General features: G+C 38.3%; 2 protein-coding genes and 1 pseudogene across 3 annotated transcripts; 1 reads left to right on the top strand and 2 right to left on the bottom strand.

Annotated features, from left to right (window-relative positions):
• Positions 1-8367: 8367 nt before the first annotated feature.
• LOC132486005 (heterogeneous nuclear ribonucleoprotein K-like) lies at positions 8368-9821 on the bottom strand (annotated as a pseudogene).
• A 39160-nt stretch (positions 9822-48981) lies between these two features.
• Positions 48982-96082, top strand: RASSF6 (Ras association domain family member 6). Of its 2 annotated transcripts, XM_060092647.1 has the most exons (10): positions 48982-49073; positions 68703-68781; positions 73511-73650; positions 80299-80396; positions 81728-81912; positions 85092-85193; positions 85527-85578; positions 95596-95714; positions 95812-95909; positions 96007-96082. In XM_060092647.1, the coding sequence occupies exons 1-10, from the start codon at positions 49009-49011 to the stop codon at positions 96080-96082; spliced, it is 1014 nt and encodes a 337-aa protein (XP_059948630.1). In that variant the 5' UTR covers positions 48982-49008. The 2 variants fall into 2 exon arrangements, with proteins under 2 accessions (XP_059948630.1, XP_059948621.1); XM_060092638.1 differs by lacking the exon at positions 85092-85193 and having other exon boundaries at positions 49009-49073.
• Positions 96083-102270: 6188 nt separating this feature from the next.
• Positions 102271-141105, bottom strand: LOC132488839 (alpha-fetoprotein-like). Its single transcript, XM_060097546.1, has 14 exons — positions 141021-141105; positions 139861-139912; positions 139573-139714; positions 138036-138247; positions 134737-134869; positions 131630-131727; positions 130464-130593; positions 124783-124994; positions 122953-123085; positions 121209-121306; positions 118817-118955; positions 116166-116392; positions 109152-109284; positions 102271-102315 (listed from the first exon to the last, which is right to left on the bottom strand). The coding sequence occupies exons 1-14, from the start codon at positions 141103-141105 to the stop codon at positions 102271-102273; spliced, it is 1839 nt and encodes a 612-aa protein (XP_059953529.1).
• Positions 141106-144179: the final 3074 nt, after the last annotated feature.

Here is a 144179-nt window from a genome sequence, read left to right as displayed (position 1 = left end):
GTAGCAAATCACCAATGGGGACTGAGGACACAGAAGTCACAGGTCTCTGTTTTCCAGAAAATTACATTCTAACGTTAAAGCTTATTGGAAGCTATTCTTGATTCTCACTTCCCTCAGGCTCTGCTCATATTTCTGTAAATATTTCATTTTCAAGAAATTTCTAGTATTACACAGTGGTTCCATCTTTTTCACACTGAGAAATGAGCTGACTGTCCACATTAATCAGTCAACTCCTGAAAACCAGACAAACAAGTTATAAGAAATCCTGCGCCCCCAAGCCTTGCTGTGATTCAGACATAGCCATCAGTGAAGCTTAGGATGTGATGTGAGCTGGTTCCCAGAACTACTGATATCCCTCAGCTGTGGACTCTGAGAGCAATGTGCAGTAACGAGCTCGGGACAAATGGAGGGCTTCGTGCTGCAAAAAGCAGTCTAAGCGCCACATCTACTCTGTGTGTGCCAAGTAATGCCAATCCATGAGTTGACTCTGTCAACACCACTTGATACATTCACCATAAGCTGGAGGATCATTGACAAGCTGCCTCAAGTATGGTCATAGGAAAATTAGGAGGTATTCATTAATGTCAAGACAATGACTTTGTCTTATAACTTTGCCAAGTTAACGTTGCATGAAATCGTGTGTTTTGAGATTATTTTCAACACAACATTTATCATACATCTCCTATGAGCCAAGAAATGAGTCAACTTCTTGGAATACAAAGATTAATAAGACACAGTCACCTCCAGTGAAGAACTCGTAATACAGTATTAGTGGAAGCAACAAATGTCCATGATATATTAATACAACAGGAGCAAAATTTGTCCTCTTTCCTCTCTGATTTCAGATTTAAATTTGATGGTAACCTAGTCTTTGTTTATAAATAAAAATGTAATTTTGCCTTCTTGGTCTTAGATTTTGAAGAGAGCAACAAAGATCATACTGTTTTCAACTTCTAGGTGAAAACTTTCAAAAAGCTTATGGCAATGCGATAAGAACTGTTTTACTAGAAACAAAATTTCCAAGATACAAACTGCAGCCATTCTCAAGTAAAGAAATAAATCAGTTTGGGGATAACAAACCTGCTGATGATTCCCTGTGGGCCAATGTAATTGCCTAGTTTGGAGATCGTCTCAAAAATGAAGAAGGACAACTGTTAATGGTGTTTTAAAGACCTACATTGTCAATACACTAGCATATCCCACTTTTCCCTGCTAAGAGGATCCTGATTTGACCGTGTGTTCTCCACAATGTGACAATGTGAATTCTGCCCAGGGATGAATTATGAGAAATCTAAATCCATAATGATAATCCCATTCTTATTTGTCAGTGATTGGTTCAGGGGTTGACCTGCAATCTATTCCTGCTCAGTTAGATGACAGGGCAGTCAGCTAGGGAGTCTTCTAGATAGGACTTTTTTCCCTGATTAAATAGAGGTATATGATATACGCTGTCTTTCTATTAAGGGCATTGTCCTGTGTAGGTATGATACCTGTGCAGATATGATACTTGAAGTTTCCACAGCCATCATGATGAAACACATTGTCAGTGTGACAGGATCAGGAGAAACTTGATAACATGGTCAAGCTGCATGGTCAAGCTGCATGGTCAAGCTGCTGAGCCATTCCTAAAACCATTATTTCATAACTTCTTGTTATGTGAGATTATAATAAGCAATGATTTATGCAAACAAGCAAAGTACTTTGTCCCAAACTCAAAGACAGAAAATAGGAAGGGCTGACATTTCAAACCTAGATATAGCTGACTCAAATGCCATTGGCTTGGTCGACTATGCCAGGCTAAAGAAGTAAAAAAAAAAAAAAAACCAACAAGAAAGTAAAAAATGGATATTAAGTATCCTGGCTCTCTCCTTTAAAGGCACACCACTAACGTGATATTCCTGTGCCATAGCCTGGACAAGTCCCAGATCTATTCAGGAGTTGCTGCTTTCTTTACCAAAAGTCAAGGTCAGCTATGGGGCAGCTGGTAACAGTCTGACCAGTGGAGTTTAGCCAAATGATCCTGGACAAGACAGTTCAGTTTAAAGCTGCTTTGGGGATTCAAATCTAAATCTCAGCAGTATCAACAATTCTTAACAGTTTTCAGTGTAAACAAACACTGCCTGAATAAGCATTCTTCTTGATTTTTAGTTGTGCGTAAATTATCTTCTTTAAAAACTTTTCAGAGCAGTCAAATTTCTGAAGGTGTTCATATTATGTCAATACTTTTACAATTTTTTTCATGATAAAATTGTGAGTCATCTTGTACTGAAGACAGAGGTATATATTTTTCATAAGTCAAAATTACTGATATTTTAAGAAGGGCAAAGCAGTTTGAAACATTCCTGGAGAAAGAATAATATTCTCCTATCATGGATAAAGATGACAGTGGCCTCAGAAGTAAAAGCAATTCCTAGGAGAAATGCAAATCAGATCCACAATGAGATATCACCTCACTCCTGTTAGAATGGCCATCATGAAAAAGACAACAGATAGGTGCTGGTGTGGATGTGGAGAAAAGGGAACCCACGTACACCGTTGGTGGGAATGTACATTGGCACACACACTATGGAAAAGAGTATGGAGATTCCTCAAAATTTTTTAAATGGAACTACCATATCGTCCAGCGCTTCCACTTCTGGGTATTTATCCAAAGAAACCAAAAACACTAATTTGAAAAGATACAAGCACACTAGTGTTCATTGCAGCATTATTTACAATAGCCAAGACATGGAAACAGCCTAAGTGTGCATCAGCAGATGAATGGATAAAGAAAATATAGTACACACACACACACACACACACACACACACAGAGGAATGTTATTCAGCCATAAAAAAAGGAGGAAATCCTGCCGTTTGTGACAACATGGATGGAGTTTGAGGGCACTATGCTGAGTAAATAAGTCAGCCAGAGAAAGACAAATACTACCTGGTATCACTCACACATAGAATCTTAAAAAAAATGCTTAGAAAAAGAGAACAAGTTTGTGGTTAACAGATGCAGGGCGTAAGGGGTGGTGGAATTAGATGAAGGTTGTCCAAATGTACAAACTTCCAGTTAAAAGACAAATATGCTCTAAGGATGTAATGTACAACACGATGACTACAGTTTACACTGCTGTATTGTACATTTGAAAGTTGTCATGAGTGTGGTTCCTAAAAGTTCTCATCAGAAGGAAAAAAAATTGTTTGTACTTATATGAGGTGACAGGTGTTAACTAAACATATTGTGGTAATTATTTCACAATATAGGTATGTCAAGTCATTATGCTGTATACCTTAAACTTATACCGTGATATATGTCAATTATTTCTCAATAAAACTGAAGGGGAAATAAAGCTATTCCTAGGAAAGAGAAAGTATTTTTATAAAAGGCTTTTTTTCCCAGAACTGGGTGGTGGCGGAAAGAGAGAGAAAAATAAGCATCTGAGTGTCTGGCTGCTCAAAGTGTGGTCCGGGAACAAGCAGCAATGGCATTGCCTAAAAGAGTACTGGAAATGCAGAGGCTCAGGCCCCACCCCAGATCTATAGGATCAGAACTTGCAAGTTAACTAGACCTCAGGTGATTCACACGCACATTATAGTTTGAGAAGCAACAGCTTAGAGCAATGATTCTCTAGCTTGGCTACACTTTGAATTTTCTGCAGAGCTTTAAAAAACTCATGGCTGGATCCAACTCCCGGAACTTCTGATTTAATTGTTCTGGGTTACGGTTGGGGCATTTAGGTTTTTCAAAGTTCCCAAGCAATTATAATGTGCAGCCGAGCATTGATTCAGTGGGCTGACAGTGGCATTCCAGTTTATTTGTTCTCCTCAGTGACACTAGGAAGTGTGTAAGTCTCTCAGTTTTAAACCTGAAGTGATGAGATCCTGTGACAAAAGAATGCTTTAGGATCAGATGTAGGACATTCAATAAGAAGTCATAGAATTCTGAGTGTAGACGTGCTTTACTTTATATAATTGATCTTTCCTTATAACTTATATGTTCAATGAATCTTTATAAATAAGAATAATTTTGTGCTCTTTACATCTATTATTCATTGTGCTAGACAATTCTTTTTTAATCGTTCCATAAACTCTTACAAAGAAGGTATTATTGTCCCTCTTTCACAGATTTGGAAACTGAGGGCTCAGAGATGTCAAGTTATTTTCCAAAGTCACATAAGTAATTTTCCAAAGTCACACACCTGACAAACAGTGATGTCAGGATTTAAGGAGTGGTCTTTCTGTCTCCAAAGCTGATGTTCTTTCCCTTGATCTAATTGTTTTCATATACTTAAGCACAAGTCATATTCCAAATTCATCAAGTTTGTCATTTCTGTAAATACATAAGATAAATCATTTTGAAAAGCAAAGAGCTATTTGAAGGAATCACCCTAATTCATCTACTTTATATATTATGAGGTTTATATAGATTTTTCAAAGGAATGTAGTCCAAGCTCCATCTTTAGCCCTCACTTGATGGGTTTTAAAACAAGTAACCAGGGTTACTTCACCTCCTTTCTTCTTGCTCTCCACTGTCCCACCTCACCACTAGCTTCAATTAAAATGAAATTTAAAAGTTGCAAGCCAAAAGAAAATTACTTTGCTATTGCCATATGCTTATATTCAGCTATCCAATTACTTGAGCTCATGGAAATAAGCAAGGAATAATCAAAACTTTATTGCCCTGTATGGGTTTAGCAGGCCTTCTGTGGTGATTTTCCTAACAAGAAGCTATGGAGACCCAGTAAGATGCTGCTGGTACCCTGTATTCAAACCATTTAAGAATGAAATTTATCCTGCAAAGGAAATTCCCTATCACGAACACTTGGTGGGGTTTTTTTTGGAGAATTTATATCACAATATGCCACAGCATATCACTTCTTTAGTACCAGACTGCTGGTCTCTGGGTCAAAGAACTGAGTTTACTTAAAATAAATTAGTTAACTGATAAAAATGTCCTAAAAATGGGAAGAAAAACCTCCAAAACATTCTGGGCAGCATGCACATGCCCCAACAGATAAAACAATGCCTTAGAGAGTCCATCAAATGGCTACTTCACCTGTAAATATATTGTTCCCAATACTTAGAAATTGACAAGCACTATGCTAAGTGGTGTATATGCATCATTTCACTGAAAACTCATAGCAGCTCTACAAAGAAGATTCTACTAATTTCATCTTACAAATGAAGGTGCTGAGGCAAGGAGAGGTTAAGTGACATGCATAAAACCATACTGCTTGTAACTGTCGACCTAAGAATTGAATGACTGCAACCTGTCTAGATCCCATGTCTTTAGCCCAATACTGCCACTTAGAGGTAAAATGGGATATCACTTCCAATAGGTCAAAGATTTAAAATGAAAAGTCCTGGACAGGCCTGACCAGCATCTATTCCCTCTGTTCCTCCTACCCAATAGATCTCTGACTTTCCTAATGAAATATCTGGTAACCATGTAGTAATCACGCAGTAACTGTGATGTGAAAATGGACTTATCCATTTCCACAGTTCCAGTTGACAGTCAATCAGCCTATTCTCAAACCCCTTGTAACTATGGTCAATGTACCTTAGTTCAATCTGCCTGAAGAACAGGAAATATCATTTGATATGTAAGAAGTGCCACTTTCTACCCTGGAAATAGACAAGGAAGCCCGTCGCCCCTTCGTGACCATGCATCTTTGTGACTGTGGAGTGACGTCCAGCTGGGGATAAAGCCAGAATGAAGAAACAGGACCAAGCTCTTAAACAAAACATGTCTGATGTGGGATCGTCCTTTGGTTTTCAGTTACAAGAGCCAATAAATCCGCATTATTGTTTAAATCCCATTGACTCAGGTTTTCTGCAACTGAAAGCTCTTCATTAATAAATAGACACCAACACTGTATACTTTGGTGTTTGAAATGACTTTAAATGAGGGATTTACTTTCTACGTGCTATAGTTTTGTTTTGTTTTGTTTTTTGCGGTACGCGGGCCTCTCACTGTTGTGGCCTCTCCCGTTGCGGAACACAGGCTCCGGACGCGCAGGCTCAACAGCCATGGCTCACAGGCACAGCCGCTCTGCGGCATGTGGGATCCTCCCAGACCAGGGCACGAACCCGTGTCCCCTGCATCGGCAGGCGGACTCTCAACCACTGCGCCACCAGGGAAGCCCTACGTGCTATAGTTTTAATAAGGGCTTCCTTGTGGACATCTTCCTGGGATAAAAGATATAGAATTATATCCAGACCCAAGCAGTAATCAGATCATTTTTATGCAGCTTATCTAGATTTTGTCATTTGAAATTCATGATAGGTTCATAAGACTAAAGGAATTTACGCTGAGTCAGTCATATTACTATTCACCAACTTGTGTAACAGTGTGAAATAAAAGTTACATCAAACTCAAGGAAAACAAATTTTTTTTCCTAGCATTATGGGAGTTTTATTTGGAAGTGAACTTTTAACTATCAATACAAATGCTAAGATACTACACAAAACATCCACAGGAACTTTTTTCATCTTTTTTTGAATTGTTCACAAATATTTCCTACATAATCCAACATACAACAGAGAAATGGTACATCTCTTTCTTTCAATTTGCATACAATGGAAAAACAAGAATATATATATATATATATATTTTACAAAGTTTAGCTAATAGACATTACTAAGCTGACAGTTTAAGTCTATAGGTGAGAAATTATCTAATAAAAAACAATCACAATTTATTTAGCATCAGTCACTTCCATAACCAAGTATTATTCTGATTAATAAAACTTGCCACCATTAGGCTTCTGGTATATTCTTATACCAAATACTCCATCTGTTGTATTGTTCCCCACCTTGGTTCTTCACAATTACAAGCAGAAAATCGTTGCAAAATAGGGGCAAGTATTTGCAAAAACAAACAAAAATCACCAGCTTATTATAAGCATGAATGTATGGTGGAATTTCTTCCCAAGCAATGGACTTTCAAATCACTTAAGAAATCACCAATATGATTCCTTGAATATTTCGAATGTGTCAAGATATTTTGCCTTGAATGTGTCAAGATATTTTGCCTAAGTCAAACAAGAGATTTATTTATTTATATCCAACAGAGGACTGAAAATTAAACTTAGTGTTTAGTTTGGGGGCAGTTTGGGGGGAATTCAGCCATTTTAAAAATGACCGTCTTACAGATGAATGGATAAAGAAGATGTGGCAATATATACAATGGAATACTACTCAGCCATAAAAAGAAATGAAATTGAGTTATTTGTAGTGAGGTGGATGGACCTAGAGTCTGTCATACAGAGTGAAATAAGTCAGAAAGAGAAAAACAAATACCGTATGCTAACACATATATATGGCATCTAAAAAAAATGGTTCTGAAGAACCTAGGGGCAGGACAGGAATAAAGATGCAGACGTAGAAAATGGGCTTGAAGACAAGGGGAGGGGGAAGGGTAAGCTGGGACGAGGTGAGAGAGTGGCATGGACTTATATATACACTACCAAATGTAAAATAGATAGCTAGTAGGAAGCAGCCGCATCACACGGGAAGATCAGTTCGATGCTTTGTGACCACCTAGAGGGGTGGGATAGGGAGGGTGGGAGGGAGACTCAAGAGGGAGGGGATATGGGGATATATGTATATGTATAGCTGACTCACTTTGTTATAAAGCAGAAACTAACACACCATTGTAAAGCAATTATACTCCAATAAAGATGTTAAAAAAGGGGCTTCCCTGGTGGCGCAGTGGTTGAGAGTCTGCCTGCCGATGCAGGGGACACGGGTTTGTGCCCCGGTCCGGGAAGATCCCACATGCCGCGGAGCGGCTAGGCCCGTGAGCCATGGCCGCTAAGCCTGCGCGTCCGGAGCCTGTGCTCCGCAATGGGAGAGGCCACAACAGTGAGAAGCCCGCGTACCGAAAAAAAAAAAAAAAAAAAAGATGTTAAAAAAAAAAGTCTTAAAAAAAATGACCACCAAAAACAGCTTCACTAAATTTATTTTAAAAATCATAAAATGTTTCTTACAAAAGAGCATTACATTGTGCACACTGCTCCGAATAGATGCCAGGGACATATGGACTATTGTTACTTTTCCTCCCTGTCCCACCACCACAAATGTTACAGTGGCCACAAAGCAAAGTGTTCACAATAATTACATGGGGGGGACTTTTTTTAAACCACCAACAATGAGCAAAAATTAAAATTCACTCACTCTGCTGCTGTTTCAAAATTTCAATGTTCGTTTTTGCACACCCTCCCCCAACCCCCAACCCTGTTTGTAAGGAACTAAAACATTTCATCTGGTGAACTGCAAAGATTTCGCTACACCTCAAATGCAGCGCACCCATGAAGCAGAGGAATGTTGGCTTTTTAAACAGAAGCAGATTAAAAAAAAATGCAGGACTCCTTCAGTTCTTCACTATTCTTAGAAAAACTTTCCAGAATACTGCTTCACAGTATAAAAAAGAAAAAAATATCTTGCATTAGAATCCTTCAACATCTGCATACTTCTTCACACTGTTCTGCAGCAAATACTGTGCATTCTGTATCTGGTCTTGTGTTCCTGTAATGGTAATGATCCGATCTTTGGAACCTTCTAAAGGCTCATCAATTTTGATTGAAGCTCCTGACTCATGACAGGTTTGTTTAATCCGCTGACCACATTTGCCAATAATCAATCCAGCCAAATCTTTGGGAATAGTTACTTGTGTAGTAATAATAGGTCCACCAAGATCACCATATGAGCCACGACCCCCTGCATAGGAATAATCATGTCCAGAGCCACCCTGTGGTTCATAAGCCATCTGTCACTCTGATGGGCTCCATGTATCTATGGCAGAGTCCCAGGTTTTATCAGCACTGAAACCAACCATGCCATCATAACGGTCTCCAGGTCTCCCTCTTCTGTCATAGGCCATTAGCTCTCCTCCTCTAGGCAGTGGTGGAGAAGGAGGAAGATTCTGAGCTCTGCCACCACCCCGGCCACCTCGTCCAGAAGGAGGTCCTTGACGAGGGCTCATATCATCATAATCTCTTCTGGATGGAGGCATGGGACGCCTACCCCGACGAGGAGGCATTCTGTCAAAACTACCTCTTGCCCACATGGGAAATCCCAAGGGACGTCCACGGCAGTCATCAAACATTGTAAAACCACCATAATCATAGGTTTCATCGTAAAAATTGGGATCATACGGCTGAGAACGTCCTTTGATGGGAGACTCTGATATAGGATCAAGGATGATCTTTATGCACTCTACAACCTTAAAAGGTTTTCCTCCAGTAAGGACTACTCTGTCAGTGGATTGAGGACAACATTCCTGGAAAAGCTTGATTGCTGTCTGAGTGTTCACTTGAAATTCTTTGATTTTAGCACCTTTGACCCCAATAATTCCTCCAGCCAGACTCTGATGAATCAACAGTCTCAACTCACAGTCAAAGTTGCCTCCTTTATAGTGTTGGTAATTTCAGCATTCCATAGCATCAGGTTCTAGCGGGAGCTGGCTGATTGCAGTGGGTGATGGCAACTGCAGGCCCTCTTCCAAGGTAGGGATGATTTTCTTCAGAATTTCTCTGTTGCAGTATCAGCACTGATACTCAATGTGCGCTCGGGGCCACTGCTGTCTGGGACTGAAACACTGGCATTGCAGTCTGTATGGAGAGCCTTAATATTCTTGCCTCCTTTTCCAACCACTGCCTCAGCATTCTTGCTCTGAAACAGAATGCATAATTCAACCATCTCATCAGTGTTTCTAGATCTTTTAAAAGCTTGTTCCTCTTCCATATCTTCAGCAGGGTGTTTACCAAGTTCGCCACTGGTTTCGGTGTTGGTAAAGGCTTCCTCTGGCTGTTCAGTTTCCATTTTCTTGTATTAAAGGGACACACCAATCAGTTATTAAATATATCCTTGCAGGGCAGAACTGAAGTGTTCTGGGAGGGACCAACTGACACCCTAGTGCTGCAGTAGCCTGTAGGCCGCAAATAAGCAGGAAGTAGGCAAGATGTCAAGGTTGATGCAGCAGAGAAACAGGATAATGACACCTTTCATGGAAAACAAGCTTTATTTTCTGAGAATTTGGAGCAAATGTTATCAGTCATAGGTACCTTTTAGTCTAAGAACAGGAAATGATGTTGAGAAATAAAACATGACCAAAAGGATTGTTTCTCATTTTGTTCAAAACCGTATCCTCCATGAACTTTTCCTCTAGGAATTCAAAGAATTACATAGATGGAGCATGACTCAGTCTCTCCACTGACCTCACTTATTGACAGTTGGGAATTTTGGCTTCTCCATGTCAGTACCCTGACACAGGTCTTTCTACTTGTTTACCTACAAGGAGCTGACTCAGAGGAAACCTCAGAGTTTCAAAATGCCTTACAAGCAAATGGCAAAACATGCGCCAGCTAAACAAAAACTGGATTGTCATCTTTCCATAAGCATTTCTATGTTTCTATGATGAATAAATAAATAAATAAATAAATAAATAAATAAATAAATATCACATTTATTAAAATACTTGGAAAGGAGGAAGATTGCCAAGAATTTATTTAACAAAATTATTGTGGACCTATTACATGTCTAAAGAAAAGAATATTGAAAAATTGAGGAAATCTGGAGAGAAAATACTGTGTAAATTAAAGATGTGAACCTGGAAAGCTAGATTAAGATACATCAAGTTTACCTGCAATGTTCTAGCCAAGTTAAGTTGAAATTACTAATAGGTGAAGTAAAGAAGGTGTCACACCCTCCACTGGGACACCACTGTGGTTGAACATGCAGTGTGTGCTGCTCATTGTGTGAGGGAGAAATCACACCTTGGGGAGGGGGTATCTCATGAAAATGGCATTCATTCAGAAGAATTTATTTTTAGATTTGGACTTGCATTAGGTGATTTGGGGGGAGGGTTAGGAAATAGGGCTTCGCTCTGGGCTGAATGTTGTCAGAAAGTGGGGCAATTCTATGGTTGGGTCTCTTATTAAATCTTACCTAGACAAAGGGATATCAAGACTGAGGCTAAAACTGTAACGAGTAAAGAAGCAGCAGGCATGCTGATCAGCCTGCACAGCCGGATGTTTGATCATTTTTGTGGCTTAGCCCACATTCATGATTTACTCTGTGTCCAGCTGTAGTTATGAAGTGGTCTTATTTGTGTCTTGATCCATCAGGGTCACAGAGCAGCTTGTCTGATGTCAGTGTTCTGTGAAATTGTTTATTTCAAAAGAAGAACATGAAGATCTTGCTGGGAGTACCAGCTCAACTCCTGGAGGTTGGGGACAGCTTTTCTCTTTCTCAAAACCATACGAGATTTTCAGCATCAAATTATATAAAGCAATTCTTCCTAATAAACAAAGAAACAGGTCCAAAAAGACTGAGAAAGAGATCTGTAAAGTTATAGTGTGAGTGAGGAGAAAATTGTTTTATCAAGTTGACAGCCACTTTCATTAGACAAGCTGATAAAATTTCTCATCTTCATCATTCAAATTCAGATAAATTTTTTAAATTTTGTCAATGCAAAGTTTCAAAATTAGCTAAATAAACTTTCTTTATGTCAAGAAAAACTGGGCAGAATTTTTAAGAGTCCACAAATACTGAGCTGGAAATATTTACAAAGCACGGGCTATACAAAAACATATTTTGATGTATGCCACAACAAACCTGCCTGGCCCTTTTGAAAAGTGATTAGGCCGTAGACATCAGGAGGTATAAAATTATACATGTGTTTTGAGTTAGTAACACTGATCATAAGGCTATATTCTTTGTAAATATTCTTTAAAAATAGAAAAATTACATGCTTAAGATGTTACCATCAAATTACTAGTGGTAATTACAGTTGTTTTTCTTTTTTAAAAAAGGTGCTGTCGGGCTTCCCTGGTGGCGCAGTGGTTGAGAGTCCGCCTGCCAATGCAGGGGACACGGGTTCGTGCCCCGGCCCGGGAGGATCCCACGTGCCGCAGAGCGGCTGGGCCCGTGAGCCATGGCCGCTGAGTCTGCACGTCCGGAGCCTGTGCTCCACCATGGGAGAGGCCACAACAGTGAGAGGCCCGCGTACCGCAAAAAAAAATAATAAAATAAAATAAATAAATAAATAAGGTGCTGTTAAAGGCAGTACTCTTTTAATTATTTATTTATTTTATTTATTTATTTTTGGCTGTGTTGGGTCTTTGTTGCTGCGCACGGGCTTTCTCTAGCTGCTGCGAGCGGGGGCTACTCTTCGTTGCAGTGCGCCGGCTTCTCATTGCGGTGGCTTCTCTTGTTGCAGAGCACGGGCTCTAGGCACGCGGGCTTCAGTAGCTGCAGCACGCAGGCTCAGTAGTTGTGCCTCTGGGGCTCTAGAAGCGCAGGCTCAGTACTTGTGGCGCATGGGCTTAGTTGCTCCTCGGCATGTGGGATCTTCCCAGACCAGGGCTCAAACCCACGTCCCCTGCATTGGCAGGCGGATTCTTAACCACTGCGCCACCAGGGAAGTCCCTAATTACAATTTAATAGCATCCTAATTTCAAACAATAGGAGAAACAATAAATTTGCATCTAAGTCTCCTAGATTATCTACTAAGGCATAATTTAACTGATCATTACTGGAGGTGCTATGGCCCGTCAAAATTATCCTGCTTTTGAATTCATTGGGTCTTTTATCTCCACCTTATCAGTCATCGGATATGGGTAGGGCCCAGAAGGCTATGACCTTAGGTGAGGTCAGCTCACCTCGGCAGTTCATCTCAGCAACTGAGGCAATTTCTGAAGGGTCTGAGCTGAAGGTCATCTGCTCACAGTATTCCAGTAATGTTACTGAGTCCAAGCTCATTCTGCTCGCCCCACGACAGGCCGATAAATCTGGAGGTGAGGTGTTGGGGCAAGGTATAGCGAGTTTATTCGGAAAGCCGGAAGTCCAAGAAGATGGCAGACTAGAGTCCTAGAGAACCGTCTTCCCAAGGTCTGGATGCTAATTTCTTTTATAGAACAGAGAGCGGGTTGGTGAGGAGGTAAAGTAAAAAAGGCCATAAGTTTTGCAAATGTCTTCTGGTTTCGCCAGACTCAGGAGGGGGTGTGTTAATTTCTTCTTTCCTGCAGCCATTCACAGGTGAGCTGGGTCAGGATGTTCCTTGTGAGCTGAACAAAGGTATTTTAGTTTAACATTCAGGCAGAGGGGCAGGGTGTCCTGAGACAGGCCATTATGTATGTTTATAGCTATAGTCAACATCCTTTTAGTGAGTAACTTGTAACAAAAGCAACAGAAAGCAAAGAGACAGATCTAATATGGAATCAGATTTGTTCTTCCCTATTCCAGTAGCTAAGGTGATGAAGGAGAACCTAGGGCACAGCCCATGTCCACTGCAGTCCACCCCTAGCACTGCCGGGATCCACTTCCTCACATACATAGAGGGAGCAGCTTTTCTAGGATTCTGGGGATCTCTCTTCCTAAGGGAAGCTTGGGTGAGGAAATGAAATGGGAAGAACTATGGTCCCAACCACTGCAGCTGATATGATCTCCCTCCTCCATTATCCATTGTAGATTTCGTTTCTCTTTAGCTGGCACCTCTGCTTGTCTCAGAGGCTTCCTGGTGACATGATTTGGAAATTCGTCCTCAAAGAGCCTAAAGCCCTGATCACCATGATCTTCTCAAGGCAGGATTACTATACTGGTCTATTTTCCATCAAAACTGGGCAAGAGAATGCCAAGTGGCACCTAAGTGGATCACCTGAATTTGATCCACTGGTATGGGAGGCTACATAACATCATATTCAGTCAGAGTCACATGTTCCACAAAGGAGATGAAGGAGTCAGCCCATGACCATGAGCTCCGCTTGTACTTAACAGAGTGCCTGGCACCAGGAAAGCTCTTGTCATCCTCAGCAAATGTGTGAGGGAGGAAAAGGAGCCTACTATGCAGAAATTGCTTAGGGGTATGTGTGTGTGTGTTTTGTTTGAGCTGAAGCATAGTAGGTGCTTAGTACATATGAATTTAATGAACTGTAAATGCACAGTTTTTACATTCTGCAAAATACATTTTGCAAAATAAGGTATTTTTAACCATTAACATTCCCCTTGTTATCCCCAAACAGCATAAGAGCAGCTAACCTCCAACCATGAAGGAAGATGACTCCATATTAAAGGATACAGATTTTTTTCTATTTCTATGGTATTCCATTATACATTTTATTTCTATATTTCTATTGTGTTAATCCTTTATAGGGTTTCTAACCATCCTATATTGCCACTTCAGGCTCCTATCTTCAGGCTGGAGAAAAGGCTGATTACTATTCCTCCTTTATGTGTCACAAATGAAAAAAAAATACTGTGAAAACAATAGTAGTATGGACAGGATAATTAGCTACTTTATTACTAGCTCAGGTGGCAGCTCAGGTAAGTCTCTTAATCTGTGACCTCTGTTATATAAAAAGCAGGCAGCTGGATCTCAGCTCCTTTCCATTCTAACAGATGTTTGTTGACAGTTTTTCATTTAATGGGAAGTGCATCTGTAGCCTCCACACACACACAAAAAAAGTGTCTCAGTCCCTGCCACTAGAGGACGCCACAGCCTAAGACCTGAGATGAGGTTGCCACAAAGGCCACTGCACTGCGGCTGCAGTGAGTTACCGCATTGTATTGCAATGCATTTTTTGCTGTATTGTAGCGTAATGTATTGCATTGAATTGCATTAGATTAAGTTGTGTCATATGATATGGATTTATATGGTATTTAATTGAATTGCCTTAGAGAACCTGTTCTCTATTTGCTACTACATTTTTAAATTGATGCCTATAATTCGTGCCCATAATCGTCATTTTCTTAAATCACAGTGGCTAAATTGAAGTACAATAAAGCATAATTCATCTCAAGAAATCTTCACCAGACCCACTTAGAAAGAGGCAGAATGTTCTAGTTGGAAGGGCGTGGGTGATCCAATCTATCTTGTTAACCATTGCCTCTTCACAGCCTAGAGCACTGCTTGCACACAGTAGGCTCTTAAGAACATATTTCAATGAATTACACACAGTTTTATTCCATGTATGCTATTATTGGGGTGAACTTGGGCAAATTATTTAATCCAGTAATTTTTAGAGTGGATCCACTGATTAGCCATAGTTGGATCATCTGGGTGTTTACTTAAATTATTATTTCTTAAACTACCTTAGATCTAATACTTTAGCACTCCTCTGAGTTGTTGGTGGTGGTCGTGGGAAATCTGCCTTTTTAATAAGCATCCCATGCGTAATTGAAGCTTCAGAACCACTGGCTTAGTCTACTTCTGGTCTCAATTTCCCCCTCCCATATTCATCTGAGGAATTAATCAATTAACTAACTCATTTCTTTGATGCAAATATGTCTATGGAGTCATCACCACTTGTAAGGGATGGAAAATGTCAGGCCTCACGCTGCAGAAGCAGAGCACAGTCAGGGAAGAGTGAGACGTGGGCTTTCTGCTGCCCATTGCTTCTAGTCCCTGCCTTGCTCAGCCACAAGCAGCAGCCCTGGATGTGAAGAAGAGGGAACACAGGGTCCAGCAGGGATGGTGGAGGAGGGGTTTGTACACAACCTTGAAAAAGAGAAGCAGCAAACAACGGTCAAGGCTCTACTGTATTCCAAAGGCTGATCCCTGACCAGCAGCAGAGCATCACTTGGGAACTCATTAAAAAATGCAAGTTCTTGGATTTCACCAAGGACTGACTGAATCAGAAACTCTGGGACGGTCACCCAGGAGTGTAAGTTCTAATAAGTCCTCAGGTGATTCTGATGCATTCTAAGTTTTGCGAACCAGTGCTCTGTCTGTATGCAGTGCCCCCAGGGCCAGCTGAACCTGGGGCACCTGAGTCCCTACCTGATTCCCCAGCTGAAGCCTGGGCCCCTGTTGACCCACATATGCAGTGGTCTCCACGCACAGTGGCTGCAAGGTCGTGCTTTTCCTTCACGGATCAAACGGTGTTTAGCAAGATGACCACCTTGGAAAATCTCACAGACCCTTAAATAAGTATTAATATTGGCATATTAATTCATCTGTTAATTTTATCAACCAACAAATAATTTTTAGTGTCTACTGTATTCCAGGCACAATTGTACCACTCAGATTATAGTATGGAACTGAAGGGATGAAAAGCCCTGTCCTCATGGAGTTTATAGTCAGGTGAAAGGAGATGAGCAGTACACAATGGCAAAATTGAAGAGCAGTAAGCGCTGCGGAGTCCTCACTGTTCATTGCAGCACTATTCACAGTCGCCAAGACATGGAAGCAACCTAAGTGTCCATCAGCAGATGAATGGATAAAGAAGATGTGGCACCTATATACAATGGAATATTACACAGTCATTAAAAAGCATGAAATAATGCCATGTGCAGCAACATGGATGGACCTAGTGATCATCATACTAAGTAAGTCATACAGAGAAAGACAATTATCATATGATATCTCTTATATGTGGAATCTAAAATATGATACAAATGAATTTATTTACAAAACAGAAACAGACTCACAGACACAGAAAACAAACCTACGGTTACCAAAGGGGAAAGTGGGGAGACGGATAAGTGAGGAGTTTGGAATTAAGAGATACACACTACTATATATAAAATAGATAAACAACGAGGACCTACTGTACAGTACCGGGAACTATATTCAATATCTTGTAATAACCCATGGAAAAGAATCTGAAAAATATACATATACATATCTATATACATATATATTTGAATCACTTTGCTGTACACCTGAAACTAACATATTGTAAATCAACTATACCTCAATAAATAAATAAATAAATAAATAAACTAACTTTAAAAAATAAGTTCAATGGAGGAAGTAAAGCAGGGAAGGGGGATGGGTGGTGCCAGGGTGGGGGGGTAGGCATGCAGTTTTTTTTTTTTTTTTTTTTTTTTTTTTTTGCGGTATGCGGGCCTCTCACTGTTGTGGCCTCCCCCGTTGCGGAGCACAGGCTCCGGACGCGCAGGCTCCAGACGCGCAGGCTCAGCGGCCATGGCTCACGGGCCCAGCCGCTCCGCGGCATATGGGATCCTCCCAGACCGGGGCACGAACCCGTATCCCCTGCATCGGCAGGCGGACTCTCAACCACTTGTGCCACCAGGGAGGCCCTAGGCATGCAGTTTTAAGTGGGGAATCTCTATGGAGGTGACAATTCAGCATAAACTCAAGATAAGCCATGTGCATGTCTTCTCTGGGAGGGATGTATGTCAGGTAGAGGACATAGCAATTGAAAGCACCCTGAGGATGATCCAGAGGCCAGCATGGCTAGAAAAAAGAGGGTTGGGTTGCACTGGTGTATACATTTGTCAAAGGTCATCGAATGGAACATTTAAAATTTGTGTATTTCATTATACCTAAAAAAAAAAAGGAACAATTTTGGTTTATACAGCTATATTGAACTCTAGTTAATAATGTTAATGATATGCACACAAAGGTGTCTGGGGGTAAACTGATTTCTATAATTTATTTTAAATGGATCAAAACATAAGATGATGACGTAAAATGGATAGATGGAAGGATGGATAAATAGATATATAATTTAATAAACAAGTATAGGAAAGTGTTCATTGTTGAATCCATGGAGTGAGTATATAGTATTCATTGTAAAAGTCTTTCTACTTTTCTGTATATTTGAATTTTTTTATAATAAACTGATCAGTCCAGGTTTTCCTACCCCAGCACTGGTTCCCATGGAGATTTCTGCTCGTGGGTTTCTGTTCCAGCCAGTTGTGATTCTCTGTACATGCCTGTTGGTCTAATCAATTTGGGGGAAGTGGTTTGATTGTGACCTCACTTCTCTTACACATCTAAGAAGAGATGTTGCATTTTCAGTCTGTTCAGCATTTTATTTGTTAGGACAGAGTGGTGACTTCCAAGCTCCTTACATGCTAGATCAGAAGCCAGAAATCTCTATGTTATTCCTTAGATTTGTGACTGAGGCCATGAAGAGTAGGCCTGCTGGTGGCAGCTGAAGGGCCGCCTTCATAGGGGGACTCTATGAGGCTTTGGACATGAACAGTACAATTGGGGCCTGGTGCCAGTGTGGCCGAGAGCAGGAACGTCTCTTGTGTATCTGCTGACATATGCACCACTTTGGCCCTTTCACAGTGACAGTGTTGGAAACCTCAGGATAAAATACTCAGGCTTGGGCATCTGACGCTTCACAAAGAAACCCAGCAGCAGTGGAAGTGGAGTGGCCTCAAATGGTTGTAGATAGGGGTCAAGTTGAAGAAAATGGAGAACTGAGTTGTGATCCCTAGAGAAAGCTAGAAGCCCTGAGGAGGGATATTGCCAGGGCCGAGTTCTCGTGCTGTGTCGGTAGAGAACAAATGGTAGTGAAATATGAGGTTATACTTACCCCAGGTTGAGCCACATTTCACCCTCACGAGTGTTCACCTCTCCTTACAGAGGTTTCTGGGTTAAGACAAATGATTAGAGCAAAGAGAGTTTCTGGGTTAAGACAGAGGTTTCTGGGTTAAGACAAATGATTAGAGCAAAGAGAGTTAGGAACACAGCAACTCTCAGTGGCAGCAAAGAAAATGTGTTGAAGTCTGCAGCGTAACAATCCACACACAGGTCAGATAGCAACATGTGTAGAAAGGAAAACTGGTAATGTGTGTCCTGCAAGTGCAGCCTCAGTATCACTGAGCACCGGTGTCTGCAGCCTCAAGTTCTCCAGTTTTATAAAGAATGGCAAAGAAACCAGACTCAAAGTAAGAGATTGGCAGGAACAAGGGCACCCTCTGGCTATAACATTGCAATGGAAATGTGAGCCTCTGAGGTTCAGGTTCCAGGAAGCTGCACCAATAGGAGCCTGAAGTTAGGAAAGCCAACCTACTGCTTCTGATGACAGCTGATGTGGAGTTAGAGAGGTGCTGATGGGTTAGCTAATCCCTTCTTGTTCACTCAAAGCCTGGGGATACATCTTGAGTCCCAGCCTACAAGAGCTCAGCCTTCTTCAAGCAAAGGTGGCCATGGGACCTTGGTCTGGATACAGGAAGCTAAACTGTGTGCAAAATGAGGCAACGGTTTCTCAACTCCCATCCCTGCTATCTAGCTCTTTACCTTTTCCTCAGGCTTTAATTATGCTGGGGTGGGTGTCAGGGGATGGGGCAGCCGGGAAGATTGATGTGGATTGATGGTCACACGTGAAATTTGGAGGAGGAAGAAGAGCTGCTCCCCAAATAACCCTCCCACTTCTTTCTCCCTCATGCACTGACTATTAAGAAACAACACTACGGGGCTTCCCTGGTGGCGCAGTGGTTGAGAGTCCACCTGCCAATGCAGGGGACACAGGTTCGTGCCCCGGTCTGGGAGGATCCCACATGCTGCAGAGTGGCTGGGCCCGTGAACCATGGCTGCTGAGCCTGCGCGACCGGAGCCTGGGCTCCGCAACGGGAGAGGCCATAACAGTGAGAGGCCCGCGTACCGCAAAAAAAAAAAAAAAAAAAGACCAACAACACCACTAGTCCCTGGAAAGATGCTGTCGAAATTAAAACATTCTTCCAGGGGACTTCCCTGGCGGTCCAGTGGTTAAGCCTCCGCGCTTCAAATACAGGAGGCGCAGGTTTGACCCCTAGTTGGGGAACTAAGATCCTACATGCTGCGCGACGCTGCCAAAAAAAAAAACTTCTTCCCTTTGTCTATGGCCCTTAATAGCTGCAGCATTTGAAAACTCATGAAATTCAAAGCCTTTTCAATTATATACAACACTCTAAGAAGTTTATACACATCTTGATACCAAGATTATGAAAACCTTATGTGGGTGTATTTATTCATATTTATATGCGTACATAGGTGTGCATGTGTATATGTTGGAAGGGGGGAGGGGCAAAACTGGCAACTTCTTCAGGCATTAAAATAATAGCTAACACTTACACATATGCTTACTCTGTGCCAGGAACTGTTCTAAAGCCTTCGCACATTCACTCTGCTTACTCATTTAATCCTCACAACAACCATATGAAGTAGATATTACTGTTTTCATCATTATCCCTATCTTACAGATAGGGAAAAAAGGACACACAGAAGTCAAGAGTGAAGACGGGATTTGGATCCATGTTATTCGTGCTACAGGCTCTGGGCTATAGGGGCTCTCATCCTGGGGTCCATTTAAAAGGCTGGATGGGTGAGTCTTCCTAATTCTACAATTCAATTCAATTCCACTCTTACTGCTAAAAGAGATTCTCTACAGTTGTTTCCTTGTTCAGACCTTTGCTTGCAGGAACATGTTGGGAGATTGGAACCTTTGCCTGTAGGATAGAAAATGACAGATTAGGGGAACGGAATGTCACATTTCCAGACATGTCTGGGGAAAAAAGATTTAGAACATCAAGCTTCTTTGACCTCTTCCCTCCTTCCTTTCAACCATGCCTTTTAGACATTCCTCTTCTCACTGACAGGCATCTTACATAGTCCAAGACCAAAAGAAAACACCCCACTTTCTCCCTAAACTACAGGTCTGCTGGGCAATGCAGGGACTGAGACACATTTGTCTGCCAGTAGCCCATCACAAAGGTCAAGCACAAATAAGTGTTAAAGACAAGGTTGATTTGATTTACGTGATTCAAGAAATGTCTTCATCTCTGCAGCAATTATGTTATAATAACTGTAGCCACCATCTAACTAGTAGCCACTATTTGTTGGGAATTATCTTAGGCTCTCACTAATCCATAAGATAGCCCTCTACAGTATTAGCTCCAGTTCATAGACAAGGAAACTGAGGCTTCTGCATTCTCCTTGACTGTCTTCACTCCATCTACCTTTGATTTTTCTGTCTTTTAATTTTCCCTGCTCCCTCCTGCTCCAGATCTTTTGCACATGCTGTTCCTTCTAAATATAATACTCTTCCCCCAACCCCCTTTAAATTATGATACAGTTTAGAACTTATCTAACAGTGTAATTATACATTCATTAGTTTCATTTTAAAATAATGTCTGCCTCCCACTTGATACTCTGAGGTCCATGAGAGCAGGGATTAACAGGTGCCTTTGTTCACCATCATATCATCAGAAATTTGTGCAATACCAGGGACATGATAGGGACTCAATAATAGAGGTTACACTAATTAGTTTGCTCAAATTGGCAGAGCTAAGAGTCAAACCTACTTCTGCCTGTGTGTGTTGCCTCCAACATATTCATGACATTTCACAAAAAGAAATCAACCTTAAATTAATAACCTAAAAAGAAGTGCCAAGGAAAAGGAGCTAGGCAAACAGTTGCACAAACACAATTGCAAAACATAGGTCTTGGGCTGAATGACATTGCAAAGTCTTCAACTTTTGAGTTCATGGAGACCCCCTGTCCTTTCTACCCGACTTCTCTCATAGTTACCTCTCCATCTGTCTATCTAGCAATCTGTGGCTTAGGTTCGCACCACTCTTCCTACCCTTTCCTTGTCCTCGATTAATTTCTGTTGCCTTCAGCCTAAGTTTATCATTAGATATAGATATAGATATAGATATATACATACATATACATATAGACATATATGTCTATGCTTTTGGAAAGTATTAAAATGGATTCTTGAGTCACATTGGAAAACAAAAAACTTCAAATTAAACTTTTTTCATTGGCCACAGTCTACTTTCATTTTTCATGTAGCTCCATCCTTCCATTATAACTCATAACTTCAGTCTTGGAAGCATCACTTTTGAGATCTTTGCCCTCTCCTGTTCACACATCTGTAAATAGCAGTAACAGCTCCTATTAATTGAGCAACTATTATGTGAAAGGCACATGGTGCTTCACTTACCTCTCCTTATATAATATGACTACATCTGAGGTCTCTATCAAGGTTCTTATGTCACAGATGAGGAAACTAGGGCTCCAAGAGTTTAGCTGGCCAAGGCACAAACCCAGTATGAAGCAGGACCAGAATTAAAATCACATCTGATCACAGTGTCTCTGTTCTTTCTGCCAAACTGCAAAATGGTCAAAACATTTAACTCAATTTAAAAGAAGTAATAAGGTGGAAGCGTGCACTCGGATCCTTAGGCACCACTTTCCCCTTCGCGAGTAGAGCCTGGGTACAGAAACTCACCATCCTTTGCCTGATTTCATCAAACAAGCCTTCTGACAGGTCTCCAATCCTCTAGCTTTCTCCGGGCTTCAGTCTCTCTTCTCCAGGATGACCCAGCCATGGAGCTGAAAGGATCTTGGTGTTCTGGCCAGGTGTCAGGCCTGAGCCTCTAAGGTGGGAGAGCTGAGTTCAGGACACTGGTCCACCAGAGACCTTCTGACCCCTCATAATACCAATCAGCAAAAGCTCTCCCAGAGATCCCCATCTCAAAGCTAAGACCCAGCTCCACTCAACGACCAGCAGGCTCCAGTGCTGGACACCCCATGCCAAACAACTAGCAAGACAGGAACACAACCCCACCCCTTAACAGAGAGGCTGCCTAAAATCATAATAAGTTCACAGACACACAACCGGACACGGTCCTGCCCACCAGACAGGCAAGATCCAGACTCATCCATTAGAACACAAGCATCAGTCCCTTCCACCAGGAAGCCTACACAACCCACTGAACCAACCTCAGCCACTGGGGGCAGAAACCAAAAACAATGAGAACCACGAAACTGCATCCTGTGAAAAGGAGACCCCAAACACAGTAAGTTAAACAAAATGAGAAGACACAGAAATACAGAGCAGATGAAGGAGCAAGGTAAAAACAAACCACACAAAACAAATGAATTGGAAATAGGCAGTCTACCTGAAGAAGAATTCAGAGTAATGATCGTAAAGATGATCCAAAATCTTGGAAACACAGTGGAGAAAGTGCAAGGAACGTTTAACAAGGACCTAGAAGAAGTAAAGAGCAAACAATGATGAACAACACAATAAATGAAATTTTAAATTCTCTAGAAGGAATCAATAGAAGAATAACTGAGGCAGAAGAACAGGTAAGTGACCTAGAAGATAAAATAGTGGAAATAACTACCACAGAGCAAAATAAAGAAAAAAGAATGAAAAGAATTGAGGACAGTCTCAGAGACCTCTGGGACAACATTAAAAGCACCAACATTCGAATTATAAGGGTCCCAGAGAAGAAGAGAAAAAGAAAGGGACTGAGAAAATATTTGAAGAGATGATAGTTGAAAACTTCCTAAATATGGGAAAGGAAATAGTCAGTCAAGTCCAGGAAGAGCAGAGAGTCCCATACAGGATAAATCCAAGGAGAAACATGCCAAGACACACATTAATCAAGTTATCAAAAATTAAATACAGAGAAAAAATATTAAAAGCAGCAAGGGAAAAACAATAAATATCATACAAGGGAATCCCATAAGGTTAACAGCTGATCTTTCAGCAGAAACTCTGCAAGCCAGAAGGGAGTGGCAGACATATATAAAGAGATGAAAGAGAAAAACCTACAACTAAGATTACTCTACCCAGAAAGGATCTCATTCAGATTCTATGGAGAAATTAAAACCTTTACAGGCAAACAAAAGCTAAGAGCATTCAGCACCATCAAACCAGCTTTACAACAAATGCTAAAGGAACTTCTCTAGGCAGGAAACACAAGAGAAGGAAAAGACCTACAATAACAAACAAAAAACAATTAAGAAAATGGTAATAGGAACCTACATATCAATAACTACCTTAAATGTAAATGGATTAAATGCTCCAACCAAAAGACATAGACTGGCTGAATGGATCCAAAAACAAGACTCGTATATATGCTGTCTGCAAGAGACCCACTTCAAACCTAGGGACACATACAGACTGAAAGTGAGGGGATGGAAATGGAAATCAAAACAAAGCTGGAGTAGCAATTCTCATTCTCATCAGACAAATTCTCATCAGAAAAAACAGACTTTAAAATAAAGACTATTACAAGACTCAAAGAAGGACACTACATAATGATCAAGGGACTAATCCAAGAAGAAGATATAACAATTGTAAATATTTATGCACCCAACATAAGAGCACCTCAGTTCATAAGGCAAATGCTAACAGCCTTAAAAGGGGAAATTGACAGTACACAATAATAGTAGGGGACTATAACACCCCACTTTTACCAATGGAAAGATCATCCAAAATGAAAATAAATAAGGAAACCCAAGTTTTAAATGACACATTAAACAAGATGGACTTAATTGATATTTATAGGACATTCCATCCAAAAACAACAGAATACACTTTCTTCTCAAGTGCTCATGGAACATACTCCAGGATAGATCATATCTTGGGTCACAAATCAAGCCTTGGTAAATTTAAGAAAATTCAGAATTGTATCAAGTATCTTTTCTGACCACAATGCTATGAGACTAGACATCAATTACAGGAAAAGATCTGTAAAAAATACAAACACATGGAGGCTAAACAATACAGTACTAAATAACCAAGAGATAACTGAAGAAATCAAAGAGGAAATCAAAAAATACTAGAAACAAATGACAGTGAAAACACAGTAACCCAAAACCAATGGGAAGCAGCAAAAGCAGTTCTAAGAAGGAAGTTTATAGCCATACAGTCCTACGTCAAGAAACAAGAAAAATCTCAAATAAACAACCTAACCTTACACCTAAAGCAATTAGAGAAAGAAGAAAAAAAAAAAAACCCTCGAAGTTAGCAGAAGGAAAGAAGTCATAAAGATCAGATCAGAAATAAATGAAAAAGAAATGAAGGAAACGATAGCAAAGATCAATAAAACTAAAAGCTGGTTCTTTGAGAAGATAAACAAAATTGATAAACCATTAGCCAGGCTCACTAAGAAAAAAAGGGAGAAGACTCAAATCAACAGAATTAGAAATGAAAAAGGAGAAGTAACAACTGACACTGCAGAAATACAAAGGATCATGAGAGATTACTACAAACAACTATATGCCAATAAAATGGACAACCTGGAAGAAATGGACAAATTCTTAGAAAAGCACCACCTTCCAAGACTGAACCAGGAAGAAATAGAAAATATAAACAGACCAATCACAAACACTGAAGTTGAAACTGTGATTAAAAAGCTTCTAACAAACAAAAGCCTAGGACCAGATGGCTTCACAGGCGAATTCTATCAAACATTTAGAGAAGAACTAACACCTATCCTTCTCAAATTCTTCCAAAATATAGCAGAGGGAGGAATACTCTCAAACTCATTCTATGAGGCTACCATCACCCTGATACCAAAACCAGTGGTTAAATATGAGTTGCAATGTAGAATCTGAAACGATGTCAATGAAGTTTTTATACTCTGATATAATAAAATCATCTGGTCTGTTTTAAACTTTGGATGGATCTTTTACCCGTGCAAGATTCTGTGACATTATGTATTGATAATTTGGAAAATATTGGCTTAATGACTTATGCAGATCTTCCAAATGTTAAGACATTTCATTATATAATATCAAAAAATCACATTGTCTATATCATCACTGGTCTCATCAGAAAAGTGCTGAAGAATTGGGAAAACTCTTCCCAAGAATCACAAAAATATACTCCAGAAAATCACAAAAACATATTCAATATCATTAATCATTGGGGTAATACAAATTAAAACCACAATGAGATACAACTATATACCTAATAGAATGGCTAAAATTAAAAAGACTAACCATACCCAGTGTTGATGAATATGTGAAACAATTAGGATTCACATGTGGACAGAATGGGGAGCAGGATTACAAAGGAGCATGAGGATACTTCTGATGGTGATAGACATGGTCATTATCTTGAATGTGATGATGATTCCATGGTGGTATACATATGTCAAAACTTACTAAATTGTATGTTTTAACTATGTACAGATTATTATATATCAACTATACTCAGTAAAACTTAATACATGACAAAAAATCCAATTGTCCAAACTGAAAGTTAAAGAAATGTACTCAGAATATTCCCTTCTCTTAACTTTCACATTGCATATTGACAAGTAATATAAATTTCACCTATGAAAACTAATTATGATATTATTTCTGTTTTCATTGTTATCAATGAAAGAGGATTGGTGGGAAATGTCTGATGCCTGGTAGAAGTTCAATAAACATTTGTTAAATAAGAAGATAAATCTTCGTTAGAACCTGCAACCATTCCAAGTAAATGTACGGGCTAAGTAAGATCACTGTGGTGACTATACAGATGCAGTTTCAAAACAAGCAAATTGTCCACAAGCAGTAAGGAACACATCAGTACCTGCTTGTGAGTAGGAGTGAGGGACTACAACGGGGAGGAGGGAAATGTGGGGGTGATGGAAATATTCTCTGTCTTGATTGCAGTGGTGGTTGCAGGGTGTGTACATTCGTCAAAACTCAAAACTGTACACTTAAGATGGGTGCATTGTATTAGGCATAAATTACACCTTAATAAAATTTATTTAAACAGAAAAACTAAATTATAATGCAGGAGAAAATTGAGAACTATTCCTCTACATTCCTGGGATTGTTGGCCCAACAAAATATAAAGCAGCAAAACTACAGAATATTAGATGTCAAAGCAAAGACTATGTAGCTGTGGAAATTAATAAAAAAAATACATAGCCTAAATGAAAAATGTTCAGATATACTAATATTAATTCCAGATCATTTTATTCTAACTAATAAGCAGACACTACCCAATAATTACAGTTACTTAAGTGTTTAACCCAGTTCTGCCAAAATGCTGTGATCTATGTGATGTCACAAGAATTTACCCCAAGAAGAATCCCTTAGCACAAAGAGGATATGCTCCAGGAGCTGCATATTGTGACTGTAACCAACACAAACTCAACTGTATCTTGTTTTCTGAAATTATGCAAGCATCTATGCTTAGAATATATGATGGAGTAGCCAGGGTTATTAAGGGTGGGACAGAAAGCAATTGTGCATCCTTCGAAGAAAAACAATAGTTAATAGCTTAGAACATTGTTTTTAAGTCTGTCATTATGTATGATACCTTTGAGCACATCATATAGAGTCAGGATTAATGAAATTTGTGTTATTTGTTTGATAATCATATGTCCATGATTTCCTTGAAAATTCTTAATTTCATGTATTCTATCCAGGAATCCAATCAAATATTCCAATTTTTTGTTTAGAAATATTGTCATCATTACAATACGGCCTTAAAAAACATCCAGGTTACAACCTGACTTTCAGCAGCATTCAACTATTGGGTTGGCCAAAAAGTTCATTTGAGGTTTTTCTGTTATGGAAAACCCAAACGAACTTTTTAGCCAACACAATACTATACTGAAGTTTCAGTACACTGATCTTAATTGCTTATAAGCTGTTACTGCATGGAATTGAAGTTTTCATACATTATTATTATTATTATTATTACTATTACATTATTAGTTCTTTTCCAAAACTTGAAGAGAGGTCTTACATGGTATCAAAAATTCTGTGCGTTGGGAGAGAAGGAATGGAGAAACAGAATGGAATACAGATCAAATTAGCTAAATGCCATATTTATAAAAACAACAATCACTGTCACATTCCATTGAATTTCTTTATGTTTTGTACACAATTATCAGTTTTCAAAAGCAGTACCATTTAGGGTGGGATAATGACTACTGCTCATTTCATTTATTTGAAAATGATTCTCTATTCATTTACTGAATACATTTGTTTATATATATTGAATATTAATCTCTTATCAGTCATATCATTTGCAAATATTTTCTCCCATTCTGTAAGTTGTCTTTTCGTTTTGACAGTTTCCTTTGCTGTGCAAAAGCTTTTAAGTTTAATTAGATCCCATTTGTTTATTTTTGCTCTTATTCCTTTTACTTTAGAAGATGGATCAAAAAAATAATGCTGGGCTTCACTGGTGGCGCAGTGGTTGAGAGTCCACCTGCCAATGCAGGGGACACAGGTTCGTGCCCCAGTATGGGAAGATCCCATGAGCCATGGCCACTGAGCCTGTGCGTCCAGAGCCTGTGCTCTGCAACGGGAGAGGCCACAACAGTGAGAGGCCCGCATACAGAAAAAAAAAAAAAAAAAAAAAAAAAAAATTGCTACAATTTATGTCAGAGAGTGTTCTGCCTATGTTTTCCTCTAGGAGTTTTATAGTATCTGGTCTTACATTTAGGTTTTTAATCCATTTTGAGTTTATTTTTTTATATGGTGCTAGAGAATGTTCTAATTTCATTCTTTTACATGTATTTGTCCAGTTTTCCTTGCACCACTTATTGAAGAGACTCTCTTTTCTCCATTGTATATTCTTGCCTCCTTTGTTGTAGATTAATTGACCATAAGTGTGTTGGTTTATTTCTGGACCCTCTATTCTGTTCCACTGATCTATGTGTCTGTTTTTGTGTTAGTATCATTCTGTTTTTGTGTTAGTATCATACTGTTTTGGTTACTGTAGCTTTGGAATATAGTCTGAAGTCAAGGAGTGTGATTCCTCCAGTTCTGTTCTTCTTTCTCAAGATTGCTTTGGTTATTTGGGGTCTTTGTGTTTCCATACAAATTTTAAAATTAATTGTTCTGGTTATGTGGAAAATACCATTTTGATAGGGATTTTGATAGGGATTGTATTGAATCTGTAGACTGCCTCAGGTAGCATGATCATTTTAACAATATTAATTCTTCCACTCCATGTTGGTGAGGATGTGGAGAAAAGGAAACACTTTTACATTGTTGGTGGGAAAATAAATTGGTGTAGCCACTGCATAATATAGTATAGAGGTTTCTCAAAAAACTAAAAATAGAGCTACCATATGATCCAGCAATCCCACTCCTGGGTATATATCCAAAAAACATACAAACCCCAAAACTCTAATTCAAAAAGATACATACACCCCAATGTTCATAGAAGCATTATTTAAATTGCCAAGGTATGGAAGCAACCTAAGTGTCCATCAACAGATGAATGGAATATACAATGGAATACTACTCAGCCATAAAAAAAGAATGAAGTTTTGCCATTTGCAGTAACATGGATGGACTTGAAGGGCATTGTGCTAAGTGAAAAAAGTTAGACAGAGAAAGATAAGCACTGTATGATATCACTTATATATGGAATCTAAAAAATACAAAAAAACTAGTGAATATAACAAAACAGGAGCAGACTCACAGATATAGAGAACAAATTAGTGGTTTCCATTGGGGGGAGGGGCAACATAGAGGTGGGGCAATGGGAGGTACAAACTATGGGGGTAAGTTAGATTCAAGGATGTAGTGTACAACACAGGGAACATAGTCAATATTTTGTAATAACTGTAACTGGAAAATAATCTTTAAAAATGTTATTAAAAATGTTATAAAAAGTTTTTAATTTAAATAAAGAGTACATTTGTTAAAAAAACATTGTGCCTTCTACTTCTTAAAATCTATCTAAACACCTCTATGCCCTGTGTTTTTCTGTCACTGAATTTTGAAAATATGTGTGCTTTGAAATCTCTTTTCTCCTATGGCAGAGAAGACTGAATGGAGTCCATCCAGATGTTGAAGATTTTTAGTTTCTTGAGGGCAGAGATTGTCTTATTCATCTTTGTATGACCATCTCTGCACCTGCCTGGCACAAAGTAATTTTTCTTTTTCTTTTCTGTTTTTTTGAAAAGAAAGGTAGACTGCTACATGTGTGCCTCATTCAGATGTATCTGGAGTCTTGAAAGCATGACTGCCCTACGTTCTCCTATAAATGCACCTTGAGAGCTTGTTGGGTAATTTCATCAGGGGAGAACAGCTACTCATATCCCCTTGGCCAAAGAACGGTCTGCCTATGTAGGGGAAGGTCATCTTCTTTGACCTAGGGGAGCATGCAGCTGCAGGAAGGACATTCTTGGAGGGGTGAGGGAGAAAGGGGACACCTCCTAGCCAGCCAGTTTAGCTATATCAACCCTTGTGATCAATGGGGTGACAGATGTCTCAGTCAGATCAACCTTATATTCCAGTAATTTTTCAATGTCTGACTAAGCTGAATGCTTTCCACTGGCCATTACACTATTGAAAACCAGTCCAAATTGAAGATAAGAGAGGAGAAAGAAAATGCATTAGAAACGGAGATTATTTTATCACTTCTCAATTAATATAATGTTTTTCATTGTTCAATTGTAAAAGCAGTTGTGTGGCATTTATGCCCATGATTAGGACAAACTAGAGCCTGATTCAAAAGTCAATATAAGTACAAAATATACAATAACTACAGAAGAGTGAGGCTTTTTAAAAATTTATCAACTATGGGCTTCCCTGGTGGCGCAGTGGTTGAGAGTCCACCTGCCGATGGAGGGGACACGGGTTCGTGCCCTGGTCCGGGAAGATCCCACATGCTGCGGAGCGCCTGGGCCCGTGAGCCATGGCCGCTGAGCCTGCACGTCCGGAGCCTGTACTCCGCAACGGGAGAGGCCACAACAGTGAGAGGCCCGCATACTGCAAAAAAAAAAAAAAAAAAAAAAAAAAATCATCAACTATATAAGAGTTTTTAAATGGCCTGTACATTAATAACAGCATTACTTTAATTAAATTTTTAGGGGAATTTTAGAAGGGAATTTCCCCTCCCTTATTTTTCTCAACAATTTTTTAAAAACTCCAAGTTCTAAAGTCTTTGTTTTTATTTAAAACGCAATTAAATGTTTCTTAATTTAAACAGGAAATGATGGTTTATTCTTCAAATTCAAGAAAAATGTTGGGATTTTTCCCAGAGAATTAATGTTGTTATTATAATTTATTAAGATCTCTATGGCAAAATTCCCAAATGTAAAATGTATTTATTTTAAGCTTTACATATTGGAAAAATAATTTATCCTGTTGCCTTATCAATGCCTGGCTTCCTTTTTAAGGCGATTTCTAGTTAGGTTTTTATTGCGAGTCCGCTCATTGTTTGGAGCTCCTCTGCTTCCTTTCTTTACTTCATTTAGTGCGTTGCCTTGGCTTCCAGTGCAGCCTCAGATACCTAACAAGGTGTAGGCTATGAAACAAACTGGTATGAGTGACCCACAGCAGTTGGGTCATAGTGTTAGAATCAAGCAATTTGTTGTTCTCTTTGTATTTTCTTCCAGTTGCAATCAGCTCTAAATATTTTTCAGGAGTGATTTAGTGGGATGTAGAAATGACCCATTCTAATTATACACATCTCTTTTTTTCTCCTTTTCTGTGCCATTTCTATGGGTGATTGTATCCCTGCAGCAGAATTATATTAAGAACACATTGTGATGGACATATATACACTACCAAATGTAAAATATAGCTAGTGGGAAGCAGCCACATAGCACAGGGAGATCAGCTCAGTGTTTTGTGACCACCTAGAGGGGTGGGATAGGGAGGGTGGGAGGGAGATACAAGAGGGAGGAGATAATGGGGACATATGTATATGTTTAGCTGATTCACTTTGTTATACAGCAGAAACTAACACACTATTGTAAAGCAATTATTCTCCAAGAAAGATGTTTAAAAAAAAAACACACATTGTGATCTTAAGATTTCTCTCACTTTCCAAGTAATAATATATTAGTGTGTACGCATGTTCATGTGTGTGTACATGTGTGAGAAAAACACCAGATGTATCAGTTAGCCTGTGCCCTGAAAAATACCACCCTAAAACTTAGTGGCTTAACGCAACAGCCATTATGCAGCTCATAGTTCTGTGGATCAGCAATTTGGGCTGGGCTCAGGTGGGCAGTTCTGCTATTCTCAGTTGAACTCTGTTACGGGTCTTCAGTCAGCTGCAGGTTAGCTTACTGACTCTCCTTTTAGGCTGTCAGCTGGGGTAATAAAACAACAGAGCCAAGGGTCTCTCATCATCCTACAGGCTAGCCCAGGCTTGTTCACATGGTTGTTCAGGGCCCCAAGAGCAATAAAAGGGTATGTGCCAGTGCACAACTAGTCTTCAAGCCTCTGCTTACATCACTGGGTACTGACCCATTGACCAAAGCAAATCATATGGCCAAGCCCAGAACCAGTGTAAGAAAGTCCTTCCAAGGGATACAGGGAAGCAGGAACAAATGAGAGCTATTATTGCAGTCAAACCACCATTCACTTCAATGTCCTAAAACAAAGCATCAAACAAGAAAAATATCTACTTCTAGGATCCTTTAGCCCCTAGACCTGAAGTCATTAATTGCTAATATGGATAAGCCTACTGGCCTAGGAGAATTGCCAATGACAATGGAAAATCGTGAAATCACTAAATGTAAATAAACTATTTATGCTATAGTGAGCAGTTATTTATGTATCACAAAGCTAGAATAACCCAGAAAATTTTAGAAATAAATGATGATCAGGTTATACTGCCAGATGTTAAGTTGTACTATAAAGCTTTAATAATAATATGGAACCAATGCCAGTATAACTAGATAGGTCAATGGAACAAAGTATAAATTCTAGAATCATGTTTTAAAATATATATGCCCTTAGTACTAGATAAAAGTATCACTTCAAATCAGAAAAAAGTATGATCTTGATTTTTTTACTCAACACGTATTTATTAAGCCACCATGAATTGCTCATGAACCAATGTTTCTTTAGCCTTTGACATGGACCTGGCATTGTTCTAGGCACTGAGGACAGAACACTGGATCTAGAAGTCAAGGTCCCTGTTCTTTTAGATCTTATTTTTAATGAGAGGAGATGTAAAATAAACAGGTCACCCAAAACAATAAATATATATTCAATAATAAACAGAACAGCAAAATACATTCAGATAGTGATAACAATTGCCCTTAATGCAATAAAACAGGGGACTCTGATAGAGAAAGACTGGAGGGTTTATTTAAATAGAGTGGTCCAATGTTCATTGCAGCACTATTTACAATAGCCAGGACATGGAAGCAACCTAAGTGTCCATAGACAGATGAATGGATAAAGATGTGGCACATATATACAATGGAATATTAGTCATAAAAGAAACGAAACTGAGTTATTTGTAGTGAGGTGGATGGACCTAGAGATTGTCATATAGAGTGAAGTAAGTCATAAAGACAAAAATAAATACCGTATGCTAACACATATATATGGAATCTAAAAAAAAAAAAAAAAAGGTTCTGAAGAACCTAGGGGCAGGACAGGAATAAAGATGCAGATGTAGAGAATGGACTTGAGGACACGGGGAGGGGGAAGGGTAAGCTGGTACGAAGTAAGAGAGTGGCATGGACATATATACACTACGAAATGTAAAATAGATAGCTAGTGGGAAGCAGCCGCAAAGCACAGGGAGATCAGCTCAGTGCTTTGTGACCACGTAGAGGGGTGGGATAGGTAAGGTGGGAGGGAGGGAGACCCAAGAGGGAGGGGATATGGGGATATATGTATACATATAGCTGATTCACTTTGTTATAAAGCAGAAACTAACACACTATTGTAAAGCAATTATACTCCAATAAAGATGTTAAAAATAAATAAAAATTAAAAATAGAATGGTCATGGGAGGCCTCTCCGAGGAGTAACATTTGAGGAGAAAAAAAAAAAGAAAAAAATGAAAAGAAAGAAGCCGTGACAAGAGCAGAGCTTTCTTGGCAGAGACAATACCAAATGCAAAGGCAGTGAGGCAAGAACCAGCTTGGTGTGTCCCAGGAACAAAAATCAAACCAGGACAGCAAGAGAGAGTCAGTATCAGGAGAGCAGAGAATCAGTAAGGTCAAAGATGTAGGGAGTTCAGATCTAGATTTTATCCCAGATACAGGGGACAACCGGCAGAAAGGTTTTCAGCAAAAGAGATGAAAGGTGGCATTGTGATCTGGTTTTTGTTTATAGGAGATTACATTGGCTACAGGTGGAGAATGGACTATTGTGAGACAAGAGTACAGCCAGAAAGACCAGTTAGGAGGCCATTTGTAGTATCTGAGCAAGAAGTGATACTGCCTAATCTAGCAGGTAGTGGAGATGCAGAGACTAAGATACAACTTCAAGACTTGCTGGGAGTGGAAGGATGGAAAGAAAAGAATCAAGTGACTATTAAACATTTGGCCTGAAGAAATAGACTGACAGATATTGAGAACAAACTAGTGGTTACTGATAGGGAGAGGAGAAAGATAGGAGTAGGGGATTAAGAGGTACAAACTACTATGTATAGAATAAATGAGCTACAGGATATGTTACACAGCACAGGGAATATAAGCAATATTTTATAATAACTTTAGATGGAGTATAACCTATAAAAAATTTTAATCACTATGTTGTACACCTGAAACTAATATAATATTGTAAATCAACTATATCTCAAATATATAAATAAGTAAGTAAGTGAATAAACAAATAAAACTCTGGCCTGAGTTAACAATGAACCTGCTAGTTATGTGCTAGGCTTTGGAGATAAAATAGAGCAGAAGACATAGTCCTTACCTTGTGGAATTTATAATCTATAATTAGTCAATAAATCCTACTTGGTTAATAACTAATAATTTTTAAAAATTAATTTAGATTTAAATATCACAGTTGTTAGCATCATAAAGTCCAGATGGGTTGAGATGTTAAATTTAATAGATAATCTCTAAATAAATAAACTAGAAGAAAAAAATATATATATATACTTTAAGGATGGGAAAGCTTTTTAACACTGAGTTATAAGCAATAAAGAAAAATAGTAATAAATTTAATAACTAAATTTTTAAACTCTCGTAGGTCAAAAATTATCATAAACAAAGTTAAAAGGCAAATAATACTGGGAAATATAGTCACAGCATATATGACAATATGTTGATGTGATTAATATATAAAGAGATCTTAGAAATCAATACCGAAGAAATGAACAAAGAGTACAATAAACAAAAAGCAAAAATGCAGGGTCAGTCTAAATGTGAGTTCAGTCTTACAGGTAATCAATAATATACATATTTAAAATAGGATATGATTTTTTTACCTTTCAAATAGGGAAATGTTTAAAAGAAGAAAAACAATCCAAGAGTTACTCCAGGAGTATAAAATTGGGAGACACTTGAGAGAAATTCTATGAAAATGTGCATTACCTTTCATCTGGCAACTTGATTTTTTGAAATGTCTAAAAGGCATAATTGTGGTTGTGTGCAATTGCATACAAATATTTACTACAGCGTTGTTTATAGTAATATAAATTTCTCAATAGAGAACTGATTAAATAAATAATGGTATATCCATATGGTGTAATACAGTGCAGCTAGTTAAAAACATATTGCAGAAAAAAAACTGACTGACATGTGGTAAATTGTTCATAATATGTTTAATGTGATAAAAGCAGGTTATAAAACAATAAGCAAATGTAATAGCATTTTGGTAAATATCCATAGAGAAAGTATGTCAATAAAGACATTCACCAAATTGTTCTTGGTAACTATATTTGAGAGATGGAATTGTAGGTGAATTTTTTCCTCTACATATCTGTGCTTTTCATATTTTCCACATGTGCAATTATGTATTTTTTATATTACAAAATAAAAATTACATATTTATAAAAGGTTAAGTACTCCAGAACAAAAGGAATCACTGAAACTAGTGAAAGGAAACCAGTTGAAAATGAATAATCAGAATAAAGGTTTCAAGGATGCTTGCAGATAAAAAAGGCAAAACAAGGTTTCTCTGATACTGATAATAAAGAAATGCAGACAATGGGAGTGGGGCATGGATTTGAACAAAGACATTCTGGAGCCTAGGAGCTGTGGATGCTGCAGCTGCTGTTAGTCATCATTCAAAGGTCAGTCCATACCAGCAGTCACAAATGGGGGGTTGTAAGGCCAACGTGGCCATCAAATGAATCCCCACAGGTAATACCAGGTCACACTGTCCTCATATATGAGGTTGTAGAAGGTTTGATTGTAATTCAATAAGCCCATTTGCCTGTTCAGTTTATTAAAATAGCCCAAGGAATGATCAGTCTGATCATCCCTGGTCTCCACACACTGCAAGTTAACTAGATAAACTGTCTGACCTTTCAAACATAGAGAATCTTTAAAGTTCTATATCAAATATGTAACCTGCAAATCTAGAGTGACGGTCAGTCTGTTAATTTGACATTTGAATACACAGGACACCAGAAATCAACTCTGCCTACTCAACTCATTGTAGGAATTATATTTAATTCCTTTTGAGGGCTCTGAGGTTTATTCTTGTAAAATAACCTTTTTTTTTTTTTTCATGATCAAAGTGCTTTACACAGGAAACAGGTAAAGTACCAATGATACCAAAAAGTGCATTTGTGTGAGTGTAAATAAAAGCACTATTTCCAGAGTATCTGTCATCTGGGTGTCTCTAAGTTTTTGGTGCCCTTTTTTGGGGTCTGATTTTACTAATTTTAAGTAAATTTGGTAGTTTTCAAAGAGGGAGCTCTTTTTTTTTTTTTAACTGTCAGTTCCTTTATCCATTCCTTTCTTTTTAATTGAGGTATAATTGACATATAATATTATACTAGTTGCAGGTATACAACATAATGATTCAATATTTACATATATTGTGACATCATCACCATAATAAGTCTAGTTAACTAGACTTTAGTGCCTTTTTTAAAATTAGAGGTATTAAGGAAAAGCAGTCTCCAAACACAATTCACTAGGTAGTGACTAAATTACTATTCATTTCCTCTTGTATACTTTTATTACAATAGTTTTGAAATTTTGATATCTACCAGATTCTTCTGTGAAGCTTATTTAAAACATACCCTAGATCTACCACCTACTAGATCTACTAGATCTACCAGCTAGTAGATCTACTAGATCTACCCTAGATCTACTAGATCGGAGTCTCATAGGTGCTGAGGCCCATGGGTTATGAGTGTTTCGCAAGATACTGGGTGGCTCTTGTTTGCTCTGAGCGGGAGAACCACCGCTCTGGGTGAAAAGGTGCCAGTAAGGAAAGGAGGTGGCAAAAGAACAAGGGGGGAAAATTAAGAAATTTCTGATTAAAAGAGAAGATTTTCAAAAGAAAGACAAGTGAATAACGACATTCAGTCCTAGTCGGTGTCATTTCTTAAAGACTATTTCTCTACAGACTAGAGAGGAGAGATTCGAATCCGGCCAGTTCAGAGGTTAAAGCGTTAACCAGCATGTCAATTCACTTGTCCTCAAGATGTGTGACAGGGAGCAAAGGAGAGTTCCTATCAGTGGTTCCGAAGAAAGAAAGTAAACACTCCCAACATGCACTGAGGCACAGGGAGTGGCTCAGGTTTCTAACACCTCCCTGCTGTGGCGAAAAGGAGTAATAATTAACAGTTTCTTGGGCTTGCTGTTCGTGGGAGGGACACTGCCAGGCGCAGAGGGAGCCCCTCCCGGGCAGGAGCGTGTGCGCCCCTCCTCCCGCGCTTGTCTCCGACCCCGGCTCCACCTCCGGGACAGGTGAGCAAGCCCTGACTCTCCAACGAAGATCAGAGTTTGGAACTGAGGAGGAAAACACACTCTCCGGAGCAGGTTCAGCTCAACAACGAAGGTAAAAATCTCCCATTCACAGTGTAGCAGGTGAAACATGGGGGTAGGGGAAAACAAAAACCCTCTAGTCTACTCCCTGAGGTCAAGTTGAGGGCAAGTTGTTAGAAAGCAAAATCCATAGGGAGCCAAGTTTGAAGGCGTGCATGTGTCAGAGCAGCCCTAAACCCGGACGTATTTTCCTTTTGATTTTTTCAGAACACCCTTTCCTGACCAAGGTAAGCATATGGGGAGGGGGGGGGGGGGAAGAAGGGAGGGCTTGAAGGTAAGTGTGGCCATCAAACCCTCCCCCCTTTTCTGACAGGTGTCGAACTCAAGTTCTTCACCCGGATTTGTGGTTTGCCTGGAAAAGATACTAGACTCCTGCATGACTTCCCCCTTTCCCTCAGTACCCTTATGGTTACAAGGTTACGTTCAACCAGCAGACTTGAAAGGTCTTTTTAATTGCGGTTCAGCTAAACTTTTATTATTTTCCACAAATCAACAGAGACTTCACACACACACACACACACACACACACACACACAAAATTGAAAAGGATTTCTGATATAATTTAAGACTGCCCCAAACAATGAAAGGATAATCATAATTAAATAAGAGTCCATGAGTTAAGGGTCCAATTCTGAAGCAAGAGAGCTATAGGTTCAAATCTTGGCTTTGCCACTTACTGGTTTGTCCCATAGCAAGTTACTTAACCTAGCCAAGTCTCAGTTTGTCATCTATAAAATAAACGTCATACCAGGATCTGCCAATAGGGCTTTGATGGGAATTAAACACTTAGCAAGCCTTCTATAAATAGCTATATGTAGTGCCTCCAATTAGCATTAAGAAATTTGCAGCTCTGCCAAAGGGTCCATGTCAAGGAGGGTGAGTGAGCTAGTGAGACCAGACAGTATGGGGGTACCGCAGTTGAACTGGTTTCCAGTGAGTGGGTCCAGGACACAAAAGCAGATGGCAAGTGGGCAAAGCATGACCTCTGAGTAGCAATGAAATTATCTGGCTTCTTGCCACTTTTCCAATAGAGTATGTGGTGGCAAATTCAAACTTTTTGCTACTCAATTATTTTTACTTTGGAGAAGTCTCACTTATATGAATATGTTATTTCTAACAAGAAACAATAATTTCATAATAGGAGAGAAACACTCAACCCCCTGCTGTAGAACTCATCAATTTTGAGTTTTATTTATGAGAGAGACTGCCCCTGAATAACTTTGATAAAATTAGACCATATAGTCCATGTTCTTACATTGTAGCACATATTGTATTGTTTGTATTAAAGTGATATGGACTTTTATTTGTGTTTACGGACAAGAAATATAAACGAATGATACCTGTGTTTTGCTGGTCTTTACCAGTTAAATTATAGGGAAGTGAACTTACTTTATGAATTTTTCTTTAAAGGGCATTTTGGTTAATGTTGCTGATGGTTTTATTAATGTGGATAACTTTGAGGAAGTAATAAACTTAGTAGGTGTGACTAGCAATGTATTTCCAATTATGACATTTTATCTTTTTATTTTATTCATATAAAACAGTTAAATGCTTTGCAATTGATCCTAGCTTAATATTATCATTGTTTTAATGGATTCAAATTGCAGGGTTGAAAATCTGCAAAGTATGTACTGTGTTTTTGTTTTGTTTATTTGAGTTTTACTTTGGTTTTTTTTTGTTTTTAGAGCTAGAAGGAACTTTTTTTTTTCTTCCAGTTTTATTGAGATATAATTGACATACAGCACTGTATGAGTTTAAGGTGTACAGAGCAATGATCTGACTTACATACATCATAAAATGATTACCACAATAAATTTAGTGAACATCCATCATCTTACATAGATAAAAAATTAAAGAAATAGAAAAACAAATTTTTACTTGTGATGAAAATTCTTAGGATTTACTTTTTAACAACTTTCATATACAACATACAGCAGTGTTAATTATATTTATCATTTTGTACATTACATCCCTGGTACTTATTTGTCTTATAATTGGAAGTTTTACCTTTTGACTACCTTCATCCAATTCCCCCTCCCACCCACCCTTATAATGGGATAGTGACTGGAGAATTGGAGATAGAATTCTAAAGCCAAGTAAACTGAACTGTACTATTATATTGTCCTCCGGGGCTTGATTGAGTTTAGTGTAGTTTAACTAAAAACTTATAAAATAATCCAATCTATTTAGAATAAATTATAGTACCAGTGTTTACTAAATAGTTTTCAAAGAGGAAATATGCCTTTATGCTGAATAAATATTGTTAGAATTTAAACAAGTTATCAATATTTGAGTTTTGTATTCCTTAATAGGCATATATCTAAATAACAAACAGTGGCCCCAACTGAGATAAATCCATTAGCCATACTTGAGAATAATTTGAGACTTATTTATTTAACCACATAACCCGTTATAAATCTTCCTAAAGTCTATTTTAGTATACAAATGTTTTTCTGCTATTTCTAATGCTTATAAAATTTTGTGATAAACTATTAAATGTTTCGGTCAATCAGAAGAGATAGAAGTAATCAGCAGTGATTAAGCAAAAATTAACTTTTCTTGGTTACATTTAAAATAGTATAACATATATGTAATATGTCTTTTTAACATGTAATTCAAGGTTTCATATTTGATACTTGTTTTAACTTCCTAAAGTAAGATGCATCCTGTTCCTTTCATCAAGATAGAAATCTAGTGCTAATAGTCAATTTACTTGTACAGATTCTTTGGTTACAATGCAGACAGGGAATTTAGGATTGTTAGAGATACATGGGCTTCATATAAAAGTTTAGATTTTTAAAGATAGTCAAGTAAAGGTCAATTGAAAATACAACCTCCGAGAAAGAACTTCTTTTGAATGTTCTCTCTTTTCACTAAAGTCTAGGTTTAGAGAGGGTTGGATCTGTTGGAAAAAAAATTAGTCTTTTAAAGCTATCAAGTAGAGTGATTTCATCATTTCATAACATCGTCTCAAGTACCAAACGAACCAATACTACTGCTTTCAGTAGTTGAACATGAAGGTTTCTCTCTCTTAAGGGATGAGGGTGTTATCTTAGTAGCTGAGATGGTTGAAGGACATCGCCGTCATTATCCCAGAGTCTAGGAAATGGAGCTCAAGAGGAGGGCTGATTCTTTTGCAGCCAACAGATGAACAGGAAAAACTGAGCCATGGCCCCTGTGAAGTCAACCTTAGAATTTCCTCTTGGAAACCCAGATGAAACAGAAACTCTTGAGCTGTGCCATAGAAGCAATTCCAGAAGAAGCCATTGGCAGATGGAGTAGCTCCTTCCCAGACTGAGTGGTGGCAAGATGCCTTGAGTCCTGAATGGCTTCCAACTAGCTCGCTTCTCCTACTACTCCTGCTTTTCTCACCTCCCTGAGGGCACTCTGGGGAGAATGGAGCACAGGGCATTAGCGCCATGTAAATATGCAATAGCATACTAAAGGTTTGGCATTTCAAATTAGATTCCACTGGACTGACGGTGATGGTATACTCACATAGAAACCTGGTTGTTTGATATTCATCCTGTTTATCCTGTCTTAAATTCAAGCACTGTAATACAGTTTTGTTTGTATCTCAAAACAAGCATTCCCTAACTGCAATCAATATCACTTAATAAAATGATAGTGATTATAGTCCAACGCTCAACTTTTACCATCTCTACAAATGACACACATTCTTTAGAAAAAATATAGAGCCAAATATTTCCCAGAAACCACACTTTTCTTGACTCTTTTCCTGTTTTCTAAGAATTGGATAACGGTTAGAATTATAGATGTTTTGTCTTGTTTCCTTGAAGTGATGTAATTGTATACGGGTCTACTCTTCTCTACTACAAGGTTCCACGTCAGAGCTTAGAGAAAACAGCTTTATTTTAGAAGTAAATACATATTTGTAACTTTCCATTGCTTCTTCAGGCCAAAATAATAAGTAAAACAAAACCCACTATGCATACAGCCTTTAATCTTAATTCATAATTGAAATACACACTGGCTATTCTAATGTTATACTCTCTGCTCTTTTTTCTTTTTTTGGAATTTTTATGGTGTGTGTTATTAAGATATGTTCCTCGTATATGACTTAGAAAGTACATATGAAATCAAAAAGAAAATAATTATCACTCAATTTCATAGCTCTCAATTTTACTGTTAATATTTTTGTACATCTCTCCACATCTTGAATATACAGATATTCATAATTTTATATATGTATTCTCTACATACTTGCATATATACATTCACTCTAGGAGATACAAAAATGAAATGAGCAATCATCCTCTTCTAGAGGAAATCAGGTAAAATAAAATATGATTAGGGAGAGAAAGTAGTAAGTAATTAGAAAGCTGCAGATATTTTGCTATCAAAGTTCAAAGGCAGGAGAAATTCTCTTTGGCTGGAGGACCCAAGGAAATTAGCACATGTATTTTTTTTGGTTCATTGTAAAATCATGACCACTTTGACACTTCCTTCATGCAGGGGCTTCAGGAATCAGGAGCTGCAGATATAGATGCAGGCTACACTTCCTGGCTAGCACAGCAGCAGCACAGAGAGGGAGCTCATGAAATATTTGTTGATATACAAAGGAGTGAGCCAAGTTTCCCACTTTTAAACAAGCAACCATTTAATTAATCCACGTTTGGACCAAGGAAGGTACTTTAAATGAGCGGCACTTTTGAGTTCACTGAGCTTCACCTCCCATCCTCTGGCCTCATTCTGGCCAGTCCAGGCAAGCCCACATCTAAGCAGGATGCAGAGTAGGAAGAGGTGAACCACTGATGCTCTCAGATGCTCTCTGTTCTCAGCGTTGCCCAGATACTGGTGCTGACTTATTCTACTTTCTCAGGTTCCTGAACCCTGCTGCCTGCTCAGACTGATTCTATCTTCCTGGTCTTCTCTCTTCCCTGTTGAGCCTCCAAGGTCTGTTCAAGCCTAGACCTGCCTAGTACTTCTAGGACTGTTTATTTCTCCAGGATTTAATTACTTGCCTGTTTAATTCCATATCTCTTGAGCTCTAGTCTGTCTGGACATAATTAAAAAATAAATAGCCAAACATTAAATAAGTGATCTTATTTCATACACAATCTAAGTAATAAGCTCTGGCCCCAGGATGGGAGAGCCCTGTACGATTATCCCTCCCAGTGAAGTATATAGAGTTTTAACAACTACCTTCCTCCTCAAGTCATAGTTTGTTCTGTTCTACCAAAATAATCGGAACATTCAAAGTAAGACCCTTAGGCTTCTAGACCTGTAATTTTTCTTTTGTTAATAAATCTTTCTGTTAATCATAACCTCTGGTTATCCTCCTCTTAAGCCTTTTGAGGTAACTAGCTCAGACTCTTAAATTTACCAAGTCTTTATAACTTAGAGGATATTCACAAAGGCATTACCAGATTTTAATTTGCAGTGAATCGTGGTTAATGGGAATGCAAAAGGGAAACTTTTGGAATTCATAGATCTATTTCTCACTTCAGCAATTAATAATAAAATGGGACTTTTACTAAATCACATTTTTACCTTTCAGGTATTTCAATTGTTTGAATATTTTGCTTAGCCAACTTTTGGATTCAGACATGGTCGATATTATTTCCTATTCAATTAGCATATACTGCTTATGAAGACAAATTTTATCCTATTTTCATTTTTCTTTCATAATTTCCATTCAACTGTCCTTATTTCTAGGGTCAGAGAATAATGTAAGGGCTTTTGAAATTGTTTCCTTTTTAATTAATTAATTAATTAATTAATTAATTAATTTTTGGCTGCACTGGGTATTCCTTGCTGTGCACAGGCTTTCTCTAGTTGTGGTGAACAGGGGCTACTCTTCGCTGCACTGTGCAGGCTTCTCATTATGGTGGCATGTCTGTTTTCAGAGCATGGACTCTAAATGCTTGGGCTTCAGTGGTTGTGGCTCACGGGCTCTAGAGCACAGACTCAGTAGTTGTGGTGCATGGGCTTAGTTACTCCATGGCATGTAGGATCTTCCCGGACCAAGACTCGAACCCATGTCCCCTGCATTGGCGGGCGGATTCTTAGCCACCAGGGAAGTCCCAGGGCTTTTGAAATTGTTTAATCACATCTTCTGAAACTAGCTATGATTTGCTTCAGCATAGGTCATGAGTTTGACAATATAATTACATAGCGATTTTTGCTATCTTTAATGATACCTTAGCTAATTTTTTTATGAACACAAATAGAATGGATCCAATCAGGAAGCCACTGCCATGATTCTTCAGCCCATCACAGTCAATTTGCACTTTGTGCTTCTTCAGTTCAAAATATCCCCGACTTCTAGTCCCAGCTAAAATATCATATTAACTATGAGGTCAATAAAAGTTTTATTAATCGTAATTAGTCCTTTGGGTCACACCTACAATTTGACATTTAGTCAGTAACTCAACAAATATTAATTAAATCCCTTCCATGTTCTAGGCAAAATTCTAAGAACTGGATGTACACAAGTAAACAAAAAAACAAACAAAAAAGCCCACATCCTAAACAGTTCATGTTGTAGTTGGGGAATACAGGCAATGTAAATAAATAAGATCCTTTCAGATACTGATGTGTACCTAGATGAAAATAATGTGATAATGACTGACTGAGACTTGCTTAGGGAAAGCCTCTGAGAGAAGAGACCCAGGGACTGAGATCCACATCATGGGAAGCAGGCAGCCACGTGAAGGTCTGAGGTAAGGTGCTCCAAGTAGAAGGAGCAACAAGTTCAAATCCCTGAGGCAGGAATGAGCTTAGGGAGTGACTGAAAACCAGAAAGAAGGCCAATGTACTGATAGATGAAGTGTAATCAATGAGGGAAATAATGAAGGGAATGAATACTGAACAGATTGACAGGATCTTGGGGGCCATCATAAGGAGGTTATATTTTATTCTAGTTCATTCTTGGAAGTCTTTGCAATGTTTTAATCATGAAATGAGAAGATCTAATTTGCTCTTTGAAATTATCATCCTGGATGCCATGTGGAGAATGGAATATGGGTCATGATGTGGGTGCAGGGAAACCAGTCAGGAGGCTGATACAATAAACCAAGAGAACGATGGTGGTGGGTTGGCTCAGAGTGGTAGCATTGGAAACAGAAGCTTTGGAGTTACCTATTGGAGGTACCAATAGGACTTACTTTCAGACTGGAATCTAGTTATGATGAAAGAGGAAAAAATAAGACAGAGTTTTAGTTTTGGTGCCCAGTTGGGTAGATTGGAAAGAATTGTGGAGGAGGGAGTTCTGGAGCATGGGAGAAAGTCAGTGATTCTGGTTTGGCCATGTTGACACTGAGATGCCTGATAGACATCCAAGTAGAGATAAAGTAGGTAGTGACATGAGTCTGGAGCTCAGCAGAGAGGCTGGGATGGAACTGGATTAAATTAACTGGAAGAAAGTGTAGTTAGAGAAAAGAGGATGGCTGAGGACAGACTATTAGAACTAGCCAGCATTTTATATAAAGGAGGAAGCAGTAGAGAAGACTAAAATGTTGAGAACTGTGAGACCAAGGAAATAAAGCAAGGTTGTGTGATTGCTGTTTTGTCTCAAAAGTCTCCAAAAAAAGTGTTTCAGAGGAGGGAACAACCAAGTCTGTCAATTGCTGCTAAGAGGCAGAGAAAATGAGGAGAGAAAATGAACCACTTGGCAAGATATGGGGTGCTGGAATGTGGAAAGAGAGGTACAGGAGAAATAAAAGTATAGAAGTAAAGAATAGATGGTAAATAATGGTAAATAATTTGGATCCAGGAGGGAGAAAGTTACGTTTGGGTAGCAAGGTGACCACCTGGGGGTGGGGGTGGGGGGTGGACCTCACTAGGGAGCATCAGTAACTCTTTCTGAGGATGATTAGAATGACAAAGTCTAGGAGCAAAACTCAGGTTTTAGAAGCAAGAACAAAGGCTATATAACCAAACAGCCCAGACCAAATCTTGTGACTGAGTAATTGGGATCTGTTGGGCTCTTGGAGCTTGCTGTGTCTCTGTCCCAAGGGAGCCTAAAATGCCCTTGTAGCTTCTGACCTATACAGTTAATTTGCCTGGTTGGCTAAGCTTCTGTCTCTTCTGTCATGAGTCCTCCACAAAACCCCCTTCCAATGATGTGCTATCAAAGAGGATGATATTCCCAACTAGAGGAGCACCACTCTTTGAGCAAGAGGATATGAGTAGAAAATTAAATAAGGTATAAATCAATCATGACAATACCAATGGACAGCAGAAAGCGGCATCACAGCAGTGTAGAACAGGTCATGGGGAGATTGATACGATCCCACTTGAGCAGATACTAGAATCTGCAATGATGAGGGAAAGGGAAATAGTGAGAAGAGACTTGATGACACGTAATTCCACTAGACTAGAAGGCCTGGTATTAAAGAAAGCTTCAATTTTGAGTTTGGAAATGTAGGTTTGGGTGAAACTGCAGAAAGCCTGAACATTAGGTTAAGAGACTTGGGCTATATTTGCTAAGAACGAGATCCCAAGGTTTGTGAACAAGATGATGTGATGATCAAAATGGTAAAAGCATAAAGGGAAACTAGTCAAGCATTCAGCTTGACTATTACAGCGTGAATATTACATTATGCCTGTTGAGATGTGCTCATAGCTCACTATAAGGAAAAACTATGCATCAGGATTTCGTGATGATAGCTTTTCTTTATCTTTTTTTCTTTCTCTCTTTTTCCCTTTCTTTCCTTCTTTCTTTTCTTTTTTTTTTTTTTTTTTTTTTTTTGCTGGTATTCTCCTGGAGAAAGAAAACATAGAATGTCTTTCACACAGCTTACCCCAACCAAAATCAAAATGACCTGCTTCAGAAGGAAAAGGAGAAAATTCCTCCCCTTTTTTTTAAAATAAAAAAATTGAGTTATTTGTAGTGAGGTGGATGGACCTAGAGTCTGTCATACAGAGTGAAGTAAGTCAGAAAGAGAAAAACAAATACCGTATGCTAACACATATATATGGAATCTAAGAAAAAAAAAAGTCATGAAGAACCTAGGGGCAAGACGGGAATAAAGACACAGACCTACTAGAGAATAGACTTGAGGATATGGGGAGGGGGAAGGGTAAGCTGTGACAAGTGAGAGAGTGGCATGGACATATATACACTACCAAACGTAAAATAGATAGCTAGTGGGAAGCAGCCACATAGAACAGGGAGATCAGCTCGGTGCTTTGTGACCACCTAGAGGGGTGGGATAGGAAGGGTGGGAGGGAGGGAGATGCAAGAGGGAAGAGATATTGGGACATATGTATATGTATAACTGATTCACTTTGTTATAAAGCAGAAACTAACACACCATTGTAAGGCAATTATACTCCAATAAAGGTGTTTTAAAAAATGGAACTTTTCTCTCTAGCCTACCTTTTTATCCTGGCTATAGCTCCTATGATTCAATAGGCTTGAAGCAATGATAATTAAATATTCTATTTCTGCAAAATGGAATGACTAGAAAATATTATATAAAATCTCTGGTCACACCCTAATGCCATTTATATGAAGACATAAATGAGGTTATTATTCATGTCTGACCACAGTTTCCAGAGCCTGAAGGAGACTGGAAGGATGTTACATCACACTTAATCAACACTGCAAGTCAGAGCTTGATTTTGGCTGCCTGGTAAATTCGGGCTGTGTTTGTGAGATGGGACAGGGTTCAATCAGTTTGAATTCAATTGCCGGAATAGAAGGAATATGTTCCCTTGCACAGAATCATACAGGAGAGAATTTCTTCTAGAAATACTCCAAAAACAGACTTACTAAACTGCCTGATCCTTCCTTGCCTTGGGCCACAGTTTCTCTAGTTTTTCAGTATACACAGTACATTTTCCTTTTTTCTGCACACCGCCAAACATGGCCCTAGGATTTCTTCCCTACTTTAGTTAGCTTGTATTATCACGTTGCCCCCCAAAATTTCAATGATTGCAACATGCCTCTTTTTGGGTCACATAAGCCTTTGGGAATTTAATATATTTTTAAAGAAAATAACACTGAGCTGCTATATAAACAGAAGTTTAAAACTAAATGAATTTTTTTCACAAGTCAATTTTATTTTACAAATAAAATTTGGAAATTTTATTTACAAATATAACACGAAGACATATAATTTTTTCTCAAAAATATCTAGAAATTTTACTATAAAATATAACATCAGGAAGGCTTCAGAAACATTATTTCAACTAGACAGAATTCCTCATGGGCCTTCTCTTTTTTCCTTTTTACACTTCTCAATAAAGCATAAGCTCTGCACCAGGAAGCAGCAGCTTCAAACACCCTAAGCCCATCTGTGCATTTATAGAGAGATGGAACAGGAGGATAACTTTTTTTTTTTTTTTTTTTTTTTTGCGGTACGCGGGCCTCTCACTGCTGTGGCCTCTCCCGTTGCGGAGCACAGGCTCCGGGCGCGCAGACTCAGCGTCCATGGCTCACGGGCCCAGCCGCTCCGCGGCATGTGGGATCTTCCTGGACCGGGGCACGAACCCATGTCCCCTGCATCGGCAGGCGGACTCTCAACCACTGCGCCACCAGGGAAGCCCGAGGATAACTTTTAAATCACTAAAACCTGGTAGTATCGGAACTGTGGATAAATGGAAAAATGAAGAAAATTCTTAGCATGTATTCCAAATCAAATACTAAAAGTTCAGAAATAGGACTCCTTATAAAGGGAGTTATGCCAAATTCAGACATACTGGATCCCTGCATCACTGGGAGCATGGCTAGTACAGCCGTGAACTGGGAAGTGATTATCAGCACATCTTTGATCCAGGATTTCACTTATAAATTTGCAAATCAGTAGCATTTATCATGGGCCAACATTGCAGTTTGTTTTGTCCTTTGTTAGAAATCTTGCTCCACCCCTGTCTGCCTTTCTCTCTCCCCTTCTCTATCACACAGTTGTCAGTCTCTTGAATTGATTACCAAGGGGAAAACCATATGTCAAGCTATGTATTTCTGGCTCATCTAGTACTTCTTCATATGCCCTCTTTATCATCTTTCTTGAGATGGTCAAAATTAAATTATATGTTCCTCTTCCTTTACTACTATTTTCCATAGATTATATGAAGAATATAATTTTCAGTTTAAAATGGGAAAGTGATATCAAAAGAGAATAAAATAGATTTTTCTCAAAAGCATGTATTGAGTAATAAGAATGGAGAGAAACACCTAAACATCTTAAAGCTATATGGAGGCGGGGGAGGGGGTGGGAGGGGACGGGAAAAAACAACACAGCATTACTTGTTCGAAAAACAAATTATCCTGTGAATAACCATGAAAAGCAGGTTTAGAGGATGCCATTTAGAAACCCACTCAAAGTGAGTTGTAGTTAGAACTCTGAACTTATCCTCAAAATTAATCCCCTTTGACATAGGAAAAAAATCTTTTAAAAGAATCTTAGAACAGACAAATTTATAGAAACTCAAACCCTTTTCAAGCTGCAAAAACAATGCTGGAAAGAAAAAAAAAGAGGAAACCCTAAAGACATTCAGACCTTGCTTCAAATTATTTGTTCCACTACTTACTAAGTGAAATGGAAATAACACCCCTACTTTGCTGGCATGGTCTGAGGAGTAAATGAGATAACATCCATCAAATGGCCCACAATCAGAATGTAAGATCCAGAGCAGGCACATGGTTAAAAAAAAAAAAAAAAAAACTCTCTTTCCTCCTGGCCCCTCCAACCCAACCCTCATGCCCATACAAAAAACACTACTTAAAAACTCTCCCCAAAATACTTTTACACAATAGGGACACAACAAATAATTTCAGTTTAAGGCAGAAACTAATTGATGAATGCATCACAGGAACATATCATTAATATTATTCTAATGTTTTAGGGTAGCCTCAGATGATCTCAGAAAGGGGGAGAAAATGACTATGATGGCTCACCACTCCTCTTCTTGGATCTTCATCAATGAGAGGACATTCATTACCAGGTAACTGTACACCTGTATTATATGTTATTCTAGTTATCAGTCATTTGTGGATTACACCTTATGTGTATTATGCATTTTGTCATTCTAAGCTTCATTTTGAAAGCTTTAACTGTATTGGAAAAACTTGGAAAATGGCATCATTACATTTTCTAATTTTTCTCATTTGCTACAAAGAGAGCCCAGTGAATTAAAAGTTATAAAAATTATGAGGGCTTTGTAAAATATTTCAGAAAATATGATATGAAGAGTGCCTAAATTGGGGTCTTCCATAGGTATTATAATAAAGTCTAAATGTGTATCAATAAAAAAAGCATGATGTATGACCCACAAGATCAATGATATGAATCATCAGTTGAGACACTGAATTAGAAATTGAATAAATATGTTCCTAAAGACTGAAAAGCCATAGCCTATCATGGAACAATCACTCATATTTCATAAATAGTGGTCTAATTTCACCAAAAGCTAAATTTCTATTTTAATAGCTGTCACGGTTCTCAGGAACAGCGTTAAGTAAAGGATCCGAGGCTCCTCATAAATAATATATCCAAAGAATTAGCCTATGGGCCTAAACCAGGCTTTCTTGGCCTCTCCTTCCCTCCGTTGCTCCTCAGGACATACTTCATTTTTACTGTCTCCCTCTTGATGTTAGATTATGCAATAGATGGCCAACAGCTATGGCTATTTTCTTATACACAACAGACAGCATCTTATGCTAGTTTAGGAATAATAGAGCAGGGATTTGAAAACTATAAGAGTAAAGATAAGAGATAAACCTGGATGAGTTAGAGCAGAAACTGAAAAGGGAAAAGACACAAAGGTAAGAAAAAAAACAAGTCACCCTGGAAAGTGATCCATGTCTTACAGGGAAGAGAAACAAAGCCAGATAAATGACAGAGGAAAGTCGTATAAATGATGCAGGATTGCACAATAGGAAAGCAAAAGGAATAAATATGGTCAAAAAATGGAATTAAAGCTACAGCTGAAGGATAAGCATGAAATATAAGAGGTGGGAAGAAGGCAGGAAGTAAAAGATAGAGGAGTTACTCATTCATTCCCCAAATACTTATAAAACTGCTTCCTAAAAGCAGTTTATACTCCTGTGGACCCTGAGCGTTCAGTAATGAATGAAACAAAACGCTTACCCTCTTGGGGTTGCCTCCTACAAGAGGGATACAGTCAAAATGTAGGATAAATGTAAAACAAGATGCACTCTTAGGTGCTGAAAGATATGAAGAATAAAAATAAAGCTGGAAGGGGAGAAATGATTGTGGGGGGTAGAGAGCAGTGAGTTATGATTTCATATAAGATGGCCAAGGAAGGCCTCAGGAAGGAGATAGCAGTAGAGAAAAGCCTGAAGGAGGGAAGCGAGTGAGCTGTGTGGGTATCTGGCTGGGAGCCTCCCAGGTCCCCTTCCAGGAAAGGGGACAACAAGTTTACAGCCCTGAGGCAGGCACACACCTGTAAGGGTGCAGGAAGCTGGTATGGGAAAGTGAAATAGGGAGGACAGTAGGAGAAGGTGAGGTCAGAGACAGAATGGCACCAGAATATGTAAGGCCTCATAGGCCACTGAGACTTTGTCTTTCCCACTTACAAGATGAGAAATCATGGAAGATTATTGAGTACACGAGTGACTGAATCTGTCTGGCTGCTGCTTTAAGAACAGACTGAAGAGGAGACAAGGATAGAAGCAGAGAAACTATCGAGGAGCTGATAGTCCAGGGTAGAGATGATGGTGGCTTGGACCGAGGTAGCAGCAGTGGAGGTGGGGAAAAATGGTCAGATCCTGGGTATATTTTGAAGGAAGGAACAATAGGAAGGAACATCTAATCCTGAAGGATTAGATGTGGGTATGAGAGAAAGAGAATGATTAAGGATGATTCCAAGGATTTGGGTCAGGAAGAATGGAGTTAATACTTTCTGACATTATAAGGACTACAGGAGGAGCAGGTTTGGGGTAGGAGATCGGGAGTTCAGTCCTAGACAAGTTACATTGGAGACTGACTAATATCACCAAAGGAATAAGTGTGATAGAGAAGATTCAAGGTCCAGGGTTAGAAAAGAATGAAAGGAAAAGTAGGAAACAACAAGGCAAGGCAGTAGTACATTGGATGGAAAGTGGGCAGAAGGAATGTGGACACTGAACAGAGAGGAGGGGCAGTGGCAGAGTGGGTAAGTATAGAAAACACCACTTGGGGATGTCAAGGTAGCTAAAGTGTTGCTGGAGATACAAGGAGAAGAGGGAAGTTGAGAAAATGGAAAATTGAAATGAAAGGCAGAAATTAATTTTTTTTTTTTTTTTTTCCTTTTGCGGTATGCGGGCCTCTCACTGTTGTGGCCTCCCCCGTCGCGGAGCACAGGCTCCGGACGCGCAGGCTCCGGACGCGCAGGCTCAGCGGCCATGGCTCACGGGCCCAGCCGCTCCGCGGCATATGGGATCCTCCCAGACCGGGGCACGAACCCGTATCCCCTGCATCGACAGGCGGACTCTCAACCACTTGCGCCACCAGGGAGGCCCAAAATGATGTAGTCTTCTTTTTTTTTTTTTTTTTTTTTTGCGGTATGCGGGCCTCTCACTGTTGTGGCCTCCCCCGTTGCGGAGCACAGGCTCCGGACGCGCAGGCTCAGCGGCCATGGCTCACGGGCCCAGCCGCTCCGCGGCATATGGGATCCTCCCAGACCGGGGCACGAACCCGTATCCCCTGCATCGGCAGGCGGACTCTCAACCACTTGCGCCACCAGGGAGGCCCTAGAAATTAATTTTTAAAATAAGTGCAGATGACTGATAATGAAAGTCAGAGAAAGTAACATCCATATGAAACCAAAGGAAGAGAGACAGGAAGATCCTAGAGAGAACTAAGAGATGGACATGGTAACAGGATGGACATTGTTGAGAGGACCTGAAAGATGATGGTTTGGGAAGAGAAAATGATGAAAAAATCATGTGAGTGATCTGTAGGGGAAGCAGCAAGCAGGCAAATGAGATTCAAGATAGAGGGATGATGGAGAAGATGGGAGAGACTGTGAAGAAAGGGAAGAGGCTCACGAGAGAGTGACAGAAAGGGCAAAACAGGGTAAGAGCCCAGCACAGCCCCAAGAAGGTCCCCCTACCACAGTCCCTCCCCCCAGAGAAAATTACAGAAACATTGAACAAAGGTGTCTCCAAAGACAGTAGCCCTGGGTCTACACCAGTGTTCCTTTTTGTGTAAATGCCTTTTCTGTGCAGTGTAAGTTTAACCAGCCAGGAAAACAAATTTACCACACTGGGAGGCAAGTTTCGAGAAGAAACAGTACACGGCATAAGAGAAGAATGTACGAACCCTTGTCCGTATTTTCCTGTTATTCAACTCTGCTTGACTCAGGTCAGCCCATGGAATCCTGATTCTCATCTCCCACCAGCCCCGCCCTCAGTGCATTGCTAAACTACTCCTGGGGCCACCTCTCAGTCTGAGGTTGCAATCGTTTTCTTTTTCATCTACTTCAGCTACACAGCTGCTCTTCACCTCTTGGATTCCTGAGGAAGCAAAGTCCTTTCTCACCAAAACCTTTAGATTTACCCTTATGATCGGATTAAAAGGCACCCTAAGCAGGCACCGTATAATCCAAATAGCAATTCACAGTCCCCTTCTGCACTCACTGGCATCTCCATGACCTCTCTTCCCCTATAAAGCCTCAAGACAAATGTCATAGAGAAGTCCCAGCGCCCTCCCTAACTCATGTCTGCTCCAAGGGGTGGTCCTGTTTTTCCCAATCCTGCTATTTGTTCACATGTGTTTCTCTTTATTCTCAGTCCTTGAATCCTCTGTTTCTCTAGAACAGCTTTCTTCCACCTTCATGAAGCTCTTTGTTCTGCTCTTAATTGGTTTATGTTGATCTCATTTGTAGCCATGAGCAGCTGACGGTAACTTCTCGTCCTGGACACCACATTCCTTTTATTCATCTGTGTATTCAAGTATTTTCACTGAAATAAACACCTATTCCATACACTGGTGGTTACCAGGGCAACTTTTGTTTCCTTTGTAATATTTTATAGTTTCCTAGTCTCAGTTCCTCACTTTTCCCATGAAATCCTCCCTGAACTGCAGTAAGATTTTAATTAGCCTGTTAATTACTTGTGTATTTGTTCTTTTCAAATATTTACTTCCTAATTATGAAAGTATGATTATTTTATAAATTATTGTATTTTATATATTTATATTATAAAAGCTGAGAAAATATAGAAACATATAGATTGAAAGAATAAAATTATCCATAATCTTACTACTTAGAAAATGTACTGTTTAATTTTGTCATATTACCCATATTCTAAGGATTTTATTTTATAGAGTTGAGATCATTCTATATCTTGTTTTACACACCTGGCATTATATTACAAATATTTCCCCATACTATTAAAATAATCTTCCTAAAGATGATTTTAATGATACTATATCACTCAACAATATAGAAATGTCATAATATAATTCCTTTAATTTTGGCCTTCAAGATGGCTCCAATATTTTGAATACACAAGGACTAGTTCACAGAAGTGTAATTACTGAATCAAAGTATACAAGTAAATCTAATGTTATTGTTACAAATTAGCTTTCTAAAATAGTTTGATGAGCTGTCTCTCCCACCAACAGCTTAAGGCTTCTTACCTTGTCTTTACTGCCTCATAACAGATGCTTGGTTTCCCAAGGTAGAATGTAAGCCCCTTGAAGGTAAGACCTAATTATCTTTTGCATCCTCTTTCCCAAGGTGAGGTACCTGGATGCCCTTGATACATGAGATGATTTTAGGTTAAACGTAAATAATTGGTTTTTATTTGAACACTCTTGGAAAGCATTACAAAAATATAACTAGCACATGAAATCTTTGATTTCACAAACATTATTTCTCAGGACAGATAAAAGCTTACTTAGTAACCAAGTTACTAAGTAACTTGGTTGGGTTTCTGTCACTCACAACCATGGGTCCTATAACTAATGAAAACACCCATCCTGAACCACATGCTATCAGAACACTCTCACTTTCTAATGTATTATATTTATTTATTTTATTCCCCAAATAAGACTGAAAATTTAAGGGGAGAGGGTAGTGTTTCATATATAATTCTGCAAATATTAATGCAATAAGTAATATATAATTGTTGAATAAATATATAAAAAGAGGAACATCAACTAGAAAAATATTAAGTGATAACAGATTATACTTGGAGTTAGCCTAACTCATAAAAGCAGTTCATGAATAATTAGTTTTGAACAGCACATCCATAGCCCTCAGCCAGACTGTATCAATCTCTTTCCCACAAAATACCTTGAAGCCAGCATTTTGTCATTTTTTAATCGCTTAAAAATATTTTTATACATATATTCTAATCATTTAAAATATAAGAAGAGAAAGAAAACTAACAAAATTTGAGAACCTATATGCATTCCCATTTTATAACTGGCCTACAATGAAATATGTTAAAATGAAACCACATATTCTGGGGGAGGATATTTCCAAAGTGTCTGCATTTCTAGTGACCCTTATTTTGTGTCATATTTTGAATTCACTGAATTGGGCACTTGCAGTTTATCTTCTATACCACAGAGACCCTTTCAGACCCTAGTATCCATGTATTATTGGCATTCCAGGTGGTAAAGTAAAATAATAGAGCATTTACGCAAACACTGGACTTGAAGATAGCGTTCCTCAAAATGTGGTCCAGGGGCCACCTGCCTTCCGATCAAGATGCTTATTAACAATGCAGATGTTGCGCTCCGCCTCAGAGCTAATCAGGTGATTCTGATGTATTACTGGAGTCTAGAAACTACTGCTCAGAGGAGGAAAGGCTTAAAGTTTGAGAACTTCTACCCACCTGAAATAAACAAAATTTCTGGAACTCAGGGAAATCTTTACAAAATAGTCACCAAAAATTATAATGATACCATTGACTACCTATGATATCCAGCTTGTCATAAACCCCTCCATTCTTCATTTATTCACTTTAGTTATTCAGCTCCCATTCTGTGATAGGCATTGTTCTGGCAAGACAGAACTCACCAACTTATTAAGGGATATTTATTTTCATGCCCAGAAATACATGAAAAAGATGCAAATTAATAGGAAAATAGACCTTCCTTAATGTAAATTTTGCTTTCAGCAAATATATGATCCATGAAATAAGAGGTATTGATTTAATAGCACAGTAAGCAATATAACATTTATGTCTTACTCCTGGATAAGAATTTTCTGAGTTTAGAAACTTCCCTGAGTGAAGGGTGTTGGCATAAGTTAACTCCATGCTCAAATGATTAAGATTCCAGTTGCTGTTTCCTTGCCTGGGGTTGTCACTGCTCTGTTGCTTCACGTGGTAAATATTCTAAGTGAGCTGAGTATTAAAAAAAAAAAAAAAAGTGGTTCCCTATGGTTGCTTTCAAAGTGCTTTCACTTCAGGTTTTAGGCTAAAATCAGGGCATTTTAGGCGTGAGTAAATGCCAATCCTGAATTTGAAAGAAGAGTTCAAATCCAGTTTTAGAATGTAGATCAGATTTCACTCTTGGAACTTGTTAGATTTTTTTATTCTCCTACTTAGGAACCTAATACAAACCCTTGCAGGCTGCAGCTCTTCCAACAGTGGCCACAAGGCACATGTGCATTCCTGTCCTTACTAACTAACCTTAATTAGCATGATGTAATAAATTTGAGCAGAAAGTGCATCACTCCAAACAGTTCCTTTTGCCAAGCAGGTTGGCCAGTACCCTTTGCTGAAACAAAGAAAGCAGCCACCTGCACCTCTGAGCACAAAGAGCCAGTGTTCCAGAGGCTGCGTCCTACCTGGCGGGCAGAACCAGAGGGCAATGTTTGCCCAGGTCCCATGGCCTGGGTCTTCTCTGGATCAAAGGAACGGGCGCAAACACTGCGAGCCCCAGCATGCCCTGCAGGTAGGTGTATAAAGACAGGGCACCACTCTTCTGAAGACCGTTGGACTTTTGTCTTTAATGAAGGATAAGGGAGTCCTCCCTGACATAGTTTGATAGGAGTCAGGATTTTAAAATAAGCTAGGGCAAAAAGTTTGAGACATGTGTAGGACCATCTCCTTTAAAAATGAGGAATCTTGGGCTTCCCTGGTGGTACAGTGGTTGAGAGTCCGCCTGCCGCTGCAGGAGACACGGGTTCATGCCCCGGTCTGGGAAGATCCCACATGCCGCGGAGCGGCTGGGCCCGTGAGCCATGGCCGCTGAGCCTGCGCGTCCGGAGCCTGTGCTCTGCAATGGGAGAGGCCACGACAGTGAGAGGCCCACGTACCGCAAAAAAAAAAAAAAAAAAAAAAAATGAGGAATCTTTTTCTATGTGGGAGTTTTTCTTTTAAATTTATGTAAACATTCCCATTATTCATGTCTGGTGACCTAGTAAAAATTCATTTTTATTGTGAGAAATTGGATATCACAATTTTACATAAAGGTCAATAATATCACCCCCAGACTAGTGAAAAGGGTCATTAAGCTTTATGTCAGATATTTGTCAATGAATATATATTGTTAACAGTCATTGAGCATACCAATATGACTGCTATTCACAATAAAATTTATCTACTCCACATTTACCTATTTTATCACTTTAGTCCATTAAAAAACAACAAGATCATCTGTCTGCCCAATACACACTGAAAATGTTTCAATAGTCTGATGAGGTCAAAATTCAAAGACTCTAGAAATAGATGACACAGAGTTTACTTGAATTTCTGGTCACGTTAGCTATGCTGGTAAAAGACCTTTCCCCTCTAAATGTTGCTCAGCATTCAGTTTTCTATATTTTATTCCCTAAACAAACAATTGCTGAGAGCAAACCATTAGCTGACTAGAAGCTGGGGTAGCAATTTTGAGCAAAAACAGACAAGAGCCCTACTCTCATGGAGGTTGTAGTCTGAAGCCACAAATCTCCAACTTGAGCCTTTATCAGAATCTCTGGAGGGCTTGGTAAAATAAAGATTGCTGGGCCCCATTCCCAGAGTTTCTGATTCAGCAGGTCTGGAGTAGAGTGAGCACTTGCACATATAAGTTCCCAGGTGGTACAGATGCTACTGCTCTGGAAATCACGGTGAGACCACAGCTCTAAAAGCCTGGTAACAAAATGAGGTCAGTGTTCAGAAGGAAAAGAACCAAGTTCTACGAGAAAATAAGGATCTAGCCTAAACAGGGAAGTCCAGAGATCTGAAGGTGAAGCAAGCTAACAAGGTTAAGAGAGTCAGCAGGACAGCACTCCTGACACAGGGAGCCAGCCTGACATCTTCACGGCCAGAGGGAGCACAGAGTTCCAGCCAGTGAAAGTTCCCAGAATGGTTGAGGTGCAGGACACAGGAAAAAGCATCTCTATAAAAGAGGCTAAAGAGGAAGAGAGACCAAGCAGGACTTTACCTGCTGTGATAAGGATTTGGGGTTTTTATACCAAGAGTAGAGAGACATTTAAGGATGTTAACCAAAGCAGATGATATGCTTATGTATGTTCCACATACTCTGGATAGAGTGTGAAGAGTATATGGAGGATGCCCAGAATAGAAACAAGGAGGCCTCTTAATATGTTTTTTCCAGGGTAAAGAGAATCAGTGGTCAAAGTCACGGCGGCATTACAGAAGAGCACCATAAAAGCCCTGTAAGGAAAGCCCTGTCTCTAGTTCACGCTCACATAGATGGCCCCGAGGATCACTGACCACCTGTTGTGTTTCAGACACTCTAGTAACAATCCCAATGGTCCAAGTGGCTGAAAGCCATATCAGTCCGAAAGCCTTAACAGAATAGTTTCCCCATCTCAAGGGAACAAGGGGCATCAGACTGTGATGTCAAGGTAATCATCCTCAACAAGCACAAAATTTCCTAGCTGTTCATACACAAAGCGTGTTCTTTTACAGTCAGCCTGCATCTGCTCCAATCATGACACATGTTGTGTGACACATCTGTGTTTACTTTTTAACTGGCTTTAAAAAAAACTCTATAGGGCACGTATTAGGGAGACCTAAAAGTTTAAATCATGGAAAAATGAGAAACAAGATCCTAACGGAAGCTAGAAACCAATGTAATTGTTTCATTTCCCCATTTCTACACCCAGCCCCCCAGCAAGTCCCATCAACTCCACCTCCAATATCCAACCACTTCTCACCATCTAGTCCAAGCCACCACTATCTCTTGCATGGACAACTATAAGTGCCTCCTAGTTGGGCTGCCAGCTTCCATTCCCTGTCCCCGTAATCCATCCTCCCCCAGCAGCCAGAATGTCTCTTTACAATGTCGTCACAGCGTCCTGCTTGAACCCTTCAAAGCTTCCTATTGCAGACTCCTTAGAGACTCCCAATGCGATCTAAGGCCCAATGCAATCTGGCCTGGAGAACCTTTTGAACCTCATCTTGAGCCATTCTTCCCTTGTTTTTCTCCTTTAAACATGTCAAGCTTAGTCCTGCACACAAGATGTGGCACCGGCATCTCTTGCTCGGGACACTTTCTTTGACTCTTCACAGGGCTCCTTCCCATTATTCAGGTGTCAGTTTAATATTTCAGGCCTCCTGATCACCTTTTCTAAAATGCCCTCTTTCATCCGCTGCATCACAGGATGATGTTTTCTTGTTCTTATGGCACTTACCCCTATGTAAAATCAACATATTTCTTTATTTGCTCTTTTGGGTTTGTTTTTTTTTTTTTCTATCTTCCTCCTCCAGAAAGCAACTCCCATCACTGCAGGGGCCCATTGGTTTTAAATATTACAGTCTCCCCAGCATCTATTACATTGTTTGTTACATAGTAATCCCCTAATAAACTTTTGTTGATGATGAGTGAGTGTGGGAGTATCAGCATCAAGGAACTAAATCAGGACTTTAGTATTTTGGCTTGACATATGTCACCCTTAAATACTGTTTCATACCTAGTGGCAAGGTGATTATATCAGGGCTTCTCTTCATTTTAACATACATGCAAATTTCCTGGGGATCTCGGTTAAAATACAGATTCTGATTTCTAACAAGATGCCTCCCAAGTATTCAGACAATATTTGGATAGGAGTCACCCTTGAATCCCGTGATAGAATAATGACCTCCTAAAGATGTCTACTTCCTAATCCCCTGAACCTGTGAATATTTTACGTTACATCGCAAAAGGGAATTAAGGTTGCAGATGGAATTAAGGATGCTAATCCATTAGCATCCCTTAAATTTGGGAGATTATCCAGATGGGCCCAATGTTATCATAAGTGTCCTTAAATGTGGGAAGGTAGGAGAACTATGTGAGAAGATTCCATGTCAAAGTAATGGAGTGGGAAGGATTGTATAGACACTGCTGGCTTTGAAGATGGAAAAGGGAGCTGGAAGCCAAGGAATGTGGGTAGGCTGTGGAAAGTGGAGAAAGCAAGGAAATGTATTCTCCCCTAGAGCCTTCAAAAGAAGTACAGCCTTGCTGACACCTTGGTTATAGCCAGTGAGACCTGCATTTGACCTGTAGAACTGTAAGATAATGTTTATGTTGTTGAAAGCCACTAGGTTTGTAGTAATTTTTTACAGCAGCAATAGGAAACTAGAACAAACCTCCTCCCAAAGAATGTCTGCAAGGACAGTGTTCTCTGGCCTCTTGGTTCAGTAACAGAGGAGGAAAGGGCAGAAGTGTTAGCAGGCTGGTTATATGTAACTATTTTAGTTTCAGTTGGAATGTCCACCTATTTCAACCTGCAACCTGCGAGTTGATAGACTTCCCTTCCACTAAAAGAATAATATCACCATGATTCTCAGCATCTTGAGATCTAAAAGAATGGATCTCAAAAGTGTGGTGTCTGGACTAGCAGCATCAGAATCACCTGGGAACATGTTAAAAATGCAAATTCTGGGGCTTCCCTGGTGGCGCAGTGGTTGGGAGTCCGCCTGCCGATGCAGGGTACACGGGTTCATGCCCCGGTCCGGGAAGATCCCACATGCTGCGGAGCGGCTGGGCCCGTGAGCCATGGCCGCTGAGCCTGGCGTCTGGAACCTGTGCTCCGCAACGGGAGAGGCCACAACAGTGAGAGGCCTGCGTACCGCAAAAAAAAAAAAGAAAAAAAGCAAATTCTCAGGACCCACACCAGACATAACTCAATAAGAAACTTTGGAGGTGCCACTCATGATCTGTCTCAACAAGCCCTTCTGGTCCGGTTTTAGAACCATTTATCTAACATAGCACATCTACCACTGTGTTTCATATTGTCCACACATTCAGGGCACGTAATTTTTCTGTAGTTTTCAAACAGCTTTTTCTTGGGCACTAAATATTTCTTTGTTCTCTCCAAAACCATCAGCTACAACAAGAAACAGACTATTCCATCAAAGTGGAGGTAGTTTCAAGTCCCTACTTTGGATTAGAATATAATATAAAAATCAGTACCGATTTGCAAATAGTGTCAGGGCTGCGAGCCAGAGACCATACTTCTCTGTGTTTCAGGCCAGAAAAGGAGATTGTAGGGCATAGACTTCCCCCATTCTTTCTCCCCTGTCCACAAACTGCTTGGGCTGCCCTTAGGAAGTCAGCTGCATGGGATAACAGAAACCAAGGTCTGATGTGGAAGCTGCTCATTGCAGCCGCCAACTGGAATAATAGACTGTGAATTTTTAAAAAATCTTTTTCATAAAAATCTTCAGAAGCCAAACCATAGAGGGAAAGAGAGTAGATAAGCGTCTTCCTTTATCTGAGGTTGTTAGAAAACAAGCTAGTGTGTTAATATATAAAATCTGATAGTTACACTTATAAAGGAATTCTCTTCAAAATCAGATATCAGTTCTAAAGCAGAAGCACGAGCATTTTAATAAATGATACAATCCTTCTTTGCCTCTCCCTTTTTATCCCCTCTTCCATGTCTTACCAACATCTAGTGACATTGTTCTGAGTAGATACAGCTCCTCTCTTAAACCGTGGAGTTTTCATAATCAAGAAAACATTTTGGGGGGTTTTGTTTTCTATCAACCGACTAGCCATCAGTCACTTCAAATTTCTTTTTAATATTGTGAAATTATACCTTAATCTTTAATTCTTTTGCTCTTATCTGAGTTCTAGGTGTTAAGGACCTGAGAGAAGTTGATGGATCTATTTATTAATGGCTCCAGAGCCATTGTTTACAGGGGTAATCTTAAAAAGATGTATACCTCGGAAAATACAAAAGCCACAAAATGGCCACAAGCAGCCAGAGGGTGGTTATGTGGTGGAAGTGAGACGAGCCTAGTTATATTACCTTATTGATTAGATTACTAATGGATCTCAGGAAACTCCCAGGTCCTTTTTTTTTTTTTTTTTTTTTTTTTTGCGGTACACGGGCCTCTCACTGCTGTGGCCTCTCCCGTTGCGGAGCACAGGCTCCAGACGCACAGGCTCAGCGGCCATGGCCCACGGGCCCAGCCGCTTTGCGGCATGTGGGATCATCCCGGACCGGGGCACGAACCCATGTCCCCTGCATCGGCAGGCAGACTCTCAACCACTGCGCCACCAGGGAAGCCCCCCAGGTCCTTTTTATTATCAATTGTCAGCACTGACAGAGACAGGGTCTAGAATAAAACTGCTTGGAAGAAAAAGGCAAACAAGTCACAGGCACCATCATCCCAACCACCAGCAATAATTAATGATACTTGAGCAGAGTTGCTAAAGATGTTCAAAACCCTTCCTTTTCAAAAAGGGCAGCCCTTTGAAGGAAGTCGGGAGAGTTAAACAAATTCAGGGCTCCCTGATCATTTAGGTTTTGCATTTTTGCTTCAATCGACATAGCCCTTCCCTTCCCAGCTTCTCAGTATTCAAACTGTGGAACCCAATCCCTTCATTTGCAATGGAAATGCATAACCTACTTTGCTAGCTGAAGAAAGTCTCTAAGCAAAGATTGAAAAGCAGTCTTCTTTCCTCATCGTTTGAGCCAGGAGATGAGGCCAAAGACAAAAAGAAATGGGGCCGTAGCCACTTATGAAAGAGGGGCGGCAGGAGTTTGCAATTTTAATTCCAGGATTCAAGTGGACAGTAACAAAGGATAACGTGGGTTAAGAGAATCCTGCTCCTGCTTGCAGACGTCAGTGATATGGAATGATGGTTTATCTTGGCAAAGAGCTTAATGATAAGGCTTTACTCGTTCTTTTGCCCGCATATTTCCTGGTTCCCCTTTCCAAAAACATACAGAAGTTCATATTACATGTTTATGGAAGAAAAATGATGAAAACATTATGACTGTATTCTGCACTTACTATATAGAGTTTGAAAAGTATACAGAACTACAACACATAAAATAAAAAATCACAACCGTAATTCCCAGAAAATGATCAATTTGCTATCTTTACATGTTAATATGTTTTTTTGTAAAACTAATTCTGAGTTAAGTTTTAAATTCAGTTTTTCGAACCTGACATTAAATAGTTAATCTCAATGCTAAAATGTAACATTATGGGGCCTCCCTGGTGGCGCAAGTGATTGAGAGTCCGCCTGCCGATGCAGGGGATACGGGTTCGTGCCCCGGTCTGGGAGGATCCCATATGCCGCGGAGCGGCTGGGCCCGTGAGCCATGGCCGCTGAGCCTGCGCGTCCGGAGCCTGCGCGTCCGGAGCCTGTGCTCCGCAACGGGGGAGGCCACAACAGTGAGAGGCCCGCGTACCGCAAAAAAAAATAAAAAATAAAAAATAAAAAAAATAAATAAAATGTAACATTATGAACAAAATTGGGAGGGGCGACTGTGTAAGAGAGCAAGCTAGCATTTTTATTCGGCCTCAATTTCTCATCTTTTTGAAAAGACTCTTTCGAATGTTTTAGGTTCCTGCTCTTGAACATGGCAATACACACAGCGGAATGCTGTCTCTAGTGCCGCTGTCACTATCTGGTTCGGTGGCTGCCTGGCTGGGAGCCTGGACATTTTTCAGCAAGTCTCCAAGAGGCAGAAATAACACAAACGCAGGAAGCACAACCGTGGCCAAATTTGCCTTTGGTGACTACATTGGGTTGTATTTTCCACTGAAGTTTATTTTGTGTCATGTGGCAATCTCTGAAGCTTGTGTTGGGCTACAGCATACAACAGTATTTCTGGTTTGCCTTTGTCCAAATTGTAAGAATCACTTAGCAAAGAATGAGACGGGGTTTTCGGGTTTCCAGGAAAAGGATCAGATAGCCACTGAATTATGCTGTAAATCACTACTAAAATGAGGGAGAACTCTTATTACAACGAAAATTTGACATTCATTCTGTCTATGGATGCAGGGCATAACTCATTTCCACTCATCATGCTGTCCAATATGTCAATGCATATTACAGTATATAAAATTAAATACAAAGTGTTTCTTCCGGCCAAATAGCGTGATAAGATTGAGGAACTCCTCTCTTGCTCAGCCCATTATTCATGACAAACGTCAGAATGTGGGTAATTCCCATCTGCTGAGCAGATGCAATTCAGACCACAAAGTACAAAGTACACCTAAGCATTTTACAGTCAACTCTGGATCCACTTTTACTCATTAAAACTGAGCTGGGAGCCTTACAGGATCAGGGAAACTTTAAAGGAGCAGGAACCCTGGCATCATTCCCCTACACCTGTCGCCCCCCGCCATGTTAAGTCTTTCCCTGGTTAGCACTCACCCAGGAGCTGTAGTGACTAATTCTGGGTGTCCATCTGCATCTATCAGGGTCCCCTCTCTGTATTGTCAATGCACAGTGCCAGCTTCTGTCCTGGTGAAGCTTAAGATTCTATGTGTTCATTTAGTTAGAAGTCCAGTTTACATGGAAGTTTGCTATTCCTTAGTTTTATAAAAACACTATTCATGTTATATATTATGTGATAATGTTTTTTTTAAATCCTTACAATATATTATGATACAGTATTTCATGTTCGAGAAAACCAAGCTCTTCTTAGAAAATCAATTTATGTATCACACATAAAGTATGGCTTTATGCACACATAAAGTATGGCTGTTTGTACCATGCCAACTTCTTGGGTGTCCCTGTGGCTTCTAGACAAATTTGCAAACTGAGAAGACTGGATATGGAATTCATTTCTTATCACCCACCTTATAGCTTTGTTAGGGCAGCTGAACAGTTGCTAAGCAGTCTGATCTAGGCTGGTGGGGGACTCTTTGGGGCTGAGAGGGAAAAGTACACAGATGATTTTTTTCCCTTTTTTATGAGATAGGGAGGTCCATAGGTAACATTTAAGTTAAATTCTAAAAAATACATTATAATTAGCACTGACAAGTCACCATGTATATTAAATCAGTCTTCCCTTTCCTGACTAGGGACTGCCTAGATAACACTTTAGTGGTGGCCTTTGGATCTCCTAAACCAAATAATCCCTATACTTATTTTAGGTCTCTTCTAGACTTTAGATTCTTCTGTACATGAGGGACATTTGAGCATCTTTCCAAAGAACATAGCCTTGGCTCTCCACCCCAATACCATTGCAATTGTTCCACTCACCTTGCTGCCTCCGTGTTGTTTTGTCCTGAAATCTGTCTCCCATAAGCTCCCTAGTGGCCCTCAGGAGCATCATACCTTACACTTGCCTGCAACCTCCAGTAAGTGCCCATTGCCTGCAGGGTGAATTTTAAGCTTCTTAAAATGGTTCACAAGGTGCCTGCCTGCTTCTTCATCACTCACCATTCCCCATTTTACATGTTCTACTCTTAGAGTCCCAACTCTTTGAGCCTTTGCCACAAAAACTACAGAAATATCTAGAATGTCCTTGTTAATATTTTCTTTGCCTGGTAAGCTTCTCACACTCTTCTTGCTTAATCCTTCCCCTCCAGAGTGCACAATAGGCAGCATCTATTCCCTCAAGCTCTCACCCACCTCAGTGTATGGCTGAGGCCTCTTTATTGTGCTCACACAGCAAACCATTAGGACAGGTCTTCTGTTAGAGGACAAAATTTGAATCATTTAGCAGATAAGGGATAATCAACTTGACAATAACTTCTTCAGCTCTTTGTGCCCTTAATGCCAACAAGTCGAGTTCGAATGTTGCAGGCTACACTTTACCCTCATGTTGTAGTAACCCATTGCTTCAACAGGTGCATAAACTAATCATCTCCAAAAGTTCCTCTGGTAAAATCCATATGATTAAAATGTGATGAAATTTTAATATTTAGAATGCATACACCATTACTATAGTTGTTCATCTAACTTCTGAATTTTCTTTTCTAGTTCCTCACTTTATTGCACCATTAACTCACCTAATTTTATCCCAACACTATTTTACTGAACTCTTTTCTTCTTCCACATGCCAAAATCCTTCAGAGTTTCACTGATAGTCAGAAAGATCCTGCCTGTGGTGAGAAAAATATGGAAGATTTCTGTGGTATTTAGTTACCCTGTGTTACACATGGTTTATAGGTTGGCCAATTGCCTCTGTAAAGTGTCAGATAATAATATTTTAGGCTTTGTAGGCCATATGGTTTGTATCACAACTACTCAACTCTGCAGTTATAGAAAGAAAGCAGCTATAGACAATAGGCAAACAAATTAGTGTGGCTGTATTCTAATAAAACTTTATTTGCAAAAGCAGGTGGCCTGGGACCACAGTTTGCTGACTCCCTGGGTCATTTGGAGACTTATTTCTGTGCAGAAAGATTTAGTCAGGTTTTTTCAGATACAGAAACATTTTCCAAGTAGCTTGTTCCCAGAGAATAATCTTTCTAATCAAACATGGTCCTGAGGTAAATACTTTGAAGGATACTTGTACCATACCTTACCATGCAGTTTTATCAGAAACAGAAGCTGAGGGAATAAGGTTATGTAAAGATTCATTTACTTTAATGACAACTCTCACAGCTCAGCATATCAGGAGTTGCATCCCAAGTGAACCGGAAATTTCCGCATGCTGCCCTGGCACCCAATAATGAGAGCTATAAAAGTGTTCATGCTCTTTACCAGTATGTTAATTTTAAGGAACTATTCCACAGCAATGACTCCAATGAAACAAAATCCCTTGTGTGCCCAGTGATGTTTAGAACAGAAATATTCATCAACACTAAAATTCTAAAGTAAGCCATTTGGGAAGCGGAAAAATAACATGGAGGAATTCTGTAGAATTTTTTTATGTGGTATTTGTGTGGAGTGTACTGATCCTTGGAAATGTGTGCATTAAAAATTACAAGTGAGGGCTTCCCTGGTGGCTCAGTGGTTGAGAGTCTGCCTGCCGATGCAGGGGACACAGGTACGTGTCCCGGTCCGGGAAGATCCCACATGCTGCCGAGCAGCTGGGCCCGTGAGCCATGGCCGCTGAGCCTGCGCATCCAGAGCCTGTGCTCTGCAACGGGAGAGGCCACAACAGTGAGAGGCCCACATACCGCAAAAAAAAAAAAAGAAAAGAAAAAAAATTACAAGTGAGAAAAGTCAAGTGGAAAGTATGTTTACCTGATCTCAAACATAAAAATCAATATACATGAACTCTGTCATTCATTATTCATTAAATGCTTATTGAATAAGCACCCACTATGGGCAAAGCTCTGCTCTAAGCACTGGAAGACAGCAATGAATAAAATAGACCAAAATTCCTGCCCTCACAGAGCCAAGTATTCTTATGGGAGGGAGGCAGGTATTGAAGATCAAAGAGATTTTAGCAATTACTATATCTGGAAGTTTAATATCATGAGATGTCTCCCCCATAAAACAACTTATATAAAAAAGCTTTCCACCTGTTGATATGTTTGGTTTTATTTTAGGAATAAGACTTCTTCTGATCCTTTCATTCAACCAGTGTTTGTTGAGTTCTTACTATGTGCCATGCTCTCTTCCAGGCACATGAAACATAGTGTGAACAAAATATGGAAGCAAGCCTAGTCTCTTGGAGCTACAGTCTAGTGAAGGAGACAGAATATAAGATAAATAAATAAAATATATTCAAGGTTAGATGGTGACCAAGGGGCAGAGGTAAGGAGGAAAGCAGGATATGAATGTTGGGAGAAAGCAAACTTTCAGATTTGGTTGTCAAGAAGGACTCCTTGAGCAGGTGACTTTGGAGTAAATACCTTAAAAAAATGAATGCACTAGCAGTGTGATGGCGTGGGGGAGGTCATTCTGGGCAGAGGGATCAGCATGTACAAAGACCCTGGGGTGAGAATGTGCCTGGAGTACTCAAGGAACATCAAGGAGGCCAGTGGCTAGAGTTCAGTGAGTGAAGGAAAGAGAAGTAGAAATGAGATGGAAGGTGTAACAGGGATCAGATCACAACTGGCCTTTGAAGTCATTGGAAGGATATTGGCTTTTATTCTAATGATGAGAAGATATTGAAGAGCTTTGAGTAAAGGAGAGAGATGATCAGGTTTGTTTTAATATAACTCCTGCTGTTGAGAATAGACAACAAATACAGGGAGGCTTTTAGGAGACTGTTGCCATAATGCAGGTTAGAGAAGATAGCTTGGACCAGCAGGGTGAGTGAGAGCAGCATCTTGAGCTGTGGTAGCACAAAGGGAGGATGGAGGTGTGGCAGGAACCAGCATTCCCGTTGCCAGAGCCCACCTGCCACAGAGGGTGAGATGCTCAGGAGCAACAACCATTCCTGAACTGTTGCTGTATCTCCAGTGGAAAGCATAAAGTCAGGCACATACTAGGTGCTTAAATTAGGTTGGTTAAATGTTATAAAACAAAAGAGGAATGTGAAACGAAATCTGTTTTACAGCTGTCTCCTGCTACAGAACACTCTCCTCACCACTTTGTCTGCAGTCATTTTCCATCCTTTGGTTATTTATTTATTTATTCTCTTATGAAAATATTTTAATTGTTAACTGTCAAAATAAAACTAACTCAAAATTTTATAAAACAACAACCCCAGGAAGAACTTGACAACAGAGAGGACAGTAGAAAAAAAGTTAAAATCATCTCAAATCCTACCACCCACTAGAAATATTTTGATGTATATACTCCGGAATTTTTTTTTTTTTTTGGCCACATTACATAGCTTGCGGGTCTTAGTTCCCTGAACAGCAATCAAACTTGGGCCCTTGGCCATGAAAGCCTGGAGTCCTAACCACTGGACAGCCAGGGAATTCCCTTTTACTCCAGAATTTTAAACAAAGAATATTTTTAAATGTCAGTTTGTTACTGTCAGATAAAAAGAACCTATACTTACACCATGTGGAAAATAACTCCTTCCTTGTTTATCAGGAAAGTCTTTCAAAATAGCACATAAATTAGCTACTACACATTGTATATGCAAAACTATGTGTTTATATATAGGATTAACCCACTCCACCCCCTGCAGGGAAGCCAAAGCTTTCATCAGGGTTTCAAAAGATACTGTGACTTAAATGGGTTGAGAACCACTGCTTTAGATTATAAATTCAATTCAAACAGCTCTTTGCAGCCAGTCATTTCTTCATTAAGGAAAATTTTGAAGGACTTATTAAAAATCAAATTCAACTTTGAAATTCTTAACACATATCTTCACTAAGGGAAAGTAACCACCTAAGACCAGATTTTATTTGTTTTACTTTGATTATTTATTTATGAATTAACACCTTCAACATTTGTTGATATCCTAAGAAGGCTTCAGTTTTCAATGACCTATATTAAAATGACAGAATAGTAAAGATTCCATTGAACCATTTTTTCCTATCTCATACCTTTCTGAACTGAAGGCACCATTATTGCCTCCTACCATTAAAGAGCCTAAGACTGATTGTAACTGAATGTAATATTGTTTTTTTAGGGAACAACTTAATTCTTTATTGAAGACCTATAACATCTTTTATAGGAACCAGAAAAATCTGCATATTTTATATGGACAGGTAAGCCCATCAAAGAAATGCAGTACAGTTTGATTCACAGGAGAAAAAAATCCATAAAAGTACAGAGAAATCAGGATAACTTGGAGTCCATAATGCAAAACGTCTGGGAGAAGCGGGTGAATCTTTAACTTGATCATGATTTTTCAGTTTTAGACTATATTGCAAAATCCTAGTCCTGAAACATCTGTGACTTTCCAAGTGTTTTTTAGAATGGGAAAACATTTAAAACAACTTTAATGACATATTTGCTTTCTACTTTAAAAACAGAGTATGAACATCTTTTGAACAGCAATTCCATTAAAAATCTATCCTAGAAACAATTCAGCAAGCATTTTAAAGGTTGTAACTGGCAGGCTACTGTACAAAGTGGCCTTAGATTGGTTTTTTTAATGCCTCATCCTCCACAAGCCTTCCTACTCAGTCTTGTATTCTAATGGGACTCACTTCACATCTTTACAATATCTTCCTGGTCCTAGGGAACATTAGAACTTTCTACCTACGTTTCAGATCTTCAAATGTGTACAGCATTGACTTTAGGCCACCATTGGCTTAAATCTGCAATTGGAACAGAAGGAAATTTATAAACCTCTCTGGCCTTTACTAGTGAGCTTAAATGATTTAGTTTGATTGGACATTTCAATTACCTTCCCAAATATAATTTCTTACAGAAGTAGGAAATAACTAATCCCTTTATAAAGAAATGGGCCTAACTTTTTTAAATGGCCTAATTTTAAATTATTTCAATATTATCCTGTATCTTAGATTTCTCATATAGGTAACTGTAAAAATATAAAATTTAAGAAAAGATCAAAACTTTAAGAAAATGATTTTATATTTTAATTCAGTTGTTTCCATAGAATTCATGATGTTAAGAAGTTCATTTCCTTTAGGAAAATGTTTGAATTTTGATGTGACAAGCATATAAGTTGAGGCATGTCATTTCCTATTCTGTGAATCAGTGCTCAATCTGCAAAAGTCATTTGATTATTTAGAATAAAGTGTCCTGTCTTACATAATTTTTTAAAACTGTATGAAGTAAAGTATACAGTGAGAATATCAGATTGCTTAATATTTCCATCTTTACTCACCACCAATAAAGTTAGAATCTGGAATTTTCCAAGTCTCTGACTTAGTTACAATGATGGACACTGTTAAAAGGGGCAGTCCATGGAGAATAGCGTGTAGCTTTCTAAATCTCTGATTAATTAACTCAATGAATATTTATTGTATACAACACAGCAGACATTGTTCTAAAAGCTAGAGACATAGCAATGAAGAAACTAGACAATGTCCTGCCTTCATGCTGCTTAAATTTTAATAGTCAGAAAAGAAACAAAAAAGTAAACTGTGTATCCAATGGCAATAAAGGCTGTGGAGAGGGACTTCCCTGGTGGCACAGTGGTTAAGAATCTGCCTGTCAATGCAGGGGACATGGGCTCGAGCCCTGGTCTGGGAAGATCCCACATGCTGCAGAGCAACTAAGCCTGTGCGACACAACTACTGAGTTGCCTACTGCAGCTACTGAAGCCTGCGCACCTAGAGCCCGTGCTCTGCAACAAGAGAAGCCACCGCAATGAGAAGCCCACGCACCGCAGCAAAGAGTAGCCCCTGCTCGCCGCAACTAGAGAAAACCCACGTGCAGCAATGAAGACCCAATGCAGCCAAAAAAAGAAAGGCTGTGGAGAATAACAAAGCAGGGAAGAGGGCTTAGGAATCTAAGTGGATGGGGAAAGAGGAACATTTGACCAAAGACTGAAAGATGTCAGGGAGCAAATCTTGTAGGAGTCTGTGGGACACACATTCTAGGCACAGACATATCCAGCAGCCCAATAAAGGTCCTGAGCCTGGCTGGTGTAACTGAGGTATGGTGGAGAAGCCAGTGCAGCAGGAACCTTGTGGGAATGGGATAGTAGAGAACAAGGAAGCTATAGAGAGAACTGAGAAGGGGAGAGCACCAGAGCATGTAGGGTCTTATAGATCATTGTGAAGGCTTCAGCTTGTATTTGGAATGAGATGGAAAGCCACTGAGGAGTTGTGATATTATCTAAAGATTCATTTTAAAAGGATCTCTTTAATGAACTTATGGTTACTGGGGGGGAAGGGGGGAGGGATAGTTAGGGAGTTTGGGATTGACATGTACACACTGCTATATTTAAAGTGGATAACCAACAAGGACCTACTGTACAGCACAGGAAACCTGCTCAATATTATGTAACAATCTAAATGGGAAAAGAATTTGAAAAAGAATAGATACATATATATGTATAGCTGAATCACTTTGCTGTACACCCAAAACTAACAACATTGTTAATCAACTATACTCCAATGTAAAATAAAAAGTTAAAAAAGTAAAAAATAAAACGATCTCTCTAGCTACTAGGAATACATAGAGGGGCAAGAGAAGAATGAGGTAGACCACAAAGAAACTATTGCAATAATCAGGCAAACAATGACAGTGGCATAAACTAGAATTGTGGTAGTACCCATGGTGAGTATAGCCATATTGGGGATATATTTTTAAGGTAAAGCTAATAAGATTTGCTAACATATTGGATTTTGAGAGGTTAAGTATGAAAGAAAGATAAATGGTGACTTTAAAAATGTTGACCTGAACAACTGGAAAGATGGGGGTTCTCTTTACCAAGATGGGGAAGACTGGGAAAGGAAAATACTTACAGGAAGAAAGATCAAAAGTTAATTAGGAACATACTAAATTTGATGTCAAGTTTGACAACTGAAGTTTAGGGGAAGGTTTGGTCTGTATATATAAAGTTGGGAGCTATTAGTTTAGAGATGGTGCATAAGGATCATTGAGATCACCAAGGGTATTGGTGTAGATCTAGGAGAGAAAAGGCCTGAAGATTGAGACAATGAGATTAGATAAGTATAAACAAGCCTTCAGGGATAATTTATTTAGTTAATTTCAAAAGGGATGATTTCTTTTTTTTAATTAAATTTATTTATTTATTTACGGCTGCACTGGGTCTTCGTTGCTGTGCACGGGCTTTCTCTAGTTGCGGCGAACGGGGGCTACTCTTGGTTGCAGTGTGCAGGCTTCTCACTGTAGTGGCTTCTCTTGTGGAGCACAGGTTCTAGGTGCACAGGCTTCAGTAGTTGTGGCGCTCAAGCTCAGTAGTTGTGGCTTACGGGCTCTAGAGCACAGGCTCAGTAGTTGCAGCACACAGGCCTCGTTGCTCCATGGCATATGGAGTCCTCCCGGACCAGGGCTTGAACCCGTGTCCCCTGCATTGGCAGGCAGATTCTCAACCTCTGCACCACCAGGGAAGTCCTATAGATGGTTTCTGAAATTAAAAAATATTCTGATATTCCTTACATGAGAAAACCTCATTTTCTGATAATAGTTGGAGTATTTCTTCTTGAAAGCAAAAGTTAGATAACCTCAGAAGAACAGTTATTCTATGAGTTTTTGATATAAGGGATTCATTATAGTATAATTAAGCCACGAAAAGATGTTATACATCAATAACTAAAATGTAGGCTCTGCATCATGTACTGCCCTTTCAGAGAGCAAATTATGTTTGGCTGTTAAGGACAACTGATTGGTACCTGACCTCACAGTGATCTGAAATATGAACTCAAAAGGGGGAGAAAGAGCAAAACTTTGTTTCAGGAGTGACTCCAAAGTAGGTCTGTCAGCCAAAGAAATAATAAGCAATAACATTTATTGAGCACTTTAAATACGAGGTCCTATGAATCAAGGATTGTTATGATTTCATTCTTCAGAAGAAGCAGCCCAGGTTTATAGGTTTGACCTCTTGTCCAAGAGAACACGCCTAGGAAATGGCAGAGCCAGAGTTCAAACACAGGTCTGTCTGATTCCAGAGTCTGGAGTTTTCATTACACTCTCAAATAATAATTGAGTCATTTATGTTTATATTTATTATGTTTTCTGATTATTGATTTTTCATAATAACAAGTAATTATTGCATGTTAGAGTAGTTATTGGATAGTTGGAATATTCTTTCTATATTTCCCAAATTTATTATAATAATAACACTACTTTAATAACAGACTTTTACATATATAAGAGAGAAATAGATTAGAAAATACATTCTATGGGAATGTGCTTTGGTATTAATATCTACATCCACAGGATAAATAAGTGTTCAATCCTGTTTACTAATTTTTCTTTGCATAGAATTTCCTTCTTTTGTTATAATAGTTCCAACTTAAAAGAGATTACTCAAGTGCTATTGATTTTTTTCAAAAATATAATTTGTTGTGTATTTTACAGTGTTTTTACATACATTATTTCACTTCTTCTGCATACATTTGTGAGCTAAATTTTTCCTGTTCAGAAATGAGAAAATAGCCACTAAACTAACAATAGCTGTTCTTCTGAATTCTACTTTAGAACAGTTTTTAATTCTGCTTTAATTTTACACTAAATAGAATTAGAGAATTAAAATTCCACTTAATTGAAGAAGCAGAGTTCAGAAAATATTTTAGCGTACTGTGCCCTCTGGTGGGCATGTCATTACCATTATGACTTATAATAGCTGGTTATAGCTGTTTTCAAAAATAAAAGAATGTTTCAAAAGTAGAAATGTTTTGTAGATAAATTTAAAAGCCAAACAGTCCCACCTGGGAATTTATTTTTTATCTATTAAGATGTCTTACAGACTTCATTTCTACATCTTCAGTTAAAACATTTGCCTTCTATAAAAAATATAAAAACAGTGTTTGTGATGATTGGTTTCTTCCCTAGACTGACGATGGTAAACTAATTGTTGAAGGAACGCTGGACATTTTCTGGGGAGTAAAGCAGCCTATACAACTGAAAATACAAGATGAGAAGCAAATCCCTTCTTTCACTGTGCTGAAGTCACCAGATGTCTTTTCCAAAAGGTGAGCTACCTTTTATGATTTTAGTTCCTTAGAAAATGATCTTCATATTTACCTTTTTTGTGTGCCTCAAGGATGAAAGCTCTAAAGTTTATATACAACCTCATTTAATTCCTCATCAACTCTAGGACATATGTGTCCAGAAACCAGGGCTCTGAGATGTTAGGTAGTTTGTGCAAGATCCCCAATTACCATGAAGCAGAACTGGACTGGACCTCAGGTCTGTGGGCGCCAGCTCTGGCTCTTGACCTCTCTGCTGTATTCCTTCTCTTCTGGGAGACTGCATTCTTTCACTAGAAAAAACAAAATGTAAAGGCAAGATTTCATTAGCCCTGGTCTTATCACCAAAAAGAGGGGGATAAAATTTAAATTTCTCCTCTTCTTAGAACAAAGGGCTTTTCCGTTGTTCTGGAGTTTTCATTACACTGCTTTCTGGAAAGGAGACTTAATTATGTTCCATCTGATTGCTGTGTCCTGTTAGGATCAGGACAAAGTGCATGTGAAGTACAGTAAATGCACAAAACAGTACTCTGTGTGGGGTTATGCAACTGTACCTTGAATACATAAGTTGGGCTGAGATATATATTTTCATTATCCTTAACAATTTTTAGAAAAATTAATAAATATTCCCAAGGAAATCACAGATATAAATATTGTTTTCTTCCTCTCTCCCTTCTCCCCTTCCTTTTTAATCCTTGACTTTCTAACACATCTCCTTTTCGCATGTACTTGGAGGTATCAAGCGTTCTCTGCATCCATCCTTCTATCCATAACTAGATGAGCTGGAGTTCTAGCAGGAGAGAGGATGGAGAGAGAGCAGCCAGGACCTTTTCCTCAATCTGACCTTTGGTCATAACAGAGGAAAATCAGGTATCACTTTGAGGGAAGCCCCACTTTTCCTTTGGGGAAAACACTGAAGTCCCACTATGATTTGCACCTTGCCAATCTTTCTCAAATGTGAGGTTCCAGCAATTCTGAACATTTTATAATTCCCTACACATGTCATGCAGTTTCTTAGTTTCCTGACTCTCTGCCTGGAAGCCTATCTGCTTCTCGACATCCATTTGCTAGACTCTTCCACCAATCCTTTAAGATTCAGGTCGGTAACACGTTCTCCAGAGAGCCTTTTCTGACCCTGTAGTAGATGCCCTGACAACTTTTCTATATCCCTTTCAGAGCACGCCATTAACTGTATTTTTATACCCCTGCCTCCCCCTCTAGCCTGTGAGCTCCTCAAGGGTAAGGAGCATGCTTTATTCATCTTTATCCTGGTGCTCAGCAATGTGTCGGCACAAAGAGAGGACTCAGAATTTAGTATCAAATGAAGCCCACAGAATCCTGGTGGTTAAATTACCTCTGCTCTGTTGGGTAAACTGTCTCTCCATCTACACTTCTGATTAGTCTCCCATCCAAGCTAATGAAGGGCAAAGGGCCCAGTACTTATGAAGAGCAGAAGAGAAACCACAGACTTAAGCAGCCTGATGAAGCCCTGCATCCCTCACATTCAGGTATTAGAAGATTGATGGGGCTGATGATTCTAAATGATGAGGAGCATCATTTAAAAGTAAAAATTACCCCTGGGCCCTGCTTTTAGGAAACTGTACAAGATATGAATTTGGCAGAATTAGCTATCATTCTTCATATTACCTAAGAACTCATTGCAAAGTTCTCTGAGCAGCCAGCTCTTTCTGATGCATTTAAATTATTTGAATCATGAATGCTTGATTAATATGGAACACTATGGGAAGATGTCAAAGAGTTGCAGTAAGCTACCTGTATTAGCACATTAAGCTATCACGATTTTGAATGGATATCCCAACATATTTTCTTTAATTTCTCAAATTAAAATTCAAACCCATGTTCCTAGAAACACTGAATTTGAGGATGAGTTTCAGAAGCCCAGGTAGACAAGGCATATTGATGCCTTTCCATATTCTGTGGCAGATTATAAATTAATCTCCTTATGATGTGACTTCCATAGAATCCATTTACCTTTCCTTATTGTTTATCAGAACAGTGCTGTGAAACAAACATAAATTATCTCCTTTAGTTTAAAGCTGAGAAAAAAAATAATAAAGTTGAGAAAGACTACCCTAGAAAACTTTGCTTGCCCTTTACCACAGTAATGAGATTTACTGGGAGAATATTTGAAGTGCAGTGTATCAGATTTTTCTGGTGGGTAAGAATTGTCAGAAAAAGATCCTTGGTCTCTGATTCCCTAGTGGGGTGCAGAACCACTTTGTTTCAATCCAGCCCTAGACACCCTCACTCTGGTTGCCACCCTCAAGGTGGTATTCGTTTAAACTCTGAGCCTTGAATGAAATTGTGTAAGGAAATGGACTATTCCCTCACTCCCTAACAATTCTTATTGTTCTCTTTCCCACACTGGGTTTCTGAGGACAGGACTTATACCTCTACTCTCTCAGGATCACAGATTTAATATCTCCAGTGGATGGATATGGAACGTGGAATGAAAGACGTGGAAGTTGTGTACTCAGCTGCAGGAAGGGCTGCAATCTTTTCTTTCAATTCACCGTTGGGGAGAATCATCAATTTGTCAAGCTAGTTTGTTTTAGTTATCTTTGAAATGAGTCACACTGAATCAGCTTAATGGGAGTGGTATACGTTTAAAAATAAATCATGTTGAGCTGTGACCACTTGTGATCTTTTATGGAAACAATTCTACGGACAGTACTTTGATCTCTCATATCTGGTCCAAGTATTTTGTTTTGGAAAGTTTTCAAAAAAACAGCTTTATTGAGGTTATGTTTGCTTGCACCAGTTTTCATTTCTGCTTTTAATGTCTTTCCAAAGTCTGCTTTGACATGCGTTGGACAAGTCATGGCAGAATGGCATAAAGAGCAAAAACTGGACAGGTATACATTTGAATGGCATCAATAGTGTTTTTTCTTTGACCATGTGGGTAGAGAAGTGGCCGCCTTCTATGTGTCTATCAAATTTCTACCTCCTATTTATTTTGCAGCTCATTAGAAAACCTCCCCACAGTTTAAATTTGCTAATGATTTATATCCTGAAGCTTGATCAGGACAACGCTAACAGTCCTGTGCTTAGGCAAGTTAAACTGTTTGGCAGTACATGAAGTCCCAACGAGTTTTCTTTGGAAAACTTTGGGTAACTGCCTTCAAGCTTAGTCACTTGCACAGTTGTATGTGGAGGCGCTTCAAATTACACAATCCAGAGCTGAAAACGGGTGGGTTTTGGGGTGATGGGGGGGTTGTTTATTTTTGCTAAGAGGGTAGGAAGGAAAATGGGCCAAACACTGACCATATTGAGGCATGTTTGTTTCTCTGTATTTGTGTGACACCACTAAGCTGAGAGAAGGTGAGGACAGGGGTGAAGTTGGGCAGGATTACCAAGAATTTATAGCACATCACTGGTCTGGTGTGCTTGGGCTCTCTCATCTTCCCCCATGGGAGATAGCATTGGGGTGCTTTGCATTTTTAGTTTCCATTTTTCATTTGTATTCTGTCTTTTCCATTGCCAACACTCTTTCTGTGATAATCACATCTGCCTTTTTAAATTAATCTTCTATAGATTGGGGAAAATTGATCATTTTATCTATCATAAGAATAACTAGAGGGCTTCCCTGGTGGAGCAGTGGTTGAGAGTCCGCCTGCCGATGCAGGGGACACGGGTTCGTGCCCCGGTCCAGGAAGATCCCACATGCCGTGGAGCGGCTGGGCCCGTGAGCCATGGCCGCTGAGCCTGCACGTCTGGAGCCTGTGCTCCGTAATGGGAGAGGCCACAACAGTGAGAGGCCCATGTACTGGAAAAAAAAAAAGAATAACTAGAAAAGGGAGCCCTCCTACACTGTTGGTGGCAATGTAAATTGGTGCAGCCACTATGGAGAACATTATAGAGGTTCCTTAAAAAACTAAAAATAGAGTTACCATATGATACTGCATTCCCACTCCTGGGCATATATCCGTAAAAGATTAAAACTCTAATTTGAAAAGATACATGAACCCCAATGTTCATAGCAGCACTATTTACAGTAGCTAAGACTTGGAAGCAACCTAAATGTCCATTGAAAGATGAATGTATAAAGATGATGTGGTGAATATATATATATATATATATATATATATATATATATATACAATGGAACATTACTCAGCCATAAAAAAGAATTAAATAATTCCATTTGCAGCAACATGGATAGACCTGGAGAACATCATACTGAGTGAAGTAAGTCAGACAAAGACAAATACCAAAAATATCACTTATATGTGGAATCTAAAAAAAATGATACAAATGAACTTATTTACAAAACAGAAATAGACTCACAGACACAGAAAACAAACTTACAGTTACCAAAGTGGAAAAGTGGGGGAGGGATAAATTAGGAGTTTGGGGTTAACAGATACACACTACTATATATAAAATAGGTAAACAACAAGGACCTCCTGTATAGCACAAGAACTATATTCAATATCTTGTAATAACCTATAATGGAAAAGAATCTGAAAAAGGAAATATATGCGTATATATATATATCTTAATCACTTTGCTATACACCTAAAACATTGTAAATTAACTATACTTCAACTGAAAATAAAAAAGAAAAAGGAAGAATAACTAGAGTCTGAGTCAGGACCAAAACAATTCTCCTTTGAGTTAAAGTTATTGCCTAAAGTTCTTGAACTTTTAAGACATTTATTTTGACTGGCTATATTCTGTATACTACAGCTTACTAGAAAATTAATAAACAAATATATTAGGATTATCTTATCTATGTCATAAGGCTTTTATTATGAAGCTCAAATGATATAGAAGTTGTAAAAAGACATCAAAGGAATTCAGAGATCAAGGAAGAAAAGGACCATGTTTATTCATATTTGCTACCACTAGTATGAATAAGCATTTTTTGTTACTGTTGCCACCAGTGACATTAGGGAAGAATTAATGCCACAGATTCCCTATGGGTGAATATTTTTTGGTCATAAGGAAAACAGACATTATGGAAGAGACTCTTAGTAGGACTAAGACTGGTCCCAGCTACAATAGTGTCTATTAACCTAGAGACATCTAGGAATATCTTGGATCCCTAATGGCTCCTGACCCATCATGAAATAGATACAGATGTTGGGGATTATTATGAGGATGACAATGAAGATGAGGACAATCACGATAGTTTTTAACACATATTGAGTGCTTACTATGTGTTGGGCACTTTTTCAAGGATTTTACACAAATTAACTCATTTAATCTTCTCAATAACCTTATCCTACCTCATACTATAATCATCCCCACTTCATAGGTGAGAACACTAATGCACAAAGAAGATAAGTAGCTTATCTAAAACCAGAAAGAAAATAACAATGAGTGTTGGCCCAACTGGTAAAAATAAGCAGTTGCCCAGTTTTATGTATTCTGGGCATTAGACTGCATTGAAAATTGTTAGTGCCCTATATAAATCATGATCTTCAGAAAAGAAGTTTCTCATACACTTTCCTCCTTTATAAATCGCATTCTGTATAGTGCTCAAGGGTCTTAAAGACAGGCTTTATATCATTATATTGGAGTCACTTTACCTAAAAACGCTTTGAATACAACAGGAACTTAATGCAAGTTGGTAGAATAAACACTTTGTATCTAAACTCTCCTAAAAGCATTGTGAGATATCTGTATAAGAATGGATTCTGTATGGTGTTAGGGAGTGTGCTAATTTCATTCTTTTACATGGAGCTGTCCAGTTTTCCCAGCACCACTTATTGAAGAGGCTGTCCTTTCTCCATTGTATATTCTTTCCTCCCTTATCAAAAATAAGGTGACCATATGTGTCCATCGACAGATGAATGGATAAAGAAGATGTGACACATATATACAATGGAATATTACTCAGCCATAAAACAAAACGAAATTGAGTTATTTGTAGAGAGGTGGATGGACCTAGAGTTTGTCATACAGAGTGAGGTAAGTCAGAAAGAGAAAAACAAATACTGTATGCTAACACATATATATGGAATCTTAAAAAAAAAAGGTGGGGGTTCTGAAGAACCTAGGGGCAGGACAGGAATAAAGACGCAGACGTAGAGAATGGACTTGAGGACACAGGGAGGGGGATGGGTAAGTGAGAGTGGCATGGACATATATACATTACCAAATGTAAAATAAATAGCTAGTGGGAAGCAGCTACATAGCACAGGGAGGTCAGCTCAGTGCTTTGTGACCACCTAGAGAGGTGGGATGGGGAGGGTGGGAAGGAGATGCAAGAGGGAGGAGATATTGTATATGTATAGCTGATTCACTTTGTTATAAAGCAGGAACTAACACACCATTGTAAAGCAATTTTACTCCAATAAAGATGTTTTAAAAAAAGAATTATATTGGTTTCTACTAATCCCATTGGCACATATGTTTTACAGAATCTATATAATCTTGTGGTTCAGTGTGTAACTGAATTATTGTGTCAAAACATGCTCAAAATCAGTACAAGAATTATTTAAAATGCAAGCTGACTACTCTGGTATAAATATAATTTTAATAATATAAAAAACTGTTATAACTTAGGATGATGTGTCTACCTATAGAGGCCCACAGCATTATATTAATACTGTAAATCTGAAAACCATCCTATGCCTTTTTATGAATAGAATAATATCACTTACAAGATTTATTACTTTTCAGGGGAATGACACGCTGGGGAGAATTTGATGATCTTTACCGTATTAGTGATTTGGACAGGACTCAGATTCCAGTGTCTGGAGCAACAGATTCCCAGGAAGGTCAGTATCAAAATCTTATTAATGAGGAGACTTTTTAAAATTAATACAAAGCATGAATCCTAAATGTTTTTCTGAAATTCAACATTTTATATACCGTTACTTATTAAACCCTTATTTTATATTAAAAAAATATATTTTAGGAACATACTAACTTAAGTCACTACAGTGCTCATATGATGTTTAAGAACCTTACTTTGCTATATAAAAACATTATTTTTTAAATTACATCAAGTCCCTTAGATTTACTAGATTAGGGAGAACTGATGGTTTGAATAAAGTTTGTGTACATAAAATTGTTTTATATTTTCCCCAAGGATTAGGATCATTTATTATACTCAGAAGATTTCTATGTTAGACCAAGCCCTTCAGATTGAATTTTACATCTTTTGAGAAGTTGAACATTTCGGTTAATAGATATTTATATAACATTGCTTCTCAGAGGCAGATATACTGCATTCACTATATTTGATAGGGTTGTTACAAGCATTTATTTAAAAAAGAGAAATCTACTTGAACATCAAGTGAGTTCATTATCAAATTTGACAAATGAATGGAAAATGCCAGCCCCTATGACATGTGACAACAGTAATCATAATAATGATGATGTGTTAGTAATAATATTAGTATCTGTCATTTACTGAGACTCGGGCATGATATCTTACATTTTACACGGATTTTCATTTTCATGTAACATGTAGAGATCCAAGGAGAAGATGATGACTGAGGCTGGGGTGGGGTTCACATTCCCAGGATAGTGATATTACCAAACTGACTTCAGACTGAACAAGGGTATGGTGCTGGCATTATCTTCATGAATCTACCAACAACTTCCAATGTTTAGCTTAATTTTTTTTCAAAGCATTCTCAGTTCAGTCCTCTCTGCTGTCTCTATAACAACTCAGATTTTGTAACAAGCATGATGCTCCTTCCTGGATTCCCTTATTTTTGTCTTATGGCTTTTTGGCATTTTTTATATAAGGGTCCTTATAATTAGCCCTTTGACAACACTCATCTAAACATAAGGGAATCCCAATCTCTTGGCACCAAAGATACAATAAAAATACATTTTTATTTAAGCACCAGTGCTAGAGAAAGATGAAGTATCACATGCTTATACTCTAATTACAATATAATTAAAATTCCAAGGTGAAATAGAAAACAAGTGTCACCAGATGGCCCTATTCTTAAAGAAGATCATTGTTATTTTCTGTTTAAAAGCGTTATAGCCCATTGCTTAGCTATATAATTACTAAGTATGTAATCAAATCCACCCATGATGCAAAGAGGTGAGCAGCTAAATTATATGGGCTTATAACCTTTATTCTCCCCAGATTACTTATCTTATCACAGTAGCACTCTGAAGCTTCATGCAGATGAAGAACCTGAATCCCCATTGCTCTATAGAACCATGAGTGAAGCAACCTTGGTGAGAAAAAGGATGAAGCCTCCGATGATGGATAGAAAGGACAGACGGAAGCATAGGGCCTCTATTAATGGACACTTTTATAACCATGAAGTGAGTTACAGTTTCATTAATGTCATTTAAAAGAATGTTGTCTATTGTGCTAACAATATCACTCAATTCAATTTTTTTTTTTTTTTTTTTTTGCTGTATGCGGGCCTCTCACTGTTGTGGCCTCTCCCGTTGTGGAGCACAGGCTCCGGACGTGCAGGCTCAGTGGCCATGGCCCACAGGCCCAGCCGCTCCGCGGCATGTGGGATCCTCCCGGACCGGGACACGAACCCGTGTCCCCTGCATCGGCAGGCGGACTCCCAACCACTGCACCACCAGGGAAGCCCTCAATTCAATTTATAATTTAAAAAAATAATAATGTCTTTAGATATACTACTACTATTATTATTGGGTACTCTCTATGTGTTAAGCATTAAACTGTTTTGATGGATTATCTCATTAATCACTAAAACAATCCTATGAAGCAGATACCATTATGTTCCCTACTTTATGTATGAGTTAACTGAGGTTCACAGAGGTTACACAATCCATCACTGGTCACACTGCTTTTAAGTAGCAACTCTGAACCCGAACCCAGCTTCTGTCTGATGCCAGAACCCAAGTTCTTAACCAACATGATCAGTGAACCCTAAGTGGCAGGCCCTGTGATACACACTGGAAATATAAAGATGACTCAATTGATGCCTTTGCCAGCATGGAGCTCAGGGCTTGGGCAAAGAAACCAATACATCCTCAAATGGTATTAAAATATGTAAGTGCTACAAAAGAGATTGGTTCAAAGCACATTCAAACATTAATATTTAAATAAAAGGAAAAAATCAGCTATAGGCTTGTTTATTCTGATCAATTAAATTTTCCAGGTCTTATACATAAACCCATAGCAGTTTTTACACAAGTGCCATTGTAGTTTATACTATTTGCATTTTGATTTTTTTCACTTAATATGTGTTAAATTTATATGTGCCTTTCTATAGTATTTATAAGACATTTAACTTGGAGGAAGGTAGGAAACACATCATGTTTTTGTAGAACTCAAATTTTTCATGTCATGTACTATAACGATCATTCATCCATTCATTTAATAAATAGTTTAAAAGCACTCACTCTGTGCAAGGCACCACTCTAAGCCCTTTCATACAAAATATTGACTCATTCATCATACGCTTTTTTTCTTTTGGGCTTTTTACATTTTTCTCTTTTTTTTCATCCCTTGGGAGAGTATCCATATGTTCCTTTGGAGACTGGTATGGAGAAATCTCCCTTGTGAATTCTCTGTTCAAATTAGACATTTTTCTGGCTCAAGAATTTCCTCCTGGCCAAAAAGTAACATTGACAGTCCCCCAAAGATATGCAACTACCAATTGTCCTGGTTTCTTCTTCTCCTCAGAATTATGCTGTATGTCATCAGCACTTGTGAGGTGATTTGTGTTAAAGTAGGCTGTGAAAGCCACATTATTCCAAATGAGCAGCTTCCAGATGGGATATGCGGGGCTAAGAATGAAATGGGCACTAAGTTGACAGCACAGCATCATAGCTGAATGCTTGGGCGTTGCAGCCTGATGGCCTGATTGCAAATTCTTGCTGAGCAAATAAAAAATTACTCAATCTCTTAGCCTTCATTCCTTCATCCTTCCTTCTTTACAAGGCTGTTGATGGGATTAAGTGGAACGAGGTGAGTTCAGTACTTAGCATAAGTATCTGCACGAAGGAAGAACTCTGTTTACATTAGCTTTATTGATATTGATTGAAAGATCAAGTGGAACTAAAGATATTTCACACAAATATCATTCACTGCAGTATAATAACTAGCAGAAAACAAAACCCCGTAACCCAAAGCACTCTATCAATGTGTATGCAATGATGGGCATCCAGGAATTTAAGTTGATATAGTTGTAAGGTATGTTTTTATATCATGAAACCTCTTGATAACGCCTCCAGTATTAGAGGCTTATATTGTGATGCAGTAGTCCCAAGAGAATACATTCCAAGACTCCCAGTGGATACCTGAAACTGAAGATAGTACTGAATTCTATATATACTATGTTTTTCCCTATACATACATACCTATGATAAAGTTTAATGTATAAATTAGGCAAAATAAGAGGTTAACAACAATATCTAATAATAAGGTAGAATATTTATAAAAATATACTGTAAAAAATGTTATGTGAATGTGGTCTCTCTCTCCCTCCATCTCTCTCAAAATATCTTATTGCACTGTATTCACCTTTGTAAGGGTGTGAGATGATAAAATACCTGTGGTATGATGAGATGAAGTAAGGTGAATAACGGAGGCATGGTGATGCAGCATTAGGCTACTCTTGACCTTCTGACAGTATGTCAGAAGGGGGATCATCTGCTTCAGATGATCCTGGACCATCAAGCCATGATGACGTCGATAGTTGGTTGTCAGGAGCAGACATTGTCAATGGTTGGGGATCTTCGGCCGGATGGAGTAGGATGGTGCAAGATTTTATCATGCTACTCAGAATGGCACACAATTTAAAACGTATGAATTGTTTACTTCTGGAATTTTCCATTTAATATTTTTTCATCTCTCTCAGGATTCTATTCATTTTAAAATAGGAATAATGATCAAATAATGAGAAAAATTTTATGGTTATATGTTTCTTATGATTTTTTTATGGTGCATTACTAATCCCCAAGAGGAATGTGTCAGACTTATCTGACCATAGAAATCTTTTACCAAGTATTATCTAAAAGGCAGACTCTTGATTAGAGCAATTTGCCGGAAATATTGTTCTAGATATTCAATTAGCAACACTTTTACCTCAATCCTCAGTTGAGATATAGGCTGAACCATATGAAATTGCCAACACTGGACCATTTCTGACCAACCAAAAAGGAGTGATTTTATACAGTTCAAACTAAAACAATTTAGAGCAATTATTCCCAACCAGGAGGGAATTTTGAAATCTTAAACTACACTGAAGAATGGTGTGACTATCTAGTGAAACTGTTTTGAACATTCTCAAATGATGTTTTACCTAACTTACTCTAGAAAAAATATAAAGCTGCTTAAAAGCATACATAGTACAGTATTCAACAACAACAAAGAAAGTAAAAATAAGAAAGCAAATTTTTAAACTGACGATCTTGGATTTTTTGTCCAAAGGAAGGCCAGGTTCAAAATATTGACTCTTATTAGTTTGTCACGTTAAGTCCTTAAAATTATATCAATCTTTTTTTTTCTCTTTTAGACATCAATTTTCACTCCAGACTTTGGATCAGAAACTAAGGTCAGAATAAACAGTAATATGAGAACTGAAGAAGTAATAAAGCAAATTCTCCAAAAATTTAAGGTAATCTTTATCAGTGAACTGAGCTATAAATATCTTGTATATAATTTAACTGTAGACACATAAATGGATTTTTCTGAAATTAAATGTTCAGTTCCAAAGAATTCTTTCCTATGTATGGTTGACCCTTGAACAAAACGGGTTTGAACTGCATGGGTCCATTTATAATATAAATGGACTGTGCCTGAGAAATTACATTATCCCCAGAGAGCAGAAAAGGTTTTATATCTGAAAGTAAAAAATGAAAGTGAAGAAACATATATAATTTGTGTCTGGTTGGCTTGGAAAGCATTGACAACAAAGAATTCATGTCTGTTCTTTCTTTTCCATTGACAGATTGAAAATAGTGCCCAGGATTTTGCACTTTACATTATTTTTGCAACAGGAGGTAAGAAAGCTTGGTGGTTGTTCTTACATGACTCCAGTGTGTTATTGTTTTCTGCCCATAAGAAAGACAGAAAAGCAGTTTACCTCCTTCTGTGGAAGAACGGGAGGGAGGGAAGGAAGAAGGAAGAGAGGGGGAGTGTTTTACATTATTTGTATTTCACAATTTCAGAGGAAGACACCCTAAGATTAAGGTATCCTAGAAGAGTTTATAATACAAAAGACTTTGCTTGTTGGCCAGTCATTAAATTATCTGAATGACGATCAAAGAGCACTGGATAATAGGTGGAAGGTTCCCAGGAATTGTTAGGCATTTAAGTTGACCTCTGTACTTCTTTCTTTTTCACTTTCCCTTATCATTCTAGCTCTTACTAGAGTCATCATTACATAGCATTTCTTTCTCATCTTTCTTAGCAGATTGTCTGACACATTGTGGGAGTGTTCTCTCTTCCTCAGTAGAGAAAAATGTGCAGAACTTTGTGGTGGAGGTAAAAGTTTAGCAGCAGGACATTGGAAAGAGGCTATATGTGGGGTGCTAGGAGTAGGGAGTGAAAGATTAGAGAAACCCTAAAGCAATACTAAAATGAAATTTTTAAAAGCCTTAAAACTGAAAAAATTTAAATGTTAAATTATAAAAATAGCTCAGGTTATAATTTAAGTATCAGAATGTTTGAGCCAGAAATTGAATAGAATAAAATAATACATTTTGATCTGGAACAATTACAAGAAAATGAAAGCTGGATTTCCAAACACATACCAAATTAAAGTCCTTATAAATCAAAGCTTAAATATAAGAAATATATTAAATTTTTGAAAATTCTAAGAGTGTGTGTGTGTATTCATTCTAGTTGTTTTAGAAAAGAACTAAAAGGTAGAAACATTGAACTGTATAAAAATGTATTGATAAAAGATACAAACATTATGAAGAAGGGTCACAATGAAAGCAACTGTAGACATATAAACAACGTTTTAAAATTGATTCAACTATCAACTGCTATGGAAGAAAATCACAGAGATAGGCAACACTGAAGACGAATTGGAGCAGAAGCAGAAGAACTAGAAGCAGACACTGTGGTGTCTTTCTACCCTGCTGCCTCTGAAAAAGAGCCCAGCAAATAGTTAAAGACCCAGAGTGAGGGCAGAGACCAGAAGCAAGAAGAGCTACAATCCTGCAGCCTGTGGAACAAAAAATACATTCACAGAAAGATAGACAAGATGAAAAGGCAGAGGGCTACGTACCAGATGAAGGAACAAGATAAAACCCCAGAAAAACAACTAAAGGAAGTGGAGATAGAAAACCTTCCAGAAAAAGAATTCAGAATAATGATAGTGAAGATAATCCAGGACCTCAGAAAAAGAATGGAAGCAAAGATTGAGAAGGTGCAAAAAATGTTTAATAAAGATCTAGAAGAACTAAAGAACAAACAAACAGAGATGAACAATACAATAACTGAAATGAAAAAATGCACTAGAAGGAATCAATAGCAGAATAACTGAGGCAGAAAAATGGGTAAGTGACCTGGAAGACACAATGGTGGAATTCACTGCTTTGGAACAGAATAAAGAAAAAAGAATGAAAAGAAATGCAGACAGCCTAAGAGACCTCTGGGACAACATTAAACCCAACAACATTCGCATTATAGGGGTCCAAGAAGGAGAAGAGAGAGAGAAAGGACCTGAGAAAATATTTGAAGAGATTATAGCTGAAAACTTCCCTAACATGGGAAAGGAAATAGCCACCCAAGTCCAGGAAATGCAGAGAGTCCCATACAGGACAAACCCAAGGAGAAACATGCCGAGACACATAGTAATCAAATTGGCAAAAATTAATGGCAAAGAAAAATTATTGAAAGCAGCAAGGGAAAAATGACAAAAAACATACAAGGGAACTCCCATAAGGTTAACAACTGATTTCTCAGCAGAAACTCTACAAGCCAGAAGGGAGTGGCATGATATACTTAAAGTGATGAATGGGAAGAACCTACAACCAAGATTACCCAGCAAGGATCTCATTCAGGTATGATGGAGAAATCAAAAGCTTTACAGACAAGCAAAACCTAAGAGAATTCAGCACCACCAAACCAGCTCTACAACAAATGCTAAAGGAACTTCTCTAAGTGGGAAACAAAAGAGAAGAAAAGAACCTACAAAAACAAACCCAAAACAATAAAGAAAATGGTAATAGGAACATACATATTGATAATTACCTTAAATGTGAAAGGATTAAATGCTCCAACCAAAAGACACAGGCTTGCTGAATGGACACAAAAACAAGACCCATATATATGCTGTCTACAAGAGGGCCACTTCAGACCTAGGGACACATACTGACTGAAAGTGAGGGGATGGAAAAAGATATTCCATGCAAATGGAAATCAAAAGAAAGCTGGAGCAGCAATACTCATATCAGATGAAATAGACTTTAAAATAAAGAATGTTGCAAGAGACAAGGAAGGACACTACATAGTGATCAAGGGATCAATCCAAGAAGATATAACAATTATAAATATATATGCATCCAACATAGGAGAACCTCAATACATAAGGCAACTACTAACAGCTCTAAAAGAGGAAATCGAGAGTAACACAGTAATACTGGGGGACTTTAACACCTCACTTACACCAATGGACGGATCATCCATACAGAAAATTAATAAGGAAACACAAGCTTTAAATGACACAATAGACCACATAGATTTAATTGATATTTATAAGACATTCCATCCAAAAACAGAAGATTACACTTTCTTTTCCAGTGCGCATGGAACATTCTCTAGGATAGATCACATCTTGGGTGACAAATCAAGCGTCAGTAAATTTAACAAAACTGAAATCATACCAAGCATCTTTTCTGACCACAACACTATGAGATTAGAAATCAATCACAGGGGAAAAAATGGAAAAACACAAACAATATGTTACTAAATAACCAAGAGATCACTAAAGAAATCAAACAGGAAATCAAAAAATACCTAGAAACAAATGACAATGAAAACTCGATGATCCAAAACCTATGGGATGCAGCAAAAGCAGTTCTAAGAGGGAAGTTTATAGCTATACAAGCCTACCTCAAGAAACAAGAAAAATCTCAAATAAACAATCTAATGTTACACCTAAAGGAACTAGGGAAAGAAAAACAAACAAAACCCAGAGTTAGCAGAAGGAAAGAAATCATAAAGATCAGAGCAGAAATAAATGAAATAGAAACAAAGAAAACAATAGCAAAGATCAATAAAACTAAAAGCTGTTTCTTTGAGAAGATAAACAAAATTGATAAACCACTAGCCAGCCTCATCAAGAAAAAGAGGGAGAGGACTCAAATCAATAAAATTAGAAACGGAAATGGAGAAGTTACAACTGACACTGCAGAAATACAAAGCATCCTAAGAGACTACTACAAGCAACTCTATGCCAATAAAATGGACAACTTGGAAGAAATGGGCAAATTCTTAGAAAGGTATAACCTTCCAAGACTGAACCAGGAAGAAATAGAAAATATGAACAGACAAATCACAAGTAATGAAATTGAAACTGTGATTTAAAATCTTCCAACAAACAAAAGTCCAGGACCAGATGATTTCACAGGTGAATTCTATTAAACATTTAGAGAAGAGCTAACACTCATCCTTCTCAAACTATTCCAAACAATTGCAGAAGAAGGAAAACTCCCAAACTCACTCTATGAGGCCACCATCACTCTGATACCAAAACCAGACAAAGATACTATAAGAAAAGAAAATTACAGACCAATATCACTGATGAATATAGATGCAAAAATCCTCAACAAAATATTAGCAAAGAATCCAACAACACATTAAAAGGATCATACAGCATGATCAAGTGGGATTTATTCCAGAGATGCAAGGATTCTTCAATATATGCAAATCAATCAATGTGATACACCATATTAACAAATTGAAGAATAAAAACCATATGATCATCTTAATAGAAGCAGAAAAAGCTTTTGACAAAATTCGACACCGATTTATGATAAAAGCTCTCCAGAAAGTGGGCATAGAGGGAACCTACTTCAGCTTAATAAAGGCCATATATGACAAACACACAGCAAACATCATTCTCAATGGTGAAAAACTGAAAGCATTTCCCCTAGGATCAGGAACAAGACACGGATGTCCACTCTCACCACTGTTATTCAACATAGTTTTGGAAGTCCTAGCCATGGCAATTAGAGAAGAAAAAGAAATAAAAGGAATACAAATTGGAAAAGAAGAAGTAAAACTGTCACTGTTTGCAGATGACATGCTACTATACACAGAGAATCTTAAAGATACCACCAGAAAACTACTAGAGCTAATCAATGAATTTGGTAAAGTTGCAGGATACAAAATTAATGCACAGAAATCTCTTGCATTCCAATACACTAATGATGAAAAATCTGAAAGAGAAATTAATGAAACACTCCCATGTACCACTACAACAAAAAGAATAAAATACCTAGGAATAAACTTACTTAGGGAGACAAAAGACCTGTATGCAGGAAACTATAAAACAATGATGAAAGAAATTAAAGATGATACCAACAGATGGAGAGATATACCATGTTCTTGGATTGGAAGAATCAACATTGTGAAAATGACTATACTACCCAAAGCAATCTACAGATTCATTGCAATCCCTAACAAACTACCAATGACATTTTTTACAGAACTAGAACAAAAAACTCTTAAAACCCCAAATAGCCAAAGCAGTCTTGAGGGAAAAAACCGGAGCTGGAGGAATCAGAATCCCTGACTTCAGACTATACTACAAAGCTACAGTAATCAAGACAATATGGTACTGGCACAAAAACAGAAATATAGATCAATGGAACAGGATAGAAAGTCCAGAGGTAAACCCACACACCTATGGTCAACTAATCTATAACAAAGGTGGCAAAGATATACAATGGAGAAAAGACAGCCTCTTCAATAAGTGGTGCTGGGAAAACTAGACAGCTACATGTAAAAGAATGAAATTAGAGCACTCCCTAAAAACATACACAAAAATAAACCCAAAATGCATTAAAGACCTAAATGTAAGACCAGGCACTATAAAACTCTTTGAGGAAAATATAAGCAGAACATTCTTTGACATAAATCACACCAAGATATTTTTTGATCCACCTCCTAGAGTAATGGAAACAAAAACAATAATAAACAAGTGGGACCTAATGAAACTTCAAAGGTTTTTCACAGAAAAGGAAACCATAAACAAGACGAAAAGACAACCCTCAGCATGGGAGAAAATATTTGCAAATGAATCATTGGACAAAGGATTAATCTCCAAAATATATAAACAGCTCATGCAGCTCAATAGTAAAAAAACAAACAACCCAATCCAAAAATGGGCAGAAGACCTAAATAGACATTTCTCCATAGAAGACATACAGATGGCCAAGAAGCACATGAAAAGCTGCTCAACATCACTAATTATTAGAGAAATGCAAATCAAAACTACAATGAGGTATCACCTCACACCAGTTAGAATGGGTATCATCAGAAAATCTACAAACAACAAATGCTGGAGAGGGTGTGGAGAAAAGGGAACACTCTTGCACTGTTGGTGGGAATGTGAATTGATACGGCCACTATGGAGAACAGTATGGAGGTTCCTTAAAGAACTAAGAATAGAATTACCATATGACCCAACAATCCCACTACTGGGCCTATACCCAGAGAAAACCATAATTCAAAAAGACACATGCACCCCAATTTCATTGCAGCACTATTTACAATAGCCAGGTCATGGAAGCAACCTAAATGCCCATCGACAGATGAATGGATAAAGAAGATGTGGTACATATATACAATGGAATATTACTCAGCCATAAAAAGGAATGAAATTGGGTCATTTGTAGAGACGTGGATGCATCTAGAGACTGTCATACAGAGTGAAGTAAGCCAGAAAGAGAAAAACAAATATCATATATTAAAGCATATATGTGGAACCTAGGAAATGGTACAGATGAATGGGTTTGCAGGGCAGAAATTGAGGCACAGATGTAGAGAACAAACGTATGGACACCAAGGGGGGAAAGCAGCCAGGGGTGGGGGGGTGATGAATTGGGAGATTGGGATTGACGTGTATACACTGATGTGGATAAAATGGACGACTAATAAGAAAATAAATAATTCTTTTAAAAAGAAATAAAAAGATACAAGCATTATGAAGAATATCAGAAAAATATTAATACCTACAATATCAAAAAGTTCTTGCAGGGCTTCCCTGGTGGCGCAGTGGTTGACAGTCCACCTGCCGATGCAGGGGACACGGGTTTGTGCCCCGGTCCGGGAAGATCCCACATGCCGCGGAGTGGCTGGGCCCGTGAGCCATGGCCGCTGAGCCTGCGCATCCAGAGCCTGTGCTCTGCAACAGGAGAGGCCACAACAGTGAGAGGCCCGCATACCGCAAAAAAAAAAAAAAAAAAAAAAGTTCTTGCGAAATGATAGTGAAAAGACAATCCAATACAAATAAAGTATGATAAAGCAATTCAAAGAATAACAAAGTAACCAGTAAATATTTTTAGGAAAGCCTTAAACTCAAGGAAATACAAGTATTAAAGGAAATGCAGAAGTTAAGGAAATGTAAATTCAATCCTTAAATTCAATATAATATTATCACCTATGTCTGGTGTGGATAAGGGTAAAAGCATATGTTCTTGCAATTCTGGTGAAGATCTGTCTGTCTACTTTCTTAAAATTCATTCTAGCAACATTTGTTAAAATCCACAGTATACATATCCTTTAGCCCAGCAATTCCACTGGTTGAGAATCTGTTTCACAAAAATAAAAGGACTACTGACTACAGATTTATGTGCAAGCCTATTTATAATGACAAAAAGCTAAAGGCCAAGTTACCCATCATAGAGGAATGATTTAATAAGTGATTATTTATTATGCAACCATTAAATGAAATGAGTTAGATCCATACCAGTTGAATGGAAGGAATTCTATAATATACATTTAATTTAAAATGCAAGATGCCTATAACTGTATATAGTATGATCCCATTTTAAAAAAAGAATTATAAATCCCTATTTATATATGTAGTTTATATGATCACATGATCAGGGAGTAAGGTATGGAAAGATAAATACCAAGCCATTAACATTGATTACTTGGTTAGGGGGTTGGGGAGATACAGAAAAGACAATGGGAAGGAGAAAAAGCACAAAAGGAAAAAACAAAAAACAAATTATGATTTTTAAAAATATATGTGTACAATAAAAATAGCAAGTGTGATACGACCACCTTTATGTATTTTTTGTGTGTGTGCATAAAGAGATATGTGAAGGGATGACCACAGAAAGTGAAAAGCTGCTTATCCTAGAGTTCTGGGATTCCAGGTGATTTTTACTCTCTGCCTTATTCTTTTCCTCATAATTACAGTAGTATGTATGTTATTGAGGAATAATTCAGAATAACTGACAAATATAATTGTATATATTTGTATTGTGTACAATGTGATGATTGGACATACATGTACACTGTGCAACGATTAGCAAGATCAAGATAATCAACACATCCATCAGCTTACATAGTTAACTCTTTTTTTTTCTTGGGCTAAGAATGCTTAAGATCTACTCTCAGCAACCTTCAAGTGTACATTATATCCTCAGAAATTATTCTTCTAATAACTGAAAATGTGTACTCTTTGACCTATATAATGTCCTTTCCCCTCCCCAATATGTATGCTATTTTTAAAATCAGGGGAAAATGCTTATTTTTACTGTAAAATGTAGTTATTTCAGTTTTACCTGTGAAAATTATGTTTTCTTTTAAAATGTGTCAAAATTTCTTATACATGAAATCCAGAAGTGAAGATAATCATAACTAGGACCTTTTTAGGGACCAGGAATAGAGAAAAGAATGGAGCTTATAGCACCTGTTTAGGTAGTAATGTGGAAAATAGATGGCTGTGTTTTTTAATACCTTTTATCTACTAAGCGCATGATCTATAACAGTGTTTCTCAAATTGTAGCACACTTCAGAATTACCTGGAGAGTTCATTTAGAACACAAATTCTCAAGCCCCTCCAGATCTGAGGACAGTCTGGGAATGCATATTTCTAATAATTATCCCAGGTGACCATGAAGCAAGGAACATTGCCCTATGATATCAAGAATGAAGCAAATTGAGGATGCAAAACCAAGTTAATACAAGATGTAAAGGTCAGAAGAGGATTCTGGTGGGTTAATGACAGGAGCTAAATTATGGGGTTCCCCATTGCTTCAGAAAAGGTAGAGGAATTAAAGCAATGAACACCGACTCTGTGGACATAGGAATGGATGTCACTTTAATTGTGGGGAAGCTGGACTTCTATGTTCTAAATCCTCTCTTGCCCTTTTTCCTGGGGTAGGTCCAGTCCAGGGGATGAGAACAGTTCTGACACTTGGAACTTTTAAAAGCCCAAGGAAACACATGATACTGTAGAAAGGACTAACTGGTCCACATTTTTCCCTTCAGTCTACTTCAACAGAGCAGACAGGTTATTCTTTTTTTTTTTTTTTTCCATCCAGTAATACTTTTATTTTAACCAGTAACTACTCTTGAGGAATGAAGCTTTTTTTTAAATTTTTTTATTAGTTTCTGCTTTATAACAAAGTGAATCAGTCATACATATACATCCGTTCCCACATCCCTTCCCTCATGCATCTCCCTCCCTCCCACCCCCCCCATCCCACCCCTCCAGGCAGTTATTCTTTAACCATGGAAGTCAGACCATGTCACACCTCTTCTTAGATCCTCTGATGGTGTCTCTTCTGACAGTAAAGTCACAATCTTTGTGCTGGTCCCATTACCTCTTCTCTTCATCATTTAACAACCCTCCCCTCATCTCCATGCCAGCCACCCTGTTCCCTTGCTGCTCTTTCACAGCATTAGGCATGCACTGACCTCAGAGGTGCTCTATTGATTTACTTACCCTTTTGGCACACACTTCCCCTAAATAGCTTCATGGTTCCTCTCTCATCTCCTTCAGGTCTTTGCTCAAATGTTACATCTTCAGTGAGGCCTTCCTCCACCACCCTACAATAATTGCAAACTTCTCCCCTGCACACACATATTTACACATGTGCATGCTTTCTACCCCCTCCCTTGCTTTATTTTTTCCCCTGAATACTTATCACAATATGTGACATGTCTTATTGATGTATCTTCCTTATCATCTTCTTCTCCACTAGAGTGTAAGGTTCATGAGGTAAGTGATTTTAGTCTGCTTTTTTCTGTAGTGTACCCACTACAGAGAACAAGGACTGGTACATAGTTGTAACTCAAAAAATGTTTGAGGAAGGAAGGAGGAAAGAAAATGAATGTAAAGGCACTGTGTCCTAAAATGAAATCACAGATGTGAAACTACTTCAGCAGAAAGCTAGAAGTATTTTGTGGTGGCAGTATTTGTGACTTTTGGAAATTTGAAGTTCTGGGACTATACCAAATAGGAAGTTATTTTTTTCTCATCTCATTATTATGGTTGAATGGATGAAGTCCATAGTTTAATGAAATAATAAAAAATACCCCTGATGCGAATAACAATTCTGAATATATTTTTAAGAAAAGCCAAGGATTGGACGTGGGGTGAGAGAGAAATGAAGAACTGAAGATAATTACAAAGTTTTGGATCTGAACTGCTAGAAAGATAGAATTACATTAATGGAACTAGGAAAGATCAATAAATATTTGTTGAATGAATGAAAAATTGTAAAAAAATTTTTAGGAGTGTTGCATGATAAAAGGCATAAATGAGACTGAAGATTTGTCTGAACATCCAAACCAAAGGCAAAGTTGGCATTCTGAGATAGAAAGTCAAACCCTGAAGGATAGCAAGAGAAAGAAGTCCATTTTTAGTTCATTTAAATGTTTTAATTTCAGTTTACTTTTTTGAGTGAGTTCCTCCTGTTGTATGTTCTTTTTAGGTCTTTCAAAGTGAGCTGAAGAAGCAAAATGAATGGACAAATTATGTTTCTTTTTTTTTTCTCTAGAATGGACTCCTGACTGTAGTTGATTCTTATTTTCATTTGCAGAGCAGAGACGGCTAAAGGAAACAGACATTCCGCTACTGCATAGACTCCTACAGGGACCATCCAAAAAGAATGCTCGCATTTTCCTCATGGATAAAGATGCAGAAGAAATTAGCAGTGATGTATGGATGCCATTGCCCTGAATCTGTCTTTGCCCTCTCCTCACTCAGCATCTCTCACACAAATGCTCTGCTTTTTTTTTGTTTGTTTTTCTTTCAGGTGGCTCAGTATATTAACTTTCATTTTTCTCTCCTGGAATCCATCCTTCAAAGATTAAATGAAGAAGAGAAAAGAGAGATTCAAAGAACAATAACAAAGTAAGTTAAGAGCTTGCACACTGGGTGCTTCGTTCTTTAATAGGTTCAAGGCACAAAATGTGTCCAGTTGTTAATACTCTTTTTCTCCTTATTTCAGATTCAGTACAGAAAAGGCTATCATACTGAAATGTCTTCGAAGTAAACAGGTAATAAAAACAGAGACAACAGTTTAGCAATACAGGTCACTATTGCTAAAACACTTCAACAAAATTAGAAGGGTGTTACAACTATTTGAGTGCATAAATTCTATACTTGCATTTATACAAATATATGTGAACTTGAATCTGTAGGAAATTGAATGTGGAAAAAGCTTGTCTCTCTTTAAACTGAAGAGGTTAAGTAGGATTCACAGTTGGACTGAAGGAACTTGAATTTAGTTTCAGTAGCTGGAATAAGCTCGGATACTATGTATTTCAAATAGTTTTTATAGTAAAACACTCAATGAACTTGAATTTAAATGGCATCTTCAGATGCCATGCAGCTTAAACTTATTTTAGCTTCAACTGTCAAGAGAACTTTCATCAACTGACTCTCAGAAATGATTCAGAAGTAAAAGCTGCCAGCTCTTAAAATAAAAAATCAGCACATTACTACCCCACCAAGGAATCTGATGGTGATGGTGTTTCACAGCTCCTTAAACTCTAGCCTTTTCATAAAATCTAGGACTATCTTTCTATGGATATGTGGCTTTAGGCTATCTATAACATCAGAGCTATCTGTCCTTTGGGATGGAAAAGATTATAGACTCTGTTAAGAAATCCAAATTGTAATTTTCTCAACCTAAGCCCTTCTTTTTTTTCCCCCTCTGTTCTACTGATGACTTTCAGAAGTGTTCTTAAGCTTTTCTTTTGTCAATTGAACTAGTTTTCTTTATTTTTTCCAAACAAACATATCACAGAGATTTAGTGTATTTTGTTGGCTAGGCTAAGACTTGACCCATGATAAACATTTGTTGCTGAAAGAATATAGAAGATAATGCAAAGCTGTGGTAGCCGAAGTTGGGCAGGAAATCTGGAGCTCTGCCCTTTTTCTCCAAGACAACTCATTCTACAAAACGACACTCAGGGTCCATCAAGTACACTTAACCAATCTGAAAAAGCACTGAGAATGCCACAAGTATCATCTATGATTTTATTTATGAACTCTATATTAAAAGGGAGTTTTATGCAGCTCTTTTCCATTCCACTACTACTTCTATTTGCATTCCTCATAAGCATTGGATTAAACTGATTATATTACGCACACTATGGGGTAAGGTTGAATGTAATAAACCCAGTTGGAAGATCAATTATCAAAATATGAAACATGTTTAAGACAAAGGTATTACTTCTCAGTGTAACCAAATCCTAAACCAGACGAAAGTAAAAGTGTGCTGTGAGCTTTTCAGTCCTAGGAAATCTCCTTTATTGAATAAGACATGGGCTTGCATCTTCATCCTATTATCTATCAGTTAATAAGAAAATCCCATCTCACAAAAATAAAGCGAATGTAATGGTTAAAATTCGGTATGCTTATTTAAAGTAGTGTCAAGTATCTGCCATAAACATGACAAAAGATTCATCTTTAATATATTGAAAGTCTACAAAATGCATTTAAAAATACCATGCCTGGATAGAATAAATAAGACATATGGCTTGAAAAGTAAAATTGCAGAAGAGGAAATGCAAATGGCTACTAAGTATGTGAAAAAAGTTGTATCTTAATAGTGATCAGTTGTATTAGTCTGTGTCTAATCAGGAGACAGAAACCACACAGTCATTTAAACAGGCGAAATTTAATATAAAGAATTACTTAGCGGTGATGATAGAGTAATTATAAAAATGTGAAGAGAACTCCAAAGGGTACCCTAAGCCTGAGGAAGAATACCCCACAAAGGAAAAGCTTGGAGAGAGGAGCTGAGAATTCACTGGAGAAGGTGTGGTTGCAGCCCAGTGGATTGGGGAGACATCCTCTGGTTGCCCAGGACACAGCACGGCCACAGTCATAGGCCAATCAGGAACAACTCTCTGGAGTGTGGATCAGGTGGGCAGGTGAGCAGAGGGACTTGGGGCTTCTCTGCAGGCACAAAGCCAGATCACAGAGTGTCGGTGCCTGGAGGTCTACAGGAAATAAAGTCTGGGGGAACAGGTAAGCTGAGGCTGAAGGGTAGGCACACAAATGAAATCAGGGGCACTGCTGCCAGTGCTGCTAGGACTGGGGGGGCTGCAGGGGCCATCTCTGCAGGAACCTAGTACAACTCTGTGTATGCCTTGGACTGTGGCATCTTTGAGGCTGCATGGGACAAAGGTGGGGCAAATGGCTTACCAGATGATCAGCCCCACAAGGCACTCTCTGAGAGCATGCACCAAGTTGAGAAGGTATGGAGAGTAATGATCTGAGCTAGGACACAGGCCTCTACTGGGCCTCCAGGCCGTGCCACCACAAACCAAATCAAAAGGGGTTGGAGGAACACAAGATAAAGAAAGCTGCACCCTACAGGCAACTAGCACTGAAGAAACCACTCTGGGTAGAGCAGTGAAGGAAGAAAGTCAGCTTCCCAGAATCAGGAAAGACCAACTTCCTCCTACAGTGTTTCTCCAGTGCCCCTTACTGACAAAGCATGACATCATGTAAGCTGCAAAGGAAGCATATAGAAAGGCTCCCATGTACATTTTCACAGACAACAACAAAGTGAATTTGGAGCAGAGACGCAATAAAATAACTGGCATGTCAACAAAATGCAAAGCAAAGGAAAGTAAAATTCATCTATTAAAGAAGATTAAGAAATGATAATACTAAATACTCAACAAATTACAATGAGATGGGCACTTAAACTACTGGTAGAATTACAAATGAATATAACTTTCCTTGAAAGCAATTTAGTAATAAGTTCATCCTATAATTCTACTTGTAGGATCTTATATGAAAATAATCAGATATACAAAGACACTATGTAAAGATGATTATTATTTATTGTGATAAAAGGAAGTAAATAGCCTAATGTTCAAAAATAGGAAAAAAAGATTAAGGAAGGAAAGAAACATTTACCTATAGAATGTTATGCAGCTCTTAAATTGTTTTCTAATAAATTTTAATTATAAGAGTAAATTCTCCTTATGTATCTGGATAAGAATATAGATACAATATCCAAAAGTTTATTATCCATAAGATATATAGATATATGTTTATATATGTAAGTATATTATTATTTGTACATAAACACTACAAACCAAAAACATGTTAAATGTGGTTATGTCTGGTTTTTAGAATTATGTATGGGTGATTCTGTTTTTCATATTTTTCTACACTTATTAAATAATCTGTAATGAACATGTATTGCTTTTTCTATTTAGGAAATAGAAAATGTATGATTAAAAAGTTGCCAACAAAAAAGTAGCAAGTACATGCAAGCACAGAGTTCTACTAGATGCAAAAATATTCAAATAAATTATTCAAGTGAGATGTTAACATCACTACCGTGGTAGTTTTAAAATATATGTATGAAGTCTTTGATACTCCTCCTCTCAAGATATGGAGCCTAATCTTCCTCACCTTGCCAATGGGCTGGACTTAGTAACTCACTTCTAAGGAACAGAGGAAAACAGAAGTGCCAGGGTGTGGCTTTGGAGACTAGGTCATAAAAGTCACTGTGGTGTCCTCCTTGTTTGTTCTCTCGGATTGCTGGCTCTGGGGGGAGCCAACTGCCACATCCAGAGTAGCCCTAGGGAAAGGCCTATATAACAGGAACTGAGACCTTCTTCCAAAAGCCCAGAAGCCAGCAAGGAACTGAGGCACCCTGTCCACAGCCCACAGCCGTGGGAGTGCATCATCGGCCAGCCCGAGTCAAGCCTTCAATGACTGCAGCCCTGGCAAAGAGCTTGACTACAACCTCATGAGAGACCTGAGCCAGAAATCCCAGCTAAACCACTCCTGGATTCCTGATCCTCAGAAAATGTGTGAGGTACGAAATGTTTGTTGTAGTATGCTGCTACGTTTTAGGATAATTTGTTACATCACAATAGATAACTGATATAATTTCTGAGACAAAAATCTGTTCACTTCAGAGTCATCTTTACATAATACAAGAATATAAACTTTTGTCACAAAACCGTTCATCCTTGTTTTAGGTGGTCCAAATATTTCACTACCAGTTACATATTAGTTCAAATTCAGTTCTAGATAATGTTATACTTATTAATGGTAGAGGACCTGTCACATTCATCTTTGTATACTTTGTTGTACTTAATATGGTGTCCTGTGTATTGGATGTGCTCAATAAAAATCAATTGAATAAAGGACTGAATGAATTAATGAATGAATAAAAGAATGAGTGAATAAATTGTCTAAAATATTTTTTACATCCCCTGTATATATGCCTCCTTTTTCACAAATCTGATCTAGTAGCTAAAAACATATCAAAACTTTTCTATATGGTTTTCCCTAATATGGTGGTGTATTTTATCATCTCTTGGCAGTATGAAATATACAGTTAGACAGTGTTACTATGGAATTTTGTTTAGGGTTGTTCAGCTTGGCTTCAAGAACTGAAGAAATCCATTTGCAAGGCAGTTGATCAGGTGGAAATGATGGCAGATGTACCTATTATATTGAGATATCTACATGTGAAAGGAAAGGAATAGGATGCAATTCAAGAGGGCAAAACCCTCAACAGCATCCATTTTTCTCCTAAATAACAGCTAAACTATTAGACTGAGACATTTGAAATTGTCCATATTTGGCCTACAAAAGCAGCAATTTTATATTGTTGAAACTAACCACACTTAGCATTTGTCTTACATAGATCAACTCATTTAACATCCATTACACTCCTGTGAGGAAATTAATCTTTTAACCTGATTTTAAAGATGAGGAAAGTAAGCCATGGAGAGGTTAGGAGATTTGCTAAGCTCTTTAGTAGAAGACTGAGGTAGGATTTGAACTTATGGCTCCAGAACCCACACTCTTAACCACTGGAATATATGGCCTCACCCTAATTACACACCCTCAAATGGCATCTCTCTGTCTTCATTTGTGATATAGAAATAATAGTACCTACTTTATTATACGGTTGTAGGAGTTATAGGAATAATATATTTAAAGGCTGACACTTTGCACATAAGAAGTGTGTGATAAATATTAGCTGTTGTTATAACTAAACTATAATATGTCCTCACCCAACACTGTAGCCTAGGCTTTCACTAAGTCTTACTGCCCACAACTACTTTATTCTTGTCTCAAAACCCACCCATCTGAATCACTCACAATTCGGGCTCACACTCTCCACATCTATCTGTTAAAACATGCCTAAGTTTCTAGTCATTGGTCAGGGTCACTCCTTCCATGAACTTTCCTGGTCTCTGTGGCTATGTGTGATCTCAAACTCATGGGTTCCACAATAGTTAGCTCTGCTCTTGTGACACTGGAAACATGAAATCTGCCCATTATTATAATTCCTTATGTGTTTATATCTTGTTTAAATTCATTAGTGATCTGGTCATATCATATTCATATTATTCCCTGCAACACCTAGCACAGTGTATTGAATACAATAGATACTTAAATGTTTATTGGACTTACTTTGCTAGTATATATGAACATGCTGAAATTACTGGAGTAAGGAAAAACTGAAATCAAGTAAAGAGCACTATAATGAGAATTAAACATTTTCTCTAACCAAAATCATTTATTTAGTACGCACTAAAATATCACTGCTTATTTTTACTTCATTACACACACACACACAAAATCTGCAAAACTAAGTCGAAATGATAAGTTCTTTATGTCATTTATGCCGGGATTTCCAGGGAAAAGACTACTATTACAAATCATCACTGAAAGCTCAAGTGAATATAAATATGTTAGGACCCCTTGGTGACAATGTCAACATCACATATCTCAGGTAAAGATGAAAGGGAATACAGTCATGTAAGTACCTTTATTGTAAAACACATTTCATTCAGTTCATCAATAATCATTTTCAGTAGTGGTACAGATAGAAACCACAAATGGCACTTGGGGTCTTTTTCACTCCAGAAACCCAGCAGCCAGGTCCCAATTCAATGTGGCAGCTCATTACATCCACCTGAGGTTTTGAAAGGCCCCTTGGTTTCATATTTCTGTTGCTGCTTCTGAGAAGTAGAAAGCTTATGGGGAGAGAGAAGGGATGGAAGTGGCTTGTAGGAGAGTTACAATAAGTAGATTTCTCTGCTGAGTAGGAAAGGAGAGATTTAGTGTAGACTAGTTAATGTTCCTGAGTAACATTGCTAGTAGCTGAAAAATGATGTTGATTCTTCTTTTGAATATTAGACATGCATTTCATTATTCATGAAAAACAAAAAGCAGTTCTCAGCGAAGATTGTACATTGACATATGCTGGAATCATTTAGCCTCCCAAAAGAGACTGGCACTTTTTGATCAGTTTGGACCCCTAAAAAAAAGCAAATAAGCACATCTGTGAGAAAGAGAAAACAGCTAAGCAGCTCTGATCCCCAAACAGAAAACCTTTAAGACTTCCCTTTTGCATGCCTGAGATGGGTTCTAATAAGTCTGCCTCTCAAGATCTCAGAATTTCTAACAGGCCTAGTCCCTTAGCTTAAGAACTTAATTAACTGCAACGCCTCATCCACTTTCAGGATCCCAGATTTAGAATAAATAAAAATTTGCTTCCTCCTCACAAAAATACAGCACTCATTTGCTGCAGGGTAAGAATGAACAATCAACGTCAGCTTCTCGCTGCATTTTAAAACAGCTCTAGGGTAATCCCATGCTAAATCACTACATATTCAGGTATAGAAATTCAAGAGGAACAAAACCACTAAAATTGATCAGATTATCTCTACTCCCTTCATATGTACTGGTGTAGGCCTTGAATATTAAGTCCGAAAGTTTTCCCCAATTTGTACCTGTATAGTCCTTATTCAAATAAAAATCATTTGTGGAAGCCCAAGTAGATAAAAGTGAAATTTTTAGCTTAGTGGAAATGGGACCCCTAGAACTCCACTGCTAAGGAATGAACACACACACATCTGAGGGATAGATGACTCACACTCCTAAAAGCCTCTAGGATCCTGTAGAAAATGGTTAGAAGTCTAGTAATTTAGTTCTTCTTCCCACCTTCAAACAGTACCACACCTAAATTGTCTAGAAAGATTGAAATCTATTTAGGCTTGTTTTTAAAAATACCTCTGGAACTTACGTATCCTTACTTCCACGGTGACCCATGACTTTTTTTGTTTTGTTTTGTTTGAATGTTAATTTATTTCCTTTTTTAAATTCATGTTTTAAAATTAGTTAATTTACAATGTTGTATTAGATTCAGGTGTACAGCAAAATGATTCAAGTATATACATCTATTCTTTTTCAGATTCTTTTCCATTATAGGTTATTACAAGGCATTGAATATAGTTCCCTGTGCTATATGGTAGATCCTTGTTGTTTATCTATTTTATACACAGTAATGTGTATATGTTAATCTCATATGTTAATCTCAACTTCCTAATTTATCGTCCCCACCCCCTGCCATCCCCTCTGGTAACCATTAAGTTTGTTTTCTATGTCTGTGAGTCTATTTCTGTTTTGGAAATAAGTTCATTTCTATCATTTTTTAGATTCCACATAGAAGTTGTATCATATGGTATTTGTCTTTCTCTGTCTGACTTACTTCACTTAGTATGATTATCTCTAGGTCCATCCATGTTGCTGCAAATGGCATTACTTCACTCTTTTTTATGGCTGAGCAATATTCCATTGTGTATATATATCACATCTTCTTTGTCCATTCATCTGTCGATGGACATTTAGATTGCTTCCATGTCTTGACTATTGTAAATAGTGCTGCTATGAATATTGGAATGCATGTATCTTTTTGAATTAGAGTTTTTGTCTTTTCTGGATATATGCTCAGAAGCAGGATTGCTGGATCACATTAGTAGCTCTATTTTTAGTTTTTTAAGGAACCTCCATACAGTTCTCCATAGTGGCTGCACCAATTTACATTCCCACCAACAGTGTAGGAGGGTTCCCTTTTCTCCACACCCTCTCCAGCATTTATTATTTGTAGACCTTTTAATGACGGCCATTCTGACTGGTATGAGGTGATACCTCATTGTAGTTTTGATTTGCATTTCTCTAATGATTAGTGATATTGAGCATCTTTTCATGTGCCTGTTGGCCATCTGTATGTCCTCTTTGGAGAAATGTCTATTTAGGTCTTCTGCCCATTTTTTGATTGGGTTGTTTGGTTTTTTGGTATTAAGCTGTATGAGCTGTTTGTATGTTTTGGAAATTAATCCCTTGTCAGTAGCATTGTTTGCTAATATTTTCTTCCAGCCTGTACATTGTCTGTATGGGAGACTGCTAACCTGTCATCCATCTGAAAACTTTGGAATAAACATTACTAGTCTATATCTCCAAATCCTGTGACATGCTTTTCAAACCATTTTACATTCTAGATACTGCTGGACATAACAACTTGCCAAGATCCTTTTAAAATGGGTCACCTCTTATCTCTTTTGAAATCCCAATTCAATAAGAGTAACAATATACTGGAAAGAATAAAGCCTACTGATGCTAAAAAGAAAAAAAAAAACCCACCATCAATGTAAGAGCTATAATGAACTTCTGAAAAATAGTCATTGGTGTGATATTAATCAACATATCAAAATGCAGAGATAGAAGCTCAGAATAGTAACATTAGAGAAGTACCAGCAGTAAAAGACCAGAAAGTCATTGATTTCTGAGCTGCTTTGGTTCTTATCCCCTGCTCAGGAGATAAGATAAACTTCCTAAAGATTCCTGAAGTCACTACTATCCTTTCAATATACTAATTTTTACTTAGGTTAGCCAGAATTTGATCCTATTATTTACAACTAAAGAACCCCAACTAACATACCAGCTTAAAATATAACTGTATAAATATATGGGTAAAATAATATTTAAATATGCAAGGGCCCCTACAGTTTATCACCCGGGTGCCCATTCTGAAAAAATACATAAATACATACACACCTAACTTAAGAATGTAGCCAAAAAAAAAACTTAAAAGAATCCAAGAAATAAAACACAAAATGGGATGTTAGAAATAGTCAATTTTACCCAGAGTTACACGTAAAAAGAGACTCTTAGTGGACAGCCATAAATCAGTCCCAGAAATATCTAAATCCAAACTGAAAGATTAAGTCAGAGGACTTTTCAAATGTTGTCAAACTTTAAGTTTCAAATCTTATCAAACTTTAAGATGATAGAATATTCTATTACAAAAACTGTATGATTACAAAAACTTTAAGATGATAGAATATTCTATTACAAAAACTATCACTGCTAAACCTGATATAATTTAGCAGTGTGATATATTTTAGTGGTGTGATGAAAGTAGATGCTTTATTTGTCAACATGGAAAAAGAATGGTAATTAGAAACTCTCAAAAAAGAAGGATGTACTAGGAAATCGTAGTCCAAATATGTAAAACTAAATAAATGTGGCATATTTTCTGCAGTTGATAGTAAGAAAAAAGACTTCATTTAATCTTGACACTTTTTAAATGATCCAAGATAAGTCATTGAACTATTGGTCAATCCATTCATTGTACGGCTGTAAATAATATTACAGTTAAACACACTATTGAACACTATTTAATGGCTTCCAGTTTTTGGATCAACCTATTGACAAAGCATATAAGCCTTACATTTACAAAGCAGGATGAATAAACCTAGACAGTGTGGAAGTAATGGTATAGCTTTAAAAAGGGAAGCTGGCAAAGAAATCAAAAGAAGTTTAGACATGTTACTTATGTTTTGGAAAATCACTAGATGCTGATTGAAGTCAAAGGATCAAGAAATAGAGCATAACCAATAAAAGAGCTAAAACTACAAAAATACTTTACCTAAAAAAAAAAAAATTGAGAGTCTACTGGTAGTATTGTCGAAGTTAGTGTAAGTTTACTATATTCTTTAAGTGACAGTGGTATTTTAAAAAACTATTAAAGTAATAATGGTAATCACTAGGCATACTAAAAGTGAAAACTTAAATTGCTTACCTTTGGGGAATGGGAAATGTACCCTGCTCTTCTGTCTGAACTCTTTTCATGTTCGTGTATTACTTATGTAATTTTCAAAACTTGTGTGATGTATCATAAGAAACTAAATTCAGTAACCCAGAGTGACCCGATCCATGTGGTTGCGATATCACATTGCTTAATCTGATCCTTGTTTTTTCTCCAGAAATGCATCTCAGGATTGCAGTAGCTTTGATAGTAGACCCATCAAGTTGTAAGCATAGGCCACTTAAACCAGCAAGTCTTTCCACATGAACTTGTGTTAAGTCACAACTAAAAGCAGAACTTGGCTTTTTTTATTGTTAAATTTCATGTATTATTTTCAAACCATCATTTTAACCTGCCCAAATTCCTGAGATTTCTTGTTAACTTTCTTCTATGTTATATTCTGTTGGGTGACAGATAAGAATCTCAGGCTACAATTATCATTCCCCACTGACCTGGAGGAGAGAATTTCTGAGTAGTTTTCTCCTTAAAACTGCTGAAGTCTACAATTCACATCATTATTTCATGAAATATGAAATTCCTTTCCTTTGGAAGATCCAAATTCACCTTGTATAGCTGAGTTTGTTATTTTATTCCTTCTTTTTGTTTCATTCTTATTCTTACCAACATTCCAACATTAGTTTTGGTTCACTTTTTTCTCCTTAGAATTTTCCTGCATTCTGGTTTACTTCTCAAAATATGTCTTCCATCTTGCCTAAAAATGTTTTACCCTCCCACTAGCCACAGCTAGAAAGGCAGTCTTCAAAGCTGCCCACTTTCTCTTTTAACAGGCGTAACAGATTCATATAATTGACTATTCTAATCTCAGAAAAGAAAACAAAGAAAATGCATGTAGGTCCCTGGAGCAGTTAGTCTAACTTGGAACATCTACAGACTGCTAATTGGCTAAGCCTCTTCACTTCTGGGATTTTGGTTCCATGGAGACTCCCCAAGCCACTAGGTATTATTCCTTTGCATTACAGTCAAACCTAGACCTCTTCCACAAACATAGAGGCACAAAGACTCACCGAAATTCTTGATGATAAGATTCCAAAATATTTCGATCATATATTCCTATATTTTTTGCTAAGCCTATTCATATAAGGTTATTGCTTTTATATTCCAGTCTTACTTTATATTTAATGTCCCCAAAATCTTTCACTTCCTTTCATAAATAGGTTATTTTTCTATTGTTTTATTATTTTTGTGACTGTCCTTGGTTCCAACTTCTCACTAAGTTAGATATATAAAAATATTGGGAAGGGAGGGAGGAAACAGTTTATGATTATCTATTTTCACCTTAGGAAAGTTGTTCTTAAAGTGGTCACCAAACCAGCAGCATGAGTAGCACCTGGGAATTTGTTAGAAATGCAAATAATCAAACCCCACCCTAGCTCTATTAAATCAGGAATGCTGGAAATGGAAAATATTGATTTTGTTTTAACAAGCCCTCTAAGTAACTCTGATGCACACGAATATTTCAGAATCACCTCCTTAAAATAATCATACGGAGATATACTTGGTCGAACTTTATAGCTGGTGCAGAATTACATATAATAAGCATTTCTATCTGAAGAAGTTCGTCTAGCAAATTTTAATTAACATGATATATTCTTCAGATAGCCCCTATTTTCTCCTAAAAGAAAGTAGAGAGGGAAGGGGAGGGAAGGGGAAAAGTTTGGGCTTTTCAACGATTAAGTTGAAGAGCACTGTCAGACAAAAAGTGTGGGAAAAAAAGCACACAGAAGTCTTCCTATCATGTTATTGATGAAATAGTTCAAGCAAGAAGCATTCACACTCAAGAGCAAGAACACTTCAAGAAAATTCCTTTGGGAATTTTTAGACACAGGCCCTTCTGCAAAAGTGTTTATCTGTGTGGATATGGGGTTGTTACTCAGGTAGAGATCTGTTTTCTGAACGTTTTACAAAAAAGTGAAAGGGCTTTAAAGTAAATAAATGGGCACTTGTGACTATTTTCATTTTGTGTATCAGCTGGTCTGGGAGTCAGCAAACATTTTTTGTGAACAGCCAGATAATATTTGGAGCTTTGCAGTTCATTCAGTCTGTCACAACTACTCAGTCTTACAACTACTCAACTCTGCTGTTGTAAAAAGCAGCCATAGACAACATGTAAATAAATGGGCAAGGCTGTGTGCCAACACAACCTTGTTTACATAAACAGGGAGTGGAGCTGAGTTAGCCAGAGGGCTGTAGTTTGCCTACCTTTGACTAGACCATAGATATATGACTTTTAACATAATCACATGTACAGTTTAGGTAAAAAAGTAGAAAAGAGCCACTGAAGGTAATTGAGGCATTCATGAAAATTGTTACCTGTGAAAACGTTTCCCTGGGCCACTGCTAAACCTAGTCCTAACTAGGACTAACTAGCCTCAGCCTGTTTTGACTGTAAAGCCTGCTATATTACATTTTATTTTTTGAACCACACGCTTGCATTCTTCTACTCAGATACTATTACCTACTATATCCTAGTTTCTGCTTCTCAAGTCATGTCCCCAGGAGAACGGTCCATCCCAGGTCCCCTCCATGAATTTACATGAATTTTCTGTGCCACACAGGGATGGTAGGATTAGCATGATATTCTTAGAAATTTAAGTCATACAACGTTACCGTCTTATGAAAAGTCATTTGCTTGTTAACTGTATGCAATTAGATTAGTTACACAAAACAGTCTACTGGTACTCAGTTTGGTGTGTATGCACAAAGAGACACTTTTTTCTGGTCACTGTTCTTTTCTCTTTCTATTCTTCAGCCCCCTGTTCTAATGATCTGCCACTGAGAAAATGCAATCCTTTTCACCTAAACCGGTTTCCTAGTTAAGCCGCAAACTACATTTGGTGACTCTTCCTGATTATGCCCCCAGAAATTTCTACAACGAAGCTACAGTTTGCTCTATATTTCCAAGGACACCATCTCTATAATGAGAAAGTCTTCAACTCATCCTTCTTCCTCCCACCCTCAGTCCTAAACATCTCAGTTCATCTGCTGTCATGACTTTGTATTTATCTTTATTCATGTCTAACATGACTAGTTCCCTCAAATGAACATAAATATTAATATATCTTAAACCCAAATATAGTCAGTTACACCCATCCACTTAAACTGTGATTTTCTGCTAATCCATTCATGATTGGCATGGAGAAAGGATTTTTTTTTTTAACTGTACCCTAAGAGTACTAAGACAATAGACAAGGAAACAGAGATACCTCTTCTTGGAGACACATTTCACTTTTCTCTGCTTGACAGCACATCTCCACCAGGTGAGCAAAATCCACAATAACTGATTGGAACTGCATCTCTGCTGCATATGGTTCCTGCTTCACAAGGTTGCTGAGGAGTCTGAATAAGAAATGAGTGGCAAAAATACAATCACTCCCTGAGTTCTAGAAGGCCAGCTTGCAAACCTGCCTTACTTATTTAAAGCTGCACACCACCCATGCCTTTGCATAGCTCTCACTCTTAAGTTTACAGGCCCTGAAAATGCCCTGATGTCCTCATAGTTTTCACAGTATCCATCTCCATCTTTTATTCAACATATTTTTCTTCAAGCACATCTCATCAATATAACTATTATATTAAATTTAATTAAATTACCTTTATGTAATTATTACTAGGGTAAATATTATTTTCTATTTTTATTACATTGGGTGGTAAATAGGTTATACAATAAATTAGCTTTTCCTATAATATTTTGTTATGAGCAACATTTATTCTAAACAACTAACTTCCCAATAAATATTACAAGTATAACACACCTGGAAGTTGAGGCCCCCTTATATGTTATTAATAATAAAACCAATATACTAATTTGAAACTTCAGTAGTTTGACAATCATCTCAGATTTCCCTCACAGAATGAGTTTCCCCACACCTATATAAACATCAGTGTTTCAACCACTTCAAATATTTAAAATTATAACCTGGTTTCTGTCTCTCTATTTAATAAAGTAGTATCGGGCTTCCCTGGTGGCACAGTGGTTGAGAGTCCGCCTGCCGATGCAGGGGACACGGGTTCGTGCCCCGGTCCAGGAAGATCCCACATGCCGCGGAGCAGCTGGGCCCGTGAGCCATGGCCGCTGAGCCTGCGCGTCTGGAGCCTGTGCTCCGCAACAGGAGAGGCCACAACAGTGAGCGGCCCGCGTACTGCAAAAAAATATATAAATAAAAAAACAAAGTAGTATCCCAAATCTTCCAATGTTGTCTTTTTTTTTTTTTTTTTCTTTACTGATCAAGAGAGATTTAATTACAAAGAAAACAAGCATGAAGGGTAGGGGAAATGTACATTAATCCATATTTTATTGCTTACCCCAAAACCTTCATTTACTCTTCATTTTCAAATTCACATTGATAATACCTAGTGGCCTTATTTGTACTTGAATAGGTATAAAAGAAAATATCTCAAAGCTTTAAGTAGCTATTTCTATGACACTCTAACCCAAGGGTCCGGCAAATATTTTAGCCTTTTTCAGCCAAGAGGCAAAATTGAAGATATTATATAAGTACTTATATCACAAGACAGAGAACTCCAGGCCCACCCCAACCCTGGGGTGGGCTGCCCCAAGTGGCTGGCGGGCACAGTTTGCCATCAGCTGGAAATGATGGTGAAGAGGGACCAGACGTGGGGAAGGGGGCGCGCGCCGCTTGTCTCACTCTGTACCCCAGTGACACGCCCTTTTCTTCTCCCCGCACCCCGCTCTCAGTGCGGGCAGCTGGCCCAAAGCAAGGTGACTCTCTGAGTCGCTTGACTCCTGGACTGAGATGCCACCCACCCCTCTGCTGCCCGGTAGTCGTCAACAGTGAAGTCCCCACCATGCACGTGACACCAGCGCAGTCACTGGGCAGAGCGAGCTCGGTCCCAGGCGGGGAAGGCAGGAGCGAAGCCGGGAACGGAGGCGAAGCAGACGCGGCACTCTGCAGCTCCCAGGCTTAGCTTGTTCAGGCGGTGCCCGCAGGACCTACAGAAACAGCCCTGGCCAGATGGCCGTAGCGTGCTGACCCCATCTAAGCAATCAGATATTTAGCTTAACTTGGTAGCGCCCTGGACATGCCTCTGAACTTCCCATTTCAGCTCCACCCTCTCCCACCCTCCCCCCAACCCCCAGCCTTGAGGATAGACAGAGCTGAAACAGCAGCATGACTGAAGATAAGGAAGCACAAGCCAATTTTCTTGTCGGAAACTACTACAGTGATGAGGTGGGTTTGAGAAGCATGTAATCACTGCATCCTCTGAGCACCAGCAAGACACAGTCAATAGAAGCTAGGAGATTTTAATTAACTCCATGTTTGCCCCTAGTCCTAAGACCTGGGAACTTAGAAAAAAAACAGAGAGGGGACAAAGACATACGTACAAAAATATTCATTGGCACAATTTATGATACTTAGAAACTGAAAACAATTTTCATGCCCAGAAACAGGGACTGGTTAAGTTCATTATTGTACCCACAAACTGGAATATTAAAAAGCCATTAAAATGCTGTTTTGAAGAATAATCAGTGACAAAACTGCATACATTATCATATTTAAAGCTACATTAAAAATGATGACAACAGCCAACATCTTTTGAGTATCTTGATATTTGTTCTGTTTCAGACAACGCGCTGAAAATTTATAAATGTTACCTCGTGTCACGTTCTCTGTCACCTCCTTAATAAAGCTCTATGTCATCTCCACTTTGCATTTGTAACACTAGTTTCAACTCCTTGGGAATAATATAGATCTGGGCATATATAACAAGCCAGTGAGGTGAGCCTCCCTCCCAGAAGGCATGAGGATTGAGAACTACTTTCGAGAACTCGTCCTGAGACAAAAAGTCAGGCTCACAGACTTCCGCCCATTAAGAAAGGTCTGGTCAGTGGAAGACGGGAGTAATTCAGTGGTTCCCCAGCTGGGCCTCCATTACACTCATTTCTGAGTTATATGGAATCAGGATAACTCTTTGAAAGGGGGCTGTAAGAGTGCTTTCATTAAAGTCCTGCACACCGTTAAGACACAAGCAGCACTGCCACAGCACCTGCTAAACGTGTACAATCCTGAGGTTTGGGGGAGGTATTATTTTTTCCTTACAACAAAACATAAAGCAACTTTGTCATCAACTGAAAGGGATCCAGTCTGCTGCTGAGCAGGAGACAGAAGTACCTGGAGGACATGACTGTTCCCAGTGGCACAGGAGTGGTGCCAAGGATCCAGGAACGCCTGGAGAATTCCTGCGGAGTGGGAGAAGCAAGGGGAGTTTCATAAGCTCTCCCCTGAGGATTCTGAGGATAATTGCTGGAACTGAAATTCTGTATAAGCAGGTAGTAGCAAGAATGTGCCAAACTTGCATTATTATGTATTCAAACCATAGACTGATGGATAGAGGGCAATTGTGGGAGTGTGCACTTGTGTACAGATATGGAATTATGTATCCCTACACTATACATATATTTATAATGGGTATCTCTGCAGTGTTGGAATAAAAGTATTATGTTTTTCTTCTCTTTTCTGTATTTTCTAAATTTTCTGCAAAGACTATGTATTACTTTAATAATAAAGCAAATCAACATTTTACAAAGAAATAGAATAGTATAAGCATTCTTTTTTCTATCCAACAGTTCTGTACATATTTGATCTTTTTTAAAATTATGTTTTATTATAGTTGAGATATGTACATATTCAATTTTCCAATTAGACCTAAACTTGATCTCACTTGAAAGAAAACACTGTGCTTATTTTTGTCTCTGTATCATTCAAGTCTGTATGGTTATGTATGATGTATGGTCAAAACAGTTGATACTATCTTTGAATAATAATTATCAGTTTTTAACAAATTAATTATTCAAAGTGAGAAATACAGGCTACTTCCCATTGGAATTTTGGTGGTTTTTGTCTCAGAAAATATTCCCCCACAGATAACAGTATTGTTCATGATGCTGAAATTCACTACCCAACCCATAAAAGCATAGGACAGCTTCAGTCCCATGTTACAGAAACGAACCATCATGAGTACCTACACAGTGAGATTACCCCATTTCCCAGCACCCATTTGGGCTTCTATGGTCTGGCCTAATAGATTCAGCATCCCAAGTGGCCAAAGCTGGTATAGGAGGGGCACTGGTTTTACTGTGAGTTCATGCAAAATCTGGACTTCTTTTTCCTTCCAATGTCATAAAAAGTGCACAAACTTTGCAGTCAAACTTACTTTGGCTCAAGTTAGGTCCTCCACTCACTAGTCTGTGTGACGATGGGTAAGATACTTAACCTCTCCGACCCTGCTCTATAAAATGAGAATTTGAACACCTACATTGCAAGGTTTTTGTGAGGACCAAAAATAATACTATATTAAAGGGCTGAGTACAGTAACTGGCATACTGAGGCACTTAATAAATAGTGGCAAAGATAATATGAATAATTATATTAATTATTTCATCAAATTATGGCAATGATAATGAATAATTGTAGTAATAGCACAACTTGCAACTTTCATTTCAAATTATTGGTTGCTTCCAACCACAGTCTCCCTTCTCCCTGACTCCCACAATAAATGGTACATTGTCACAGCTTCTCATCTACTTATTCATTTATTCACTCAGCAAATAATTGATGAGCAGTTTTATAATTTTCCTGAGGGTCTGAGCTGTAGATTTAACAATAATAGAGAAACCTAGTGGAGGAGGTAGGAAGGCTCTTTCATATGTACCCTTCTTCTCTTTCCTCACAAGCTCTGGGATTCCAATTGTCTTCATGGTTTGGCCCCTCCCAACCCCTCTAGTCTCAACCCCAAAAGTTTCTCTCCCCTCTCTCACCTATGCCTCAGACACACCCAACTATTCTGCTCTCTCCTCTGTCCTGCTGGGTCATCTGGTTTCTGGATGCACGTCCCCAGAGGCACCAGTAGAGGGAACACTTGCATGACCGCTGAGCTTCCAGATCAGGTGGCAGCTGCTTACCTAAAGCACAGGGAGCTCAGCTCTGTGCTCAGTGATGACCTAGATGGGTGGGATGGGGGTGTGGAGGTGGGAGGGAGGTCCAAGAGGGAGGGGATATAGGTATACATACAGCTGATTCACTTCATTGAACAGCAGAAACTAACACAACACTGTAAAGCAATTATACTCCAATAAATAAACAAACAAGGAGAAACACTTTTGCTGTACTGGGATAGGTAAGGGGAAAAAAGGGTCCCATTATGAGAATGCAGGTCTGGGAATGAGATTTGGAGCAGAGGTATCAGCATGTCATGGTACCTTTCCCTGACACTCCAGATATGAAGGCTGCCTTTTCTACAACTGGGGACTCCGTGCCATTTGGAAGCTAGGCCCCCCTCCCTTACAACGACTTGCCACATACCTGTGATCTGCTTGCAGTGGGTTTATCTCTCCTGTCCACTTCCTCGCACCCACCCAGCCCACCCCCCGGATCTCTCTACCTATCAACCTAACTGCTGTTTTAAAACATTTCCCCTAATTCTATTCATTCCTTTAGTTTTAAATTTTTTAATTTACCTTTTAAAATATTAGATCCTACTTTTAATCCTCAACACCATCAAGTTGTTTCCAGCTTTTCATTTCAATAATATTAATCTTTTATTTTCATTACATTTATTCACCCTTTCTTTAAAGCACATTCTAGTCTTTATATACTATCTTAAGTCTTAACATTTCAACGCTGTATTTTTCTTAATTGGATTTTAAAATCTTTTCCTTTGAACTTCTATTCTCTTTATTTCCTCTGTCTTATTCCATGACCTCATTTCTGCCTTCTCTTTATAATCCTGCTGCATTTTGTCTTTCCCCTCCAGGAGCCCCTTCACTTTTTTTTTCTTTTTTGTGTGTATGTGGACTTATGCTATGATGATCAGTCAGAACTATATAGGGGTGAAAGGCATGGGGAGAACCCCTACCACTTCCCAGGAAAGTGGAGAGCTTTGTCCAGCCCAGCCCTTGACTCCCAATATGTATCCTCCCAGAATATTCTAGAAATCTCTACATTAGCTGTCTCTGTGTTATTGCTTTCTCCATACAGAAAACACAGTGAATTCACTAGAACACGGATGCTTCCTAATATTTCACACTTTTCATCATCTAGCCCTTACATGAAGAGTTTCAAGTGTTAAAAATTATCACCAGCATTATAACCCCTTGATTAGGGCACACTAACAGCTACATGTTGGTAGTTAAGTATATGTGCTTTGAGCCAGGTAGCTTGGGTACAAATTCCAGTTCAACAACTTATTTACCTGTTGCATGATCTCATACCATTTCTTCTTGCCTTCTTAGCCTCAGTTTCCTCACAATTAAAATGGGGTAATAATATTATCTACCTCCTAAATCTGCGGTAAGGATTTGGTGAGATGACATACATAAAGGGTGCCTATCTATGCCAGAGAATTTCCTCAAGAGAAAGCAAAGCCTGAACTCTAAAAATAAAGTATTATCTTCTCACATCAGCCTGGGCTAAAGAAAGAATGGCTAAGTGTTACAATGGTTTTTGGATGCTTACTGCAAAGTTTTACAGTCTAGTTTGTGATCAGCTCACCTTTTGTTCTAATGAGCTGGAGTTTCTTATGCTCCATCAAATTAAAATCAAGTCTCAGGTCAACATGACTGCTAATTTGACCCAGATGCAAGACTGATGATTGCACTTCTAAAAAAGCTCAAATCCAGTGTGTTTCTGTGTTTTATAACTGGACATCTGTAACTACCACAGAACTTGGTATATGATAAATCACCTATAAACACTTGTTGAATTAATGAAAAAGTGAATAAATGAATGGTGAAAGGAATCCCTGGGAACTGAATCACCTTGGGAACTGAAGAAAGGACCTCAAGGGACAGTTGGCTTATGAATTTTAAATACTGTGATAAAACAGAATAAGTGACAACCTTGCTCTTGCTCACCACGGGAATGTGTTTATTCCCAAGGCAACAAAAACTTTGCCTCCCCTGGCAAGATGATATTGTTGGACAAATAATATTTAGACTCTCCAAGAGCAAGGCTTAGAGTAAATAAATTAATTAGAAGTAAGCTACCAACCATTTCTAATGATCGTGGGGGAGAAGGAACTATGAGGACCAGGACCTGCTTTCTCCTGAGGACAGGATCAGGGGCACTTGAGGAGGGTGGGAAGAGTGGGTGGGCACTAAAGGGGAACTGCCCCACTGCCAGGAGGTGGAGGGCTTTTGATGCACTGTGTTGATTCAGGGTAACCAGAATATATATATACATATAAACAAAGATCCTTACTTTTGCTTTTCGGTTTGTAATTCCTCCTCCTGAGCTCTGCACAAGTCCACATTAAGGTTGACGACTTGGTCACAGGATAAATGTGGAGAAATGTAAGTTCCATCTATTTGCAGATCATCAAAGCAAGGCTTCCTGAAGGCATACGAATCATCACAACAGTGACCCACGCCAGCATTGATAGGCTCTGCTTCGTGTCTTCTGCATAAAGCTCCAAGAATTAGTTTTGCCTTCCCCAGAAAAGAATTAAAATAAGAGCCATAAGGTTTGTGGTCATTAATATTATTTTTTTATCCATAGAAAAGTATTCTCAAATTCTAGTTTCTGCTAATTTGGCCTGGATTTCACGGTCTGGGAAAGAGCAAGAGTGTCAGGTGAAGCCTGGTTCTCAGCCTTGTCCTCCCTCTTCCTGTCATCCTCAAAGGTCAGTTCCCTTGGACCCGACCTCCCAATTCCTCCCCAGTGTGCAGTTTATAGACCAGTGTTGACTTGAGGCAGGAGTTTCTTATGCTTCATCAAATTAAAATCAAGTCTCAGGTCAACATGACTGCTAATTTGACCCAGATGCAAGACTGATGATTGCACTTCTAGAAAAGCTCAAATACAATGTGTTTCTGTGTTTTATAACTGGACATCTGTAACTACCACAGAACTTGGTATATGATAAATCACCTATAAACACTTGTTGAATTAATGAAAAAGTGAATAAATGAATGGTGAAAGGAATCCCTGGATTTTATTTCAGTTGTCTCCTTCCATTTTCTTGTCTCCTTCTAGAACAGTCACCTTGCCTTGCTCCCAGGGTGTGTCTGATACTTATCCTGATGTGTCTGCAAGGCTGCCTGTATTCCACTCTGAGTATAATGACCACACAAATTCCCTGTCACTTATGTATGTGGGGATGAAGTGAGTGAAACCAGTGAGCATCAACATTTATGAATTTATTGAAGTAACCAAAGAGATCACTTAAAAACAAGGTTTTAGGAATAGAAATCAAGAGTTCCCCAAGGAAGGCATGATTAGATAATAAAAATTTATAATAAAATAAAAGGAAAACAGAGCTGGATAATAAAAAATTTTAAATCTGTAACCAAAAAAACTATATTTTATCAGAAAAAAAGACTAACTTAGTATAGAGGAGATGCTCTACCAAGAATATAGGACAAAGAAAGCTGTAAACAAACAAGAATTCAGTAGCGTTAAAATATACCACTTGAGAGAGACCTAGAGATGAGCATCCAGGTCCTGGAGTAATGTTCTCCATTGCTAGGAGGGAATAATTCATATTCCTGGAAGAACTATCCCTCAAGACCATCCCTGCCCTTCCTCTGATTCCATTTGCATGAATACCCATATCCTAATTCAATTTCCCAAGTAATGTGATTCAGGGAAAAGTGTAGCCTAGTTATTAGACCCAATTATTCTTGACATTGGGAAGACATTTCTCACTGTAAATGAATACCTGGTATTCTGTCTAATGAAGGTAACACTTGTAAATTTGATGTAAGATAACAGAAAATATAAATATTTGGTCGTTGACCCTGGTTCCTGACACAAAGCTCCTGGTATGCTTATAAATTGCTAAGTGATAAGGGCATTGGGAGAAGCTTTTGTTCTAATGAGATGACTCTGAGTGAGCTCCTGGATGGCTCCTGGATAAGGGTTGGTCTCCAGAAAGACCAAGACATGATTAGAAGCTTGGAATTTTTAGTCCCACCCCCATGCTCCAGAGAGGGGAAAGAGGCTGGAAATACAGTTAATAATTGGTCACGTCTATGTGAGGAAGCCTCCATAAAATCCCAATAGTATGGGATTCAGTGAGCTTTCAGGTGAGTGAACACATCCATGTACTGAGAGGGTGAGACACCCCAACTCCACAGGAAGCTCCTGCACTTGGGACTCTCCCAGGCCTCACCCTATGTACCTCCTATCTGGTTGTTCTTCTGCATCTTTTACATATCCTTCAATAAACTGGTAACTGTGTTTTCCTGAGTTCTGTGAACTGCTCTAGAAAATTAATTGAACCCAACGAGGGGGTCGTGGAAACCTCCGATTTATAGCTAATCAGTCAGAAGCACAGATGACAACTTGGACTTGTGATTGGCATCTGAAGTGAGGTGGGAGGAGTCTTGTGGAACTGAGCCCTCACCCATAAGCTCTGATGTTATCTCCAAGCAGATAGTGTTAGAATTGAGTTAAAATTGTAGGATTCCCAGTGCTTGCTTTGGGGGAAAAAAAAACCCACGCATCTGGTGTCAGAAGTGTTGTGAGTATGGTAATCGTGTGATAGTAAAGGAGAAACACAAGAGGAAACTGGGTGGTTTTTTCCTACACTCTTGATTAGTATGAGTTAGTCTAAAATCAGCAAAATCACTGTTGTTGACTTGAAAATCCAGGGAATAGACCTTGGGATATGATCCAGGCAAAGGTCTGGTGAATCTGACATCCCCAGTTTTTGCAAAGTGATAGTCTTATCCCTGCTGCTAATCAAAGACAATTGGCATGAACTGACCAGAAATAAATTATCTTAAGGACAGAATTATTAGGTTCCATTGACAATTCATAGACGTGTCCACCAACATGAGACTGGTTGCTGGGGCTTGGAGTTCAGAACTTTTAACAACAGAGAAACATGCAGTCAAGGATGTGCTTACCGAGTTCTCCATGCAAAAAAACTGTTGCTCATCATTCAGTGGGCAACATTTGGTGGCAGCAGCTGCCATGTTCTTCGTGAATATAACCAACTCCTGAGCAGACAGTTGTGGGGCTTTCTTAGTATAAAGGACTATGAGCCTGAAAGAATAATTTCCTTTTATTCCTGGCAATGGCTATGTGCCCAAAATGAAGAATTCTACAAAGTTTTCCTCAATATCTGACATTGTCTCTGATGTGGGATGAGCAGGTCATTAGATTGGGTTTAAGTCTATCCCTTTAGTTCTTGACCCAGTGGCTCAATGGCTTACTCAGTATACCTGGAATTCCCTTTCCACTTCACACATTGCTCCACTCTGATCCATCTTCTTTCTACTTATGAAGGATACTGTGATAGCTAATTTGGATGGCTGCAAAATCAGACTCGTAGTAAACAGCTTCTGAAATAAATATATGCACAGGCCACTAAAGCATGTATTGGTTGTCTACAACGTGTATGAATAGAAGCTACAGCAACCAACGATCAGTAAACATGTCCTACTCTCATGGTCTCACACCCCTAGTGGGGGAGATAGAGGAGTACACTCAGTGTCATGAGAGGAATAGAGAGTGCTATAGGTGCACACAGAACAACATCTAATCCCATCCCAGGGAGGTCAGGTAGGCTTCCTAGAGGAAATGACATGTGAGCTGAGATCTGACAATAACTGAAAATGAGCCAGGTGAAGGGGAGTGAAAGTAAGAAGGGAGCACTTAGAAAGTCACTGATTGTGATTTTTTTCTTAATTAGGGGGGATTGGGAATTGGAGAGAGGAGAAGGAAGAAAGCTTAACTATAGAATCAGATTTACATTGTTTTTAAGATAATTATGGTTGCTATATAAAGAATGGATTGGAGGTGGGCAAGAGGCGAAGTGAGGGAAGAAAAGTCCATGCCAGTAATTCAAGTGATGGCCTGAACTAGGAGAGTGGTAGTGGGAACTGAGGGATATGGAGAGAGATTTTAATGAGAAAGACTCTGCAGAACTGAATTTGAGGACAACAAAATGTCAGAATCATTTATTGCATTTATATTATAATGGAGTTAGGGGAAGAATTTAGCTATAGCATCCAATGAAATAGTCAACCTAATCCAGTGCTTCTTAAAGTGTGACCCCTGGATTGGCAGCATCCCCTGGGTACTTGTTAGAAGTTCTCATGCCCCACCCCAGATTTACTGAATCAGAAACTCTAGGGGTGGGCTGTGTTTAACAAGTCCTCCAAGTAATTTTGATGCACTCTAAAGTTTGAGAGCCACCAGTCTAATCCTTAAGCTAGACGTTAGCAATTAAACACAACAGTAAAAAATAATAATAAGCCAAATATTCTAAAACAAGAACAATTTTTTTTGATCCATTATTCTGGACATTTAATTTAAGCTCAATATTATGGGACACTGTATCAAACTGAACTTTTCCCCAGTACTCTGCTTCTTTTTTTTTTTTTTTGAGTAGAGTTCCCTGTGCTATACAGCAGGTTCTTATTAGTTACCTATTTTATATCTGTTTCAATTTTAAGATCATTTTATCAAAACACAAACACACACACACACACACACACTAAACTGTTTGGATTTTTATTGAAATAACATCCACAAACATGTAGTGCCCTCCACCTGGTTTTCTGCATTCAGTTGTATATTTTTTTTGAATTTTTGAATTGTATTTTATTTACTTTTTTATACAGCAGGTTCTTATTAGTTATCCATTTTATACATATTAGTGTATATATGTGTGATGAATTGGGAGATTGGGATTGACATATATACTCTGTTTCTTAATAAACTATTACAGTAAGATCTTAAAGATAACTGAAAATTGGCTTTTCTTTTTTTGGATATCTTAATCTTTGAAATACAATGGAATTTACCAGGCTCTCTGCACACAAAGAGTTACGTGTGCTCCCTCTGACTAAGGTACCTGTTTATCTCTCTCTTGATGGTGAAAATACTGTATTTGCTATATTGACCTGACTTGAAACTGACAAAGCAAACCTAGATTAGATCTCTGTTGCAGCCTTGACTCCAGATTGCATGCAAAGCCCCAAACTAAATGTCCAGGTGAAGGGTAGAGGGCTCCTATGGGATTGCGGAAGGGCAGTCAGGGTCAGCTGGCTCCCTGACCTCTGGGCATTGATTGGAATCTGGAAACTGGCCTAAAAAGCAATGTAAAAGCACCCAAGGTTATGTGGACAACTGTCTTATCAAGACAAAGATAGCTAGGTTAATTCTGAACTGAGTTTTTCCTTGGCCTCTGAGATTTTAAGGTTGAAGATAGACTCTTAGCAACTCTCAGCAGCAGGAGTCAACAAAAACTCATGAATAACCATAAATCTGGACAATATCTTGGAAGCATACCTGTCATGGAAGTTACTATCTCCTAATTTCTCATGTAAATCACACTGATTTTTCACATGCTCATGGCTTTCATGAACCACTCTTTGAAACATCTCTTCCTGAAAAATAAAGATAATCAGTGTTTATCTATCGTTGCAACAATATATCTTGAGGTAAGATTGCAAAACCATCTTCTGTAATAGTTTAATGTGACTGTTTTACTAAACCCAGGGTTTTATTTACTTAGTGAGTTTGGAAATGTTGAAAAAAACGCATTTTGCTGAAACAGGAATGGCCATGTACTTTGTGGAGAAAAAAGTGGGACAGCAAGATTGATATTTAGTTTCCTGTGGTATGAACTCATTTATGGGCTTAAATGGCATATTTTATAAGCATAAAGCTAATCATTCATCAAGCCAAAAAGAGGTCCTTAAAAGTAATTTATAGATCTAAGTTTAATTGATCAGAATGTGGGTGTGTATGCGTGCATATTGGTTATTTTTAATAATCCAGCATTTTTATGTAAACAGTACAGATATAGAGATATGGATGTAGGTATAGAAATATAGATACATATTAAGAAGTCATGGTTTAATAAAAACAAGTACCAGACTTGAACATAGTAAAGCACTCCACAAATACACGTTGAAGGGAATCACATGGAATTCTCAGAGCTAAATGAAAGTTCAAAGAATTCTTGAACAGTGCAAATAAAATTCCAGTGGGAAGATATGAGTGACCTTGCAGACTTAGCTCTTTGGTAGGAGCACTGATTATCTTCTTAAGTAATCAGACCCAGTCCACCTGATCCTAATAAACAGTATTTGTTATAGTAAAAATTTTACCTGATTGGTAAACTGTTTGCCTGGATTTAACACTTAGCCTTGTCCTTACTGCCTGTGTGACATTGGACAAGTCACCTGAACCTTCTGAAACTCAAAACTCTCATCTACAAAATGTAGCTAGTACTTATGCCATTACCTATCTTACCAAGCTGTTGTGAGGATAAAATAGGACACTTGTTGTAAAGCTACTTTGTAAACTCCAAACATCCATGCTCCTATAAGGGGCTATTATCATAATGATGATTGTGGAGTCTACAGGTGATGTTATGAAAGGGTGCTAACCTACAAAAGACTAAGTCGCCTTCATTTAGCCTTCTCTCCGGGAACAGGAAGATGCTAGGTGTACCTGCTTGAGCTCAAACAGGACAAGAAATGCCTTCGTCCTCCATCCCCACCTCTCTATAAATATGTAAGCCACCAATTAGCATAACAAAAGCCAGAACCACCTGGCTCCTGGTAAACTGTGGATAACAGATCATCTGGTCAGAGATTTGTAAGGCAACTGGCTTTTTCCAGGTCAACTACACAACAGGAGCTGCTGACTGTGAACAGTATGATTTCTGGCCTGAGATAGGGACAGTTTCTAGGCCTGCTTGGTGGAAACCGTCAACCTTCCCCCACCCTAATAGGCTATGCTTTCATGCTACCTGCTACCATGCCAAGCAAACTTTAAAGAGAAGATTGCACAGAGTTGTTTTCATAAAACACAGAATCTATGAGGCAGTGACTCACACAAAAAGTTGCTGCTGTATAATGATGTGGCCTTTGGTTTAGACAGAAATCAAAGTTTTTGGGTAGTGCTTGCAATTAGAAAGGACATGTATAATCATCTTACAAAAGTACAGCACTACTAACAGCATTGGACTTTTCCCTATATTTATAATCACTTATGAGAAACAGGTTTAAAAAAAGGAATTTACCCCATGACTATAGCATTCCAGAGGATTTTCTAATTTACAGCATTTTCCCAGTAAGTTTTGATATACTGTATCCACTCTTAAAATCACTGGAACTGCCAACTCTGGATGTCTTCTTGAATATTCATAAAGAAACCTGTAAGCACATGAAGCACATTAGAAAGTAAACACTGAATTTCTGAAGCCATAGTTTGCTTTCAAAAGCCAACTATGGCCATGACATTTATTCAATATTTTAACTGACTTTAGGTATTTGCAAATCTTGGGAGGCTGGCAGGAGAGTTTTATTGGCTATATTTTGAGATAAGGAAACCAAATCAATAAAATTACGTGAGTTTTCCAAAGTTACACAGTAGTGAGTGGCAGATTCAAACTTGAACCTAAAACATCCTGATAAGATTTAGTTCCTGGCTCAAGGTCTCCCCTTACTTTTACTAGAAATTCATTTCAAGTGGTTGGGTGAGAACATTTTCTTGATGACTTTGAGGCTAGATTTTATAAATATTACAATTTTTTTTGCAAGACTATGCTGACTAGGTATTAAATAAGCACCTTCCCCTATTTTCCACATAGGCCTTCAAGCATGAGTTGTCCATAATCTGCACATTCTTCTGGGTTACAAGAAAGAGAAATTTGGACTCTAGAATATTTTCAAAGGAATCATAGAATTGCAGAAGGGACATCTGAAGTGATCTTATCCAACTGCCTCAGTTTATAGTTGGAACCCAAAAGTGTGGGGAAATCAAGTGGCTTGAACTGCATTTCAAAGTTGATGCATGACCAAGCTAGACTGGAACTCAGGTCTCACAACTCAGAGTCTAACGTAATTTCCACTGGGAAGTTGTGCCTATCGACTTTTTCAATACTAAATGCAAGTTTAGGGATAAGTGAGTTCAGGTAGTGACATTTACTTTTATAAGCCAGTGTCAAATGTAATTTCAGAAATATAGCTAAAGTCAATCTACAGAAAACTTTGAGGAAAATTCAAATTCTTATGTTTTGTTAGAATTTAGCTGCTCCAAGTAATACTTCACAAAGTGACTTTGGAACTATTTCAATCATTCAGTAATACTGTCTTAATATTATAATATATTGAAATCAGTTTGCTTTATGCCTAAAATAGTTTGCACTTCTGAATGGACACCAGAGATGTTAGAACTCCATCTCTTTAATCTTGTAATGCCACACTATGGCTTTGATAGTAGGCATTAAATTAATTAGAAGAGCTGGCCAGGCATACCAATCTGAAACCCTTACTTAGGGATGACTCTAAGTCCCTCAGAGCAAAGCTTGCACACACGTGACACTCACTGTGTTTTTTAAAACTCCTATATTAGCTGTCAACATTTAAAAATCAAGAGACTTGGGCTTCCCTGGTGGCGCAGTGGTTGAGAGTCCGCCTGCCGATGCAGGGGACACGGGTTCATGCCCCGGTCTGGGAAGATCCCACATGCCGCGGAGCTGCTGGGCCCATGAGCCATGGCCGCTGAGCCTGCGCGTCCAGAGCCTGTGCTCCGCAAGGGGAGAGGCCACAACAGTGAGAGGCCCGCGTACCGCAAAAAAAAAAAAAAAAAAAAAAATCAAGAGACTTCCAACTTCTCTCAAAATGCAGTTGATCCAACGACCAAAAGCCTACATTCCCATATGGTAACAAGTAGCTAGAGCCAAATAGTAGCTGAAACCTTGGACTCCACAAGGCATCTCCTCTCAGCCATTTAACCATTCACTCACATCATTGGCTCGCCTCTGTCAACATTCAAGTTTGTAATCTCTCCCAAAAAAATCCATAAATACAATATACCATTACTAAGATTTTATAAAAAGCCATATTACTCTTGTAGGAAGTCATCTTGTTTGTCAGTGAATTGTTTGCATACAAACTGGTCTTCTGTAAACCTGCTAAGTGGCAGGGATGAGAGATCAGTTTTGTCATTTTCTGAGTTGATAATGCATTCCCCTCGGAATGGTTCTGGCAGTTCACAGCATGAAGTGATCTTGCTGGATAGTGTAGCCTGTTTAGAGCAGGTATAGTTCATAAGCTGGCTCTATAAACATAAAAGAGCAGTTATTTTTGATGACTTCATTCTGAACTTATTTCTTTTTATTGTTATTAGTAGAAAACCAGAGAAAAACTTGGCATCTTATATTGCTTTTTCCATGGCAAACTGAGAGACCAAAAAAAGTCATTTATAGTGACTCATTCTAATAAGAAACCTTCTCTATTTGACTTTGCTCAAGTGTCACAAGTTCTTCTAACATCTCTTAAAGAACTTAAAGGGAGACAGACTGTATTATTGTTTTCAAGTTTAGCCCAACAAAATACAAATGAAGAGTTTTATTACTTGCTACTGTTGTTATCGTTCTGGGATCCCAGTTTAGAAAACATTTTGTCTCTGTCATTTTCTACATACATTACTGTAATATTACTATAAAACTTACATATTTACTTATATATACACATACAAAAATAAGTACATGTGTGTATGAACAAGCTAGTCTCTATACTTAAGGAAGTCACAATCTAGTTGGAGAGTCAAATAATTAAACAACAATAATAATGCATTATAAACTAAATTGTTAGAGAAATGCATGTATTATATTTTGGAAGGAAAAAGAGAGATTGGCAATCCAGACTGGATAAAGGTCAGATTGAAGATCTTGAATGATTTGAATCTTGAAGGACAAATAGTTAGAAACAAATGGAGAGGAAAAGCATACTAGAATTATCCATCTTTATATATAAAGAGTCTTAGAGGTGAAGAACATGGCATACTTGGGAAATGGTATATAGGACATTTTGAGCTCATTGGGAAAATTTAGTTGAGATTAAGATTAAGGGATCAGGAGAGAAGAAGAATGTACTGAAGTTCTAGATCTGAGAGTGGTAAATTGAAGCTGCATTGTGAGGTCAGGTTGAGACCAATAAGGGAGAGTGTGTACACTAGTTAAGTGGCGAGCCTGCTCTCAGTGGCTTAATAGGATCCAGTCTGTTTCTTTCTCAATAAAGTCCTATTGAGAAGGGGAGGTGTATTGCCTCTGGGCAGTAGTTCTGAGAACCAGGCTGACAGAGGCCCTGTCATCTTCAACCTGTAGATTCTAACATTGACCTCAGATTGGGTGTTTTGGACAGGAGATTTTATAGGCCAGGCCTAGAAATGACATAAATCACTTCTGACTAGGCTCCACCTAGTTGTGAGACTAGAGCAAATGTCATTTTCCAAGAACTCTGTCTTGGAAAAGAACAGTAAATTAAATAGTCCCTTTGCAAAACTAATTACTTAAAGGAGAAAACATATATACATGCGGGGAAAGGAGGTATAACTACATAATTGATGTTTTTAGTTATCAAATAATAATATTGTCCGGTAGAACTGTATATTTCTAAATGAGAAAGTGCTAATGAAGGAGATTTTTTTAAAGTAAAATGTATATTTTAAAACCTGACAAAAATAAGTACAGTTGATTCTCATTATTCACAGTAGTTATAAATACTGAATTCGTGAATATTGAATCATCTACCCTAGAGGAAATACAGACCAAGTTTTCTGCAAGTCTCTGGCCACATTTTCATCAACAGATCAAGACATAACCTTATTTTGTGTATGTTTCTGTTTAAAAACACCTTATTTAATATAGAGTAGCCCCCCCTTACCCACAGGGGTTATATTCCAAGACCCCCAGTCAATGCCTGAAACTGCAGATAGTACCAAATATTATATATACTATGTTTGTTCCTGTACATACATACCTATGATAAAGTTTAATTTATAAATTAGGGACAGTAAGAGGTTAACAAAAATAATTTATAATAAAATAGAACAATTATAACAATATACTGTAATAAAAGTTATGTGAATCTGGTCTCTCAAAATACCTTATTGTACAATTTTAATGCCTTTTCCACCTTAACTAAGCACTTATCATGCACTCTGGCAAAAACTTTCACAGTTTGAGGTGTGACAGCAAAACTAACATGAATTTCTTTTTCCTTCTTCACAATTTCACAGATAAAAGGCTTGTTCTTACCATTGATCTTAGCAACCTCAGCATATGATTTTTGTTTTCTTATTCCTATTAAGTTGAGAACTTTCACCTTTCCACTTCAAGGGTACACTTTATGGCTTCTCTTTGGCAGATCCAAATTGCCAACATCACTACTCTTGTGCACTGGGGCCATTGTTAAGTAAAGTAAGGGTGACTTGAACACAAGCACTGTGATCCCAGGACAGCCAATCTGATAATCTATATGGCTGCTAAGTGGCTAATCCCCGAGAAAAGGGATGATTCACGGCCCTGATGAGATGGAACAAGATGGCACAAGATTTCATCATGCTACTCAGAACGGTGCACAATTTAAAACTTGTGAATTGTTTATTTCTGGATTTTTCTGTTTAATATTTTCAGAGGAAAGTTGACTGTCATTAACTGAAACCTCAGGAAGCAAAGGGGGCAATAAGGGGGACTACTGCATATGGGTGATTTATTCACATTGAACTCATAGCCACCAGCACTATTCCTCATACATGAACAAAGCTTATCTAAATTACATATTCTAAAATAGAGCTACCATACAACCCAGCAATCCCACTACTGGGCATATACCCTGAGATAGCCATAATTCAAAAAGATTCATGTACCACAATGTTCATTGCAGCTCTATTTACAATAGCCAGGACATGGAAGCAACCTAAGTGTCCATCAACAGATGAATGGATAAAGAAGATGTGGTACATATATACAATGGAATATTACTCAGCCAGAAAAAGAAACTAAACTGACTTATTTTTAGTAAGGTGGATGGACCTACAGATTGTCATACAGAGTGAAGTAAGTCAGAAAGAGAAAAATAAATACTGTATGCTAACACATACATATGGAATCTAAAAAAAAAAAAAAAAGGTTCTGAAGAACCTAGGGGCAGGACAGGAATAAAGATGCAGACATAGGGAATGGACTTGAGGACACGGGGAGGGGGAAAGGGTAAGCTGGGATGAGGTGAGAGAGTGGCATGGACTTATATATACTACCAAATGTAAAATAGATAGCTAGTGGGAAGCAGCCGCATAGCACAGGGAGATCAGCTCAGTGCTTTGTGACCACCTAGAGGGGTGGGATAGGGAGGGTGGGAGGCAGACACAAGAGGGAGGAGATATGGGGATATATGTTTATGTATAGCTGATTCACTTTGTTATAAAGCAGAAACTAACACACCATTGTAAAGCAATTATACTCTAATAAAATAAAATACATATTCTTTCCACAAGGCACATCACAGCTTCTAGGAACACTAGACAACACTTCAGAACTATTCTCAGGCCATTTTAAACAGCTAACTCATCAACAAAAAGCACAGAAATGCAGAAAATGTGGCACTAAATAGACTGTAAAAAGAACACCTATTTACAGTATGAGAGCTACAACAAGAAGGCAGAGAGCATCAACTTGTTCTATTATAGCTGGAGCCATGCACATCTGGCAACTCAGATTTCCACTGCTCTGAGCATGCATAAATCTGGGAATGACCACAAAGTGCTGTGAGTATTGATTTGGGGGTCACAAATAAATTTTGGCATGTAGGTGAATTCTCAAGTACAGAATTCATGAATAATAAAGATTGACTGAAACAATGTTTAAATAAATCCATAACAAAAGAAATGGAGAAGCTGTCACATCAGTTTGTATCTCCATCCCTCCTCCAGTTTCACAGACAAACCTGAAAACAGGTAAGTTACAGTGCTATTTAAGTTATTTCAGAGAATTCGAAAGGAAAAAAATTCTAATTCATCTTTTAGAAGTTATCATAACTGGATACTAAAACATGATAAAATATGTGCCATAAAAGAAAGTTCTAGATCCATTTCACATCAAAAGATAAATGCAAAAATGTGACATATATATATATATATGTAGAGAGAGAGAGAGACCATACATATAGTAAAATGATATTGACTTGAGCAATGTAAAAATGGGTAAATATTAAGAAATCTTCTAATATAATTCTTCAATGGATAAGTCAAACAATAAAAATCAAATGATCACCCTAAGAAGACAGAAGAATATTTACTAATGTTCAGAATTCATCCTATTTAAAACAAAACAAGACAACCTCTAAAACAGAGTGAAACATCTCAACACATAAAAGTATTTTGTCAAGCTAATAACTCTAAACCTGTTTCCTTTATAGTCTAGAATAAAACAGGAATGCCAGAACTATCTAAAGTTACCTTATATTGCTTATGAATACTACCTAATACAATTAAATAACTGGAGATTGTTCTAGCATTCCTGTCATAGTATAGACCATAACAGGAGCTGTTCTAGAGTTACCAGTTTGGCATTGGTATTTTTTATGTGTTAAAGGATTTTAGAGATTTTTCTTTTGTTTTGTTTTAATACCTATGGATAGGTCCCAAAGTTCTCTGTAATTTTCACCTAATCTTCATGCAGATAGGATTCTGAGAGTCTGTTCTAAAGAGCCAGCATGACTTCTAAGTGTATAGGATAGTATTGCTTCCAGTATGCATTGAGATTCTTGCCATACAGGAAGTAATCCAAGAAGCAACTTTATATTGTCTATCTCCAGGATGGAATTGGCAGTAGCAGCCACCATCTTTCGGTCAAGCTGAATGTGGCACTGACCAAACAATGGCCAACTGCGATGGCTGCCAAGGGAAAGCTATGGTCCGACCCCAACTCTCCGTTCCAGCTAAGTAGACATTTGAGGACTTAGAATCTTAGGGGTTCTACTGAGTGTTCGATTCAATGATTTTTCTATTTTAATTGATATTGTTACCCACATTCCTTAATCTGTTGTGTAATGGGACAAAAATTGTTGGGGGTAAGGATTCCTGCCCATAAGAGTCATAGATTTCTCACTGAAATCATGATTGTAGTCTTCCTTTGTTTCTGTTTTATTTTTTATCATGATGAAAATTATTCAGTTTTCAAACTTGTAGAATGAATAGGAACATGTTTGTAACTTGTGCTTTACTAAAACGTTATCAGGATTTTAACAGCTACAATTTTTTCCTTCTCTGGGATTTTGAGACTTTACATTTGGACGTGTGGCAGGTGAGTTCTATGCTGTCCATGCCCCGGCCCTTGTCCTTCGATGCCACATCTTTGCTTTTGGTGGTTTCTTCTTTCCTCCAGGCTGATAAGGCCTAAGGGTATAGTTTGCAATTCTAAGACTTTCTAGAGATTCAAAGATTAATGAAATACAATCCCAATTTGGAAGAAAATTAGTAGTCAGCTCTAAAACTTTAAGAATAAAAGAATAAAGTAGATAGAATGAGGAAGGAAGGAAGGAAGAAAAGAAGGAAGGAAGCAAGGAAGGGAGGAAAAGAAAGAAAAAAAATTGTTTCATGAGAAGAGAAGAGAGAGGAGGGGAGACACCATTCTGTTGGTAATATTGAGAAATGATAATTACATTTTTAGATTCATTTATACCACCCTCACCTTTATTTTAAAAGTACAAGTATTTTAAAGAGTTTTAAGAAAAGAGAAAGTCTTACTCTGCCAAGCACACACGCTACTGCATTTCCTTCACAACAGATCTGATGCAGATTTTTAATATCCATGGCCAGCTTGGCAATTTCAGAAAAGTTAGCTTTAGGTTGTTTTTTAGTCAACAGAACCAATTCCCTGAAAAAAAAATGTACATTTTAAACAGTTTTTTGAATTCAATTCTTTCTAAAATTAGTTGTAGTTCATTGAGTAACCAAAAGAATAGAAACACAGTTGCAAATGTAGGATGAAGACAGTTGTATATTATAAATGTCTTCTATTTCTACAGTGATAGAACCCAGAGCCATACAAAGATGTAAATCACAAAATGAAAATTATTCAATTCATAATCGTGTAAATACAGTCATTTTCATCATTCAAATTATTGCTTAAAGTAGTTGAGTTGCTTAGATAGGTAATTTGGGAATTTATCTGACCTGACTTTCCAAATAAAATTCTTCATCAGAAAGATAATAATTGTAAGAGGTTTGGTTCTCCCTTGTCCCTCTCTGTTGACAACTGAAAAACATCCCTGACATTTTTCTAGAAATATGAAAAATGGGCTTGCCTTATAAGGAAAACTGAGCTTCCAGGCAGCCCAATGTTATCCTAAATTGGGGAAGAAGGTGATATAAGGGAAGATGCATATCTTCAGGGGTAAACTTGGGACAGAAACACAATCTGGCCCCAAGATAGAGGCACACTGAGTAGCATCAAATTCCCCTCCCACTCCACACTCCTCTATCCCCACCCCAAAAAACACCACTCACTTTTTCTGTCCTACATGACATTAGAGCCAAAATATTTCTTATCTTCCAAGAGAAAAATACCTTTTGTACTCCAGCCTTTACCATGCAGAGTTACTAAGTGTGAGCATCTGAATGTACAGAATCTTTTGTGCACTGGAGAAGAGCCTAAAGGATTTGAGCTGTTGGAAGAAGTTGATAAAGGAGATATCAACCCCACAGGAGATAGTGGGTAGAGAGGAGGACTGTGCAGTTTCAGGCACAGCCCAGTGTGCCCTATTGAACAGGCAAGTAGCACACGTGAAGAAAAAGGAAACAGATTTGCACTGAGACATTAGCAAACGAAAGATAAATGATTTTTCAAATGAGTTTAATCAAAGAGGGTGATCCAAAGCAACAAAGTCCACAAATCTAAATAGGTAACTTACACTGCTTTTGCTACTTTGTGGTTGAATTTAATCCCAATCTCACATAAGTGGTGATGCCTCGAAGACATTTCTCTAACGTATTTTCTGATGGGTTCTAGCTGTAATTAGAAAACCAACTCATCAAAGAACAGAAGAAGTTCATCTCATGGTTAGTAAAGAAGAGAGAAAAATAAAAATCATGTATCTCCTCAAAGTTAGAAAGTTTTTATTGTCTTATCTATGAGGCCAAATGTAAAAGCATAATTTGGTGAAGGTTCTGTTTTTTTGTTTTTTATAAAATAGCATCTCCCTTCCCCAGAGATTGTTCATCCCAGAACTTAGACATTTGGCATATAAATGAGAAGAAGAAAGTGAACAAACAAAAATCCAGAGAGCCACTAGAATAACTTTTGATAATGTCTTACAGTTGTATTTTGGTTTTATTCAAGTTACTAGCCCTGTCATCTTGAACATGTCTCCAAATGCTTATCTATGATATATGCTCCAGTTTTGCAATATATATTAATGGAGCCCCCCCCCCAGAAAATGTTCGTATTCTTTAACCTAGAATTTTGACTTTTGACTTCTAATAAAAAGCACATGTATTTAAGTCTCTAACCAAAACTATATATTCAATTTGATCACAACAATGTACAAAATAAAACCTGTGAATGAAAAAAATGAATAAAAGGAAATATACCAAAATTGGTATCTCTGTGTGGTGGGAGAATAACAACATTTTAAATTTCAGAAGAGCTCTATACATTCACTTAAAACATTATATTGACCATATATTATTTTAACTTGGGGTAACAGCACCTTACAATGCTTTTTTTTAAGAACAAGTTAGATAATGTATACAGAGGCAATATTCAAACCACAAATCTGGCACAACGATAATAAATTATACTTTATGATTAATTATAAATATAATTATTATTTTTATTCTTATTTTGTTGTATTATACTCATTTGAAATCAAATACAAACAAGCTTATCCACTTCTTCACAAGAGAGTCTGTGAAGGCTTAACTCATAAACCACATTCTCTGATCATAGATACAACTTTTTACATGATGGGCTATGCAGTTTTCTCTGGGCAAGGAGTAAGAACTTCTAGGAACAGACATTCTGGAGGCAGCAAGACTGTAAAAAACACAAAGTGAGGGAGAGGTGAACAGAACTCTTAGCTAACTTAAAAGCATCTGCTTATGCTTAGTATGTGGATGGACCTAGAGATTGTCATACTGAGTGAAATAAGTCAGACAAAGAAAGACAAATATCATATGATATTGCTAATATGTGGAATCTAAAAAAAAAAGTACAAATGAACTTATTTATAAAACAGACATAGAGTCGCAGATGTAGAAAATAAACTTATGGTTACCAGGGGGAAATTGGGGTCAGGGGAGGGTAGGGATAAATAGGGAGATTGGAATTGACATATACACACTACTATATAAAAAATCGATAACTGAGAAGAACCTACTGTATAGCACAAGGAACTCAATACTCTGCAATGACCTATATGGGAAAAGAATCTAAACAAGGGTGGATATATGTATATGTATAACTGATTCACTTTGCTGTGCAGCAGAAACTAACACAACATTGTAAATCAACTATATTCAAATAAAATTTTTTTTAAAAATTATAGGGGCATGTTATACATTAAGGAAAAATTTCCTCCGAAAGGGTTAAGATTAAGAAAACTTTGAAACAAGTTACCTAAAAAAAACTAACCTTCATGAAAAAGTTCATTCTTCTAAAATGCCAGGTAATGAGACTTAAGTCTACACAATCACTTGTTTTTGTTGTTTTTAATAATATGAAACCAACAGGAGAAAAAATGACTGTCCTGCTTAGGAATTCAGAATTGGCTTCTGAAGGAATTGGAGATGACTAGGGAAAGAAATATATATAAGTAGCTTTAATGATAATAGCTACGATTATTGAGTACTTGGCATATGTCAGACTCTTTAGATACATTATTTAATTTCTTACACAAGGTAGATATTGAGGAGCTCAATAGGAGAAATAGCTTTAGAGGAATAGAGAAATAGGGGTTGAGAGGAATATGGGAGAAATTCTCACTGAGGAGATCAAAGAAAACAGCAAGGAAGAAGCGGCACTGCCCTTAGACTTGAGGAATTCATCAAAACGATTATCAAACTACTATTCATTTCAACATGACCTTGGGAAAATCCATCTGGTGTGCCTTCTAAGGATGGTTATTTTGTGTTGATATTTAGAACCTTTAATGAACATACATAAAAAGTACTTTTATCATGGAACTAGTCACCGATTTATGTCTATTCAATGAAGGAGAAAAAGCCACACGGTTCAAATTAAGTGTGAGGCTAACTGTATTTTCCAAAGATGGTTATAATAACAACTTCTATCCCATATTCTTCTTACAATGAGCCTTCGTTACAGTATATTTACTTTCCCCTTCAAACTGGTGAGATTTTATGATATTTCAACCAATAGAGTAGAGTAGAATTAACTTTTGAATCCTGGTCATAAAAAGCCATGCAATTTCTGCTTCATCCACTAGAAAACTCATTCTTGAGACTTTGGCCATATGTCAGCAGTCCAGCTGCCCTGAGGCTGCCATTCTGTGAAGCAGCCCAAACCAGCCAAGGCAGAGAGACCACATTGAAAGGCCCTGAGATAATATGAGGAGAAAGAGATGTTGGACCAACCCCCAGGTACTACAGACCTTCAGAGCCCCAGCCATTGACTGCAACCCCATGAAAAATCAGTAGCCAGAAAAGCCCAGATGAGCCCTTCCTGAATTCCTGACCCACTGAAACCATAAGAGTAATAAACTAATTGTTATTCTTTTGAGCCACTAAATTTTGGGGTGTTTTGTTATACAGAAATAATAACTGGAATATTAAATATTTATTATGAAGTTATATTTATGCTAGATCATGCTTCTCAAAATTTAAGGACTATATGAATTGCCTGAGTATCTTGTTAAAATGAAGTCTTCTTTCGCAAGTCTGGAGAAAATCTTCAGACTGTATTTCTAACAAGCTGCCAGGTGATGCATATGCTGCTGGTCCATAGCCCACACTTAGCATAGCAAGTCCCTAAGTAAGAGCTGACATATGAATAGTTTACCTTTATCTGGAAGCATTCAGTCTTATTTTCTTCTCGGCAACAAGACTGAACAGCTGTTTCATAGCAAGCAGACATGGTCAGAATAGTGGGTCCATACAAGAATGGATGTTTCCTAGAAGTTTCATAAATGTACCTGTAATTTGACAAATACAAAGCTATATAATTTGGAATTCAAGAACATATGCTGACACTGTTTCTTAAAAACTTAGGATTCATTTAGTTTTGTTGACCTGAAACTTCTAGAATTTCATGGTGACAGAAATAGGATAGCACTGTACTTAAATGCATCAAAAGTTCACTACAGGGGCTTCCCTGGTGGCGCAGTGGTTGAGAGTTCGCCTGCCGATGCAGGGGACACGGGTTCGTGCCCCGATCCCGGAAGATCCCACATGCCGCGGAGCGGCTGGGCCCGCGAGCCGTGGCCGCGGAGCCTGTGTGTCCGGAGCCTGTGCTCCGCAACGGGAGAGGCCACAGCAGTGAGAGGCCCGCGTACAGCAAAAAAAAAAAAAAAAAAAAAAAAAAAAAGTTCACTACAGAGAGATCACTGTGAGGTTGGACAATGCCCATGAAGTCACCAACTGTACTTTCTGGACCAGTAGGTAAAGAAAATCAGTAATTAAAACTTTTCATTTTTATATAAGTAGTAGGAGATAGAAAGTTCAATAGTCTAAACTGATTGTAAATGGAGGATTGTACAACTGGTGAAGGGGAATTAAATTTAGAAGCTATTGGTGGGTGAAGAGGAATCTCTGAAATCATCCATAAGATCTTTCTAGACTAGAAAAGTTAATGCCATTGTCCTCCAAGACATGTCACACAATATTTTGGTTTCTTACTAAATCCCAGTCTTAATTTGCTTCTCAAATTTATTCTTTACACTCATTATACAGCCTGGGTACCAGGTCTGCCTTTCACTTATAATCATATCTCCTCACACTATTCCACAATGCGTACTCATATTATTTACTCCCCACCTCCCCATACACACAAATACCCCAAAAAAGTTGACATTGCAGACAAAAACTGGCTCAATGCTCACACAAATCCACTTTCTCTTCTTGTGTTCACAGGAAGACTACTTTTCCAGCCTCTCTTGCAGTTAGGTGGGAATATATAACTGAGTTCTAATCAATGAAATATGAATAAACATGCCATACACCACTCCTAGGTTTGGGTATTAATTACTTTGCACAGTTCCCTAGTCTCTCTCTTTCTTTTTTGCAGTAACCTTGGAAACACATGCTCCAGATTGTATAGCTCCAAGATGGAAGGATCTTGCACTCCTGAGTTACCCCTTGGAAGAGAGGTGTCAGGAGCTGAGCTGAGCTGGAGAAGCCTGACCTGCCAAGTTCCAGAGTAGCCAATGAAGACAAAAAGCCAAAATGAAAGTATAGTTAAGGCTTTAATCATTTATTTGGATAGTATAAGCAAAAGGCTAAGCTAGAGAAAATGCTGACCCCCACCCAACCTCCACCCTCACCCCCCTTATTCTTGGAAGTTCAGTCAATAGATTTGTTTCATTTCAGCAAAGTTTCTCAAGCCCAACTTGTAAAACAAGAAAAGCAGAATTGACATTATCAAGATACAACTGCCACCCAAGATAAGGCAAAATTCTTGGTTGATAGGAAATTTCATTGGAGCCATTCAATATCTCTGCTCTCTGTTCTAAACTAAGAGTTCATTTTTGTGCTGCAGTAACTTAGTTCCCATAGAGGATTTTCAGTATGAACTAATCTAATTTCAAATCACCAAAGGCAAAGTTGAACTTAGTATAAGGAAAAAGCTTTCTAATCATTAGAGCCATTTAAAGATAGAATGTCCCTATTGCAAGGTAACGAAGGGTCACACTTATCTTACAATGATCAAAACAGTTATTGAAAATTCCTTAGATAATCCAAAGATACAATAACTACAGTTTGGTGTATCTGTATTCTATGCTATCTTTTGATAAGACTGAAATAGCAGACTTTCCCTCTAGCTTTGATATAAGTTACTGTTTCTTTGGTTGAGAACTAAACAAAGTTGTTGACATAATTATGAAGCAAGTAGTTAGAAAATTATTTTCCCCTGAATATTTATGGTTGTATGCACATAAGTTAAATTAACATATAAAATAACTCCTTGATACTGACTTAATTGTAAATGTTCAAGAAGAGATTAGATTCACTGCCTGAGTATTGGTTAGATTTCATAATCTCTGAATGCTCAAACCTGATTTTATAAATCTCACCTGGAGTGGCTAGCACTTCACTTAATATGTAACCAAGCTCATATTACAGTTTCCCATTTGGTTGCCCCTAATGCCAGACCAGTTGGAACCAGCCCAATCCCTTGTCCCTTAGTCCTTTCTCCCTAAGTGACTGGGGCCATTTAATTCCTTCCTGAAGGCTCAGTAACTTCTGGGGCAATTCTGCCCATGTATAAGTGAATTAAAAGTGTTTACATTGTTCAACATCAAGTCACCCTGTCTGCTCATTCATTTCTGGTTTAGAGTTTCATGTCTAAAGTCTGAAATCAAACCACCACCATGCCTTTTGCATTAGATCCAGCAATCAGATCTTTCCCTTATTCCTAGTGTCTGAGTCTGTCTTGACCAGATGGCCAGAACTGCATTCCTTGAGAACTGAAGCTTTGTACTTGTCATTTCTACCTCTCTCTGGTTTTGGTTTCCTGCCTCTAACTTGCTCATACCTCACTCTCAAAAGATAAACTTCTGTGCTAACTAGGAAACCAAAATATGAGCTCACCTACCCATGGGCTATCATGCTATCCACTCCAGGTGGGAATTACAGAATCAGAGTTCTTGAGTAGATAACTCATCTTTGTCCGATCCACAATTATTACTTATTCCTAGGTTCCCAATGACAGACTCTATCTCCATGCCTATCAGGTACCCCTCCTGCTATCCCTTGATGAGCCACCCAAATACCAGCCCATTGTCTGAGCTATTACCTGCTCTCTAATCCCAATACTCTGTTTATTGTGCTTTGCCTACTAGACTGTATTTTTCAACATCATTTGCTACTGGTCTGACCAATTTAACCTTTGAGGAGATGGGTCTTTTACAGATCCTAGTACTTTTTAATGTTTCATGGCACAGACATTTTCATGCCCTTTTGGGTTTACTAAGACCATGTTGTCATTGTGAGGGAAAAAAATTAATTGTAGCTCAAATTTTCACTTTAATTTTATATAATCAAGCATTGTGTACTCAGAGGCTTTTATATTAAAACAAAAGATCTGTCTTCAAAATTGGAAAATACTCTTTTTCAAAGACCTGGCAAGGAAAAGTGACTTACCTCTCTTTCACTGGCACTTGATTCTCTTTGTTCATCTCACAGATCTGCTCAGGATTTGAAATTTGGAATATATCACTGTAACCTGCAACATCCTTTTTGTATGATAGGAAGCACTTGTGTCTTGCTGAGTTATTTGTATTGCAACAGTCAGAAAATACATGTCTGTCAGCCAACCCTTGGTTATTGCAAATATGTTCTAGGAAGGTAGTCATCTGTAGGGGGAAATAATAACTTAAGGGAAGGCACTTGTGGTCTACATTTTTAACCACAGGAAAGTTAAGGAATTATATAGGAAAGGCAACTGAGTGCATAATGTTATACTCTGTATCCAATAGTCCCTGGACATAGCTCTTTTGAGTGAAAGCCTTTTAAAAGGTTCTTAAGTCTAAATTCCCACATGCTGGACATTGGCCAAATAGAATTTATCATTTTCTCCCTACTTATGTAAGTGCTTCATTTTCATACTGTTGAAGGTATTAAAATAAAGGTAAGCCAAAATGTCCAGGACCTAAAGAAATCAAGGTATTTTTAATAAGAATTCCCCACCAAGAAACAGCTGTTAGTTTGCTTTCCTTGCTTCCTGATTGTTTTTAGTTGGTTTCCATGGGAACTTATTTTAAAAGTTAAACTCTGAAGCAATGTGTATTCAGTGTCAAATATTCAAATAGAAATGTAATGATTCAGTTTTCAAGTATCTTTGAATGGCAGTAAATGTGTGGGATGCTGTAAACCTCAAATGACGTATTCTTCCAGATTTGTGGGATAAGGGCAGAAAAAGGTCATCTTTGGAAATGGAAATAAGAAGAAATCGATATAAAATAAGTGAGGCTAGACACTGGCAAAGGAACTTCATTTAAAGTATGTCTCTAATTAGACTAATGATTTTTCTATGACTACTTAGAGTCTGATAAAAAAATAGGTAGGTTTTAGCCCAAGAAGATGGAGTGAAAAAAATCTATAAATAAAAAAGAAAATTATTTATTTGTATTTAAATTGTTGATATGAGAATAATTGATCCAAAAATATGTAGATTATAAGAATATGTTAGTTTTTATCAAGAAGTTTTCTAATCACAAGATAGACATATTTTACGAGATGATAGTAATTTTCAAGATTTTCTACTAAGTGGGAAAAAAGCCTATAATAATATTCACTTTTTTCTTCTTTTTTATATTCCCTTAGAAACTTTTAAAATGAGTACATTAATTTCCCAGAAACCTTTATATGAGGATGTCAGACAATAATATTCTAGTGACAGAGACAGAGCAACCGACTTAAATTAAGAAATTGGCATTCTAGGGTATAATTCATTCTCTTGAGCATTTGGTTCTCAGAGTCTGATTTCCCAGATATGAAATAATAAAATGTAAGTTTATAAACCTACAAAGATTATATCTTGAGTGTGACACATGTACATATTGTTGCCTTAAAATCCTTTGCCTAATTATTCAATCATCACACTTCATAACAACATCTTTTGTTTGCAATTTAGTTTTTAAAACAACAGAGAGAAAAAGGCAGAACATGATTCACCTACCAATTGGTGACAACATTCTGAAGGTGATTCATGTGGCTTGAGACTCTTGCACTTCTCTGCAAGATCTAGCAATTCTTTAACTATGGTTTGTACTTTTTCATAAGTCAATTTCTGAAGAAACTGTGCAATCATAATACTAGTGCTGAAACAGAACACTTGTGTGAATGCTGAAGATAGAATCAAACTCTTTTCCTCCATCAATCTTGTTATATCACTGCCCTACTCCCCCCCAAAATAATTAATATGATTTTACATTTCAAACAAAAGAATACTGATAATAAAACTCACACAGCTCTTAAGTTTTCCTCTAGATAATTCTGGCTATTAGTGTGCTGCATGGCTGAAAAAAAATGAGATTTTATTTACAGAAGAGGAAATCTTGCAGACTGAAATCCCCCCTGACAATTCAAATCTATATTTATTCATTCATAAATTTCCAGATTTATTTTTGTTTATATCATAAACCAGAACAAATTATAAGAATATATCTTTTATTTAAACCGTATTCTGTGAATGATTTCTTTCTAGTCAAACACATCATGTAGTTTAACTGTCATTGTCTTACAAATAAGTTGCACATACCTGTATTGATACTTCTGAATTAATTAAACTTCACTCTTTGGTTATCTCTTATTAGAAGTTACTAGCACACCCAAAGAACACTAAGAAAATTAAAGCCTGGCATTAGGAACAAAAGTATAAACATTAACACTTTGCCAGGCTTAATTTGGCAAAGAGAGTAACTCATACATCTTGGATTCGTTCATCATCTTCATCTTCATCATCTCCACTCACCACATACACATACACATGCTCTCTATTGAAAACAGTGTCTTCCTTCTAATATCAATAGCTTCAAAAGAGCTTAGCAGCTATCTGTTTAATAAAGAAACCATTATTATTTACATATTAACAAGTAAAGGCTTTGGAGACAGTTATTCTGAGTTCAGCTTCTAGCTCTGATACTCAATATGGCCTTGAGGAAATAACTTAAGCACTCAGAGTTTCTGTTTCTCTATCAAATGTAAATAACTTCTACTACATTGGGTAGTTAAATGAAAGCCTATGTGTGAAGCATTGAGCACAGTGCCTGGCACATAGTAGGTACTGAATAATGTAGCTCATGGGATTATTCTTGCTACTATAAACAATATTGCTGTATCTAAAATCATTTATCCAATTTTAAACACAAGTTTGAAATATGTCATTCTCTGACCTAGAGTGGAAGTAAGGTGGAAAATGGAAAATGAGATCTTCCTGTGTGTGTTGCTTCAATATATCAATTGTCTTTCTGTATCTATTCCACAGGTTAATTTCTAGCAATCTTCAATGACTCTACTGACAGTGATGAGCACAGAGAAAGATAAGCCTTTCCATGTATATGTTAATAGTCATTATGTTTCATCTCCTGGCACATGGGTGTATAGATTGTAAATAGCATTCCCTACCTGCATCTAGTAAACTTCTCTGAAGAGTCTGACATTTAATGTAGCTGAAGAAAACAAGCAAAGATATGGGTCTAACAGTCTTCATTATTTCAGATGAATCTTTATAGAGTACGTTCTATCATTTGAGAGAATTGAAGAATCCTTTTATATTCTTTCCAAGTAATTGCTATTAATAATTAACGTTTTTCTGGTGAATGTTTTTCCACCTTGGCCACTATGACCCTCAAAAAATTACAGAAATTCATGACAATGAAGAAATATTTTTCATAGATAGCATTCATTAACGAATACTGGATTTTAAAATGAATCATGTCGGGGAGGAGCTTCAAGATGGCAGAAGAGTGATACGCGGAGATCACCTTCCTCCCCACAGATACATTAGAAATACATCTACATGTGGAACAACTCCTACAGAACACCTACTGAACGCTGGCAGAAGACCTCAGACCTCCCAAAAGGCAAGAAACTCCCCACGTACCTGGGTAGGGCAAAAGAAAAAAGAATAAATAGAGACAAAAGGATAGGGACGGGACCTGCACCAGTGGGAGGGAGCTGTGAAGGAGGAAAGGTTTCCACACACTAGAAGCCCCTTCGCGGGCGGAGACTGCGGGTGGCGGAGGGAGGAAGCTTCGGAGCCGTGGAGGAGAGCACAGCCACAGGGGTGCGGAGGGCAAAGCGGAGAGATTCCCGCACAGAGGATCCGTGCTGACCGGCACTCACCAGCCCGAGAGGCTTGTCTGCTCACCCGCCGGGGCAGGCGGGGGTGGGAGCTGAGGCTCGGGCTTCGGTCGGAGCGCAGGGAGAGGACTGGGGTTGGTGGCGTGAACACAGCCTGAAGGGGTTAGTGCACCACAGCTGGCCGGGAGGGAGTCCGGGAAAAAGTCTGGAGCTGCCGAAGAGGCAAGAGACTTTTTCTTGCCTCTTTGTTTCCTGGTGCGTGAGGAGAGGAGATTAACAGCGCTGCTTAAAGGAGCTCCAGAGATGGGCGCGAGCCGCGGCTATCAGCGCGGACCCCAGAGACGGGCATGAGATGCTAAGGCTGCTGCTGCCACCACAAAGAAGCCTGTGTGAGAGCACGGGTCACTCTACACACCTCCCTTCCGGGGAGCCTGTGCAGCCCGCCACTGCCAGGGTCCCGCGATCCAGGGACAACTTCCCCGGGAGAACGCACGGCGCGCCTCAGGCTGTTGCAACGTCACGCCGGCCTCTGCCGATGCAGGCTTGCCCCGAACTCTGTACCCCTCCTTCCCCCAACCGGCCTGAGTGAGCCAGAGTCTCCGAAGCGGCTGCTCCTTTAACCCCGTCCTGTCTGAGCAAAGAACAGATGCCCTCAGGCGACCTACAGGCAGAGGCGGAGCCAAATCCAAAGCTGAACCCCGGGAGCTGTGCGAACAAGGAAGAGAAAGGGAAATTTCTCTCAGCAGCCTCAGGAGCAGTGGATTAAATCTCCACAATCAACTTGATGTACCCTGCGTCTGTGGAATACCTGAATAGACAACAAATCATCCCAAATTGAGGAGGTAGACTTTGGGAGCAACAAAATATATATATATTTTTTCCCCCTTTTTCACTTTGTGAGCGTGCATGTGTATGCTTCTGTGCTTCATTCTGTCTGTATAGCTTTGCTTTTACCATTTGTCCTAGGGTTCTGTCTGTCCATTTTTTTAATTTTTTTATTACTTTGAAAAAACTTTTTTTTACAAAACGAAATTTTTTCTTAATATAATTATATTTTATTTTACTAACTTTATTTTATTTTATTTTGTCTTCTTTCTTTCTTTCCTCTTTTTTTTCTCCCTTTTATTCTGAGCCGTGTGGATGACAGGCTCTTGATGCTCCAGCCAGGCATCAGGGCTGTGCCTCTGAGGTGGAAGAGCCAAGTTCAGGACACTGGACCACAAGAGACCTGCCAGCTCCACGTAATATCAAACAGTGAAAATCTCCCAGAGATCTCCATCTCAACACCAAGACCCAGCTCCACTCAACGACCAGCAAGCTACAGTGCTGGACACCCTATGCCAAACAACTAGCAAGACAAGAACACAACACCATCCATTAACACAGAGGCTGCCTAAAATCATAATACAGCCACAGACACCCCAAAACACACCACCAGACGTAGACCTGCCCACCAGAAAGACAAGATCCAGCCTCATCCACCAGAACACAAGCACTAGTCCGCTCCACCAGGAAGCATACGCAACCCACTGAACAAACCTTAGCCATCGGGGACAGACACCAAAAACAACAGGAACTACAAACCTGCAGCCTGCGAAAAGGAGACCCCAGACACAGTAAGTTAAGCAAAATGAGAAGACAGAGAAACACACAGCAGATGAAGGAGCAAAGCAAAAACCCACCAGGCCTAACAAATGAAGAGGAAATAGGCAGTCTCCCTGGAAAAGAATTCAGAATAATGATGGTAAAGATGATCCAAAATCTTGGATATAGAATGGAGAAAATACAACAAACGTTTAACAAGGACCTAGAAGAACTAAAGAGCAAACAAACAGTGATGAACAACACAATAAATGAAATTAAAAACTCTCTAGAAGGGATCAATAGTAGAATAACAGAGGCAGAAGAACAGATAAGTGACCTGGAAGGAAAAATAATGGAAGAAACTACTGCAGAGCAGAATAAAGAAAAAAGAATGAAAAGAATTGAGGACAGTCTTAGAGACTTCTGGGACAACATTAAGCGCACCAAAATTCGAATTATAAGGGTCCCAGAAGAAGAAGAGAAAAAGAAAGGGACGGAGAAAATATTTGAAGAGATTATATTTGAAAACTTCCTAAACACGGGAAAGGAAATAGTCAATCAAGTCCAGGAAGAGCAGAGCGTCCCATACAGGATAAATCCAAGGAAAAACATGCCAAGACACATATTAACCAAACTGTCAAAAATTAAATACAAACAAAAAATATTAAAAGCAGCAAGGGGAAAACAACAAATAACACACAAGAGAATCCCCCTAAGGTTAACAGCTGGTCTTTCAGCAGAAACTCTGCAAGCCAAAAGGGACTGTCAGGACATATTTAAAGTGATGAAGGAGAAAAACCTACAACCAAGATTACTGTACCCAGCAAGGATCTCATTCAGATTTGAAGGAGAAATTAAAACCTTTACAGACAAGCAAAACCTAAGAGAATTCAGCAC

This window comes from Mesoplodon densirostris, chromosome 1 (genome assembly GCF_025265405.1).
Source record: "Mesoplodon densirostris isolate mMesDen1 chromosome 1, mMesDen1 primary haplotype, whole genome shotgun sequence".
Lineage (NCBI taxonomy): Eukaryota > Metazoa > Chordata > Mammalia > Artiodactyla > Ziphiidae > Mesoplodon > Mesoplodon densirostris.
Note: the sequence above shows the minus strand (reverse complement) of the source record. Positions and strands in the feature narration are given on the sequence as shown.

Coding starts and splice junctions, on each gene's coding strand:
- RASSF6 (XM_060092647.1), top strand. CDS start 49,009: ATGACTATGATGGCTCACCACTCCTCTTCTTGGATCTTCATCAATGAG. Junction 73,651..80,298: donor CCAGATGTCTTTTCCAAAAG/GTGAGCTACCTT, acceptor ATTACTTTTCAG/GGGAATGACACGCTGGGGAG. Junction 80,397..81,727: donor AGCAACAGATTCCCAGGAAG/GTCAGTATCAAA, acceptor TATTCTCCCCAG/ATTACTTATCTTATCACAGT.
- LOC132488839 (XM_060097546.1), bottom strand. CDS start 141,105: ATGAAGACTGTTAGACCCATATCTTTGCTTGTTTTCTTCAGCTACATT. Junction 134,870..138,035: donor CAAGTGCCAGTGAAAGAGAG/GTAAGTCACTTT, acceptor GTCAAATTACAG/GTACATTTATGAAACTTCTA. Junction 130,594..131,629: donor CACAAAGTAGCAAAAGCAGT/GTAAGTTACCTA, acceptor TTTTTTTTTCAG/GGAATTGGTTCTGTTGACTA.